We start from the raw sequence: 113,219 nt of genomic DNA, 5'->3' as shown, positions 1-113,219 counted from the left end.
TTACAAGGCGAATATGCTGTATTGCTTTGACTTGTGATTTAACTGTACTGTTGTTTGTTGTTTTCTACAAGATTTCTATTTGTTGTATCCCAGCAAAAAATTTTGGAAGTTATGATTTCACAACATCTTTCGATGTAATCCAACAGAGTTATGAAAAACGCACTTCGTTCGATACATTTTATAAGCAGTTGCTGTAGAGATCCCTACATGGATTAAATCGAGAACGGAGGAAGTAAGCTCAAATGTGATTGAATTTAATGGAAACTTTTTTAATTTGTGTTTATATAATAAAGTTCTTTGTGTTCTTGTTTTACACAAATAATAAATGCATTTTATTTATTTTGGGATATTTCGCAATGGCTTGCATTTTAATTGCATCTTTGGACTGATTAAAAATGCAATCCAAAACACTACATCAAAAGCTGTGATTTAGATCGAAAATGGAGTGCATCCTACCTGTGTGCTGTGGAAGCGCAACTTAAGTTGTTATTTCTTTATTTTATAACAAATTCTTCGAAATGTATACACTCTTGTTTATCTTTTGAAGAAATGCGTAGGGATCAACCAACTGTTTTTTTCTGTAGGGATCTCTACAGCAACTGCTTATAAAATGTATCGAACGGAGTGCATTTTTCATAACTCTGTTGGACTACATCGAAAGATGTTGTGAAATCATAACTCCAATTGCACAACTTCCAAAATTTTTTGCTGGGTGTAGATAAAAACTTCAAAGACCCTGAAATCTGTCTGTACCGTTATATGGGGCTATAAAAAACCTGTAGTGCGATTCTGTACCTAGTTAACGACAGAATTACCGACAACTATCGATAACTGAACATTTTAAGTTGATTATAATTTCGATAATTAACGAAATTTGTCGTAAGTTACATTCGAAAATAAACTTTCATTCATAATTTTGCGTTTTACCAAAATTAAAGGCCTAGGTACATAAGCTGCCTTGCCTTGCTTGCTTCTGATAAAAGAATAAAAAAAGAAAAAGGCAACCCAGTTCGAAATTTGTTTGGCCTTCTTTATTCTTTTATTTTTATTATGTCAGCCATGTTACAATGATACAGGTAGCATTATCATGCCAGCTGATGGTAACATAATGTGTCAACTGCATTGAATTTATGTCAAATTTTGACATCTTATGTTGCCAACAATTGCCGATGCGGCTACCTGTGTATTTGTACCATGATGTCAGCAAAGCAAGGCAAGCAGGCGAGGTAGCTTATGTACCCAGGCCTTTACACCTCAATATTTTAGAAACCCCTGCCCAATAACCAAAAAACCAAATACTGAAACATATATTGGCCCTGTGGCAATTAAAAAATGTGTATAACATGGATCCACGGCAACCCTATAACCTAGAATAATAAACAAAAGTTTTTAGGGCAAAACCAATAACTTTGCGTGTGTTAAAAAAAACAAAATACATGTATTTCAATTTGAAATACATACATGTATTTTGTTTTTGTATTTTTGAACGCTCACGCAACAAGCAAAGTTTTAGGTTTTGACATTGACCCTCTTTTTGATGCGTCAAAAAGTACAGTCGGACCTCGATTATCCGTTATGATCGGGACCGGGGGCATTACGGATAATCGCTTTTCACGGATAATGGAGTCAACGCTTTTTATGAGGCTTTTGAACACATTTTTTAGTAAAAATTACATAATATCGTACACATTTGCACAAACATATTTAACTGTGCTATTTTGATTATAATGATTTAAGGAAAGACATAAGACATAAGACAAAAAATTAGGAATTCAAAAATTAACATCTGCATAAAAATATTTCGGGAACATAAAGCAATTTATGCTTGTTTTTCTGATCCCATAAATACACAAATTGAGTGAAACAGGAGAATTTCTTAATCAAATTAATTGAAAGGTGTGCAATGCACACTGTGCATTTACACCCTGATAAGGGGTAATAGAGACAATCGAAACAAAACCAAAATTTCTTTCCTATCCCGGATAATGGAGGTTCCCGGATAATCGATTCACGGATAATCGAGGTTCGACTGTATTCGGGTTTTTAACTTTTTTAAATATTTTATTAAATAACAGGTTATTATAGATCTTTTTCCGCTATACTAGTGCACAGATTAATAAATGCGAATAGCCTTTGCTTCTGTGTGCTAAAATAATACATTTTATACCAAATTATTATAATTAGGCGCCAAGGAAAAACTGAATTATTATTTCTGACCGAATTATTATTTCATGAAATCTTTTATTCCTATATTTTTCTGACTATTCAACATGTTTTCAACTATATTCGACTAAATATTCAAAAATAAGCAAAATTTCTGTTTTTCTGCCGTTTTTATAATGAAATATGGTTTTCCCTTTTCTAGGATAGCGTTTTTTCTTGGCGCCTAATTACACTTTGACACAAAACGGAACTCAAAGTCTGGGGGTGGAAAATTCATTTTGGAGATAAAAGCCCTTGGTAAGTATATTAAAAATCCAAAACGAAATTTTCGCCATAGGTCAAGTTTCTGAGATATCGCGTGATGAATTTTTTGATTTTTACCCTATAATACTTGGGAAAATAGCTTCATATCTCCCGTTGGCGTTATTGTACCTTCATTTTGAGAACACATGTCTGCATTCAAATCGATTGGCGAATCTTTTTGTAGAACATTTCATTCTTTTAACTCAATTCCTTTCATATCCTTTTTGTCCTTTATTTCTTGAACCGTAGTAGAAGTACCATAAGATGAGATTTTTCAACATCCAGATATTCTACAAAAATGTTGTTCAGAAGATTTTAATTAAGTACGGTTCTCAGAAGTTTGACCTACGGCATTACAGTCCTTCCGGGTTCGTAATATTATATTCATCGGCTTTAATCGCCAAAAGGAATTTTTTGCCCCCAGCCTTTGATCCTCATATTTGCTGGTAGCGATATTTTTCCTTATCAAGGTTTTAATCATCGAAATAATTTCATTTGATTCACAACTCTATAAGCTTTGTAATGGTATGTATATAAGCTTAATCGGTTACTTAAAACCGCTTCAAAAATCGGTTTTAATGTCGGAATATCCGGTTCAAAAATTGAGATAACCGCGTCTGTTCTCCATGAAAATTTATTATTAACGTGTTCTTTATTACAGGAGCTTTTTGTGGTAAATATTTAGAAGCACCCCACATGTCTACATAAGCAATAACCTATTGGTAAGTCCACACACCAATTAATAACCACCCAGTAGAAAGTGTCTTGAAGACAACATTGACGAATCGTTTAAGACAATGGTAAATCCCTGAAGACAGCTTGCAGACAGCAATGTGAAATCATCGACGAAATTTTCACACAAATGTCCATGTGTTCATGCAAGACAACGTGAGCGACAGGGTAAGCGAAGCTGTCACTGACGACAACTTCGATGACTAAACTCCCTACTTTTCGTTGATGATATTTTAGATGACTAAAACCCCCATATTTCGTTGACGACTGTTCCACACACCCTGTCCTGCTATTAGTCATTCATGACCCATTTCATTTATATTGTCGTGTGTCAAATTTTTATTATACATATTATAAAATAAAATATTTTCGATTGTTTGAGTGGAGTATTCCCCCATTGGCTCAACTTCATTTATTACCCTCTATTACAGACAGTAATAGAGAGTAATGTTTGACAGTTATCGATAATTGCGAAATATCGACATTCAAAACTGACAATGTGTACCCAGCTATACGCAATACCATATTTGGCAACATCAAATTTCCTACGGTGGTAAAATACCCCTCAGTAATGTTGGCGACATTTCCTGAGTATTTAAGCCATGTAAAACTTCTCTACAAGTGGTGTCTTAAGTGCAGTACACATTGTCAGTTTTGAATGTCGATATTTCGGAATTATCGATAACTGTCAAACCGTCCAGCAACCACAAAACATTTTGTGGTTGCATGATAAATGACAAAAATGAACGGCCACACTAGCAAGCAACAACAAAGCTGTCATTCAAAACTGGCAATGTGTACCCAGCTTTAGGACACGCCGTTCGGACTCGGCGATAAACTGTAGGTCCCATATCACTGAGCTAATATGTATGAATCGGGGTGCACTCATTGATATGAGAGAAGTCTCCTTTGTCCCGCCTGGGATGATTGTGGTACAATTACATTATAATCGATTATTTTTAATGCTTAATTTTAAAATGCCCATTTTTGTTTTCCCGTAAAATCTTAGTATAACGGTATCATTAATATTTCGTCACCAAAAATGTCCGAAGACAAAACCAAATATTTACAGGAGAAGCAAAAAACGTTATAAAATGAAAAACTGTTTTATAAAAAATCAATCTTATGAGGGCGAATATTTGGAGTATTATCAATCATGTACGAATGGGAGTAAGTTAAGAAACTAAAGTGGGGTACACACGATCAGTTTTGACTGTCAGTTTTGCTCAAACAATCGGTTGCTTGCCAGTGTGGCCGTTCATTTCTGTCACTAATCAGGCAACCACAAAATAATTTGTGGTTGCTGGACAGTTTGTCATTTATCGATATTTCCGAAAAATCGACAGTCAAAACTTATCGTGTGTACCCCACTTTAGTTTCTTAACTTACTCCCATTCGTACATGATTGATAATACACCAAATATTCGCCCTCATAAGAGGGCTTAAAACCGCATTTGTTATGGTATTGTCTGTTATCTGTCAATTCGCGCTTATAAGTCTTCATTTGACCTATGCATTATGCCTGTTCGATAATTTCCCAAGTAAAAAGTTTTTGCAAGTACTTGCAACTACTTCTCAAATTTAAATATGCGGTAAAACTTTAAGCATAAATGTTATAGTACGGTTACACTAGAGTTTTTTGCCGGGTTAACCTACTTCGAGAGGCTTTATTTGACGTTTCCGCTATGGAATTGACATTTTAAATCCAAACCCACTGGATTAATCCGGTTAAGTGTAACCGGGGTATTAGATTCATATATGCTCTGTTCCTTTACGTGCCTGAGGTTACCATTTTTAACCTGTAAAGTGTTCCCTTACTTTTAATAGCATACAATTTATATGATAGCAGTTTACCACTTTTGCCATTTTCTGCCACTGTTACCATTTTTAAAAGTAAAGGAACAGACCAATAAATTCAGGGATTTGTTAGGAATGTAGCAAGAGTATTTTCTTAAACAAAAACCAAGGGATTGGCATTTTTAAAAGAAGGCCTGTAGTGGGATTCTGTAACTGACAGCAAGTGAGCATACATTACTGTGTGTTTTACACTTAAAAATTAAAACAATCGTAGTCAAAATTATAAATGTTCGTTTACATTAACTATATTTAGTAAATCCAGTGGTTTTTCATTGTCAAATCCATTGCATATACGTATAAATTCTCATAAATGATGTTAACTAGCTCTAATGTTCGACAAATTGGTTGAATAGTTTTTTTTCAGATTTTTTTCGATCGAATATAGAATGAATTAGAAGATGCAGAATCCTAACATTTCATATGTACAGTGAGTGTCAAAAATATTCGGTTTTCAATTTTACCAATAATAACACCTCAGAATTTTAGAAACGCCTGCGCATGTATATCCGTACCCAGCAAAAAAGTTTGGAAGTAGTCCAATGCAGAGTTATGATTTCAATACATCCTCCGATGCAGTCCACACGGAGATATGAAAAATGCACTCCGTTCGATTCATTTTAGAAGCACTCGCTTAAAGATCCCTATAAGCAAGCCAATTCGTTGATACTTAGAAAAGATGTCGCAGTTTTTTTCCAAATGCATAAAAGAGTGTCTAAAATTCTAGGAATTAGTTAAAAAATAAAGTTAGGAACATTGCTGAAATTCACTAGGCGGAAATCATATTTGGAGTGGAGTAAATTTCGAAATCGCAGGACAATATAAAAACGCCTTTGGATGATGAAGCAAAATTAATTGCGGTGCCATAAAATGCAGAGCGGAGGAAGTAAACTCAGTCACGATTAAATGTAATGGAGAATTTTTATAATTTGTGTTAATGTAATAAAGTTCTTCATGTTATTGTTTTACGCAAATAATAAATGCATTTTATTTATTTTGGGATATTATGCAATGGCTTGCATTTTTATAGCATCTTTAGAGTGCATTTAAATTTACAAGAGAGCGCGCAGTTAGAATGCACTCCATTTTGCTCCACAGCACACAGCAGGGATGCACTCCATTTTCGATCCAAATCACTGCATTTGTAGCAGTGTTTTGGATTACATTTTTAATCAGTCCAAAGATGCAATTAAAATGCAAACCATTGCAAAATATCCCAGAATAAATAAAATGTATTTATTATTTGTTTAAAACAATAATATTAAGAACTTTATTACATATGTAAACACAAATTATACAAATGTTCCGCAATGTTCACAGCTTTAGTTTGTATTTCTTTATTTTCTAAACAAATTCTTAGAATTTTAGATACTCTTTTTTATATTTGAAAAAAAAGACTGCGACGTCTTTTGTAGGGATCAAAAAATTGACTTGTGTCTGTAGGGCGAGGCGAGTGCTTCTAAAATGTATCGAGTGCATTTTTCATAACTCCGTGTGGACTGCATTCAAAGATGTTGTGAAATCATAACTCCGCATTGAACTACTTCCAAACTTTTTTGCTGGGTATATCCTTAAAAATATTTCGTTCGTACTGAAAATACATAGTTATTATTTTCACATAGATTTTTCGCACAATTCTGGAGGTTTCCAAATGACCCCATCTCCAATTCGTAAAGCGTCACACAGTGTCACGACCGTGGCCAAAAATGTTAAAAACTAAATACTTCGTTGAACAAATTTATTGATGGGGAGTGATAGAAAACATATTAATTAAGAAGAATCTGAATTTTGGTACTGATACGTGAAGTAGTTTTTGCTATATGAGGATTTAAATCCGACAATTTTAATAAATACCTATTTTTGTGTGTTTTTTTCTAAAATTAATAAATTATATTATGCGTTAATATTTAAAATTTAAAAGTAGCGGTCGCTGCAAAATTGATTCCTAAGTTCTCTTGGGATGTAATAAACTTGGCTACACCTTTGTTTGCATGTAAATATTAATCATATGGTGTTTACATTTACCCAAACATGTATTACTAAGTTTATTAATTTTCTGAAGCAAATTTTAAATTGAGTGGAGTGGGAAAAAAATTGTATAAAAGTGTATATCGGTATTTTTTGCTGTATGAGTAGTAAAAAGTGAGTACTTCAAGTATATAAAGGTCCCAGCTGCAGAGGTTTGCAGACGAATGTGTAACTCCTCTTTTTCAGCGACCACCTCACTGAGAGGATAACCCCTTTTTTAACAAATCGTTTTGCGGTGTTGGCTATAGCCCGAAAACGAATGAACCGATCATCATATATTTTTGTGGGCTTATTAAGTACCTAATAGGCTTGCTTTAAAACGAGAGAATTTTTAAAAATAACAATTTAAAAAAAAAAATTGTGAACAGCAAAAATCAAAATTCGATTTTTTACAAAAAATTGACCGTTTTTTGACCACTAATCGGTCAACAAATTTTTTAAAGGAAATTTCTCATATATAAAGACAAGAGTTTGATATATTCAATATGCTCACAAACAATATGAAGACTAAACACCAAATTTCAGTCATATCGGGTGGATATTGAGGCCACAACACTCAAAACACCGAAAATGAGGAGGCACGGATCTATGGGGGCTATAGGAAGACGAGGACCTATACCGACATATTTCTGGTGAAAGGTTATAAGTCCCCCAACGGAGACATAATACCAATTTTCAGCCATTTCGGTGTGATAATCAGGCTAAAACCTCCAAAATACCGAAAATCGGGAGGTACCGTCCTATGGGGGCTATATGAAGGCGTGGACCTATGCAGACAAATTTCATGGTGAAGGTATAATGCCCCCTGCGAAGACTAAATACCAAATTTCAGCAATTTCGGTGTAATAATGAGGCTAAAAGTTTTAGTTTTACTGGGTGATATCGTAACTGCTAAAATCTTCAAAATACCGATAATCGGGAGGTACCGTTATATGGGAGCTATATCAAAACGTGGACCTAAGCCCACAATTCTCTGTTGGAATGTTTGATACCTCTGCCGAAGACTAACAACAAAATTTGAATACTTTCGGTTGGTCATTGTGTCTTAAACATTCAAAATACCGAAAATCGGGAGGTACGGTTCTATGGGGGCTATATCAAAACGTGGACCGACCAACCCAAATTTTTGTCCTGAAGATTGTAAGTCAATAATAGGTACGTGTACCAAAATTGATGCACCTACGACGACTCGTTCTATTTTTGGCCACAGTTAATATGAACTCGCGACATAGTGCGTCATAAGCTTCCTATCACTTAGATCGAAAGGATTCCTCCATATGTCGCAGAATTTTCTTTTTTTATGTGTAAGGAAATGTATCTCTGCTTACCTTTTTATTTGCAATGAAATATATTCCAACGCCATTTCTTAAAAATCTGATTTTTTGTTTAAAATATGAAAATTCTTTTATGTCGGTAGACTTAACGACTTCTTTTTTCGTCGGTAACTGGCCTATTCTTTTCGATAATACCGACAAAAATCGGTAACATTTCTATACAGAATAGCACTTCCACAAATATCGCTAACTATAGACATATGTCGTTAATTCCACCGGTAGAGAGTTACAGAATCGCACTAATGATTGCAGGAAAACTATACGTTTTAGAGCAAAAAGTTATTTATTAAAAAGGCTTAGAGAGTCTCAAAAATATAATTTTCATAGGGTAAGTGCTCCTAAGTCCGGCTTGTACCAGTAGTCGGTCACTGTATATCTTTGAAAAAAGCGTTTACGTTATTTTTATGATTCTCAGAATTAAAGAGAATTAGTGAGAAACAAACTACAGATACACATTATACGACCTCTATTTTAAAACAAAGGAACAAAATAGATAAGAACATTGCAGCGAATTCATTAATTTGTTTGTGTCTGTACTTGATTAGTCTGTGATCAGTTATAAAGCGAATGTTGGATAACTATAAACCCTAAAAGTATGCTTTAGAATAAAAAGCAATCCATATCAAGAGTTGCATTTATAAATCAGGCGGTGTTTTAGTACAACATTGTGCAGGATAAAACCAATAGGTGGCATTATAGGATGTATGACTTTTACAAAACATAGGTGGAGCTTAATATTTACCTGCGTTAACCTTGATTTAACAAGTGGTATGTTCCTTTACTTTTGAAAATGGTAAAACCGGCAAAAGTAGTAAAAGTTGTAAACTGCCCGCATATGAATTGTATGGTGTCAGAAGTAAAGGAACGCTTTTCGAGTAAAAAGTGGTAAAACTTTAAGATTCTTGCACGTAAAGGAACAGAGCTAAGAAGACAGATTTGTACAAATTATAACTGGATGTTTTTCGTTTACTCTACAGTACAATGCAAAAGACCTTAAGGCCTGGGTACATAAGTTGCCTCGCCTTGTTGCCTTGCTTTCCTGTTTCATTTCTGACATAATAAAAATAAAGGAATAAAGAAGGCCGAGCAAATTTCGAACTTGGTTGCCCTTTTCTTTTTTGTTCTTTTATCAGAAAGTCCCAATTTACATTAGGCGAGTTTACTTGCGGCAATTGTCAGTTTGTAGGTGAGAGAGGGTGCTGAGAGGCAAAGGGTTACCATATGCCTCACCTCACCTATTAATAATAGTAGCAATAATAATGATGTGAATACCGTAATGGTGGACAATTTGCCAAATATTGTCAATAATTCCCCAACGGTAGAATCTGTTTCAAATATGTCCATGGATCACCAAACATATGATATCGATCGCTCCGAGGTTACCAGTACCAATGCACCCAATATGCCAAGTTCCCTCGAGCAACAAATTATAACTGTGCTAGGTTCCGCCGCTAGGTACGATCGTGATTCGCGGGTATATAATTGGGACATACCGAGATCAAATGAAATTGAAAAAACCTATCCAAAATGTGTTCTGCTTCTCGACGCTGAAACTAAACGCGTTCTTAAAGAATATTTCTCCCAAAAACCCTTGGAAGAAAGATTATATGGGTTACAATTCGACGAAATTAAAGTAAATATCGATAACAAAATTCGCTATGCATATGGCTATCTCTTGACAAACATTTACAATTACGATAAACCTATTTTACTAGGTTTTGAGATAACGCCAAAACGTTGCAAAGCTCCTACGTTACGCAAAATGGTGAGGAATGTTCTTAAAGAAGCAGATGATATTGGGGTTAATGTGATAGTGCTAATATGTGATACACTCTCTAGACAATGTAAACTTTTAAATTTTTATAACAAATTTTCAAACTTTGTTGAAATTATTAAAGACAAAAAGCAACTATACGTTTTCGACATTGTTCATTCCCTATTGTTCAAAGCTTTTATAAAAAACAACATTGAAATTAATAATAATTATGCAAAATTTCAATTTGTCCAAAGGCATCTAAATTTAAAATTATTTTTCCTTAATAATGTTGAAATGGGTTATGTTTATGATAATGATCCATTCTTGCACTTAAATACTGTTTTTAATGAAAATGTCTTAAATTCGTTAAAACTTCGAAGAGGAGACAACAGATTAGAATTCGAAGCAACGAAAGATTTTCTGAAAGGTTGCATACCCTTAATTAAATTATTGTATAAAGAGAGTGAATTTAATTTTAATCAAAAGAAGCGAATTATAAACAGATCAATCCGGTTTTTTACTTTCAACGTTTTTACAAATATAACCTCAAAACAAGCAATTATTAGATCACTAAAGAATATATCATACATATTCACACATTATGGAGATATTTCTATAAACAATTTAACGACGCATTATAATATTGAAAATTTTTTTTGGGAAATTAGAAGACGTATACCATCAACTCCAAGTCTAAAAGATTTGGAGTACATTAAGGCAAGATCAGATGCCGTGATCAATGTCTTACAATCAATAGAACCAGAGTTATTTTGGAATGATTTTAATTTTTTAAGACAATAATACCAAGTTACTGATTTTTGCAGGAATAATTATTATACGTTCATCCAAACTAGAGGAAAACGCAAGGTAAGAAAAAACATTTAATAAATTCAAGAGATATTTTTTAAAATAGATATTTCCCAAAAAGTGTAACCTACAAAAAACAGTGGATCCTGTGTATGTCTTATTGTGGATAAGTGGATTAAGCAATGTACCTAGTACATCATATTGATGGTTGGTTGTAGGCCTACAGGGGAGCCGCCAACGAAAATAATGGCAACGCACAAAGGTAGTACCTCATGGGTTGTGTGGAAATCTACCACTACTTTCACTAATGCAAGATGTAGGAGGAGCGCTAACAGTTCTTTTGTTATGTGATATACGTTTTTATGTAAATATTACTCATTTTGAAATAAGTATTGAGAATTTCATTGTCCCGCAAACACAAATTCATTTAAGAAATACTAAACAACAAATAATACTTATTAAATTATAATGAATAAAAAATAGAATTTTAATTTTTGTAACAAAATGTGTTATGCTATTTTTATTAATATTTAAAACAAGTGCTAGATTAATGATTATCATCAGCATATTATATATCTAGAACAGGACCTAGAAACTATAAAAAATTGTCATAAGAGGCCAGATTATATGAAGGTATCTATGCAGACGAATACCGCACATCATTTAATTTAAATCTGACCTATCAATACAAGTCTCGTTCTAGTTTGGTAAGTATATGGTAAGTCCAGGTCCACACTAAGAGTAATTTCACTGAAATTTTGACATGAAAGCAAAAGAAAATGTGAAATAATATGGTCATATTGTTTCATACGAATATGGCAAAAAAGCAAAATTCGGGAACACTAGTTTCTTGAAATTATGCGTTTTGTCCAAAAAATAAAAATTTCATTGAAATTACTGTAGTGTGGACCGGGACTAACATTAGTATGTTTTAGCAAAAACCGAAGACTTCACAGAGGAACGATTTCGGTTAACAAGATTAAATGCTTGAAAACACACACATTAATGAAACCTTCTATTTGATAGGGGAAATATTTTCATTACCAAAAATCAAATGCCTGCCGTAAAGTCTGTATACCAAAAATTTATTTTGGCAGGTCTCTCTCCCGTTAATTTTTAAAATAGAAAAATTTGAAAATACACTGAAAACACCAAAATTTTGAGAAAAAATATAAAATAATAAATATTTTTTCAGTTCATATCAATTAATTTTACTCGTCTTTTGGCTGAAACTTTCTTTAAAATCAGTAAACAAAAACTATGAAAATATGAATCATGTTGCTATGAATTGTGTACCATGTACCATGAACGGGTTGATTCGTGTACCTAATTATGTGAACGAACGACGTGATTCAAATACTGGTATGAGCATGGCATAACGAAGAATGGGATTATCCTGTACGCTGCCATGACCGAACATGTGGACAAACATGACAATGATATATTGTACAGTATTTTTTGCTTACCTGCACATTCAGAAACTGCATGACTTCTTGTGCAGGAATGTCCAAAATGCAGTAAGCTTAAATTCGCTTACCTCCCCAACGAAGCAGATATCTTCAATATTACTTACGTGCATGTGATGTGCAGCAAAAAGCAATGTTTGAATTATATTACAGCCTGTTTCTGTATGTCGAAAGAAGAATGTGGGCGAAAGAAACACTAAAGTTCGGGCGTGTTTCATTCGCACGCATTCTTCTTTCGACATACAGAAACTGGCTGTTAAAGTTAATACCATTTCAAGTTCGGCTTGTTTCTGTATGTCGAAACGAAAGCTAAAGTTTGGGTGTGTTTCATTCGCACACATGTTCGTTTCGACACACAGAAACAGGCTGTATTTTTTACTTTGCGTTCTCTTTTTTGTGTTGCCTTTGTTTTGCACAAAACTTTATTTTTTTTCTTGTGCAGATATATACAAATTTTACAATCAGATTGAAATAAAATCCCCAAAATGTTGATGCAGCTATGTCTAAAATTCAGCTGTTGAGTGTGCACTAAAACAGAATATATTGAAAGGAATCTAGAGAATAGTAGCCTTAAAAATTGTTTTTGGTCAGTAAACGCCAAAATGTAGCTATGAACGATGCAGGTAACCAGAAATTACTGTTGGAGCTTTTAGAAAGGGCGGACATATCACCGCACAAATGTCAAAATTGAAAAGAATATCCTTCGTGCATTTGCTAGAATTGCCTTCACAGTGGAGCAACCGTCGTGAAAACATTGTAGTTAGCAAAACCACATTTAGATACCTTGATGCACATATATGTGTTCATACATACAGTTATGAGACTGTCACCAAGCTTGCATGTCAAATCAAATCGAGTGTATTTAAAACTATGAATTATTTGACGTATATGTATGTATACTATGAAACTGAGGCCATGTTCATATTATAGTTTTTTGGAGTGTTAAACCTCTTAATGAGGTGGGTTTGTTTAATCCGGTTATATATAATCTTTTACATTTGATAATACACTTTGGTAAAATCATGGTACAATAATCTACAGGTTCGAAAAAACTGTGAAAAACAAGGTATAACCCGATGATTACACATGCAAGTAAAGGCCTTTAAGGGGTGAGTACATAAGCTGCCTTGCCTGCTTACCTTGCTTGCTTCTGATGAAAGAATAAAAAAGAAAAGGGCAACCCAGTTCGAAATTTGCTCGGCCTTCTTTATTCTTTTATTTTTATTATGTCAGAAATGAAGCAGGAAAGCAAGGCAATCAGACAAGGCAGCTTATGTACAGGGTCTTAAGAGATATTTTTATAGATAATAGAGTAAAATAAATGATTACATATCAGAAAATGAATAATTGTTGTGATGTCAAGCATGTTAATAAAATTATTACCTTACGATGATATTAATTAGCTGTTTTAGAAGAATTTGAAAGCACCACCAAATGTTTGTACTATGCTTATTAGATTGACATAAAAACCAAAATTTGGAACTGCTACCCCCTAAATTTTTACTAGTTGATTCAAAACCCTTATATATGAAATTTTATACCGATGGATAAGGTTAACCCGTGCCACCCGAGCAACCTTTGTTTCCATAATTATTCTCTAAAGGTCGTAATTATGGTCTAATCGATAAAAAAACCTTTTCCCATTTCATTGTTGTGGTTAGAAAACTAATTTTACAGAAATGTACGAAAATCGGATCAGAGTAGGCCTGGGAAATATAATAAACATTTGTAAACATTAACACACAACCATATATTTTTAACATGCATATACATAAAGAAAAGATTTTCCAAAAGAGTAGGCTTTGAGAAATATGATAAACATTTGTAAACATTAAAAGAATTTAGTTGCATTGAAATCGTCGGTTAAATTCGTACAATAATAAATATTTTATCTCGTAATGGAGTTTAAAGATTTATGTGCCATTTGCCAGCGAAGTAAGCACCGCGGCAATATAACGAAAGTGGTATCATGTGGACATGCTAATTGTGTTAGCCAGCTGCAAAATGAAATGTGTCCCCTCTGCCGTGAAAGAATTGAAAGATTGGAGAACCTTGATCGAACCAAGTACAAAACCTACACCGCTGAAGATAGAAAGCATATAATTGAATGCGCAAGTAAATGCAATAACTGAGTGGAACTGGCTCAAAGTTTGGGTATACCCTACACAACAGCCTTTTATTGGGTTACAAAAAAAAAGAGGAAGCAGAGAAGCGAGGTGGCAAACAACGGATTCTAACAGGAGTTGAAATTTTAACCATTTTAACATGGGTAGAAGAAAATTCTACAATTTCGCTGAGAACCATAAAGGAGCGCATATACAGCAATTTTTCAAAAATAATTGCAATTTCTACTGTTTCTAACGTTTTGCACGAACAACTATATTCATACAAAAAATGCCATTCTCAACCTGAACAAATGAATAGCCCGGAAAATAAGGAAAAAAGAGCATCATATCTCAGGACACTCAACGAGTTTATACGATTGCGAAAACAAATGATATACATCGATGATTTTAATATTTTTGTCGTCGAAAGAATGGGTGGTCCAAAGTTGGAGTTAGAGCCGTTACTACAATTCCATCATCCAAAGGTCCAAATGTTCATTTTATTGGAGCAATTGCGAACAGCGGAATTATTAAAATTCGACGGGTTTCGTTTCAGGCTATGGATACCAACGAATGGATGCGCTCAGTTCTTCAAAAATGGCAGGATATGGACAATAGTTGAGCTGAAGTAGTAGTTATATGTGATAACGCCCCTTGCCATAATAAATTTAATTAAATTTTTATCGAATCTCCCGCAACATTGCTAAGATTGGAAACCCTTTCATCGCAGCTAAACCCTATAGAGACCATATGGTCCAAAATAAAGTCTCAAGTGAAGTCAAATATACAAGTTCCTCATGTAACACCCAAATAAATTTGGGTGAACAAAGACTCCAATACTTGGAGGAACTAATAAAGGACGCCATTCAATGTGTGAACATAGGGGATTGTGGGCAAGCCACCATTCATTCAACAACATTTCACCAACGAGTTTTATCTCTAGAAGATTTTCATCTTATAAGTTTTTCATCTTATACCATAACATTTATTCACTTATTTTAATGTATTCATGTGTTGCATCCTAACTATGTGTCTTTGTAATTATTTTCAACTACATACAGCTATACGTGAATTTCTTTCTTTAAACGTCATTATTCTGTCAATGTGAATCTTTTTAGATACAATAAATATTGAATAATATACAGTGGTGATTTGTGGGTCTTCAACCCTGATAAACTCCTCTATCGGAACAAAAAAATATATTTGGTTTCATCAGACCAAAGAATGGTACGCAATTTTTCTTAGACCAAGCGATGTGATTTCTTGCAAACTGTATTATTTGCTGAATATTTTTATACCCTACACCACTACTTGGGAAGTGTACAATTTTTCGATTAAAATTATACATTTCTGACACTGTGTGGGCACCACAGAGGGTTTTAGGAGTTGTTGATGCGTCAAAATTAATATTTAAGTAGTTTTTTATTTGTAAAGTTGTGGTAAAAGGATATTTTTTAATCATCGAATAAAGAACTTATTATTACAGGTCCAATTTTTGGATTTCTGCTACGACTTTTATCTTTGAAGTTCACTTAGGTGCATCCTCCACCATTGTTTTTAATGATTCTAAGCTTTTTCTGTAATTTTTTTGTTCATGTAAACATTTAATGATTTCTCTAGTAGCGTGATAACAATGCGTATTTCTACCCATATTTGCAAAGAAAAACTAAAAAATACCGTTAGATTTAACATTTAATGAATATAAATTAATTCATTTTAAACGTTTACTTACAGGAAAGAGTCACAAAAAAATAATATCAATTTATTTTTACTTAAACGAAAAACTGTCGTTATTATTTTCCACAGCAGAAATCGCGGATTTTACGAAAAATATTTGTTTTGCATAAAAACTAAACAGAAAGAAACCAAAATTGTAACGGGATTTCTTATTGCAATACATGTACATTTCAAAAACAAATTTCCATCGCAAATTCTTCCATTTTACACATTTTAGAAGCGACCAAAAGTTGTGAGTGTCACTTTCCTTATTATTTTTCACACCACTGTATGTAATTTCTTTACCCACTTTAATTTAAGCTTCGTTCCCGTACTTTTTAGCTGTGTTCCAGAACTAAAAAGTTTTTACAATTTTTACGACTTTTACACATTTTACTCGAAAAAGCGTTCCCGTACACAAAAAAGTTGTAAAATGTTCACTTCTCTTTAAACAAAAATGGCGCTGAATGATGCTCTCTTTAAAAACTTTTTACACGACAAATTTGGGCGAGTAAAAAAATAGTAACATGGTTGCCGGCGTCTGATTGGCTGATACGCCGACTTTGACATTTGTTCCAGTTTTTTTGACGTATTTTCCATTTTTCCGTTCCCGAACTATTTCAAAAAACTTGTGTGTGAGAACAAATTTTTTGCAGTTCTCTCTTTTACGAGTTTTACTATTAAAAAGTACGGGAACGAAGCTTTTAATAGTAAAACTCGTAAAAGAGAGAAATAGAGAAAAATTGTTGTCACAAAAAAGTTTTTTCAAAAAGTTCGGGAACGGAAAAATGGAAAATACGTCAAAAAAACTGGAACAAATGTCAAAGTCGGCGTATCAGCCAATCAGACGCCGGCAACCATGTTACTATTTTTTTACTCGCCCAAATTTATCGTGTAAAAAGTTTTTAAAGAGAGCGGCATTCAGCGCCATTTTTGTTTAAAGAGAAGTGAACATTTTACAACTTTTTTGTGTACGGGAACGCTTTTTCGAGTAAAAAGTGTAAAAGTCGTAAAAATTGTAAAAACTTTTTAGTTCTGGAACACAGCTATAATTTGTGTAAGTGAGATTCGGTAAGTGAGAGATAGCATGTCTACGTCTTATGTCAGACTATGAAAATTATCATTGAAAACGCTTTTCCATTTTCTTCCAAATTTTCATTGACGTTCACACACATATTTGAAAATTTTGATATTTTCATTGCTTTGCATTGGTTTGAGTGTTACGAATATAAACACAAAGAATAATTTCAGATTACAGAACCTTGTGTACAGAGTTTCACCCCCTTCACACCTCTTGCCTATAAACTCATTTTCATGTTATTGAAAATTTTCATAGTCTGGCATAAGACTACACTTTGTAGACAAACACAAAAGACCATTTGGCGAAAATTTTGACAGTTTACATTACAAAAAAAGTTGCTTTGTTGTAGCAATTCGCCGATGCATCTACCTTTCTTATTGTACCATGGATTTGTTTGTTAATCAAATAGTTTAAGTCACCCTTAATATTTACTCTCATTTTATGAGAGCATTTTTGGCTGTAATTGTGTCGGGACACATTACAAGTGTACTAAAAAACGTACTTCCGTACAGTGATTTGTCAACATTGCGATTGTTTGTTGTTGTGGAATTTTGACACTTTTTTCGGGATTGATACTTCTGTGCCACTTTTTTATTTTTATACCAAATGTGCCACTTTTTGAAATTTTGTGATACTTTTTCATACCGTGTGCCACTATTTTTAAATTAAATACTTTGTAATTCAAACTCTACTTAAATCACAAGGTGCAGTAGAAAAAGCGTCGAACTACACGATTTTGAATTAGGGAGTTGAAGTAACTTGCGGCACTTTTTTATTAGTTTGTTTTTAAGTGATATTTGCGTATGTAAAAACCAGTTTTTTGGTAATGGTAGTCAGACAGTTGGCCTGTTCCTTTACTTTTGAAAATGGTAAAACCGGCAAAAGTAGCAAAAGTTGTAAACTGCTACCATATGAATTGTATGGTGTCTGAAGTAAAGGAACGCTTTTCGAGTAAAAAGTGGTAAAACTTGAAGATTCTTGCACGTAAAGGAACAGGGCTAGTATCTACATTATATCCCCTTTAGACTAAGCTTGGTTTAGCAAATCCTGTGGACTTTAGTTGTCATTTCCATACAATATATGTCAAATCAATCGAGATAATGCCTTTAATCATCGTATAATTGTAAAGTCTAAATTAGGTTTCAGAGTGCTATAACCTTCCGGGTAGTCATTTTGTAGAAATTTTAATGGATAATGCATTTAGTATAATTAGAAAAAATAGTTGAATGGCTTCTTTGATTGATTGAAAATTCATTATTATTTTTAGGTTAGTCCCGGCGTAAGAGTAATTTCACTGAAATTTTGACAATGGTAAAAAAGTAAAATAAAACGGACTGTTAGTTTCATTACGAATATTGCAAATAAGCAAAATTTACAAACACATGAAACCGTGTACACTTGAAATTATGTATTTTCCTAACTTTTTTTAGTTTTAGTGTATTTTTTAACTTTATGTATATTACTACTTATATACGAACTGTTTCTGTTAAGCTTCTTTATTGTTTTCCGTTTTTAATAACACTATGCATCACTGAAAATGCAAACAACTTCTCGTATGCATTTTTTGAAAGTACATATTTAGACTATAAAAACCCTAGTAGGGGTTTGTCCTGTCAGATCCAGTTCGGATTTTATGGCCTCATCTAAACCGGGCTAAATCTACACTTTTTTGCATTTATCAGGCCTTTATCTCAGAAAAGAATAGGAATTTGGCCTTGCTGTCTTTAGCAATGTTGTAGCCCTAAACTAGTAGAACTTATCCTTTGAGAAAAGCACATAAGAAAAACTCCATCTAGGGCATCAAAATCAATAAAATATAGAAAAATTTACATAATTGCTGAAATTCTGGTCAGTATCGCCTAAACTATTGGGAGTTGAACCAAGTAACCTTTTGCAAAAATATTCTAAAGTTCTCAACAATTCTTTAGAACATTCTGAAACTCTAAAATGCTTACTTCATGTTGTTTAAGCGGTATTTTGCATCATATCTTTTACAACACGTATTTCAAACACAGTTCACATCAACAGTTTTTTCTCGCATTTCGGATTTCACTACATTATTGGCATTTTTATTAAATCGTCGTTGAAAAATGTACTGAAAACAACGGCATAGAGGCATTTTACAACAATGGCATGTTCTGAAGATTTGTGTATAACATTCCAGGGAATATTTTTCCAAAAAATATTCAGAAAAAGTTAACGGTTTTGGAGATACGGTGCGAAATGTATAAAAATTGGGTATTTTTTGCATATATTTTGAAATTTGAGGCAATAAATGTAGTTTTTCGAGTTTATTATTTCTCCAAATATTTTATTCTTGTCCTTATCTAAAAATTTGCTTCAGAGGTCAGAAGAAGATTCGCATTGGTTTCAGAGATATAGCCCCGAATTTCTTTAAAAACTCAATATTTAACCATGTTTAGATGGGGCCATAACATCCGAGCTGGATCTGACACAACAAAACCAAACTAGGGTTTCTTGTCGTTTGGGTCTGTACTTTCAAAAAATCCTGAGTTCGAATTGTTTGCACAAGATCCCCTTAAAAATGTTGCACAGTGTAATAAGAAAAATTTGTGTCACTTTTTGTGCTACTTTTTGAAAGACTTGTGCCACATTTTTCCTGGAATGATACTTTTTGTGGTACTTTTTGAAATTTTCCAGCGGTCACGCTGGTTGTGGCAAAAGAAGAACGGAATACGAGCGCACGATTTAGTTCTTTTTTGCCCTTCGTGTGGTTCGTGTGTGCTTTTTATATTACGGTAATTTTTATGTGTGTGGCGGTTTTTTGGAGAATTGGAAGAAACAAATTCGTGACTGCCGTACGAAATTCTAAACTGTGAATAAAACAAGAAAATAAAATAATTTTATTTAGCAACATTTTTGATTGGGCGATGTTCGTGTTTTATTTCGTGTAAAGTAGTGTGTTTGTGTGTTTTAATTCAAAGAAGAATAAATAAATATAGAAGAAGCATATTTGCCAAAAACAAAAATACCAACTACCACCAACCAAAGTTATGAAATACAATCAACAATTGTAGTATTGAACCAAACTAACCAACCAACTCAATCCAATCCTACCATCCATTCAACCAACTATCCTGAGGTTTGTATGAATAAAAATTAATGGAACAAATGATTAAAAACCATATGTTTTGGGAAGAATTTCAGTATTTTAGGGTAACGATGGTGATAATGAATTTCCTTTTCGTTTATTTCGGGTGTTTGTTATTGTATTTTGCTTAGTGACGTTTGAACGGAAGCAAGGCAGAACCGACCGACCGACAGGTAGGCAAACAGGCCAAGTCAGTAAGGCAAATTTTCTTTCTAGTACATTATGTATCATCTCACTGCTCCGTATTTGGCATTGAAATTCTAAAAATGTGATTGTGCTACAAAAAAAAAAACTATTTGAAATGGACAGCCTTAATTTATTGTAAATAAAGTGCTTGTGGTTTGCTAATCGTAGAATTTTTTTTGGAATTGCTGTTATTCTGAATTGATTTTTAATTGGAATGAAATATTTTTTTTTGCCTTGGTGAACACGTGTATTAGATAATTTAGTAAATGCCAAGTGAAAAAAAAACTAATAAAAACACTAAATAATGACGTCGATTGGCGGGCAAGCGAGATAGTCGGTGTTTCGCACAATGATTTGTTGCATTTGTAATTTACCGCTATATTTCGTATCGAGCTCTTTCTCTCCCTGTGGAGAGAGAGTGGTTTACTTTCACTCTCTCATTGTTGTACCAAATGTTGTTGACAGATGTCATTGTTGTAACAACAAAAACAATGTGTGAACACCTTCCTATATACGAAGTCAATATGCGTCTGACCCGCTGTCTGTCCTTTTTGCCGGCCGAAAATATTTGTATATTAATACGAATACGTATGTGTGTGCTTGTTCAACGATAACGGTGCACAAATTGCACATTGAAACCGCTTCAATTAGTTTAGAAATGACTTATTCCACAGTTCCCATGTCAGAGATCGCAAGAATTGCGTAGCTAATGCAAATAGTGTGTGGAGAGTAATGAACGCTGAACAAGGTGTAATAGAGACAATAATAATTTATATATACACTAGGTCACATACATACATCTGCGTAAAACAATAAGTACGAACTGTATCATCCCGAACTGTATCACCTAGGTACGAGGTGAAATAAAAAGATACATTGATGGTTTTTTTTACTGTGCTGTAGGTAGTGATCTCTACCTTGTTATTCATGAAAACTAGAAAAATAAATTGGGAAAAGAAAAAAGAAAAGAATTATATGTTCCACTTATTTGACCCGGAAGCACGGGTACAAAAAATGTTTTCACCAGTTCAGAAAATATAGCAAAATACTATTTTTTGGAAACGGGGAAGCCTAGTCAAAGAAGAAAAAAGCAATAAGTCGTTAAGTTCGACCGGCCCGAATTTTTAAACCATCCACCATAAAATATTCTTAACTAAAATGGAAAAATTAGTCATCAGAAAATGTTGCCAAAACCTTCATAATACCGTTATATGGGGCCTATACTAACACATGGACCTATATTGACAGCTTTTGGTGGCGAAGTATTGTGACCAATAGGAATTTCAAATGTCAAATTACTAGAGTTTGGCAATCTCGTTCAATTGAATAATCCGGATCATTATCTCGTTCAATGGACACCGGTAATTTCTTTGACAAAACTGTGTACACTTAATTTCACACGTTGGTTTTTGTGATGTTACTCATTCGTCTTTGAAGGAAGAAAGTGATCCGGATCGTTCAATTAAACGAGATTGCCTAACTCTACAAATTACAACAGCAAGTTCGGTCAATAAATACCTACATACAAAATTTTCCGAAAATCATGAGGTACTGTTAAATGGGGCCTATACCAAAAAGTGGAACTATTTTAGTGAAAACGTTATGTGAATGTGAACATTGAAGCTAAAACCATCAAAATATAGAAAATCGGGAGGTGCCTATGTTGATTTTTGGTGGAGAAGTTTTGTGACAACTGGGAACCTCAAACGTAAAATTACAGCTAGATCGGTCAAAAATTGTAGCTAAAATCCTCAAAATATCGAAAATCGGGATACCATTATATGGGGGCCATACCAAAACATGAACCTATGTTGACGATTTTTGGTGGAGAACTTACACAAAACATAGACCTATATCAATAATTTTTGGAATATACGTTTTTTGGTCACTAGCAACACTAAATATCAAATTGTAGCCATTTCGATCTGAAAATGTAACTAAAAAGGCCAAAATAGCTGAGATCGGGCAGTAACGTATTGCTTGTTTTGGGGGTCGATAACGGCAATGGGTTTAAATAAATGTAATAAGACAATTTTATGCATTAATTAGCGATGGGCCATTTTTTGTCATTAGTTAGAAAATACCCATGGTAATGAGAACACGGTAATGGTGGAAACGTGATTATTCTTGGATTTAAATAATTCAATGCAGGCTTAAGAAATGAATACACCATTACCATAAACTTGGAAATTATAATATAAACAACAGAAAAACCAGTCAGGAAAGGATCAAAGTCGGGCGGTGCCGACTATATGATACCCTACACCACTGTGAATATGTAAAATATAAATCGGAGCTATATCCAAATCTGAACTGATTTCGATATTATTTGGCACATTTATTTCTAGACCGAATTAAGTCACACATTCCAAATTTCATCGAAATCGGACGTATATAGCATGTGTGGTACAGAAAATACGTGAAATCGGCCGAAAATATGTATGGGAGCTATATCCAAATCTGAACCGATTTCGATATAATTTGGCACATTTATTTCTAGACCGAATTCAGTCAAACATTCCAAATTTCATCAAAATTGGACGTATATAGCGTGTTTGGTGTAGCAAATAGGTGAAATCGGGCGAAAATATATATGGGAGCTATATCCAAATCTGAACTGATTTCGAGATAATTTGGCACATTTATTTCCAGACCGAATTCAGTCACACATTCCAAATATCATTGAAATCGGACTTATATAGCGTGTTTGGTGCAGCAAATACGTGAAATCGGCCGAAAATATATATGGGAGCTATATCCAAATCTGAACCGATTTCGATATAATTTGGCACATTTATTTCTAGACCGAATTTCATCGAAATCGGGCGTATATAGCGTGTTTGGTGCAGCAAATACGTCAAATCGGGCGAAAATATACATATATGGGAGCTATATCCAAATCTGAACCGATTTCGATATAATTTGGCATACTTATTTCTAGATCAGTTACACATTCCAAGTCTCATCAAAATCGGCCGTATATAGCGTGTTTGGTGTAGCAAATACGTCAAATCGGCCGAAAATATATATTGGAGCTATATCCAAATCTGAACCGATTTTCACCAAAATAAAAAGCGTTCTTCCTATGGCTAAAAAAATTATATTCCCAAAGTTTCAGCTGAATCGGACAGCAAATGCGACCTGTACGTTGCGAAAAAAATACATGGATAGACGGACAGACGGACGGACATGCATAAATCGACTCAGAAAGTGATTATATGTATATCCCTAAAAGGAACTATGGGTCTATTTCGCTTCCTTTTGTATGTTACATACAAATGCACAAAGACATAATACCCCTTACCACAGTGTGGTGTAGGGTATAAAAAGTAAGAAGTCGTTAAGTTCGACCGGGCCGAATTTTTAAACCAGCCGTGTGCACGGCCATAATACTCTTAATTTAATTAATTCAACAACACTTGGGCGTTTAAGTATTTTTTGTAATAATTCGTTAATAATTCATTTGTAGCACGATTTTAGGTAACATTAGTGCTTAAAAATTTTTAAATATGCAATGACAACAAGGAAAATTAAATATTAATTCTCCCTTAAATTTTCTCTTTTCCTATTTTGCTCACCATTGTTTTAAACCATCCACCATAAAATATTCTTAACTAAAATGGAATAATTAGTCATCAAAACTGTTGCCAAAACCTTCATAATACCGTTATATTGGGCCTATACTAACACATGGACCTATATTGACAGCTTTTAGTGTGGAAGTATTGTGACCAATAGGAACTTCAAATGTCAAATTACAGCAAGCTCGGTCAATAAATACAGCTAAAAATTTCCGAAAATCGGATACTGTTAAGTGGGGCCTATACCAAAAAGTGGAACTTTTTTTAGCGAAAATGTTATGTGAACGTTAACATTGAAGCTAAAACCATCAAAATATAGAAAATCGGGAGGTGCCGTTATAAGGACCTATGTTGATTTTTGGTGAAGAAGTTTTGTAACCACTGGGAACCTCAAACGTAAAAATACAGCTATGTAGATCGGTTAAAAATTTTATCTAAAATCCTAAATCTTAGCTATTGGGGCCATACCAAAACATTGACCTATGTTGACTATTTTTGGTGGAGAACTTACACAAAACATGGACCTATATCCATAATTTTTGGAATATAAGTTTTTTGGTCACTAGGAACACTAAATATCAAATTGTAGCCATTTAGGTCTGAAAATGTAACTAAAAACGTCAAAATAGCAGAGATCGGACAGTAACGTTATACGGGAGCTATACCAAAACGGGGACCGATAGACCCCATCATCGAATTGTGACCTGCCGGCAAACAAAAAAACGAATCTTCCCAACATTTCTGCCACATATCTCTATTTTTTGTGGATGCCAGAGTGATTGCAAAAACGAATGGACGTGTGTTTCGACTCAGAATTTTACCCTGATTAAGAATATATAGGTGAATATTGCGAAAATACTGTACCAGTAGTCGGCACCTTTCGCATTTGAATTCAAATAACTCATAATTACTATAACAAAATATGAAAATGATCTTAAACATTTTTCAACAATATTGTCAGCTAACTCTGTGTAAAATTTCATTGAGCTTAGACCATTTATTATGTATATCGGAATTTAACTTTTTGGTAGTGAGTGCTTTTCACCAAAACCGCAAATGCATGTCTCTTAAAAAAATTAGTGGAGACGTCCGCATAATAATGTCTGTAATTATATTAAAATTAAAAAAAATTTACAAAATTGTTGTTGTGTTCGTAGAGAATACTTAAAAGAACACTTTGAAAAAATAAATTATTAAAAAAAAAATATTTTAATTCTGGCATTTTTGCCGATGCCGACTTTAGGGACAACAAAATATAAAGTTTGCCAGAAGTCGGCATGGGGTGAAAAACACGCGATTTGTCGGTTATTTTGAAATGAAATCCAAATGTTAACAAAATCTTTATTTTATTTACTTTTTAAAAGCAATAAAATATGTATTATTTGTGTAAAAGTACGCTTTTTGTTATTTAAAATAATAAAAAAGAACATTTATATACTAAAAACTAGCGGACCCGGCGAACTTCGTCTCGCTATTAAGGAATAACATTTCATACAAAAACTCAATTTTCGATTTTTCCAATTTTCCGACTTTTCCAGAGAGATTTTCCAAAATTTTCTTCCGTAAAGACCTTCTCCTCGAAAATACGAATAACTGACAAAAAATTTTACAGAAATCGGCCTAGCCGTTCTCATTTTATGAATTACTATTCATTTTTTACACCATTTTTATATACTGTCGAAATCGCTTATAACGTCGGTCAAGGGACCGACCAAATTCGGACGCTATAAGCGATAGTCGTTATAAACGATATTAATAAAAGAGGTCAAGTTATACTATGTATAGTGTCAAATTATACTATGTAGTGTCTTTTGGGTATAGCTACGTTGTTTTATTAAGTAAATCAATAAATTCAATTCAATTTTTGTACTTTTCCTTTTTATATACCTATAAAAGACTAAAAAACAAAATAGTAACATATAAGGACATTCAATTCATTCTTCAGCGGATATTACGTTAGGATATAGGATATGGTTTTATATAAAATAGTCTTTTATTTCAGTTTTGGCTTTTTTGGAATTGATAAGTTTAAATTTAACTCAGATCTGAGTTTTGAGAGGGTTTCCAAACACACATAATTTGTTGTAACATTTTGTGAGTAAATAGGGTTTTAAAGAGTTTCTACTGATATGCATGCCTCTGACACTGGCGGTAATTGAAATTCTGGTTCTGTAGTATTCTCAATTTTTTCATTAGAATTGCTCTTATCTATAACTTCCAATATTATGTCTTCGTTGTTATACATGACATCGACATTGGGAGAAATGAGAATAGAGACAAATGTCTTCATAATCGTTCAAAGGTCCATTAATCCCGCATAATGAAAACAGTTAGCGATGACAGAAGACGCTAAATTTGTCAAGGCTACATCATCCAACAATAACACTGCATCCAACACACTTAATTTCGTATTTTCATTTTTTTATTCTTGCCAGGATAGTGGATATTTGTCGATCCCAGTAATGCGATTTTATTGATTTTATTACTCCTTGGTATATGGGTAAAATAGATGTGACATTGGGTGGCAAAAAGTCAAGCTTAATTAAAAAAAATATTGAGAAAAATGTTTCTTCCACGTATGGTTCGACGTTATAACCGATAGCCAAATTCAAATATTTCCCAAAAATCCGACGTTACAACCGATATGACGCTATAAGCGATGACGTTATAAGCGATTTCTATTTGTGTGGAATATAAAGGGCAAAAATTCGGGACTTTTGGATTCCGTCGTTATAAGCGATATGACGTTATAATCGACGACGTTATAAGCGATTTCGACTGTATATAGATACAAGGTGCCGACTATTGGAAAATGGTGCCGACTACTAGCAAAAAATCACTATTCTAACAAATTCGCAAATTTCACAAGTTTTGAAAGAAACAATTCAACATTTCTTTATGTCATCGGAAAGTAAACTAAATTTCGAGGCAAATAAGCTTTATTTCATTGCAATTGGCCAAATTTTCTCGGAATGGCGAAAGATTGAAGTTAGGCAAACTCTTAAAGTGCCGACTATTGGTGCACTTACCCTGTAATAATTGTTGATATCGGTACAGCTTAGCGACTACTTTATTTTCGTCGCTAACTTACACGATATATTCGGTAATGTTAAAAGTTATTAACATTTAAAAATGTCCACTTATCGACGACTGTCGGAAATTCTGCCGTTAACTGATTACAGAGTCATACCGACTACAAGGATATCCTACTTTTGTTGCGGAGATGTATACGTCCCAAGATATAGGTATCCAAAGTTCCATAAAGGCCATCACTTCGAAACAAACTTGAAAAAAAATTTTCCGACTGGAATTCAATATTTTTAAGTGGAGCAGATGACCGTGATTTACACTATTATGAGTATAACCCTCCTCCGCTATGGTATCGTACGCATATCCAAGAAAATGTTGATATAATTATACAAAAAACTATCTCCTTAAATTAACTTCCAACAATCGTATATTTAATTTATAAGGGGCAGTAGATTTTCTTGATTAAGAGTTTCCGATGCCTGTGAAGTTATATTGGAAAATATATTGGAAAAATTAATTTTTAGCAAAGGCGCAAACCATTCACAGGGTGACTCAGAGAAAACATATTTAACTAAAATTGGAGAACAAATTGAATCGCAAATTATAATTTATGGTCACAACTATTAAAATAACGGTAAAGTATAAACAATTCTGAACAAAATGAATGAAGGAGGCATAAATACGTGTTTAATATATATCAAAGAGCTGTATTGAAAAAGACACTGAACAGAACAGCCCATTGTGCCAAAACTATAAAAGATGGGCGGACGAAACTTGGCTTAGATTAAAGGTCTCTTGAATAGCTATCAGCCAATATATAGATTTTATCCGAAATCAATTTCAGAGATCTGCATTTTTGCGATCTACCTTGGGCCCACCTATGAAAAAGACACTAAACAGAACAGCCCATTGTGCAAAAACTATAAAAGATGGGCGGACGAAACTTGGCTTAAATTAAAGGCCTCTTGAATAGCTATCAGCCCATATATAGGTTTTATCCGAAATCAATTTCAGAGATCTGCATTTTGCGATCTACCTTGGGCCCACCTATGAAAAAGACACTAAACAGAACAGCCCATTGTGCAAAAACTATAAAAGATGGGCGGACGAAACTTGGCTTAAATTAAAGGCCTCTTGAATAGCTATCAGCCCATATATAGGTTTTATCCGAAATCAATTTCAGAGATCTGCATTTTGCGATCTACCTTGGGCCCACCTATGAAATATATACTGAACATAATAGCCCACTGTTCCAAAACTATAAAAGATGGGCGGACGAAACTTGGCTTAAATTAAAGGCCTCTTGAATAGCTATCAGCCCATATATAGGTTTTATCCGAAATCAATTTCAGAGATCTGCATTTTTGCGATCTACCTTGGGCCCACCTATGAAATATACACTTGACATAATAGCCCACTGTGCCAAAACTATAAAAGATGGGCGGACGAAACTTGGCTTAAATTAAAGGCCTCTTGAATAGCTATCAGCCCATATATAGGTTTTATCCGAAATCAATTTCAGAGATCTGCATTTTTGCGATCTACCTTGGGCCCACCTATGAAAAAGACACTAAACAGAACAGCCCATTTCGGATAAAACCTATATATGGGCTGATAGCTATTCAAGAGGCCTTTAATTTAATCCAAGTTTCGTCCGCCCATCTTTTATAGTTTTTGCACAATGGGCTGTTCTGTTTAGTGTCTTTTTCATAGGTTGGCCCAAGGTAGATCGCAAAATGCAGATCTCTGAAATTGATTTCGGATAAAACCTATATATGGGCTGATAGCTATTCAAGAGGCCTTTAATTTAAGCCATGTTTCGTCCGCCCATCTTTTATAGCTTTTGCACAATGGGCTGTTCTGTTTAGTGTCTTTTTCATAGGTGGGCCCAAGGTAGATCGCAAAAATGCAGATCTCTGAAATTGATTTCGGATAAAATCTATATATTGGCTGATAGCTATTCAAGAGGCCTTTAATTTAAGCCAAGTTTCGTCCGCCCATCTTTTGTAGTTTTGGAACAGTGGGCTATTATGTTCAGTATATATTTCATAGGTGGGCCCAAGGTAGATCGCAAAATGCAGATCTCTGAAATTGATTTCGGATAAAACCTATATATGGGCTGATAGCTATTCAAGAGACCTTTAATCTAAGCCAAGTTTCGTCCGCCCATCTTTTATAGTTTTGGCACAATGGGCTGTTCTGTTCAGTGTCTTTTTCAATACAGCTCTTTGATATATATTAAACACGTATTTATGCCTCCTTCATTCATTTTGTTCAGAATTGTTTATACTTTACCGTTATTTTAATAGTTATGACCATAAATTATAATTTGCGATTCAATTTGTTCTCCAATTTTAGTTAAATATGTTTTCTCTGAGTCACCCTGTGAATGGTTTGCGCCTTTGCTATAAATTAGTTTTCCCAATATAATTTCCAATATAACTTCACAGGCATGAGTTTCCGCAGGTACCATAAAACATTTATGAGTACTCCGTTCCATGCTTGTATTTCCTTTTACCAACCTTTGATTCATCAATCTCAATAATCACACCAGGGTCGATTTAGATTTGGGTCTGAAGTACTGTACGCACAAACTTCTCTGCAGAAGTTGTTCCAATCAACCGTAGCCCGGAACTCAATCGATAATTCCTCCATAATGTCTCGTAAACCACTGCTTCTTTCACATACATAAAAATGAAGACGATTATGCGGTTTATGGACAGATGCAAACTGTCGAAGAATGTTCCTCTACCGAAGAATATATATATTAAATATATAAAAAGAAAGAATATATATATATATATATATATATATATATATATATATATATATATATATATATATATATATATATATATATATTAAATATAAAAAACGATATAAATATATTACTTACTTTCATGCACATCCATCACATTCAGGTTCTGTGCTTCACATCGTGGACCTTATTACACTTTAAGCGACCATCCACGGTGATCAAACCCCACTCTTGAAGCTTTTTCACGGTACACAAGGTTTATTGCCTATCTTCACAAACGCAAAATAAATTAAAAATTTCATTGTTGCATAATTTTGCTTCAAATTACTTTCAAATTCAAATTAGAAATGGCTGAAGGTTTCCAAAATGTACACCATTTTCGATATTCAAACGAGTTTGACGCAAAATTGAAACTAAAATAAACTAAACACAAAAGGAATCGACGGTTTAATACTTACCATGATACAAATTTGAACAATGACTCCTTAGCAAAAATAGATACGGCTAACAAACTTTACCAAATACTTTCTTGGACTTTCTCCTATGAACAGGTGCAAATCTCGGCTACGCGAAAAAAAAAAATATCCTTTTGAATCCTAATTCTTCACTAAATAGTCGGCCTTTTGAAATTTTAATTTTTATTGTCAGGCTTTTCCTCTGGAATACCACTAATAGAAGCGAATTGTGAGGCAATTTTCATTGTGTAATTGGGTTCAAAAACAATAAATTCTAAGAGATTATCTAACAATATCTTTAACCTAACTTCGATTGTTACCCAGAAATTAGCAGGGAAGTTAATTCATTTTCATAGATTTTCAAGCAGTGTTTTACAATGTATCAAGACAAGCTTCAAATGACAAACGTGTCAACTAAATTGGTAACTCAATATGGAACACTTAAGCAGCAGTAGACTGGAACGGTAAATATTTGTCAGAGACAAGTTTATTAACAAAACAATGGAACGCACTGAAAAGTTCTTAAAACGAAACAGAGATATTCTAATATTAAATGCGGACAAGGGAAATGTGACAGTAGCTATAAGTAAAGAGGATTATAAAACGAGAATGAATGACATAATATCAGATATGATGACGTACCAGAGGCTGACCAAAGATCCAACAACGGGCCTTATCAAAAAGAATAATGAACTTGTGGAGGATTTATATAAGAATAACATAATTTCGTCGATTGAGAGGAAGAGAATGAGAACGGACGTGGCTACAGCACCGAGACTACACGGACTACCAAAAATTCATAAAGATAACTACCCATTAAGACCAATATGCTCATCGGTTAACTCACCATCAATAGAGTTATGCAGGTATGTGACGAACATTATAAAGAACTTAACAACTAATTCAAAGTACAATGTAAGGGATTCGGTACAATTTAGAAATAAGATACAGAATTTGACGATTGCGGATAATGAAAAGATGGTTTCATTCGATGTGGTATCACTGTCTCCCAGCATACCTGTAGATTTAGCACTCTCAATTATAGAAGAAAAATGGGACAAAATACAAGAATACACAAATATGACAAAGAGCATATTTTTAAGTATTCTAAAATTCTGCATAAAGGACAATCGTTATTTCATATATGATGACAAACTGTACAAACAAAAGAAAGGACTACCAATGGGTTCCCCAGCTTCTCCGATTGTAGCTGATATAGTTATGGAGAAACTACTTGACACCTGTATGGAACAACTGATGACAAAACCTGTAATATTGACGAAATATGTGGACGATCTATTTGCAATTCTAAGAGATAATGTAATACTGGATACAATGGCAAGACTCAACAAATTTAACATCAATATAAAATTCACAATGGAAGAAGAGAATAATGGTTCAATCCCTTATCTCGACACTTTAATAAAAAGAAAGAATGGAAAATTGGAAATAGACTGGTACCAGAAACCTACGGCATCTGGCCGTATCATCAATTTTTATTCAAAACATCCAAAACAAATGATTATAAATACTGGACGCAATTTGATAAATAAAGTACTGAACATAAGCGATAGTAAATTCCATGAAAATAATAAAACGAAAATAAGAGAAATACTTACCAAAAACGCATTTCCCAAATCATTAATAGAAAATTTAATATCTAACTACAACAAACCAAACAATAAAGAAAAACCTGACAAAATATATAAAACCATGGTCTATATACCTGGTATTTCTGAGAGATTCCATAATTCTGATTTATATGACAATAATAAATTTAATATTGCACAACGTTCACACAACACACCGAAACGGCTGTTCAGCAATACCAAAAACAAAATCCGAAGTCTTGAAAGACACAATGTTATATATCAAATCGAATGTGACGGTAATGAGGAAGATAAATGTGGCAAAATATATGTGGGCACCACCAAAAACAAACTCAAGCAAAGACTTTCGGCAAACAAATCTGACATTAAATTAAGGAATCAAAACTCGATACAAAAAACTGCGCTTGCGGAACACTGCAAGCTTAACAACCACCTGCCAAATTTTGAAAATGTTAATATCCTACAAACAGAGAGTAACTATAACAGACGTTTAACATTAGAAATGCTGCATATTAACAAAATACCAACAAATAAGAAGATAAACTACAAAAGCGACACTGACAATGCAGCTTACTGCTATCGATTCCTAACTCAAAAGAGAATGTGCAATAGGGTTATGACTTTTTTACAACCTCATATCCCTGTATCATAGCGTGATGAGTTTTGCCATAAGATTACATAAAATCATAATTTTAAGGTGATTCGGTGAAAAAACCTCACGCACAAAATTATTTTAAAATTTGAATTTATCAAAATTATGGACAATTTTTTGAAGTCACTGTAAGGCGATATACAATTGAAAATAAACTTTAGAGTCACATGAGATAATTAAACTGACATAACATTTATTTCTCACTAATTTTCTTCAATTCTTAGAATCGTAAAAATGTCGTAAACGCTTTTATTTAAAGATATAATTTTTTAACAAAAAACAAAAAAAAAAAAAAATTTTTTTCATTTCATACATTTTTTCAAAAAATTATATTTTTCAATTTCAATTTCTTCTTTATTGCGTGTAATATATAGAATATTTTGTAACAGTTATATTATAGCTTACTACAAGAGGTTAGGAATTTTAACTCCTTTTCTACTTTATAATTATTTAAATAATATTAATAGAAATTGTATCAGTTTTTAATATGTAGATTTAGGATAAATACGCAAAAAAAACCTTTTGAAGATATTTAGATAAGTTAAGGAGATAAAATTACGGTGATACTAAATCATTTATATGTTGATACTGGGAGGTTTGGCATTTTTCTTTGAACGTTTTTGTCAGCATATTGATCTTGTGCTGTACTAAATCGAAGCCAGTCAGTACATGAAGTCGTTGAGTAGAGTAAAGCCAAGGCAAGTTGTATATCATTTTAAGTATTTTGTTTTGACATATCTGTAGTTTTTTTATATGACATTTTGCTGACGTTGACCAAACTGGAGCTCCATAATACATTAATGGTTGGATAATTCCTTTGAATATTAGTTTTTTATTTTCGATATTTAATTCTGACCTTCTATTTATTAGTGGGTAGATCAGCCTGATTATTTTATTTATTTTGTCCACTACGTATGGAATATGGTATTTGAAATTAATTTTAGAATCAAGTATGATACCCAAGTATTTGACACTATTTTTCCATATAATATCCTGGTTATTAAACAGAATTGGTCTCTGAGGAATAAAACGTGTACAACGTTTTCTCGTGAAAAATATTGCTTCAGTTTTATCTGCATTAAGTAAGATCTTCCACTTGATGAAATATTTACTTAGCTCTGATAAAGCTTTCTCTAAACGTTCGATGATACTGCATGATAAAATGTCCGAACATAGTACAGACGTGTCGTCAGCAAAAATTGAGGTGTTGCATCCTTGTATAATTGGAATATCTGATGTGTATATGTTGTACAGGATAGGCGATAGGCAGGATCCTTGAGGGCATCCAGCAATAATGTGTTTCTTATCAGAAGTAGAAGGTCCGATCGATACGTAAAAAGTTCTTTCAGATAAAAAGCTCTGAATTATTTTCGTGATTTCCATGGGGAAGTTTAATTTATGTAATTTATATATAAGTCCGTTGTGCCAAACAGAATCAAAAGCTGATTTTATGTCTAATAGGATCATACCGGTAGATTGGCCAGAGTTAAAATTTTCGTGGACATAATCTGGTATTTTATATAAAGGTTGGGATGTATTGTGTTCCTTTCTAAACCCAAACTGTTGTGGAGGAATAATATCGTGTTGCTCAATGAACAGAAGGATTTTCTCTTTTAATATTTTCTCCAAGAGTTTACTCATCGACGAGAGCAGACTTATTGGTCTGTAGTCTGAAGGGGAGGTACCAGATTTGTTGGCTTTTTGGATTGGAATCGTCTTTGCACACTTCCAAACACTGGGAAAATAAGATGTTCGTAGACATGAATTTAATATTTGTGTAAGAGATTTTACTCCTTTGATAGGCCGATTTTTTAAGCATAAATTGTTTATGTTATCCATACCCGGCGATTTTCCATTTTTAAGCTTCTTTAGCAATTCGCGAACTTTATCAGGATTGATTAACATTTGATCAGGTGTTTCATAGATAGTTTGCTTGACATATGTCGCTATTTTATTCACATCTTCACGAGTCGTAGTATCACTCAAGTGGTCACTCAGTGTATGGTTTGTGTAAAAGTGTTCTGCCAGAACTTTGCACTTCTCCTCGGAAGAATAAAAAGCGTTATTGTTCTTTATAATAGTTGGGATTTGCTTATTTTTCCTTTTTAACATTTTTGAGATGTTCCAAAAGGGTCTTGATGCTTTATCTAAAGAAGACAACATTGTGTTCCAAGACTTGTTCCTGTGGATGAAAAGTTCCTTTTTTATCACTTTGTTAAGACGATTTAACTGATGGCGATCGTTAATATCTCGAAATCTTTTAAAATTTCTCGAATATATATTTCTGTGCTGAATTAACGTTATTATGTGGTTTGGAATAGAGTATTTAGAAGCGGTAATTCTTCTTTTGGGTACACTGTTCTCTACAGCCGATTTTATAATTTCTGAAAATGAATTAATAGTGGCGTCTATTTGATTTACACCAGGGTTTAAATTATCAGTGAAAATGGGAGGCAAGTTTCTATTTAAGTATTGTCGATATCGCTTCCAATTTGCTTTTTTATAGTTGAAGGAAAAGTTAACATTGATTTCAGGATTAGAGCCAATTTCATATGCTAATGGCAGGTGATCTGATCCTAGATTATTAATAGTCCTTACTCTTCTAACATTCTGAAGATTAGTGATATAAAGGTCCAGGTTCGATGGTTGCCTCCTGGTATCTGCAGGTATATAAGAGCAATCTTGAGAGAATAAGACCTGGAAATTGCTCTGTTGATATTTTTCGTACAATATATTACCCCACGAATTGTTCCTGGTGCAACCCCAAAATGCATGCCTCGAGTTGAAATCACCTCCAATTAAATATTTCTTATTTGAGTTTGTTAACTTTTGTATGTCCGAAGAAAACATCCTTTTTCTTGAGGTAAGGTCTCTGTTACCGCCGGGAAAATAGCATGAATAAATATTTAAGAAACCATTATCCGTCGAAATTGAAATGCCAATATCTTCAATAACGGACGTGTTTACAATTGGTAATAATTGATGATTTATTTCCTTTTTAACTAAAATTGCAACACCTCCCCCTCTTTGGTCTTGCCGATCCTTTCTGTAGCAATTGTATCTCCTGTTTTTAATAGAGCAATGTACATTTAGCCATGTTTCATTCAGTAGGCATATATCAATATTTTGGTTGTCGAGAAAATAAAACAGTTCGTTTACTTTGTTTCGAACGCCTCTTGCATTCCATGAAACAATTTTTAATTTATTGCTCAATTTAAAAATTTGAAAGCAAGCGAAGTGATGACTTCAAATTGGTCATTCTTCGTTTTACACCTTCTAAGGCTCGAAATTAACTCTAATGTTAAAGTTTTCATTTCCTCTAATGAAAACAATTGATTGGGATTATTTTGTGGAGTAGACCAGTTGTTAGTAGTATCTGCATGTTCCTGGTTTAATGAATTAGGAAACGTGCTAGTATATTTAAAGGAGCTATCAAACTGCATACTTGGTTTTGCTCTATTTTTCGGTTGATATTTTTGACGCATTTCGATAAAAGATTTCCTTGCAGGACATTCTGGAGAAGACGATTTATGTTCTCCTCTGCAGTTAGCACATTTTATGGTGGTAACCTTACACTCTGCAGTTTTGTGATTTCCAGCACAATTAGCACAAAATGTTTTAACGTTACAACGATTTGAGCCATGCCCAAACATTTGGCAGTTGTAACATTGTGTAATTTTATTTCTGTTCTGTTTTTGGTATTCCCAACGAACTTTTATACGATTGAAATCAGAATAACTTTGGCGCAATTCCTTAAGGCTTATTGATTTTCGTTGAAAATAAACGACATAAATAACAATTTCCAAGGAGAGTTTCTCAATTTTCCTTGTTACTAACTTTACATCGAGGCATTTAAGTCCCATCTTATTTAATTCAGTTTTTACTACATTAGGATCCATTTTGTCCAAACCTAGTAAATTGGCCTTGTACGGTTTATCATACTTTGCTGCGTATGTAAAGAATTCCACTTGAAGGTTCTGCTCAAGTCCATTGCAAATAGGCTCTATATCCTTTGGATCTGTTAGGAATAACTTCAATCCAATTGAAATTTTCCTAATTGAATAATTCGTTATATTCAGAATTCTGCATAATTCGTGAACTTGTTCAATTTTGCACTTGAGTATAGTGATTGGGGGGATCTTCTTTTTTATCGAGTTATCGATAATTACTTCATCATTATTATTATTACTAACGTCATCGCGCTCATCATCATCCAAAGTTTGGAGAGGTAAATAGTAGTTCTGGTTTACTACTCTCTGAGGAGAAACATTAGGTTTAGCTTTTCTGCTCATTTTTGACAGCCTCGAAGAGGCATCAGTGTTAACGTCGCACCGTCTCTTAATGTTGTTGTTATTATTTTTTTCCTTGTAAATATTGTTACAGAACAAAAAATACAAGAATAACTGTAGTTTGTTGTTGATTTTAGATCAGTATAGAGGTTTGAGGAGAAACACGTCTGTAAACTATAAGCGGCACAATACGACTGAATTATATTTTTAAAATCGATTTGTGCGTGAACTTTTTTTATATTTCAATGGAATAAACGATAGCGTAGTGATTATTAGGCAAAAGTTCATTCATCCCTGCTATAGGAAATCATTTTTGAGAAAAAATGTCAAAAAGTCATAACCCTAATGTGCAATACGTAAAAACCTTTCAGTGCAATATTTACATCAGACAATCGTAGTGAAACTACGCTAGATCTTAAGTAATATTTTGACAACATAGATTTTACGTATATGTAAGCGAATCTTTTGATGTTTTTATTATTTTAATTTTTAGTCTTTAGAATGCTGTGATATTTTCTGTATAATTTTATATCTTTAATTATACAATATAATTGTTATTTTGTAGATCTACCCCTGAAGATGCAATTTTATAATTGCGAAATATTGGGATAAATACCAAATAAAAATATACTGACCTCAAGCTCGAAGATAATTTTATTTTTAATAATTGGATAAAAAGGTCGAAAAACATAACAAAGTTATTTGTCAGGGTACTTTAAGACAACCAAGGGAGTAAACAGCGATGACGTTTGCAACCATTACTATTTGCATTTTATGTAAATGATTTATTGCTGGTGGATTATTTGTAGAAAAACGTCAGACTGTAATTATATGCTGATGATATAGGGTAAGTGCACCTAATGTCGGCATGTACCAGTAGTCGGCACCTTTTGAATTTGAACTCAAATAACTAAAAATTAAGAAAACAAAATAGGAAAATAATTTTAAAAATGCTTCAACAATATTGTCAGCTAACTTTATATAAAATTTCATTGAGCTAGGACCAATTATTATATCGAAATTTAAGTTTTTGTCAGTGAGTGTTTTTCACCACAACCGAAAATGCATGTTTCTTAAGAAAAAAATTGTGGAGATGTTAACCTTATAAGCTCTGTAATTATTTTAAAATGAAGAAATTTTCCATAAAATTCTTGTTATATATGTAGAGAACTGTTAAAAGAACACTTTAGAAAAAGAAATTTTTAAAAAATATTTATAATTGTGCAATTTTTGCTGATGCCGACTTTAGGGACAAAAAAATATAAAATTTGCCTGAAGTCGGCATGGGGTTATAAACATAGATTTTTATCGATTACTTTTAGCTAAAAATTATAAAAATTGCTAAAGAAATACTTTAAAGGCTAATTAATAAAAAAATAGTTTCAATTTGAAAGGAACTTTAGCGATTCTAAGCAATGATTTGAAGTACGTACGTTGTCGGGTGCCGACAACTGGGTAATAGATGCCGACTATTGGGTACGAACTAATTTATTTAAACAATATGTTAAAATTTCCTTTCTTTTTGAAGTAAAATTGATAGAAATGTATATAATAAACTAGAAATGTATAAATAACTAATGCTTAAGCTATTGTTCTTTCAAATATTTAAGAAAAAATGTAAAGTATGCATTTTTTCTTTATTTAAATATAACATGCCGACTACTGGACCATATCATGCCGACTATTGGGGAATGGTGCCGACTACTGGTGAAAAAGCAGTATTTCACTAAAATTGTATTTTTTGCATGTTGAACAGAAACAATCAAAAAAATTGTTTATATAATCTAAAACTACACAAAATAACGAATCATAACAACTTAAATTTAATTTGATTGGATATTTAGACTCGGAATAACATACGGCTGAAGATACGAGAATCCTTAAAGTGCCGACTACTGGTGCACTTACCCTAGTGCTTCTGTCGTATAACTTGGAATTTATAATTAAATGTATGTAAGTAGGAAATTATGTAAGTATGGAAGCTTATGAAACTTAGGTAGACCCGAAAGGTGGACGTATGCAGAGACATAAAATCGTCCAATGAATTCAAAAATATGGGAGAAACAATCACTTCAAAAATGAGGTTTCATAAACACGTTCAAAACCGAAACAATGGATCTAAAAATGCAATTGAACATGGGACCACTTTGTAGGAAATTCGGACATTGAATTGAAAAAGCAATTGTTAATGTGGAGGAGTTCAAATCAATCTCAAGTGCAGGCGCAAAAATGTTAAATACCTTAGGAAAGCAGGTGTAAACAGTGGCCTTAATACAATCCTCAAAAGTTATACAGCAACGCGATGGAATACGTTATTCTTTCTGTTGAAATTAATTAAACAGTATTATACCCTAGACAGACCGTAACGTTAATTTGCATTAAGATGTGCATTCAATTTTAACCTGACAGACGACAGTTTCTGCATTTGCGAAACAGCTGTTTGCTGGTAAACAACTGTTTTGTTGTTGTTTGCAATGCAAATTGTGTCTCAGAGAATGAATATGCTCTCTCTCCTATATGAATATGGGCTCTCTTTCACAGCATTGCCATATTGATATACCTAAATTCAGTTTAAATTCCATTTGATTTTGTGCATTAAGAATGTGGATAATGCTCGATTTAATTTAAATTAAGGCAGTTAATGCAAATTAATTAATTTATTACATTAGGATGTCATAAACGAAGTTTTTAGTTGGGATATTCAGATTTTTCTAACCAATTCCATTCAGGTGGTAAATTACGTAGGCTTAAGTTATTGCTTTTGCCAAATTTGTGCCAACATTACAAATGATACGTTCATTCCTTCTACTAATTTTGGCTTCTACATCTACTTCCGTGCCACCATTCGGATCCAGCAGGCTTCTAAGATAACATAATTGTTCTACTGAGGAATCGCTATTATCACCTGCGTGTAACTGTGGTCCGGTGTTAGTATTAATATTTAGGAATTTGGTATTTGCTGAATTTATGTGTGGACCTGTGCTCTCACATGTTACTATACTGCTGATAATCTTCTAACAAAATGATCCCATGCCAGTGTGTACTTTCTTTGTATGTGCCGTAATGTGATTATAACGATTCGTATCTACAAAAAATATTTTTTTTAGTTCCCACAGCGATAATTTGTTTTGTAAACTTCTATTGTATTGAAGTGATTTCAAATCACATCAAACGGCGGGAAAGTTTGATATAATGATAGAGCGGAAATAACATTTCAATTACTTTTAGAAAAAAAAAAAAAACAACTCTATTCAGTTCAAGTTGTTATCGTACTGTTGCTAACTGAAAGAAAATTCTGTAATTTCCACTTACATTAACTGGGAAATCAGACATGCAACGTTGGATATATTCATATAAGTTTTCATATTAGTTAACACTTTAGAAGGGAAAGAGATAAGCACACAGTTTAAGGTCAAATACAAGTGGTGTGGAAATCCCAAAGATGGTAAATGAAGTGAGCGAGAACATTGCAAAGCTCATAATACACAGGAAATCGCTGTCTGTCACTTAACGGCCCAAGTTCAAGAAGCATCATACTAGCAACATGCGTATATAGCCCAAAGCGTATAAGAGGAAGCGTATAAGAGGATCAGATGTCCTGAGAAAGAGAACACTGCAAATAAGAAAAAGAGCCTTCAAATGTTTCGGGAAAACCGCGTCAAGAACCCCGCAAAGGAGACTGTTCAGAAGGCGACAAAGTGAACAAAAATGAATGTGTGCCCGGCAGCGGAACCTTCTGCAGGCTGAGGAGGAGGAGGTCTGTGAAGACAGAAAGGCACCCGTCATCTTACGGCAAGGTAACCAAACAACACTGTTACGCAGTGATCGATACCAGTAGAGGTAGAAACATGGGCAAGAAAAAAGTACATACGAAAAACCCACTAAAATCTTATGGGAAGACCCAAAGAAGGATAAAACTAAAATTCTATTTTTACTAGGTACTGCAGGAATGAGATGATAATGGTAAATTAACTAAAAACTAAAACAAGGAATTTAATGTATTTTGCCTACATTTTCCACGAATGTGTCGTCGTTTAACTTGAAAAAGAAGTACTTGTCCCATCAGCATTTATCAGCATGTTCTCCCGATAGTTTTTATTTTAATAATTAAATAATTTAGCAAAACCGATTAATGTTTATTTCGCCACCATGCCGACGAACAACATCGACTGTGCCATGTGAATTTAATTCCCTATCATTTGACGATGATGAATCACATTTTCAATGTTTTCCTTTTGTTCTTTTCTAATTGAGTGCTTCAGTTTTCATTTAAAATTCCAATGCCATGTAAGACTTACACGCGGAATAGTTAACGTGCGGAACATCGACGACTGTTGTTACATACATATGTCTGTATTTATAAATGTACATTAGTATTTATTAAAAGTATAAAACATTAGTAATAAATTATTTTTATGTTTGAATTGAAATGCAAAAAGTATAATAACAAAGAAAAATATCCATTAATGCAAAGAAAATTCTTTTATTGCCGAGTGAGTGGAAGCAACAAATAATAAGTGAAATATTACCTACAACAAGAACAACAACAGTGCTAACTATTGAAGAAAATATAGCCAATAATGTTGGTCGCAAATAAAGAAAAAGCAACCACAAACTATTAAGGGTATATAATAACATACAAAACTAAGTACATTAGGGCTTTTACCAGTAAATATCACACCAGTTTCATGAGAATATTGTCCTGGTAATAATCCTGCATCATGAGCAATTCTTTTATACTTTTATAGAATTGTCTACTTGAATGTATAGGTTTAAATATACATACTATTATATGTCTGTTCCAGAACCTGCAAGAATCTGCAAAAGTTTACTGCGATAGCAATTTTTCCTTTATGATAAATAAAACATTTTATCTACATATGTATTTAAATCTATGAACATTTCTATGCATATCCCTTTTTCAATACATATTTAGAAATTTCAAACATTTTGTAGTCCTAATATACATATTGATGTATGACGTATTTGCCACTACCCTCCAAACATTTGGAAGTTAAATATATCTGCTCTTAGGAAATGCGTCTCTTAATAGCGTTAGGAAGCGACTGTTGTCATTTTACAAAAACAATTTCATTGAACCATGCTCATTCTCTTTTTTAACTTCTTTTACACCTTGTAATGTGTGTGAAAATAAATTGGAATTTAAATTCGAAAATTAAATTTTAGCAAAGACACCCACCCTTAACAGAGGTCTGTTAAAGAAATAATGCTTGGTTTACATTTACGAAATCCACTCGATTTCAACTGTCAATTCCATTGCTTAAACGTCAAATGAAATCGAATGGATTTCAGATGAGTTTTCATTTGACGTATGCGCAAAGGAATTGACAGTTGAAATCGAGTGGATTTCGTAAATGTAAACCAAGCATAACAGAGCTCACTTATAGAGTTAACAGAGCCATGCTAAGACTAAATTGAAATTGGAATTTAATAAAATAATAAAAAAAACTTGAATTTAAGAAGGAGAGTATTAAATTCACTCTAACATGTGAAGATTTTTTAAATAAATTAAGGGGAAGTGAAAATATTTTTTTTATGTAAAATTTAAATGTGTTTATGAACTATGCATGAACGTTTAAATATATATGTGTAACCACTTTTTTGGCCCCCTTTTAAAAACAAAGGCGCGTGTGTCGATGGGACATTTTTTTCAGAATCAGCATCAAACATACATCTAGACCATGTACTTCGAATAGTTCTAAACCTGTTCAGATGACAGTAAAAAAATATTTTATATACCCCCAATACCAAATCTGCTGAAGTGCATATCCTGTTGGGCACACTGTTCGTTTTTTTGGAATCAGCATCGAAAATACCTATACGCCATGCATTTGGAATAGTTCTAAACCTGTTCAGATGTTAGTAAAATTTTTTTTTTATACCCCCAATACCAAATCTGCTGAAGTGCATATTCTGTTGGGCCCACTCTTCAAAAACGGTAAGGCGTGCGTCGACGCCATAATATTTTTTTGAAATCAGCATCGATACCTATAGGTATTATAGGGCATGCATTTGGAATAGTTCTAAACCTGTTCAGATGTTGGTAAAAATTTGTTTTTTATACCCCCAATACCAAGAAACGGTGAGCATCGAAAATACCTATAGGCCATGCATTTGGAATAGTTCTAAACCTGTTCAGATGTCGGTAAAAAATTATTTGATATACTCCCAATACCAAATCTGCTGAAGCGCATATCCTGTTGGGCCCACTGTTCAAAAAATTAGGCGTGCGTCGACGGGATAATTTTTTTTGGAATCAGCATCGAAAATACCTATAGGCGATGCATTTCGAATAGTTCTAAACTTGTTCAGATGTTGGTAAACAAATATTTTATATAACCCCAATACCAAATCTGCTGAAGTGCATGTCCTCTTGGGTCCACTGTTCAAAAACGGTGAGGCGTGCGTAATAATAATAATTTTTTTTATTATTATTATTTTTTTTTTTTTGGAATCAGCATCGAAAATACCTTTAGGCCATGCATTTCGAATAGTTCTAAACCTGTTCAGATGTTGGTAAAAAACGGATTTGAGGTACATAAAGGGAATGAGAATATCGTGCCAGATGCATTCTCTCGTATAGAATCATAATAATTATTGAATAGAATATTGTAATTTAACTAACATTAAAAGAAAATAGTTAATTTTTGATCTAAAAAAACTTTCTATTTAAAACATACGGGTGTGTTCTGAGGCACACTTCACCTCTCACTTCACGCCTCAAGCATTTTGTTCCCCCCATTTACGCTTATTTTTCGAATATTTTATGGGCAGACTAGGATGTAGTATCCTTTTTAAATACCCTAATGAATCTTAGCCCCATGAAATTCGCAAAAATAGGAGTAAGTGGGTTGAACAAAATGCTTGAAGTGTGAAGTGAGATTTGAAGTGTGTCTCAGAACAAATACGATATACATAAGTATGTATTAGATTCTGAGGATGAAAGTATAGAATGCACAAATGGCCAATCTTGCCATACAAAAGCCTCCTTTGTTGTGATTGCCGCATTGGCTATACAAGCCGCCCATTTATCGATGGTATGTTTTTCAAAGAGTTTTGTTTGGAGTTTTACATATTTTTGGAGATAAAACTAAGGAATGTTGTAATATCTTAAAAGATGTCAGTCGAAGGGCAGAAACTATCGACACAAATATAAAAAAATAGAATAATGAATTCCAAATATTTGTCCATTTATATAGACGTTGGGGGTGGGCCCCAATGGAGAAAATTTTATGTTTTGTTTGGCAATGATGGTGCCTACGTAATGAAAAAAAAATGATACTGACATTTTCTTAAAAATGAAATTTAAAAAGTGTTTACTGCATAATTCAACAGCAAGCTTTATTCACCTAAAATATATACTTTTTTTAATTCAATGGGAACCGCTGATTTATTATAAATAAAATTCGAGTTGGGCATCATTGGAAATTTAAGTAATTTTTGGAGGAATCGATGTTGAATTTGGTGGCTCATTTTTTTGTTTGGATCCAAATTTTATTTTTCAATAACTTCTTCAACAAGAAACTTTTTATACCCAAACATCAATCGTCAGCTCGAAGTATAACGGTAAGCAAAGAAAAAAGTTCAATGAGAATTTTTTCCTTGTCAACCTTATACAACTCCGACGAAAGTGTCTGCGAAAACAATTCAAATCTCTTCCACTAGTATGTATCGTCGAATTTCAACGAATGCACACACCAAAAATTTGGTTGGTCTGCTTTACAGCAAAAACAACACACGTCGTGCCAGTGTCTTCAATTAGAAGCATTGTGGCGTTTTTTTATTGGGATAGCGTTTGCGATTTTGTTTTTTCAAAATAGTCATAGTAGTTGTATGAGGTTGCCAAGGAAAAACTTCTCATTGAACTTTTTTCTTTGCTTACCGTTATACTTCGAGCTGACGATTGATGTTTGGGTATAAAAAGTTTCTTGTTGAAGAAGTTATTGAAAAATAACTTCGGTGGAGAATATCCACAAACAAGAAACAAGGGAACTGATGAGATCCAGTGGCGTGGATCGAAACTATAGTATTCCCTGCCTTACCCCTTGGCGAACAATGCCAAATCTTCTCCACTAATAAAATAGTTGTTTTAAAATATTAAAACAACAACAATGGGATTAAGCCAGACTATTTTGAAAAAACAAAATTGCAAACGCTATCCCAATAAAAAAAACGCCACAATGCTTCTTTTTAAGTAATGTTAAAGCGAGAAACATTCAAAGATGAAAAGTTTCATCATGAAAATGTATTCAGTGTTTGGATCCACTTATTTACGCAAGTCTTCACACATCTAAAACAAATTAAAAGTGAATGTAGGAGCAATCTCACCGATAATCACTTGAACAATTTGTTTCGTGTAAAATCTTGTCCACATGAATTAATTGAAAATGAGGTAGTTAGACCTCGTTAAATTAATCCACATGTCATCTTTTTTGCAATATCTATTCTATATATATACTTTTTTAATTTTTTACTGACCTTAAGCCAAATAAACAGAAGAAAATATAAACTTACCCCACGTCACACCAAGAGAAGGCCTGTGTCCACTCGAGACGATTTAACATGGGAAAGTCCAGGTCTTCTATATCCTGCGACATTTTCATGTTCATGGCGATCAGAGCCATTGATTGGTACCTTTGATCCCCTTGTATCGTTTTCATTGATTACACAGTTTCATCATTTATGTTAGCCGGTAGGATTCTTAGTTCCCATTCCTTTCAGAACCCGGTCATTTCATAGCAATAACATTTGTTTGTTTAATTGCTCAATTTCTTGTAACAGTTTCTTCTTTGCATTTTATGCCATTATCCCATTTCAACAATAGAATAAAAAAACAAACTAGCACTTAGACCAGTTTTTAGTTTTCTTTAGAATGACTACAAAAAGCATTTGTTCTTGTTCCACTTTTTCATCATCACTCATTGAAATCCAACCACAATAATGGTGGTGGCACCGAAGTAAATAATGATGAATGACTGTCGTCACAATGTTTATAATATCGGAAAAGTGACACTTTATTTTCCATTTCAAGTACTTGAAAATTCCGCTGCAAATTCCGTTTGCGGAGATATCAGAGACAGACACTGGCCATGAGTTAGACGATGTCCGATAACAACAAACATTTTCACCACTTTTTGAAATCATAATTTTAGTTTTTTTATTGTAATATTTTGAGATATACCAATATATATGTACATACATATGTATATGTAGTATACCACATATATACATAAGTATGAAACGTGGAATGTCGATTGTGCAAACATGCATATTTTATCAATCACCTGTTGTATTGTACAGACATTCTACATACAAAGATAAGTATTTAATTAACCACGTGGTAATTAAAATTGATGAGTTACAGCTAACAGACAGTTTATGGAAGTTCTCCCTCCATGTGTAAATGGAGAAAAGGTTAAGGTCATCTTCGATTTGAAATGGGAATTTTGTAGTCATGTGGTTTTGTAATTTATCATTGGTGGTATGTAGCTCTAAGTTATCTAACGGAAATTTTTGTAATTGAATTGAAGAAGAAGATGCACATAGATAGGCAAATCAATTCAGCTCCTCGAGACATTAATTTTGCTATACATAAAAGTGGAACTTTCGAAAACAGATATACAGAGATACAGTTTTGGATATCAGTAGGTCTCTATTGTGTAACTTTTATCGATTGAAAAGTTGTTAAAATTTCGTTTGTTTTTGTAACAACTACAAAACAAACAAATTGTTGTAAAATAAACAATGAGTAAAGTTGTTAAAAAGTTACTGAATAGGGGGACAGATGACACTTGGAAGCCAATTTCTCAAAGAAGTGAACTTAAGATACAGCTGAACCATAACAATATCACAAGAGAACAGAATCAATAACTAGCAAAACAAGCGAGGAAAGCTGCAAGAAAAGGGAAAAGAACTTTCCTAGAAGATCTGGCTAAAATAACAGAGGAAGCAATAGCCAAAACAACATGTGAAAGCTTCATCCGATAATAGATAATCTTGCAAATCGTAGGTGCCCAGAAGTTAGACAGTAAAAGACCGTACTAACGAACAATGATGAACAAATTCGAAGATAGAGACAACATTTCGAAGAAATTAGTAATGTCAGAAACAGCACAGAAAATAACGAAAGGTACAACAGCACTCCAATGCAATACACCGTGTAACCCACCAAGCTTGAACGAAATAAAAGAGGCAATGTAGCAACTAAAAATTAACAATTCAGCAGAAGAAGTCGGGTTATCGGCCGAAGGTCCACAAGCTGACGCCAGAACCGCAGCTGAGTTGCTTCGACCCCACATCATATCAGCATGGGAGGAAGAAAGATTGCCTCCAACGTGGAATAAAAGCATCGTTGTAAAGTTACCCAAAACGCAACTTGAAAGATTGTAAGAACTGGAGAGAAAAAAATGAATGAATGTATGAATAAATGAATGAATGAAATACAATACTATAATAGGTACTATAGGTACTAGCAGGCACGGACCTGCAATGCTGGTTCGTCGTTTCATTTTTTAATGGCAACTTTTTATGGGCTTTATAGGTAATTCAAAAATAATTACTTTCTACCTCATTTCTTCGGGTCCATTGTCAAACCGAGTTATTTATTAGGGTTTTAAAATTTATCAACGGATTTTATTTGTAATCCATCCTTTCTCTAATGAACTATGATTCCGCCTAATGATGTTTTTTCGATTGTATCTGTAAAGTCGAATTCTTCCGCTAATAGCGTTTTTAGTAACATTTTCATACCGATTTATCTATATTTTTACATTTAGGATGCCTAGTGACAAAAAAACTCATGTTCCAAAAGTTATGGGCCATGTTTTGGTATAGCCGCCACATAACTTTACCCCCATTTTTGGTATTTTGAGGATGTTAGTTACAATTTTTAATCGAACTTGTTGTAATATGACATTTGAGCTTCTCAGTGGTCACGAAACTTCTTCACTAAAAATCGTCAACATAGGTCCATGTTTTGGTATAACCCCCATATAACGGTATCTCCCGCTTTTCGGTATTTTGAGGATTTTATCTCAAGTTTTAACCGAACTTGCTGTAATTTGACATTTGAGGTTCTCAGTGGTCACGAAACTTCTTCACTAAAAATCGTCACCATAGGTCCATGTTTTGGTATAGCCCCCATATAACTGTACCCCCCGATTTTCGGTATTTTGAGGAATTTAGCTACACTTTTTAACCGAACTTGCTTCTCTGTGGTCAGGAAACTTCTTCACTAAAAATCATCCATGTTTTGGTATAGTCCCCATATAACGTTAACTCCCGATTATCGGTATTTTGAGGATTTTAGCTAAAGTTTTAACCGAACTTGCAGTAATTTGATACTCGAGATTATCAGTGGTCACGAAACTTCTTCACTAAAAATCGCCATCATTGGTCCATGTTTTGGTATAGCCGTCATATAACTGTACCTCCCTATTTTCGGTATTTTGAGGATTTTGGCTCAAGTTTTATCCAAACTTGCTGTAATTTGACGTTCTAAGTGGTCACGAAAGTTCTTCACCAAAAATCGTCAACATAGGTCCATGCGTTGGCATAGCCTTCATAGCTGTAAGTTGACATTTGAAACTCCTATTGGTCACAACACTCCTCCACCAAATGATGTCAATATAGGTTAATGTTTACCTCCCGATTTTCGATATATATTTTGAGGGACTTATAGTACGTTCATATATAACCGGATTTAACAAACCGACTGGGTTTCAAATGTCAATTCCATTGCTTAGTCCCAATTTACATTAGGCGAGTTTACTTGCGGCAATTGTCAGTTTGTGGGTGAGAGAGGGTGTTGGGAGGCAAAGGGTTACCATATACCTCACCTCTCTTTCCATCAAACTGACAATTGCCGCAAGTAAACTCGCCTAATGTAAATTGGGACTTATATTTCAAATAAATCCTTATAAAGAAGGTTAACCCTGCAAAAGGCTATAATATAAACATGGCCTTAGCTACTTTTTTTTGAGCAACTATCCGTAATTTGGCATATGAGGTTCACTGCAGTCACAAAACTTTTCCACCAAAAATTGTCAACATAGGTCCACACTTTAATATTGCATCCATGTAAAGGTACGCCCTGATTGAACACATTTTTTACATTAGATTATATAATTTAGACTTTAGGGAATCCGTTTTTGAACAATTTTTGCACCGAAAATTGTGGACAGGAAAGGAAACTAATTATTCAATTTTAGTTATGAATATTTAATGGTGGAGGATATAAAAAGTTCGGTCCGAACTTAACGACGTTTTACTTTTATATATAAGATGAAGAAGATGAATTTGTTCTAAAAATATAATTGTTTTAAAAAGTACAGTATATTAAAAACCTTCCTTGAATAAGTATAAACATTTTAAAACAAAAACCAAACATTTTTTGATACACATACGAACGTCATTTCAGTTTTATATATGTTCAGTTTTATATTTATACATAATCGATATCTTGCAAATTAGAGGTCCCTACCTATTTCCGTATCAAAATTTGAATTTGTAATAAAACTTTCCCAACACCCGCTCGTATTGTTTACATTTTAAACTATTCCGACGGTAGACAGAGCTACATTGTAGTTCCCTTTTAGATAAGGTCTGCTGTTCTGTTGCGAACGAACGAAATTAGCGTTGTTTTGTTGTTGCTATTTATGGCGAATAATAAAAACACGAAATGAATATGAGTAAATCACGATTGGATTGGAATTTAAGTAGTAAAGTTCTCTAAACAAAACAAACGGCATTTCTATGGTTGTTGGTTGGCAGTAGTAAACCCCCTCTATGGCTCCATAAATATTATTATGCGGGCGGGTGGCGTTTTTCAATTCCCAATTAATTCAATTTGTGTATTGAAGATGGTGATGGTGATTTTTGTTATCGAAAAACATTATTAAAGTCAATTACCTTTTAATTTCGAACGGAGAGATTAGAGCTTGAGCACATTCTACTGCTCACAGTTCAGTTTGGAGGCAATACAGGGCAAAAATATTGATAAATTTTGTTTATATTAACAGTTGTGAGGTTGTTTGTAATGTGTTTTTTTTTTGTTTTTTGTTCGGGAGATCCGTTGGCATATGATGACAGTAATAAAAAAACAATAATAAATTGAAACAAAAGCAGATACATACAAAAGATGAGACTTGTGAAAATATGGTTTCTGTTCGGTTTCACTTACTTCTTGGAATATCTTCTCGCTTCACATTTGCAGGCAAATAAATGAGATTCAAGCAAATCGCTGTTCCTTTGCACGTGATGAAATTTAAACTAGCATCTGTCCATGTGTTAAATGTAAACAAGTCATACTACAAAGGAATTGAAGTTCTGTTTTTTTTAACGGAAGAGAAAGAGAAACAATTTAAAAGCTTGTCCCATTTTATGAAATAAAATGCTTGTTCCAGAACCTGCAAGAATCTACAAGTATTTACTACTGCTCTGTTCAAGAACATGCAAGAAGCTACTATTTTTTACTACGATAACATTTTTTCCTTTATGTTATCGGAAAAAATATTAAAAATTAGTAGATTCTTGCAGACAGTAGATTCTGGAACAGACCATACAATAACAATATTTCCTTTATGCTATCGAAAAATATAGTAAAAATTAGTAGATTCTTGTGGTATGTTCCAGAACTGCAAGAATCTACTAATTTTTACTATTTTTTCCGATAACATAAAGGAAAAAAATGTTATCGTAGTAAATAATAGTAGCTTCTTGCAGGTTCTGGAACAGAGTATTATAGTCCAGGAACAGACTAAAAATATTGAGAAAAGGTTTTATTTAAAATTTAGATTATATTTTATACCTACCCTGGACATAAAAATATTTTAATGTTTGTCTTGTTTTGTTATTGTTGAAAATTCAATCCCATATGATTGCCTGAGTCTGGAGTATTATCCCAATGGCTTAACTTCATATTACTCTTTATGATGTTTACGAAACGAATTAACAGCATAGAAAAATTTACTGATCCCCACCAAAATATCATGATTTCATCCCGACGAAGGGATACAGTTTTATTATTTTTTTTTTCACACCCTCTGCTCATTCGTTATAAACAAAATAAATTTTATTTTCGTTTTGTTTTTGTTAGGAGTCAAATTATATTCATGAAATTCAATAAAAAAACAAATTATTTTTGGTTCTCCATAAGCAATTACAAACATTGAACTTTTTCATCAATTTTTATAATTATTTGTTTTTATACAAAGTTTTTTCGATGGCCTTGATATAATAATTTATATACAAAACAGTTGATGAGTTTGTGGTTTAAATTTTCAGCTAAACTGCCTGGTGATCTGTTCGGAAATGTTTTAAAAAACAATGGACAATAATTTAATATTTTACACCCAATAATTGATGTGTATTGTTTCTCCTCCCCATGGAGATAGATACCATGTGGAGAGTAATAAAAAAACTTTGTATACATAGTGATGACCAAATAATTAAAAAAAACAATGAGTGTTAGTATGTTTTTTTAGAGAATTCTTCTTGATATCTATGGAAAAATTAAATTAAATTCTTCCAAAATGTCTGTATATTGTGTTGGCGTGATACCACTGACAGTAGATAGCTCACTAATGAAAAGAGAAGAAATAAAAGACAAAACAAAAACAAGTAAGCCAAGGCTATAGTCGGACGGGGCCGACCATGAAATACCCTACACCTTTACCCCTGGGAATTATTGTAATGTTCACAGTTCAAAAGTTTTATTAGAATGAAAAAATATTTTTACAATTTTCATAATTTGACACATATATAAATTTCAAAGCATACATTGTGATTTTAGATATTTCTAAACAAAGTAGAAATTTGTTCAACACTCCTCCTCTTTGTTTAGAAGTCCAATCAAAGATCTTAAGTATTGCAGCCGATTTCTTGGTAAAGGCTTTGTTAACAAATCGGCTACCATTTCTTCAGTTGGGCAATATTTCAGATTTACAAAATTTTGATTACAATAATCTTTCACAAAATTGTATTTAATATCTATATGTTTTGATCTTGCATTGAATTTCTCATTGAAAACCATCTTGATACAGCTTTGATTGTCTTCGTATATAGTGATAGGAGTAATGACACTAAAACACATTTCTGTTAAAAGGCCATGAATCCACTTAGCCTCTTTACATCCTTCAACCAAAGCAATATACTCTGCCTCTGCAGTCGATAAAGACACACTTGATTGTTTTCGACAAGACCAACTAATTATTCCTCCATTCAGATAAAAAACATAGCCACTATGAGATTTTCGATCAATCTTATTCTCTGCCCAATCAGCATCGACGTATCCGTGTAATTGATCATTTTCCAAAACACTGCTAAGTTTTAAAAATAGTTTTGCTGTCCCCTTCAAATACTTTATAATACGTTTCACTTCGTTCCAATCTTCGGTAGTTGGTCCATCCACTTTTTGAGAAAGAATTGCCACACTTGCTGCAATGTCAGGTCTTGTATTGGTCGCAATATATAGGAGACATCCAATTGCTCGTTGATACATTTTATTGTCCAGTAGTTTTTCTGCCTCTGATGTTCTGTTGTAAGCTGGATTTAGAGGAATATCTGAGTACTTTGTATCTCGAAGTCCGAAATTATTCACTATCTTTATTATATAGCTTTCTTGATTTAACATGTAGCTTCCATCTTTGTTACGAACTACTTGCATTCCTAGATAATGTTTGATCGGTCCCAAATTTGTTATAAGAAATTTACTACTTAGCTTCTTGAATACTTCTTCGATAAATTCAATATTTTTACTTGCTACTATTATGTCATCGACATAAACCAAAAGGTATTGAATATTTTCTCCGCAAATATTTGTATATAAACATGGATCTATAGCACTTTGTTGAAAACCGTATTCTATTAATGCCGTATGAAAGCATTGGTTCCACGAACGAGCCGCTTGTTTCAGACCATACAGACTTTTCTTAAGCAAGCATACTTTATTTGGTTCATCTCTTGATTGGAATCCAGGCGGTTGTTTCATATAAATCGTTTCATGTAAATCACCATTTAAAAAAGCGGTCTTCACGTCAAAGTGATATAAATGCATTTGATTCTTTCCTGCTATTGAAAATAAAATTCTTGATGTTGTATGTCTAACAACGGGAGCAAATACTTCATCGTAGTCTATGCCAAATTTTTGATTATATCCTTGAGCTACTAAACGAGCCTTAAATCGTTCAACTTCGCCCTTTTCATTTGTCTTTTTTTTAAAAACCCATTTACATCCAATAGCATTTCTACCTGGAGGAAGGTCGACGAGAATCCACGTACCATTTTCATATATTGAAGCCAGTTCTTCTTTCATGGCTGATATCCATTGAGCTTTCTCCTCCTTAATTGAAATGGCCTCATTAAAATTACTTGGTTCTTTCGTGATAATGGCCGAATTTATTTGATATCTTTGAGGTAAGACTCCTTTATTAGCGCGACTCGATATTCTTCTTTCTGGAATTGGACTTTGTTTTGGAATCTGATATATGTTTTTCATTGGAATCTGATATATGTTCGACATTTTCATTCAATTCTTCAAGTTCTGTGTTATCATTTTCAATTGTCTCCTCAGGGTCATTATCTTCATCTTCCAAAAAATCCACACTTTCTAAGTTATTGACAACACTACTTTTTTCTTGATTTTTACATTCCTCTTTGAGACTATATGGCAAAAGTACTAAACTATGAGATTGATTTGAAGATACGCCATCACTGATCAGTTCCTTATTTAAAAATGTAACATCCCGTGAAATTTCAATTTTGTTACTACTCGGATCAAGAATTCTGAAACCCTTAGAATTGGGGTCATATCCGACAAATATCTTTCGGCTTGATTTAGCATCCAATTTTCTCCTTTTTTCTTTTGGTACATGCACATAACAATAACAACCAAATGTATGCAAATTTTTCAAACTTGGTTTCCTTTTGAACTTCAATTCATATGGTGTTGTTGCAACACTTCGTGAAGGCAATCGATTCTGAATGTAATTTGCAGTCATTAATGCCTCTCCCCAAATGGCTTTATTGAGTTTTGAATCAACCAACATGCATTTTACCATCTCCATTAAAGTGCGATTCTTTCGTTCTGCAACCCCATTTTGTTGGGGGCTATATGGAACTGTATATTGAATTTCTGTACCACATGTATTTAAGAACGTCTTCAATTTTTGATTTATATATTCTCCTCCTCTATCTGACCTAATAGCCTTTGGGAAATTGCCGGTCTGATTTCGTACTGTATTCCAAAACTCTACTATTTTGTAATAGACTTCATCTTTTGTCTTCAAAAGATATACAGTGCAATATCTACTATAGTCATCTATTAGAGTTATAAAGTACTTATAACCACTATAAGTCGCAGGATATATTGCGCCACAAACATCAGAATGAATTAGATCAAAACAGCTCTTCGATCGGTTTAGGCTTTCCTTCGGGAATGATGTTCTGACCATTTTGCCTTGTAAACACACCTCGCAAGGTGCATCATGTTTATTGCAAATACCAATTTGTAAATCATCTGCTAAATCTTCTCTCTTTAATTTTCGAATATCCGCTTCATTGTGATGACCAAGAACACGATGCCAATAGTGTATACAACCTTTATTACAATCATCAACGGACAGAGCTTTTTCAGAATTAGAATTTAGAACATATAAACCATTCTTAAGAACTGCTTTGCAAATGATTTTAGAATCTTTCAGTATTACACATTCTTTCTCAAAAAAAATGACTTTGTACCCTTTCTCAGTGATCTTTCTTACTGAAAGCAAGTTAGAATTAAAGTCAGGTACAAAATAAACATCACTAATACTTAGGATGGCTGAATCCGTTCTTATTTTGCATACACCTTTTCCTTTGGATTGAGACCGACTTCCATTTGCTACACTTATTGTCTGAGATTGGTCGTTGAAATCCAGTTGATTGAATAATTTTTGGTTTCTTGAAATGTGACAACTTGCTCCAGAGTCTATAATCCACACAGTGTCATCGTCTTCTTTATTTGCTGTCATCAAAACGTATTCGGTCTCTTGATTTTCTTGCATACATTCACTTACATTGGCATATTTTCTGTTTTTCCTGCACCACTCTTGATACTTCACACATTCAGATTTAATATGGCCAGGTTTTTTGCAAAAATAACATGTTTTTAAATCAAATTTCTTCGGATTTTTGAAGCTTTTTAGGACTGACATTTCATGTGGAATATCACGCTCACATCTCTTGTGGTATTCTTCCATTAATTTGCTTTTCACCATGTCAATTGAAAGATCTTTGTCAGGTCTTACCTCTAGTGCTGTAATTAAGCCATCATAGCTGGATGGGAGACTGCTCAGTAGCATTGATACTTTCCAGTCTTCCGTTATGCTTTGAGATCCAATAGCTTGCAATTTATCGAATAACTCCATCATGGTATTTATATGTGATTGCATGTTTTCCCCTTCGCTCATATGCATATTACATATCTTTCTCATTAGCGTAACCTTTGAACTTAATGTTACCCGTTCATGCTGAGCCTTCAAACTATTCCATGCCCCTCTTGAGCTTTTTTCGTTCCGAATGTGTATCAACTGATTATCTTCTACACATAAACTTATAATGGCAAATGCCTCGTTATCGCGTTTCTTCCAAATCTCAGATTCTTCCGGTGTGGGAGACTCTATGACAGACCAAAGATCTTCCTTTATCAAATACATTTTGAGTTTAAAGTTCCAATTATAATAATTATCTTGGTTAAGCTTTTCAATTCCAAAGAACTTATTGTTGTCGCCCATCGTAATCCTTTTAGTTGCGAAAGTCTTCCTTTTATCCTTGTATGTAATGTGAAAACTATAGGCCCATAACCTATTGTAATGTTCACAGTTCAAAAGTTTTATTAGAATGAAAAAATATTTTTACAATTTTCATAATTTGACACATATATAAATTTCAAAGCATACATTGTGATTTTAGATATTTCTAAACAAAGTAGAAATTTGTTCAACAGGAATTAGCTTTCCACATATCAAAATTTCTTTGGAACACATAAACTTATTGTAAGAAGTAAATTTGTGGATTCTGGTACCGTATCACACCAAGCTTAACCCAGATATGCCGAGTGTACTACATGTAGTACACCTATTATTTGTAGGTCTCTGTGCTTATTTTACGTTAAATTTTCTTAAATGAGATAATAAAGGTCTTAGAAGAAATATTTTAACAGTTTTTGCACTATTTTAATGGCATCGCAATCGCACCCGCCGAAGACGGGAATACGAGGGCTACTAGATAAGTTTCTGGCCTAGGCAATATCGCTCAAAAACGGCCGTTGTGCCATAAAACATTGATGTCGTACAAGAACTAATAATGACAAATCGTCATGTGAGATAGAGACAGCCTTGGTCATTTTTGCACCAGCATACATTCGATATTGCATGAACATCTGTCCGTAAAAAAGGTTTGTTATCGTTGAACCTCCACAATTTGACAATCGCTCAAAAAAGACTCGTGTCGATTGGTGCAAAGAAATGTTAAAAAAATACGATAGCGGTGCTTCACAAGACGTCCATACCATAGTCACAGGTGACGAATGATAGATATATGCGTATGAGCCCGAAACATAACAGCAATCGACCATGGGGTCTTCGAATACAAGCCAAATCCAACTAAAGTTGTTCATTGAAGAAGCACTTCTCATTGACGGCTTGATACGCCATTGAAAAAAGCGAAGCAAAATCTGGAAGACATCGATGCTATTATTTTAGCATGTGATCAGGAAATTTTACCTAAAACCCTGGAATTGTTTTAAACAATTTTTGATGGTGATTTGGTGCTAGTTATTACTCAATTCTCCAATGACTATGCCCCAAACATAGTAAAACTACATTTGTCTTTTGCATACGTATATGCCGAGTGTACTACATGTTTCTTCAGTTTTGTAATATTATGTATCAGAATAACACTCTTTTCGAAAATCACGAAAATTGCTGCATTAGTTTGCCCGTCGGCATATCCGGGTTAAATAATAACATAATAATTGTTTCACAAACATCCCAAAAGAGACAACGCTCAATAATATGGACCCACAGCTTATCTCCGAGTCCGAACGCATGTCCTAAGACACCACTTGTAGAGTAGTTTTACATGACTGAAATACTCAGAAAATGTCGCAAACCTTACTGAAGGATATTTTGCAACCGTTGAACATTTGATTTTGCCTGGCTGGGGAATCTTTTTGAAAAAAGGTGGCAAAGCGACCCAGGCTGCAATGTACGTATAAAATTCCAATTGGACAATTAAAACCTTAGGGCACCATGTAATTTGCAATAATGCAATAACTGGGAATGGGAGAATGTGGTTCTTTAAACAAAACCCATTATATATTAAGCAGAAGGCCCGTTATCTAGCAGACACTTTATTGCAATTTTCATCAGTGGCAAGATCAGTAGTTCTATTTTCATATGGAGTCTACTTTGCCGGTTTATGCCCTCCAGTAAATAAAATATAGACCAAACATATTTTTTTTTGTATTTTTCATACAAAAGTAATAGCCCATTTCACCCGCTAAATAATATCAGATCATCATCCAAAATGGTAAGCATCTTCCTCTACCTAAACTCTTCCCACGTGCAAAATTTCGTGATTATTGAACTATAATTTCGACCTCTAGCATGATATGATTACGCTACAAACAAATAACAGGGTATATTTGGCTGTAACTCTGTTATCTTATCATGTACACCAACACAATTGACATCAATAGAAAGGTCTAGCGTTCCTCTTCCAAATATAGCTTACTTGCCCGGAATGTCTCTTCCAGGAATAAAGATATAAGCTGTATATTAAAATGTATATTTTCACACAAAAGGTCCATTTAACCCTCTAAATATTATCCGATCGCCATCTCAAATTGCAAGCTTCTTCCTTGTCATATATTCTTACCTTATTTAAAATTTCGAAGCGATCTGCCTATTATCGGCCTACAGAGCATCTACAAAATCGGATAAAAATTATGTTTTTGCTCCATTTCACCCGCTAAATATTTCATGATCATCACCAATTAAAAAAGCGATCTATTCTGATGTGAAACCGACCTCCATAGCAAATTTAGTGACGATCGGCCCATAATTGCGGCCTGGGGTTTGATTACAATTTATAATGGACAGACGGACAAACGGGCGGACGGACACACATCTCAAAATCGCTTTATCTCGCCGAGATATGAAGATTGGTATGGGGGTCTCCGACGAATATTTCGCGGTGTTACATGCATTTTTACCAAAACAAACTTATAATGCCCTTTCCATATAGAGGTGTAGGGTATAACAATTGTATCAGTTTCAAATGTATTTTCGGTTTTTATTGGTGGTAAAAACGAGTTTCTTGGTACAAGAAACAGTTACCATTTTGAATGTGCGACTACGAAACGATATTCGAAAGTTAAATAGCAAGTGTGTTGCCAGTGAGCATAATAGCGCTAACAAGGTTGTGATCAACAACGGGCCCCTCTGCATCAGGACTGAGCGAATATGACTTTTAGGAGAGAGTGTGGGAAAGAATTAACATTCTGTCCCAGCATCCGAACCAGGCGAATATGACACCTAAAAGAAAGGCCGAGAAGATTTCCCCATTGAGCTCCAAAGAGCGACCAATTAATGCTGTTAATTGTAATGCTGCCGAAGGGGAAACTAATGTACCGAACCTATAAATTGGCGTAACCAATGTATCGAACTTATACAGATTGTTTAGACATGTCCTTTAAGTCCATTATATCAATTCATATTGTCAATAACTTCGACAGTATGGAACTCGTTACTTTATTTTTGATGTTTCAGTTTTCCTCTGATATAAGGTTTGTTGTTGTCGCTCAAGGCGTAGCAGAGATATATACATAGCTTCATGAAGACAATTCGAAAAAAATCCGTCCGTCGGGTGTGTTACTAAATACTGTAATCACGCTGGAAGCCATTTTATTCGGAAGGACACGAAATTTCGAATAGACAAAAAGTTCTACGAAATTCTAAGAACACTTACTTAAATGGCTTTTATACTACATAGAACGATTTGTTCCATAAACCGAACTAAGAATAGATTTCCAAACGCACCGATCTTCTACTATACTTCTCCAAATTTTGATGTCATGTTTTATGCTATCATATTCAACTTGGTCTTACCATCGGAATTTTGGACTTCCCTTGGGGTGTATACCTTCAAATGACACGTATTCGTATGCCTTTCTGGCGGTGGCAGCTTTATCCATCCTGCTGACATGGGCCAGCCAACGCAATCGTAGTAGCTCGATACGTTTTACTATATCGATGTCGGTCGGTGTATAGTATGTATAAGTAGTATATAGGTGGTGTTTAATTAATTTAATAATAAATATAATCTTGTTTCTTTTATTTTCTATCAACTTATGCTAGTATCAGTGTGTGGCAAAGTGTAATTTTTTTGCTTTTAAATAATAGTTTGCTAATTCTGAACAGTGAGTTTTGCAGGACAAGCTCTAAAAGTTTGGAAATTTCTTTGACCTTCAGTACTATGCTAAGTAAATATTTGTTTATAACTTCTGTTCGAATTGTCCGATTATTACCAAAATTTGACAGAATTTAAGTCAAAGGACGGTAAATATAAAAATGTAAAGAACTTGAAAACATGCTAAGTCGACTTAGCATACTATTGTTTGGAGGCGTCGATACATAATCGATATCTTGCAAATTAGAGGTCCCTACCTATTTCCGTATCAAAATTTGAATTTGTAAAAAAAACTTTCCGAACACCCGCTCGTACTGGCCAATCTAATTCACATCTACTGGCCAATCTAATTCTTCTCTTCATTTCATAACTGATGTTGTTTGATTTATTTATGGCGGTGTCTAGGAAAATAAAGCAGCAACTACTTCAAATTTGTAATTTTCAACGTCCACAATTGGTCCGAGTCTACTGGACGACTTGCTTGTTGATACCGCAAACATGGTCTTATCGTCGTTTACTGTCAGCCCCACTTTGCCAGAATCTTTATGAATTTTTCCAAAAATGTTGATGTCATCTGCGTACGCCAGTAACATTATTTCCATATTATATATAGAGTTTTTTTTTTTTTATTTTTTTTTGTATATACATTAGCATCTCGAACGACCTTTCGAGCAAGAGGTTACGATTGTCTAAAAGCTCGTTTGGTATTAAAAGTCTCGCAGAGGCTATTTCCTATTATACCTACAGATCTCGTGTCAGTTAATGTTATTTTGCATAATCGTATTAATTTTGCAGTCTAAAACCGCATTTATATGAGCGGATTATTCCATTGACCATAGGTTTTAGCCGCCCACACAACACCCCCTACAACACTTTATTCCGATGTTTAGGAGACTTATGCGTCTGTAATTAGCGCAAACCGTCTTGTCTCCTTTCTTGAGTACGGGACATAGCAGACTGAGGTTCCAATCGTTGGTTATGCATTCATCCAGACAACATTTTGCTAATCAACTGATACATACTCGTTACCAGTAAGTCGCCACCGCACAGTGGTTCAGAATGGTTTTTTCCTGGTCAAAATTCTGTAACTTTTGAATGGATAGAGATATTTTCATAATTCTTTTTCTGTTAGACAGATAACACAATTAGCTTTCAGACGAAGAATAGGCGGTCAAATTCGGTCTGGTAGTTGCAGAGAAATTCAAGGTCAAAGTTAAACTTTTGAATTTTTTTTTTCACTATTTTTCATCAAAATATGTGTGTTTTTGTGGTTTTTATATCTTCCTATGTATTAATGATGGTCAAACACCAACAAATAAACAATAAAATTACCAAAAAAAAATTTCAAAAAAAAAAAACTTCCAAAATTTTTTTTTCAAAAAAGAAAGAGGAGACTCTCGGGCATCTTTCTGTGGAAACAGAAGTTTGTTCCACGTTGCTCCACAAAAGTTCTAGTCCACTAAATTTGGAATTTCATAAAATTTAGTACCGGAGGAAAAATAAAATAGATCATGTTGTGTAAACGCTACGCTAAAGGCCACAATCCTGCCTATCTTACATAAAAACAATGAACACAATATATGTTATAGTTTCCGAGAAATAGCTACGTCTTTCTCCAAAAATGTGCAAAAATTACGTATTTCCCAAAAATGGGGAAAATGTTCGTCTTTAGGGGCACACCACGCCCACACCTTCCAATATTTTGACCTAATTTTTTGGTTTCCTTAGTTCGAATATGTTTACTATCGAATCCCATATAGAAATTAAATATCTTTGGCAAAACAAAATTTTGATTTTTGGCAAGGAAAATCGATTCCTGAACCATTGTGCACCGGTCTTGGACAGTTCTGCTGCCCATCATCTCCAGCCGATTAATTGCTGCCTTCACCTCACTTTGGCTGTGGTAAACACACAAAGCCGATCTTTGGGATTGGTTCTGCGGCATCTTTATCGTCGCCCATATCAAAACATTGATGAAATGCTCCTTCTATATGCTCTGTAAACTATCTGTATCGGTTTCTTCCCTTTATCATTTTTGCAGGAGAATGTGCCTGCACCATACTTTTCATTCTTGTCATTTTGGGACTATATTCGGGCTCCTGAACACCTCGAGTTTCTCGAGTTTCCCCGCCCTTGAAAATCGATTATCCTCTTCTCCCGAAAAATTTCCTTGGCGCTTCGTGTTGCTACTGACATCAGGGTTGCTCGTTATTCCACATTCTTCTCTACATTAGCCTTACGTTGATGTTGGTGTGTTGGTTATTTTGTGCCCAAGTATAGATTTTGCGGTAGTTTGAAGAGAGTAGGCTATTCATTGCCTCTTCGGAAATTAATTCAACATTTTCATACCCACTAGAGGTACCTTTCATACCCCAGTAGCCGCATGTTCCCAGATTTTATAGTTTTCGAACTGTGAGTCCAACTGATCATGGGTGTAATTTCAAGAAGTCCCAAAATGTTCGATAACGGAAATTGATTTCGGATATAGACCTTGCACATTTTGATACCCACGAGAGGTACGGTACCTTTCATTCTCCGGTAGTCGCTTGTTTCCAGGTTTTATAATTTCAAGAAGTTCCAAAATTTTCGATATCAGAAATTGATTTCGGATATGGACCTTAGACATTTTGTTCCCAGGTTTTATATCTTACACATGGGTATAATTTCAAGAAGTCCCAAAATGTACGATACCTGAAATTGATTTTGGATATGGACTTTATATATTTTAGCATCCGCTTGTTTCCATGTTTTATAGTTTTCCAACTGTTCATGGGTCCAACTGTTCATGAGTATAGTTTGAGGAAGCCCCAAAATGTTTATATCGGAAATCGATTGATTTTATACCCACTATAGGTGCCCTTCATTCCCCGGTAGCGGCTTGTTCCTAGGTTTTATAGTTTTCGAACTGTGAGTCCAACTGCTCATGGGTATAATTTCAAGAAGTCTCAAAACTCCTCGAAAGTTAAATAGCAGAGATCATCAATGAGTTACTTGTCCCCGTAAGCCAATTGTGCACGCACAAGTTTTTTGGGCCTTTTGCTTTTTTAATGCGTGTGTTTTCTTGCACTGTGTATTTTTTCCACCACCACCAAAAATACTAGTTATATGTGAAAGCCATATAACCAGCACAGCACATTTGCCTATGCAACTGTAGAAACAAAAGCTGCAACAATGTATTTTCAGCATAACTTTGGATTACATTGTTGCAATGTCTTAATATCAATCCTTTGATTGAACTGTCCATTTTAATGTTTATTTGATAAGACCACCATCAGTGGCTAAATATAAAACCTATGCAACTTTAGAAATGAAAACTGCAACAATGTATTTACAGCTTAACTTTGGATTACATTGTTGCAATGTCTTAATATCAATCCTTTGATTGAACCGTTCATCTTATGAATTGTTTATGTTTATTTGAAAAGACCACCATCAGTGGCTAAACATTAAACCAAACGGCCACCATCAGTGGCTACTGTTTATTAAATTGCAACTGAGATTGTTTACTCAGCTGCATAATTAAATTCTGATTTTCCCACGTCAAACAAAGAACTTAAGATTCGATTCTTTGGAAATAAAGAGCGTATTAATTTTAAGAATTCAGTCTGTTAATGTACTCCTAACAATACGGTTGTATAACACCGCATTGAATAAAAAATAAAACGTATAAAAAAGTAAATTTTTTGTCTTTTTATTTAACTGGCGCAGTCGGTAGGATTCAGGGTAAAAAACTGAATCCTTTACGAAAACTATCGTTCCGTTCCTTTGCTCGAAAAAAAGTGATAATTTTTTTTAACAATTTGCTCGAAAAAAGTGACAAATTTTTTTTACAAAAAAAATTTTATTGTGAAAAATAAGAAACACATTGATGTGACGTGAATTACAGCATAACATACATACAAACAGAAGTTAAATTGTTCAACATAAAACACAAAACTAGAATTGTGAATCAGAAAACAAAACGTTTAACCAAATTTTTATATACACCCAAATTAACTAAAGTTAAAACCACATATACTCACTCAACAAACTAAAATTTACAAATAGTTAAAAACTTGTTAATTTAAAACTTACAAATTAAAGTGTTAAAACATAAAGTTGAAGAAGTGATCGTAGATGTTCCGCTTGAATTTAACAGGGCTGGCGAAACCATGTCAGTAAAATTAATAGAGTTAAAAAACCGTAACTTCGATTGTATCATAGGAAACAATGTTTTATTGCCAATGGGGGTAATAATAGACCTTTTAAATAAACAACTGGTGATCGACAATACTAGGGTATCTTTAATAAATAATCAACCTCCAATAAATTATGAACAAATAACCATATTGGAGATTCAGCACCTGGAAACCTGTAGTATTAAAGTACCAGATTATATAAGTACCGAAGAGGGGAATAGGTTGGATAAGTTTTTATGTAAATTTAAAAACACGTTCTATTTAGAGGGGCAATCCTTACCTATGACCACGGAAGTAAAGCATACTATTGCAACAACATCAGATAAACCGATATTTTCAAAAATTTACAGATATCCAAAAATGCATGAGAAAGAGATAGAAAGACAGATTAGGGAAATGCTAGACCAGGGGATAATAAGACCGAGTAAATCGCCTTATAATTCTCCGCTTTGGATAGTACCCAAGAAAGTTGGAGCGGACGGTATTCAAAAATGGCGTTTAGTTATTGATTACCGCCAACTAAATTCCATAACTGTCGATGATAAATTCCCAATGCCCAATATCGATGCATTATTTGATAAACTGGGTAGGGCTCAATACTTCTCAACCATTGACTTGGCGAAAGGTTTTCATCAAATAATGATGGATGAAAGGGATATACCTAAAACTGCATTTTCTTCACCTATGGGACATTTTGAGTATATCAGAATGCCCTTTGGTCTGAAGAATGCACCTGCTACGTTTCAAAGAATGATGAACCATATTCTAAGGGACTATATTAATAAGATTTGTGTTATATATATGGACGATATACTTGTTTTCTCAACCTCGCTGGAAGAACACTTTGATAGTCTAACAAAAATTTTTAATGTTCTGCAAAAACACAATCTTAAAGTTCAATTGAACAAGTGTAATTTCTTAGCCAGAGAAACAAATTTCCTGGGACACCAAGTTACATCGGAAGGCCTAAAGCCATGTCCTAGTAAAATAGAATCCATAAAAAGGACTCAGATACCGGATACCCAAAAGAAAATAAAATCCTTTCTGGGACTTACTGGTTATTATAGAAAATTCATAGAAAACTACTCACATATAGCATCACCAATTATAAAGTACCTTAAAAAAGGAGCAAAAATAAACACTAACGACCCTTTATACATTAGAGCATTTGAAAAACTGAAACATATGATAACACATCCACCAGTTTTGGCTTATCCTGATTTCGAAGAAAAATTTGTAGTCACTACTGACGCTAGTAATGTTGCCTTAGGTGCGGTATTAAGCCAAAAAGGTAAACCAATTTGCTTCGCTAGTAGGACTCTAAATGACCATGAAAGAAACTATAGTGCTATAGAAAAAGAGTTGCTAGCTATAGTTTGGGCCACTAAATATTTCAGGCCTTATTTATTTGGCACAAAATTTTTGATTCGGACAGACCACCAACCCCTAAAATGGTTAGCCTCTCTAAAGGAACCAAATTCTAAGTTGATACGATGGCGAATCAAATTATCGGAAAACGACTTTGACATTGAATATGTAAAAGGCAAAGATAATAAGGTAGCCGATTTTCTTAGTCGATTGGAAACAAGCGATGAAAATATGGGATACTTTGACATTAGTCCATTATTCCTGATATCTGAAGATTCCATGCCTTCAGAATCTGACTTTATTCTCAAAAGTGAAGGCATTGTTAATAAATATAGAACTCAAATTAGAATTCTGAATGAAAAACCTTGTCAGTATATTACTAAATATGGAAAATACCATATGTTATACCTAGATATACAAGACCTCCAAAACGCAGAATACTTAGGGAACATCCTAAAAACTCACATAAAAAAGGGAAAAATTGGCATATATTCTGAAGTAAGTAATGATCTATATATTTACTTCGAGACAATGATTAAGAGCCTGTTCGCTGATAATCAGCAACTAAAATTCGTTAAATGTGAAAAACTAGCTATGGACTTAGAAACAGAAGAAGAATTGTATGACGTTATAAATAACACCCATAAAAATACTAATCATAGAGGAGTCATTGAGAATTTTGAGGAAATAAGATATACATACTTTTATCCTAATTTGATCAAGTTTGTAAACAAGTTTATTAATGCGTGCAAAATTTGTAATGAAAACAAATATGACAGGAAGCCATATAAAAAATTATTTAATCATACGGTCACCCCTGATAGACCTAACATGATTGTCCATATGGATATATTCCAGGTCGAGAAAGTTGGGTTTTTAACCACAATAGATAGATTTACAAAAATGGGGTCAGTCCATAGGCTTCAAGACAAAAATATGTCGACAATTAAAATAAAACTCGAAGAGAAAATTGCTCTTTTAGGGAAACCTGAACTCCTTATAATGGACAATGAATTTAACAATGTACTAATCAAGCTATTTTGTGATGAAAATCGCATCGAAACTCATTTTACCACTCCTCATTCTCATACTGGAAATTCAGATATCGAGCGGATGCATTCCAGTTTACTCGAACACATTCGAATACTTAAAAGGGAAGATGAAAATATGGACATAGAAGAATTGGTAATAAGGGCAATAGGCTTCTACAATAACACTATTCATTCTACGACTAATCAAAAACCAATGGACTTTTTAAACCAATCTAATTTAGACTATTCTAAAATAGCCGAAAGAATGATCAACAAGAAGAAAAATGCCATAAACAGAATTAATGAAAAACGAGAGGATATTCCTCAATATGCGGGAAGAGTTCTGTATATGAAAAACCCAATAGCACAAAGGCAAAAAACGGCCAAACGTTTCGTTAAATACACTTTCACTAACCCTAATAAAGTCGACTTAACAAATATTAAAAGACCCTTAAAATCATTTACAGATAACACGGATAATATTCCTGGTCCTGTGGATGTTGGCATTAGTGTCTAATGTCGCATGTGTTGTGCAAATCAATAAAATCGAAACCGAAGCCGGATATACCATTCTCCAAGGAGAACCAATGAATGTCATCACCAATTTTACCGAATTGATACATATAATCCACTTAAATGACTTTCGTGATACTATTCAAAAGTTGAAACTAAGCGTTTCACAATCTTTTAATGTTAATGACGGATGGATTGTTTTGAATTTAAACAAGAAAATTAATGAATGTGAACATTTACTAGAAACATTAGGGAAGCATGTAAGCAACAAAAGAAGCAAACGTGGTCTGATAAACGTCGGCGGTAGGGCAATAAACTGGATATTCGGAAATATGGACGATCAGGACAGAATTCGAATTGAAGGGCATCTGGAAAATATAGATTTTAATCAAAAGAATATGATCAATAACTTGAATAAGCAAGTAAAATTTAACACAGAAATGCAATCATACCTGCAAAATATACGCTTAGTTTTGGAACAGAATAAATATTGGTTCAATAAAACATATATTGGCTCGGTAGAAGAGTCTATAAAATTGACAAAATACAACAATTTAATGCTTCTGATTAACGAAGTTAGAAAGAAAATTGAACAAATTCAACAAAATATTATAATGTCGAAATTCGGTATTACAAACAATTTCTTCTTAACGAATGATGAAATTGACCATTTTAAAATTGATAATTTGAAGTTACAATATATGAAGAGTAATTTAGGACGTGTACAAGAGTCAACAATCATATTTGTTATATCAATACCGTCATTTTCAGAAAAGACATATAAAACCCACATGTTGTTGCCTATCCCTGATCGGCATGGCTTAGAAATCAACGTCCCAATTACCAAAACAATTAATGTCAATAATATAATCTATATAGTAAAAAATGAAAATGTAATCAATAAGATGGAAATTGCGAATAAATGCATAACCAGCTTATTGAATTTTAAATATGATAATTGTACAAAAATAAAAACGAATATCAGAGAAATGTATGAAATGGATATAGGAAATTTGGTTATAATAAATGCTAATGACAGTTTATACGATTCATGTTCAAATTTCTCGTATCCATTAAAGGGACATTACCTCATAAGCTTTAATAATTGCGAAATTGCAATAAATAATTATAAAATTTTGAGGTTCGAAAGTCGATTTAATATAATAATACCCAACCTTAATGAGTTGCCAAATAATGTTACACAAATATTACCCAAAGTGAATTTTACAGATATTCAGGAAATAAAAAATGCAGTAGAAAATAAGAATTCTACTTATAACTTTTATATTATATATATTTTACTCATTATATTCATATTATATTACATATTACATAAATATAAAAAACATATGCTAATTCGAAGGGACTCGAATCTTAACGAGGGGGAAGTTATATGTGAAAGCCATATAACCAGCACAGCACATTTGCCTATGCAACTGTAGAAACAAAAGCTGCAACAATGTATTTTCAGCATAACTTTGGATTACATTGTTGCAATGTCTTAATATCAATCCTTTGATTGAACTGTCCATTTTAATGTTTATTTGATAAGACCACCATCAGTGGCTAAATATAAAACCTATGCAACTTTAGAAATGAAAACTGCAACAATGTATTTACAGCTTAACTTTGGATTACATTGTTGCAATGTCTTAATATCAATCCTTTGATTGAACCGTTCATCTTATGAATTGTTTATGTTTATTTGAAAAGACCACCATCAGTGGCTAAACATTAAACCAAACGGCCACCATCAGTGGCTACTGTTTATTAAATTGCAACTGAGATTGTTTACTCAGCTGCATAATTAAATTCTGATTTTCCCACGTCAAACAAAGAACTTAAGATTCGATTCTTTGGAAATAAAGAGCGTATTAATTTTAAGAATTCAGTCTGTTAATGTACTCCTAACAATACGGTTGTATAACACCGCATTGAATAAAAAATAAAACGTATAAAAAAGTAAATTTTTTGTCTTTTTATTTAACTTACTTGCGATTCATCAAGACCGTTGCTTGTGCGTAATAAGTAAAACAAGTATTCATCATATTTTGCACTGTTACAAAACTCGCAATCGTAGATAGTTTGCCAAGTGACTTATCAAGTGGAAGCACACACACAACATTACAAAAAAATAAACATTTCTAATATTATTTTTTGTTGTTTCGTTTGTGTGTGATTTTCTTTATTTGCTTGGAATGTTATGCGTGCTTTTGAATGCTCTTCTAACCTTTGAAAATCAGTGTTAGAAAATTATTTTTGCTCTCACTCTCTCGGAGAACATAAGACAAACGGTTGAATTACAAGGGTTGAAAACAACACTTGATGTGCGATGAGCAAGAAAGTAAAACAGAAAATGTAATTGCGTATTTAAAACTACTTGGCAAAGCATACGCAAGTGTCAAAAAATATCCGTTTTTAAATAACTTATTTTTTGAGTGGATAGCCACACTCGTACATATTTTGAGAATGGCAAGCAACACTTGCATTTATTTTTTAGAGTAGCAAGCCGCACATACGCTTGTTTTTTTGCATGTGGCTTATGAGTGTCAAAATCAGCTACTTACGCAGTTCTCTGTTAAATAGCAAGTGTGTTTGCCAGTGAGCATAATAGCGCTAACAAGGTTGTGATCAACAACGACGACGACCGAATTGGAAAGCGCCCCTCTGCATCCGGACTGAGCGAATATGACTTTTAGGAGAGAGTGTGGGAAAGAATTAACATTCTGTCCCAGCATCCGAACCAGGCGAATATGACTCCTAAAAGAAAGGTCGAGAAGATTGTCCCAATTTTCGATATCGGAAATTGATTTCAGATATGGAGTTTATGTATTTTGGTAGCTACCTTTAGGTACCTTTCATTCCCCGGCAACCGCTCGAATCCAGGTTTTATAGTTTTCTAACTTTGGGTCCAACTGTTCTTGGGTATAATATTAAGAATTCCCAAAATTTTCGATATCGGAAATTGATTTCGGATATGGACCTTACACATTTTGATACCCACGAGAGGTACCTTTCATTCAGGGGTAGCCGCATGTTCCTAGGTTTTATAGTTTTCGAACTGTGGGTCCAACTGTTAATGGGTATAAATTGAAGAAGTCCCAAAATGTTCGATTTTGGAAATTGATTTCGGATATGGACTTTATATATTTTGGTAGCTACTTGAGGTATCTTTCACTTCCCGGTAGCTGCCTGTTCCCAGGTTTTATAGTTTCCGAACTGTGGGTCAAACTGTTCTTGGGTATAATTTCAAGAAGTCCCAACATTTTCGATATCGGAAACTAATTTCGGATATTGACCTTACACATTTTGAACCCATTAGAGGTACCTTTCATTCCTCGGTAGCCAATTGTTCGTGGGTATAATTTCAATAATTCTCAAAATGTTTGTTATAATAAAAAATAATTTGGATAATTTATCCAAATATAGCCATTTTTTACTTTTCAAAATAGTCGGGCTTAATCCCGTAGTTATTGTTTTCATATTTAATTTTATTTTTGTTGTTTAATATATTTAGTGTGAAAAATTGGCAATGTTCACGTCGGTCCAGTTATGCCTGTACCTCCCCCACAAAAGTTCAAACATTTAGGCTTAAGAACAGTCGAGGCCTGTTCGCGGATATTTTTTAAACTTTATTTCGGATAGTTAAAAAAGCAACTCACATTGGGTTTGCTTCTTTTCATTATGTCACAGGCTGAGGGTATGCATATCTCTGATGGCGAAGCCGACTGATACTTTTTTACTTGTTTTTTAAGAGAACGATGTTTTTTTGGGTGAGTTAAAATGTCCGACCCAAGTTTTTAACGTTCTTATGGGTGAATGCGCGGCACATTTTAGCTCACTACATTTAACGGGTGTAAGAGGCAGTTCCCCATGTGACACCACGGGGAGGTCAGTGTCCACTTGAGATGAAATAGAGACCAAGATAAGTCCCGGACTTTGCCATGTTAAAGGCGGCCAGGACCTTACGTCAACCATTGTAAATAAATAATTGTTGGGGGAAATTGAGTTTTAAGAATCAATATACATACTCGTACACACATTTAGGCGTCAGAAGGATATGTATTTGTCGGCATATCCAAGTGATAATTTTCTTCTTCTTTATTTGCCAATCCGTGTTCGGATGTTAGCGATCATACAATTATAATGCAGTGTTACATAAATTAACTTAACTAATTGTTAATATTATAGTACAATTAAATATGTTCGTTCGTTTTGCACACCCGTCCATTCTTTAATGTTATTTATCCATGTTGTTTCTTTTCTTCCTCTGGGTCTTTTTCCTTCGATATTGGTCTGTATAATGGCTTGGAGCAGCTTATATTTTTCATTCCTCATTAAATGGCCCAAATAGGCAGTTTTTCTGGTTTTTATCATACGTGTAATTTGAAGTTCGGTATTCATGCGTCTAAGCACTTCTTCATTTGAGATACGTTGAGTCCAACGAATTTTTAAAATACGGCGATATATCCACATTTCAAACGAATTTAATCTTTTCTGATCTGTTATAATTTAATACTTATTAATATTTCTTTTTTATTCAGTCTGCGATAAGCTACTTGTTGTATAAACTATATGTTAATTTCATTATTTTAAGTATACATAAGTATGTACACATACATATGTACATATGTATGGACATTATCCATTTTAAGACAAAAAGAGTTTTATTACACAAAGTTGATAAAAGCGACAAACGATTACAAGGGCATATAATTTCGGCTTCTTCACATACTTATCTGGATAATTCTATGCATTAAAAATATGCCGATTTCTTTGTATTTTCACAAATGATGATAAAATATAGTAATTTTTCAATATATTTATTTACATATACATAATTGTTTATTACAATATTTCTTTTTTTTCTCATTTCAGCTGGTCATAGGATAATCACGTTGTCACAATGCAGTCGGTGAAACCAAATGACTTGCCGCAAAATCCTTACGAGAGTACAAACATTTTGGCTAGATTATGTTTTTGGTATGAAAACGTTTCGATTTTTGGGAGTTTTATTATCCAAATAAAACAAAAAAATATTGCTGGAACACATACACGCAGAGAAGAGATAATGCAGGTGCAATCATATTCTAAAAACTAAATAGGAACAAATGAAAATATATATGGTTGCTTGAACCATATATTTTGTGTCAGGCACAACATATACTGTTGAATCAACAAAATATAGTTTCATATTTTTAAAATACCCCATTTGATTAGAATAGAATATGAATATGATTGTTCCTACAATATCTCTTCTCTGCGTGTAGATTCACATTAACAAAAGTCATATACAGTATTCAAAGTTTATATTCGTACACCCCTCAAAAATAAATAAAATCGTTATTAACTCCATATTTTTTATGCAAATATGATTTTTATGCATGATTTTCAAAATTGTACTCTAAAATTACAATAAATTTTTGACCAAGTATAGAAAAAATTTTTACGACGTAGAAACCAAAAATGTGTTAACGTTGCTTTATTTTCATATGAGACCACGAATATTGTTGCACAAGGACTGGAGAATAAATTTCCATAGTTAATCATATCTATTACATTTTTCTTAAATATTACGAATGCTCGTCCGACTTTTTACTTATGCAAATTTATATAAATAAAAATGAAAATTAGGTTTTTATGCAAAGAAAATTTGACCACGCTTACTTTTTCGCCCACTTTCTTCAATTTTCAATTTTAATCTTTTCTACAATAACTACTGAACTAATTTTCCTGAAATTGACAGGGATGGCCCTCGGTGAAAATTTTGTTGAATTTCGAAGGGGGCGGGGTATTTCCCCTATACCCTATTTTTTAAAAAACGCTATATTTACAATAGCTGCGAATGTATCGATTTGAAAATTAATTTGCGAAACAGGTGTGGTTGTGTCTCCAACCTTACGTACATATTTTGGACCTAAAGACTTGACAATGCCCACTTTTTAAAATATGTTACATCTACAAAACTATTGAACCAATTTTACTGAAATTTTTTTGGGAATGTACAAAATGACCCCCGGTGAAAATAGGATGCATATTTTATTTGATAATAAGAAACGCTACATTTGCAAAAATAACGAAAGTATCGGTTTCAAAATTTACGAATTAATCTAGAATCTAGGTACTTATTTTGGGCATAACACCCGACCAAGCCTACTTATATTATATATATGCTCAAATGCTCAAGGTTGGCAATGTATACTTTATCAATTTCAGAGGAGGCGGCGTTACTTCCCACGCCTTTCTTTTAAACGATATATGTATATGCCAAACTTATGATTATATCGGTTTCAGCATTAATTTTTGGAGGCAATTGGATTGTGTCTCCGAACTTAGGTACATATTTGGACACAAAATACCGGACCACTTTTTATATCCCCCACCATAATATGGAGGGTATAATTAAATTTGTCATTCCGTTTGTAACACACCGAAAGATTCATCGGAGACCCAATAAGGTATATATATTCTTGATCAGGTATAGCCATGTTCGTCTGTTGAAATCAAGATACAGCTCGCAATTTTCAAGATAGAAATTTCTACTACTCCTAGGATGTTTGGTATTGCAAATGGGATATATCGGTCCACGTTTTGATATAGCCCCATAGAAGGTACCTCCCGATTTTCGGTATTTTGAAGGTTTTAGCCTCATTATCACAGCGAAATGGCTGAAATTTGGTACTTAGTCTTCGTTGGGCGTATAAGACTTAACCCCAGAAATTTGTCGCCTTCATATAGCCCCCATAGAACGTACCTCCCGATTTTCGGTGTTTTAAAGGTTCTGGCCTCAATATTCCTTAGAAATGGCTGACATTTTGTACTTAGTCTTCGTTGGAGGTATAAAACTTTCTCCCAGAAATTTGTTGGTATAGGTTTACGCCTTCATGTAGCACCCATATAACGGTACATCTTGATTTTCGGTATTTTGAAGGTTGTGGCCACAGCAATCCACCGAAATAGTTGAAATTTGGTATTAGTCTTTGCTGGAGGTAATTGGTAATTGGTATTAGTCTTTGCTGACTGAAATTCGTCGGTATAGGTCCACGTTTCGATATAGTACCCCATAGAACGGTACCTCCCGATTTTCGTAATTCCCACCGAAAGACTGAAATTTGTTATTTAGTCTTCCATGGGGTTATAAAATATTCCAGAAGAGAATTATCAGTATATGTCCGCGGGTTCCTATATCCCCCATAGAAGCGTACCTCTTGATTTTCGGTATTTTTAAGATTTTACCGAAATATCGGAAATTTGGTATTTAGTCTTCTTTGAGTCTAAAAATTTTCCGCCAGAAATTTGTAGGTATTGATCGACGTTTTGATATAGCCACCCATGGAACGGCACCTCTCGAATTTCGGTATTTTGCAGGTTAGCCACATTGTTTTACCGAAATTGCTGATGGTATTTAGTAGCTGTGTTCCTTTACTTACCTGAGGTTACCATTTTTACCATTTGTTACCATTTTTAACCTGCAAAGCGTTCCTTAACCCCGAAAAGTGGCAAAACTGGAAGTAATTTTTAAGAGAGTGAGAGAGGAGAGAGAGCGAAAATGGGTTTCTCTTCTAACACAGGCTACCAGCAAAATTTCTGCAGGTAAAAAATGACAGAACTGATTTTTCGACTTTTGTTTGACGATTATTTCACAATGAAGAAGAAATGGATGAAAAACAGAAGAAAAAGTCGAACGCTGACAAAACTAAATTAAAAACTGTGAAATAAAAGACGAAAATTAATTTTTTATGTTTCTTTTTGACATTGCTGCCAGATCTACCATTTTTCCGTTCCTTTACTTTTCTGGTAACAAGTAAAAAAGTATCAGTCGGCTTTGCCGACAGAGATATACCCTCAGCCTGTGTAAATTGAAACCCCTTTTTCGAAAAAACTTAGGTATTTAATGGGTTTCAAAATGTTGGTCGTATAAACCGGCAAAATGTTGATTAGGATAAAAGTTCAAAAAATTTGCGGAAAAGGTACTTGAAGGAATGGACCGACATAGACCATGGGGGTGCCATTGGGGGTTTTTACACCCTTCGGGCTGTTTTCTCAAGAAGTATGGACTTGCCCCCGAAACAACTTTTACCATCGTAACTGAGGCAGCGAATGTAAGTTGCTTCAACAAAAATCAAAGTGATTCAATAGCAGGTCTTAAAGTGAACTTATATAAAATGTTGTGTGGGAGGTACGGGATGGAGTGGACAAATATAGTCCACATTCGAACCTGATCAATATCTGGTAGATATTATGAGAATGTGTAAAGTATGAACCAAATCGGTCACTCCCATCAAGAGTTACGTGCGTACAATTTTTCCGAATATTTTTGAACTTTTGTTGGGTAGGTACCTGAAGGAGTGGATCGATATGGCTTATCTACGAACTTAAACTAAGTTTGGAAACAATATTACAAAGGCCAAATTTTGGCCGGAATCGGCATATCCATTCGAGAATTATCTTGCGCTTCCACCCATAAACATGGTGTCATAGGGTTTGTTTTTCAACTTTCAGGCTATTTTTTCAGGAAGTATGGACTTGCCCCTGAGGAAACTTGTACCTTCGTATAGGGGACAGTGAATACAAGATGTTACAACAAAAACCAAAGCGATTGGAGAGCAGGTCCTAAACTGAACTTTTACGAAATTTTGTGTGGGAGGTACTCGAAGGAGTTTACCGATTGAGTCCATATTGGAACCTCATCTAGGTCTGGTAGAAATTTCATATTGTACTAAGTATGGACCAAATCGGTTACTTCCTTCAAGAGTTATCGTACGCACAAATTTTCCGAACATTTTTGAACTTTTGTGGGGGAGGTACCGGAAGGAGTGGACCGATATAATCCATCTTTGAACTTGAACTAAGTTTGGACAAAGTATTACGAAAGCCAAATTTTGGACTGAATCGGCAGATCCGTTCGAGAGTTATCTTGCGCTCCAACCACTACACACGGTGTCATAGGGTTTTTGGTAACTTTCAGGCTATTTGCTCAGGAAGTATGGACTTGCCCCTAATGAAACTTACAGCGTCGTATAGAGGACAGCGAATACAACTTGCGTAAACAAAAATCAAAGCGATTCGAGACCAGGTCCTAAACTGAACTTTTCCGAAATTTTGTGTGGGAGGTACCAGAAGGAGTGGACCGATTGAGTCCATATTGAAACCTCATCTAAGTTTGGTAGAAATTACACGATGTGCAAAGTATGAACCAAATCGGTTATTTCCTTCAAGAGTTATCGTGCGCACAAGTTTTGCGACAATTTTTGAACATTTATGGGGGAGGTACCTGAAGGAGTAGACCTACATATATGGCCCATCTTCGAACTTTAATCGAATCTGGACAAAATATTTCGATACCCAAAATTTGAACCGAATCCATTGATCCGTTCGAGAGTTATCGTGCGCACCAGCCAGCCAGGCAGACGGACAGACAGACAGACAGACAGACGGACGGACATTGCTAGATCTACTCAAAATTGTCTGAAACGGATATCGTACAAACATACTTGGGGTCTAAAACCATTATTTCGATGAGGCACATTTTTGGTCGTATCAAAGTGTAAATACCCTCTAGCCTAAAGGCTGAGGGTATAAAAATGTTCATTAGAGAGCAATTTTGAGCAATTTTGACACTTATCTCTTCTACAACTCTTACCATTAAAAAAGTAAAGGAACAAAGCTAGTGTCTTCGAACTTAACGCCGTTCTTAATAGTTTTATAATAAAAAGTACATTTTTCTAAAGCACAGATATTGAAAGAGACGAATAGAACAAAAACTAGTGGAATTTTGCTTAAAAAATCCTTAAATACCATAAAATATATGGTGCTTCTAGGTGTACGAATACGAACATTGCCAGCCACACAGGCGCCATATATACCTAAATGACGGAATAAATCCGGAATTTGTTTCGATATTTTTAAATCTTTCTTCGTTATAGCAATTCCCATCAATTGTGTTATATTTGCATAAAAAATATGGAGTTAATAACGATTTTATTCATTTTTGAGGGGTGTACGAATTTGAGCTTTGCATACTGTACATACATACATATGTACATTGTAAATATAAATTTTTTGCTATGAAGGTTTTGTACCAAAGCGTCTTACTCCTTATTATATTATTCTGTTTCTTTATATAGGTACACATTGCCAACATTTTTTAAAGGCCGTAAAAAAACTCTGGATACCAAGGATCTCTATCGGGCATTAAATGAACACAAATCAGGTAAATATAAGCAAATCTCTGTACCTGTTTTATTTATTTATACATTGGAGCAAATGTCGAAAGATGAAATTTTACAAACTGTTATACATATATTAGACTCTTCATCCATCTCTAAAACTTACTCTAGCCCAAACACATCGCATGTAATTGCTTCCCACGGACAAACTGTCCAAATTTAACACCAAATGTCCCACTGTTGTTTCTGATTGATTTTGACGAAAAACATTTTTCACGTCTCAAGTGATGAACTACAAAATGTTCTGTAATTTCAATCACAAGAATCGAATCAAATCAAACGGCAGATTATTCTTACATTGCAATATTTTTTAATTGTTTTCAATTGAATGTAACGTCATTGTGTGCCACATCGTGTGATAGACGACGACAAAGAAGGCAATGTAGAACAAAAATGTGACAAATGGGAGGGTCGTAGACAAAACAAAATAGCGAATGTATGCACATAGTTTTTTTATTAAAATGTTAGGCAACGAATCAATTAAATTCGATCGTTAAGCGATAAGATCCATAAAGAGTAGACAAAGCACTAATAATTCAGCAATTACAATACAATGACGGGATCAATTTAATGTATTCAGTGCAGTTTGCACAGATCAGGGCGATGTAGACTCACCGTATGTAATTGTTTCAAAATTAAGCTGGAAGTAAACCTTCTCTAGATTATCTAGGAACATTCCTGTCCTCCTTAAGATAGAGAAAGACACTGCCATTGTTGTTGTAACTGAATTTGATAGGTTTGTATGCTCGTTTTAAAGCTTGCCCCAGTTTGTGTAAAAAAAATGTATTCTTCTCACACGAATTGCCAAATTTTGTAGAGTGTTGATTTTTAAATGAGGTAAAGAATACCTGTATATGGCGTCTACGAAATATTAGGCCTGTATGTCATCTGGGGACAGAGCTATGATTGCCTAAATTATTACGAATATAGACGAACGAACACGAATTAGTTATAAAGACAGGGGGTTAGTCCAGCTCTGGGTCTAGGAATGTGGTTGTTTTCATGGGATGTAATCGCAGATCTACTGGCGTTAGTTGAGTAGGCTTGGCAGGGCAGTTGAAAAGGTGCAGTGTGTCGTGCGGGCCTGTGCCGCATGCCGAGCAGATATTTTGGACGGTGTCGATCCTTGACCTATAGGAATTCAGACGGCTGCACCATCCCGAGCGTAGTTGAGTCATAACTACTCTGGTTTGTTGTGGCAGTTGACGCTTCTCAACTGCGATTGATAGGAGATGTTCTCCGAGGACCGCATTCACACGATGGTTGATTATGGCATCTGCGACTGCATCCGTGTGAATGCTATTTAAACCTGGTTGACAGGGTTGTTGATCTAGTTTCTCTCTTGTAACGTTGGACATCTCTTTCTTTCCTGACATGTCTATGTGGGGGTCCTATCCATCATATAGTGATTATGATGGCTCTCACGGTAACACCTAAACAAGTACTAGAACAAAAGTATGCCATGTTGTTGCTGTACTGGACGAATCTTTGTCTCCTCGTTTAGATAATCCACTGAAGACATGAAGAGGCACCACGTCGACCGGTTAGAATAATTTTTCTATCGCGTTGCACTTATATTCGACCTATTGCGTTATATGTGGTCAACAACACACCAAGCGCTGCCGCTTAGGAACTTGAGACTCTTGTTCCTACATCTCAGCATATCGCAGATAGCTGTGGCATGCGCGGACGACACGAACATGCTGTCGAATGTGATCTCTAGAATTTTAGGGTTGTTTGAGGCCGGAATTCTGCTACCATCGACCATAACAATCAATTCTGTTGCCACATCTGCCGTCAATGTGGTGAACAGAGTGACAGATATTTGCATATTCTCCGCATGGAAGAAAGTTCTAAGATCGCACAAGTCTGAGTTCAGTCTTTCAAAGTGATATCAGGAAAGTAACCTGACATAGATCGCACAATCATCCACACACGTTACGATCTCAATGCCGTCTGGATGGGGGTAATACGGGAGAGGTAGAGGATAATAGTTTCGGAGATAACACCTCATCTTGGGGAACAGCCTGTTTCACTCAATTTCACTCTGCGGGGCTTCGACTTCTGTCCCTGATTTTTTAGGTACGATTGGCGTTCACACATATAATTGTTTATCCAACGTTTCGGCCGGAGGTTTGTCTGCTCGATGTCCTCAAACAGCGTGGAGTGCTTGACAGTATCAAGCACACGGCTTGCTCTGACTGAGTCCTCAAATAATATGTGTAGAGATGGCGTGCAGTGCTGCTTACGGAACCCATGCAGATGATCGGCAATTGGTTAGGTATTTCTGATGCGGTGGAGGACTAAAGCCTCAAGGGTCTTTGCTATGGGCGACAAAAGCGTGCTGTGCTGCTTACGGTACCCATGCAGAGATTTCATCAGGATCCAACGCTTTGGGTTATTTAGCGTTCCTGATGACATTCGCACCATCATCCTTTGTAAATTGTAGTCGTGCATCCTCGACAGGAAGAGATCTAATGCGACGTAGTACTGTTCCTTGCGCCCTGTTACTCCCGGGGTGCTCGACAAACTGTCGATTAAAATAACTTGCGCACCTCTTCGGATGAGTCAGCGTAACGTTGCCAAACTGACTGAGGTCCTATGTTCCTTCTTTCCATGGTTCGAGAGTGACTTAACCGTTGCCAACAATTCACTTTTTACGGCTCCAATGTTGCAACTCATCAGGTGATTTAACCACTTGTTCTGCTTATGCTCACCGACCAACCTGTTAACTTAATGTCAACTCCTTGACTCTGGGGTCACTGAATTTGGCACGACGAAACTCATCGCGTGGTCTCTGTTGGAAAGTTTGGTCTCACTTTGAGCATTTGGCCAGCAGGTATATGGTGAACGACTGCAGCGGTGATGATGTCTCGGAACGTCCTTTTCACATCAGAGCGTTTGGGCAGATCTCTGAAGCGGTGACTAGTGAACTCTCTGAAACTCGTCCAATTAGCTTTCCCATGATTGATGAAAGTGCGGCGTTCAGAGGTGATGAAATCGGGCGGTTGCTGGTACTGATGGAGACAATTATGGGGAGATGATGATCTGTTCCAAGAGAAACGAATAGTTGCCATGTGACGTCATTTGTCAGACTAAGTAACACGATGGTTATATCTGACAAACTGTGACACTCTCCGCCACTTCTGGTAGAGGCGTCCTCATTGACTGTGTAAAACGTAGAGCTATCAACCTGCTCAGGTAGCACTATACTCCTCTGGTCGTTTCAGAGGACCGAATGCCGGAACTCATGATTCCCCCAAGACCATAGGGTTATGACCTTCCAAAAGCGAGCTAATGTTGGGCCTATAACCTGGAGTGCATCTATATATCTACGGGATGTATACGTTCAGCAACTCCCATACATTCCATGTACAGGTTATTAAAATCAGGCTCAAGCGGAAAGCTAATCCCCCACCTCCACTTCCGGCGCGATTCCTCCTCAGTACGTTGAAAACATCACGAACCTGTAAGCTTGGTTTCCTGCATCGTCGCGACCGTGATATTCTTCCGACTCATGAATTCCACTATTTCCTCGATCTTATATCGGAGTCCATTGTAATTAAATTGCAAAAAGGATGAATTTTCAGGAATTGGAAAACAACGGCTGCTGTTGGGGGCTGCGGGGGAATCGGGTATTCATATGATAACGACGACTCATTGGGGCTGTCGTCGGGGTCTGTGGCGAAAATGCAAGCAATAAAAACTCATGAAAACGGTAACGTCTTTCAAACCCTTAAGCGGGGTACACGTCGATTTTTCGGAATTATCGATAACTGTCCAACCGTTTAGCAACCACAAAATATTTTGTGGTTGGCTGATGACTGACAAAAGTGAACGGCCACACTGGCAAGCAACAGATTATTTGAGCAAAACTTACAGTCAAAACTGATCGTGTGTAACCCACTTTAGACCCATGGGTGTGTATGTGGATAGTCAGGCGTTCGTGCCATTGGGTGCATGTCCGTCGTGCACACTTAATGCCCGGCTCGATTCCCTTATCAGACAACATCACATTTTCAATGGTGGCAAAAATAACCCTCATCGTAATATAGGCGTCATTTCCTAATCATTTCGATAATGTAAATCGTATCTATAAGTGGTGTCTTAAGCAAATAATAAGTTATCTCTGGCAGGTGAAGGAACATTTATTGGGGATTAAAGATAAGAGAGGTATTGAATATCCATTTTACTTTCGTCGTATGCAAAAATATTCGTTTTCAAAATACTTACTTTACTTACTTAAGGCCTCGACACATAAGAAGCATGGCATTCTTGCTTAATACCCTAGAGAGACGGCAGAGTTAATTTGCATTAAAAATTCCTTAATTTGAATTAAGTTTTTACCCTGACAGACGATAGATTCTGCAATTTATGAAAGAGCTGTTTGTGTTGTTTGTTTGTACCCAGCAGACCATTTCATAAAGTTTTACAAAAGTTCGCCAAAATATGCGAAACAAATATACTTTCTACCATTGACTTTTTCACCACGATAACGCAAAAATAATTTTAATTTATTCGTGATATTTTTGAGTCTTTTTAATATTAAACAAGTAAGAACAGACTATAGTCGGACGGGGCCGACCATGTGATACCCTATACCACTATCCCTGTGCACTAGCTTTCCGGGCTAGCTGTTATAAGATGTGCATTAGAAATTTTACCAATTTTCACACAAAAGTTTTGATCAATTTAACCCGCTAAATGTTATCCGATCATACCGTTGACTTGCACGCTACTTCTTCATCTCAAACCAAAACTACGTTTAAAATTTCGCGCCGATCGGACTATTATTGCGACCTACAGAGCGGCTACAAAATCGAGCAAAAGTTTTGTTTTTGGTCCATTTCATCCCTTTAACATTTCACGATCATCGCCAAAAACTAATCAGTTCTATTCTGGTCCAAACCCGACCTCCATACTAAATTTCGTGACAATCGGTCCATAATTGCGGCCTCTAGCTTGATTACAATTTTTAATGGACGGACAGACGGACGGACGGACGGACGGACACACATCGCTAAATCGCTTTATCTCGTCGAGATATGAAGTTTGGTATACCACATGAGGGGTCTACGACGAATATTTCGCGGCGTTACATGAATTTTTGGGAAAACAAACTTATTATACCCTTTTCCACATTGTGGTATAGGGTATAAAAATGTAGCAATACTGTAATGAAACATTTGAAGAAGATATTATTTTCGATAGAATTGGTATGGTGGGTAATGAAATGCTTGTGAAAATAAAAATTTTAAAAATAGAATGCCTAATCGTTTGTAAACTTTACTTCTGCCCGATTCCATCGCAGTTCCTGTAAGGCGATAATATCATCTTTTACTTACCAAGTACATCGGACAGTGAGCAAACTGCACCTGCTCTGTAAAGGCCTCCACTCACTATCAGTATGCCCGACAGTATTTGTGGTAGTATGTGTAAATTTTTGAAAATTTGAGAATTTTCCTTGCGGCAATTATCAGTTCGATGGAGAGAGAGGTGATTTTGATTTCAAAATGAACCCCCCATCAGTCTGGTAAATGGTGTTTATTTTCAAGTTGTCAATATACAATTTTTAAAAACAAATAATAATGTTTGTGAAGGAACAAATAAAAATATAAAATTTATTCATTTTTGGAGGAAATTTTCAAGATTTCGAGAATTGACTGAAAGCTTTGTTACACACTTGTCATGTACAGAAAGGGGTTCATCGGCCCGACAGCCCGACTGGAGGCCTTAAAGAGTCCGGACATTCCAGGCGCAGGTTCAGAGATCACAGATCTTAAAATATTTTTTGTCGCCTTTAGAGGGTGTTGTTTTTCTTTTTTTTATAATAAGCTGTTTTTTGAGGGGGTGGGTTACTAGCCCAACCCAAGTTTTTATCGGTCTTATAGCTCACTAACTTTAACATGTGCTAAAGGCAGCTCCCCAGATGACATCAGGGAGAGGTCAGTTAAAGCCGATTAGGGCCGTTGACTGGTATCATTCATCCCCTACTTCACCCATAGGAAATTAACCGATTTCTTTAAATTGAACCTTATATCAGCATGATTTGTTTTACAAATCTCTGCAGATTTTCCTGCCTTCATTTCCGAAAATTTGCCCAATAATCTGCACATACTCTAAAAGGACATTTTCATTCGCTTCTTTTTCTTTTGAGCAAAATTACCTAGAACGTCGATTTAGAGTTGATTTTAAGAACTGCAAATACTTTTTGTTTTCTTATTTTTACACTCCGTAGCTTGTTTTCTGATTTTCAGATCAAACATCTCAAACTTTTCAGAATTTGTTCCGAAATTATTTAGATAATTTGTCATGAAAATCATACATAATATGTTTGTGTTATATGTACATATGTACATAAGTATGTATGACCAATAGTTAAGATCCATTCTACTTTCGAGTTATGCAAAAATATGAACCTCCGATTAATTTCCAAAATAATATTTCATCATAAATCGAATGTGAATGGGAATATTTTCATATACCAATTCTTCTCCGATGTTGTCCAAATTGTGAACGAAATATTTTCATGTTTTTCATGCGATGTAGAATTCTTATCATTTATTGAAGTTCATTGATCTTTCTGGTGTCAGTCAATTAAGAAGAAGATGAATCTCAGCAATACGATGACATTCAAATCTATTTTCTGCAATTTCATCATATTTTGCACTGACTTTTGTGCATTCTCATGTGGTATACAAACGAACATACCATCATACACATACCAATAAACGATTGGCAATTTTTGAAATTTCCCTTTTATTGGAACTTGACGTAATCTTAAAAAATATTTTTCTTTCACTTGTTTATTTTCACACGTACCAATGAATTTGACCCATATATGCTTAAATGTTTTTCAATTGATAAAAATAGGTGAACGCCACTTTGTTTTATTCTCCATTTATAGACAATTGCAATAACTGGAGTGCTCTTCTTTTGCTACAGATACATACATAGCAACCCCAAAGAGTAGCTTCGTATATGCTCATCCCGAGAAAAAAACAGTTATTGCATGCTGGGTTTGTTCTGCATTACGCCATCAATACCGGCCCAGTAAGAATTGAGGCGGCAGCAACAACCGGAACTTAGATGGGGCAAAGCAACCCTCGTTTGTCTAGGCGGCTGTTGTTCTTTCGCTGCCACGGATGACGGGTGATTACCGTAATCATCCGATTGCCTATATATGTACCTATTTTGTATCTTTGGACCTAGATTATGAAAATCGTTCCTGACAGCTAAGCAGCCTATAACAGCGCCTGCAGGTTCAGACCTGATTTCAGGTATTCTACAAAAAGAAACGTAGTTTAGACAGCTGCAAAATCAATGATGCCGATTGTCACTGGGAGCTATAAATTAATGCCAATTGGCTTTCTTAAAATTTACGAAAGTGCGGCGCTCAGAGACTTTGAAGGTCGATCAATGTATCTGATCCAAGCGATATAATGTATTGCCATTAGACACGTTTGATCAAACCCGCGGACACGATGGCGATGTGCGGTGAGCTATGGCAGTCGCCCCATCAACCTTGTGCTAAATGTGGAGTCATCAATCTGCTCAGCCAGTGCCATGTCTATTTTCCTAGGACGGAGAGAAAAACGGACTTAACAAACCCGAGGAACCCAGACTAATACGGGTTACCATTCCCATGGTCACATGTTACTCTCCACACCTCACAGATCTTTTCGGGGGCACTTTCACACTTAAATTCTTCCGTTCGCCAGTTCCAAAGCGAAAGATGTGAATAGGCCTCGCTCTCAGCAGTGAGAAAGCTACTACCATGTAATTGTTGTGATTAGACCGCTCCATCGTTGTAATATATACTTGTATTACATTTTCCCTATTCACTGATCGTGCCTAACTTATCACGCACTGGGCGACTAGTCCCGATTTGTATGGAACTAAAACTGGTAGTAGTTTTAGTAGAGGGTTGTGAGTAGACGCGTCGATATCATTAACTTGGTTTTGTCGCCGTTTACTGCCAGACCCACATTAGCAGATTCAATCCTCTTAAAGGTTTAACTGATACCTTTACCCATGACGTCAATACCGTCAGCATAAGCAAATAGCATGTGGCTATTTGTGTATATTGTATCATTTCTTTTGACGTTTGCATCTCGTATAACTTTTTCCAGCAGGATGTTGAAGAGATCACACGAAATGTTGTCCCCTTGTCTGAAAGCTTTTTGGTACTGCTCCGAGAGGTTCTTTCCTAGTTTAACTGATGACTGCATGATAGTCATAGTCATCTTACAAAGCCGGATGAGCTTTACGGGGATAGCAAATTCAGACATGGCTTGGAATACCTTTGAAAATAAGGGGCTGTCAAAGGCTGCTCTATAATCGACAAAAATGGGAAGCGTCTCTTCAGTCTTTTCCAAAATTTTCCGCAGGGTAAATATCTGATCAATGGTGGATTTGCCAGATCTAAAGCCGTATAGGTATGACCTAATTACACACAATATCCCGGACACTATCTCATAGCAATAGCAATCGAGTTATGTTCCTTTAATTAGAGAACACAGTCTTAAGCATAGTACACACGGTCCAACAAAACTGACAGTCAACGTACTTTTACGGCAATTTTCTTGCAAATAAAAACTTTTTGTTAGCTAAAAATGATTGAAATACAACATTTAAGGTATAATTTAGTGATTAGGAAAGTAATTATTCAGCTAGACTTTGATATTAACGAAATAGACCTCGATGACTGTCAGTTTTGTTGGACCGTGTGTACTAGCTTTTATATCCTTTCTTGAGGACTGGACACAGGATGCTCAGGTTCTTCCTGCCAGATGGCGCTAACTAGCTGATGAATACACCTTTAAAGAGTGTCTTCACCGGTTTTGACTGCTCGGCCGTTTTATTGCTGTCTTTACCTTATCTTGGCCGGGCGATATACATTCAATACTAACTTGTGAGATTGGATCATCTTCCCTAGTATTGATTTGTTAAATTGTCGAAAAACTTCGTCACCACCGTGATATGAAGTGAACGCGTTCGTTGCCGAGTAGCCCTATATTGGATAGCAGCACGACGCTCCCGGTCATAACATGGGTGGTCAACAAGTTTTCTTTATCTAAACTACAAAGTTCCCCCGACTAGAGACTTGAGGACATTCACGGACGATTTTGGAGTAGTTTGTGGCCGGAATTCAGCTACCATCGACCATGACATTCAACTCTGTTCCCAGTGGCAGATATATGCATATTCCTTGCGTGGAAAAGGTGGTAAGATCAGACAAATAGGTGTTCAGTCTTTTACAAATGATATCAGGGAAGGTAGCTAACACCAAGATCGTACAATCATTCCCATCCCTTACAATCTCAATTCTGTCTGGAATGGGCGGAATGCAGGAGAGGTAGAGAGGTTAAAAAGTTCCGGAGATATCACCTCACCTTGGGGACCCACTGCTTCACTCTGCGGGGTTTCATTTCATTTCATTTATTCAGTCAATAGATTTGGACTTATTGTTCCTCAATTCCACGTACGGCTGGCGTCCTCACACACAGTTCTATCACACGGCTTTCTCTGGTTGAGTTCTTGACTAATTTGTTGTGTAATGGTGTGCTGCTTACGGGATCCATGTAGATGATCAGCAACTGGATAGACGTTTCTGACGCTGGGGAGGAGTTAAGCCTGGAAAGTCTTTGCTTCGGGCGACAAAAGAGAAATCGGTCTGTAAGGTTCATCTTTGCTGGCATCCTTGCATGGCTTCAGTAGTGCGATCACTCTGCCCATTTTTCAGACTTCGGGAATGATGTAAGTGGCTAGAGACAGGTTGAGAACTTTCTTGAGATACTTGACTCCCGGCAAATGGAGATTCTTTCAAGGCCCAACGCGTTGGATGATTTAGTTTTCCTGATGACATTCGCAACATCTTCCATTGTAAATTGTAGTAGTTCATCCTCGGAAGGGATCTAATGCGACGTAGTACTCTTCTCTTCGCCCTGCCACTCCTGTGGTGCCCGACAAACTGTCGATTGAAACAACTTGTGCGCCTCTTCGGATCAGTCAGCGTAACGTTGATAAACGTGACTTGAGGCCCTACCTTCCTTCATTCCAGGGTACAAGAGTGACTTAACCGTTGACCACAATTCACTTATTCCCGCTCCAATGTTGTAACTCTTCAGATGATTTAACCACTTGTTCCACTTATGCTCACCGACCACCCTGTTAACTTCCAGTGTCAGCTCCCTGACTCTGGGGGACACTGCGGTTGGCACAACGGAGCTCATTACGCTCATTTGCTAATCCCGTCTCCTCTGCTGGGAAGTTTGGTCTCACAAGTCTCAGCAAGTATATTAGGAGCGGATGCAGCGGTGATGATGTCTCGAAACGTCCTTTCTGCTACCCGAACATCAAAAGGGTTGTACAGATCTCTGAAGCGGTGATTAGTGAACACTCTGAAACTCGGTCAATTAGTTTTCCCATGATTGATGAAAGTGCGGCGTTCAGAGGTGATGAAATCTGACGGTCTGCTGATGGAGACAATTGTGGCCAGATGGTCTGATCCAAAAGAAACGAATGGTTCCCAGGTGACATCATTTGTTAGACCAGGTGACACGATGGTTATGTCTGGCGCACTGTGACACTCTTCGCTAATTCTGGTAGGGGCGTCCTCATTGACCCTGCAAAACGTAGAGCTATCAATCTGCTCAGCCACCACTATACTCCTCTGGACGTTTCGGAGGACCGAATGCCACAATTAATGGTGAGCATTAAAGTCCCTCAAGGCCAGACGGTTATTACCTTCAAAAAACGGAGTAATGTTGGGCCTATAACCTTTAGTACATATTATCGGCAGGATGTATAAGTCCAGCACCTCTACCTCGGCAGTTCCACACCTGACTCCTACCCCCATATGTTCCTTGTACGGGTAATTAGAGGCAGGCTTAAGCGAGATAGGTCTGTATTGAGCAGACTGGTGCAATAGAAAAGCTAATCGCCCACCTGTTCTTCTGGTGCAATCCTTCCTCAGTATGTTGTAACCATCACAACGCTGTAAGCTGCTGTTGGTTGGTTGAGCTTGGTTTGCTTCAACACCGCGACCATGATTCTACCGACTCATGAAATCCACTATTTACTTGATCTTACCTCGGCAATTAAATTGCAAATAGGATACATTTTCAGGGATTGGAACAACAACGGATGGTGTTAAGTGCTGCATGTGCGGCTGCTGTTGGGGGACTGCGGGGAAGTCGCGTATACTGATGACGACGACTTACTGGGGCTTGTGTTCACACAGCATGCAGCAACATAGTCCCTGCCGTAGTCCCACGCATGGAAACAACCCCTAAGATGCATCCAATCCCGACATCTATGACATCCCACCGAAGTTTGAGTGTGGTAAATGCGGATGTGACAAACGGAGCACAAATAAATTGGTCCTGAGTTTCCCTCTGTCCCGGCACGGACATAAAGGATCCGGAGCATACATTCCAGCCTCTGCCTGGAACACGGGTGTTTTGTGGTTCCGGGTCAATCAGGTATCGAAGAACCCGCCACCGTGGGATTGCTTATTTAGTAGTAGTAGTCTATTTTACTGGCTGATAAAATATGTAGCTATTCTACTAAACCTCCATAGACCGGTCTACGTGTACACCACACATTAAAAAATTATTGTTAGTTTCCATATCCATTTCTATAGTTAATAACTGTTATCCGGAACGATTACTGTAGTCACCAACCTATTTTAAAATACTGGCAATTAAATATAATATTAAACAGGGAAATTTTCTAAGGGGATTTTTCGAAAAAATGTGTTCATTGGAGGAATAGTAAAGTGGTGTTAATGAACTCTTATTTATGCCTGATCATCGTTTTGATTTAAAAAGAAAGAAAAAAGCTTAAACAAAAGACAACACAGATACATATACTCAAATGTTTGCTACTACCGATGATTAACGTTTTTTTGTTATTTTTTTGAATATTAAGTTCGAATTGTTATTCCCACAAACATCAATTTGTCAAAGTTGTTTAAAATATTCAATTTTCGTCACGTGAAATGCTAATTTAAAGAATAATTTTAGTAGTTAGAGAAAGTTTCTACACGATGGTATAATTATTTAAGCTTGTTTAAATGTATGATTAGATTAATACCCTTACTAGTCCAAACCATGACTTTTAACGATCTCATATGTGAACGAGATATCTCTACTTCGACCCGGGAATCATAGACACTAGGATAATTACTTGAGACTCTACCCGCAGAGCCGGTGAAATGTTTGCAATTTTTTATTTTATTTGCATTCATTCAATACATTTACAGGGCCTTGCACTATACGTAACCTGTGGACGCGTCCGGTAGTGTACCCAACTGTGCTACTCCGTAGAGGTGTGGTGATAAATATAAATCAATATCCGTCAACCATATATGTATGTACAAATAAATAACTACTATTCGTTTATGTAAATTTTGAGATATTAAACATGTTTCATTCGATTTTATTGGACAATATGATCGTGCTACAGGAAATCATTTTGGAGAAAAAGATGTCGAAAAGTCATAACCCTATCGTACATACATTTTTAGACATATCATAACTTGAATTAAGACAGAACACCTATGTAACACGTTATTATGTTTGGATGGATATTTGATACAAAATAAATAATTTCAACGGCTAGAGTTTTCTACTACCACCATGTACTACGATAAACAGAGTCTGTATCGTATCGTATATAAATATTTATTTGGTATTTTGTTACCTGGAATTGAGGTAGCCGCCGCATTCGACTACCCAAAGTAAAAGCAACAAAGCCAATGATTTTAAAAAATTGTATATGAAAGCGAATACAAAAGTTCAACACCCACAAAAGGTGCTGATGACGTAATTTTATGGCAAAGTTTAATTCTTGGAAGTCAATTTGTCGGTGAATACCCAAAAAATCTTCATTGAATTTACGCATGAAGTGACAAAACAGAAATTCAGCCAACATTTATATAACGATTTAATTTTGTTTGAAATAATACTGAAGTTTAGATCGTTACTTATTGTCTATTTTGTTTTTTTTTTCTTCTTTCATTTTTAGAAACCCTTGGCAATGAAATGAACCAATCATGGCAGAAGGAGTTGGATAAAAAGGCAAATTCGAAGAAACGGCCCAGTCTCCTGAAGGCCACTGTACGTGTATTTGGTTGGCGTTTTGCCTTTTTGGGCTTTTTATTGTTTGTTCTTGAATTGGGTTTAAGGTAAGCAGCTTTTTGAAAACCTCCACCATGAAGGGTATATTAAGTTTGTTTTGTAACGAATTTAAAGAATTTTTTGTGACCCTATAAAATAAATATAGGGAATTCTGAGTGAAATCGGATACTTTTGCAAAAAGTGATTTTTGATTTCCTTTTTTTGCTGTGTTGATCCTGCTCCTCAGCGAAATATTTCAGTATATTTTCAGATTTTCGAGCCAAATCAAAATCGGATCCGATTTTTAAATTTTTTTGTAGAAATCGTTTTTCAGCCAAAATAATTAACTTGTAAAGTTTTCGATCGGACCATAATTGCGGCATTTAGAGAATTTTCGTGAAAATGCAAATTCGGTCCCGTACGAATTACTATGGAAACAAAGATGTGGCACTGGTTAACCGATAGCCATGAAATTTCATATATAAGGTTTTTGGATAAAATGAAACAAATTTGGGGGGTAGGAGTTCCAAAAATGTATTTTTTTTTTGGGTCACTCTACACTTGCTGAGGGTATATATATATATATATATATATATATATATATATATATATATAGGCAAAGCCGAATAATACTTTTTACTTGTTAAGATAGCGCTTTATAATTTGTTATAGAAGTTTTTACCACTCCTATCGGTCCACGTTCTGATATAGCCCCCCATACAACGGTACCTCCCGATTTTTGGTATTTTGAAGGTTTTCGCCAAATTATCTCACCGAAATGTCAGAAATTTGGTATCTAGTCTTCGATGGGGGTATAAAATATTCCAGAAAATAATTAACAGCCTACATAGAAGGGTACTTTTCGACTTTTGAAGGTTTTAGCTCCATTATATAACCGAAATTGTTATTATTTTCGCCTGAGTTCGAAAGTGACTTAACTGTGGCCTTAGATTACTGTTAGTTCTTTAACTATGAGGTTGTTAGGGTTGATTTAGCGATGGTTATTTCGCTCATTGGCAGCTCCCTCTGGACGCAGCCCAGCAGTGATTATGATCAGTTTTGCTACCCGAACAGCAGCCGCCAGTTTTTTTTTGGAGCTTTTGGACAATTATCTCAAGAAATAAGGACTTGTCCCCGAAAAAAACATGTACCTTCGTTATGGAGAAAGCGAATACAATTTGTTACAACAAAAAATCAAAGGGATTCGTTTGGACCGATTCGGCTGATCCGTTCGAGAGTTATCGTGCGCTCCAGCCGCTACACATGGTGCCATAGGGGTTTTTTTTACAGCTTTCGGACCATTTTTTCGGGAAGTATGGACTTGTCCCTGACAAAACGTGTACTGTCGTAATGGGGGCAGCAAATACAAGTTGCTACAAAAAGAAGCAAAACGATCGGAGAGCAGGCCTTAAACTGCACTTTTCTCAAATTTTGTTTGGGAGGTACTCGAACCTGAAATATGTCCCGTAGAGATATTACGATATTAATAGTAGGGACTAAATCAGTTACTGCCTTTGAGAGTTGTCGTGCGCATCATTTAACCGAAAAGTTTTGAACTTTTGTGGAGGAGGTACATGAAGGAGTGGACCGATATTGCTTATCTTCGAACTTAAACAATGTTTGGAAAAAATATTACGAAGGCCAAACTTTGGACCGAATCGGCATATCCGTTCGAGAGTTATCTTACGCTCGAAGCACTCACTACACACGGTGTATAAGGTTTTTTTTGCAACTTTCAGGCTATTTTCTCAGGAAGCATGGACTTGCCCCTGATAAAATTTGTATCGTCGTATGGGGGGCAGCGAATACAAGTTGCTACAACAAAAATCAAAGCGATTCGAGAGCAGGTCCTAAACTGAACTTTTCTGAAATTTTGTGTGTTAAATATACCTATTGATCTAGAGGTTCTCTTTTATATCTTTGGACCTCTCTCTATATCAAAAGATCTCTCCCGATAAGCAGATACTGTATCAACAACATTTTGTTGTGCCGACTCACTGTCAAAATCTTATCATCGTCATGTAAGTGGTCCTCCGATACTACACCCTGTTGCACAATGGGAAAAATACCGATTTAGCGCACCAAAAATAGAAAAAATTACATACGCCAGTGGCACGTGTTAACATATTCCGATTGTGCTCAAATTTTGGCAGTCTAAAACTAAACTCTTTAGGGGGTGCCGCATAAAAAAATCCGACATCGATTTTTTCCCTTTGAGTTAAAACCAGTCTAATAACTACAATGGATACTAAATACCAAATTGTAGCCATTTCCGTTGGAAAATGTGGCAGAGATCGTTAAAATACCAATAATCGGTAGGTACCGCTCTGTTGCCGACCATTCTCTTCGTTACGATTCTCATACGTTACGATCTCAATGTCGTCTGAATAGGGCCGTATACAGGGGAGGTAGGGATTAAACAGTTCCGAAGATATCACCGCACCTTGGAGAACTCCCTGCTTCACTCTACGAGGGTCGGACCAGTGTTAGTTCCCTGATTCTGTGGTCACTGGGGTTGGGTCGACGAAGCTCATCAAGCTTATTTGCTAATCCCGTTATTTCTGGTCTCACTTTGGTTATTCGACGAGCATGTATGTGGCGAGCGGCTGCAACAGTGATGATTTCTCGGAACGTCCGTTCAGCTACCCGAACATCAGAAGGGTTGGGCAGATCTCTGAAGCGGTGATTAGTGAACTCTCTGAAACTTGGTCAATTAGCTTTCCCATGATTGACGAAAGTGCGACGTTCAGAGGTGATGAAACCGAGAGGTCTGCCGATGGAGGCAATTATGGGGAGATGGTCTGATCCAAGAGAAACGACGGGTTGCCAGGTTACGTCATTTGTCAGACCAGGTGACACGACATCTGGCGAACTGTGAAACTCCCCGCTAATTTTGGGCGTCCTCAGTGACAGTCCAAAACGCAGAGCTATCAATCTGCTCAGCCCACGCTGTAACCCTTTGGTCCTTTCCGAGGACCGAATGCCAAAACACATGATATGCATTAAAATCCCCCAAGACCAGACGGTTATGACCCACGAAAAGCGGTCTTGTAGTCTGAAATACAGATATTTACCGGCGGGATGTATACGTTCAGCAACTCTACATCGGCAGTTCCACACCTAACAGCTACCCCCATACAGAACAGACTGGTGCAATAGGAAAGCTAATCCCCACCTCCACTTCTGTAAGCGGCAGTTGTTGTTGAGATTGGTTTCCTGCACCGCCGCGATCTTGATCTTCATCCGATTTATGTCCACTATTTCATCTATCTTACTTCGAAGTCCATTGCAATTAAAGTGCAAAAAGTGCATTTTCTGGAATTGGAAGTACAACGGTTGGTGTTAGTTTCTGCGTGTGCGGTTGCTGTTGGGGGACTTCGGAGGAGTTTCGTAATTTGACGATGGCAACTCGCTGGGCGCTGTGTTCGCGCAGCATGCCGCGACATAGTCCCTGTCATAGTCGACAAGTCCAGAACTACCCCTAAGATGCACCCACTCCTGACATTGCATCTCACTGAAAGTTGGATATGGGTGAAGATTCGGATGTGACAAACCGAGCATAAATACATCGGTCCAGGGTTTTCCTCCTTCCCGGGACGGACCAAAAGAATCCGTAACAGGCATTCCGGGATATGCTGCTCCCAACAAAGAGAAACGATTTAGGCACATTTAGTGGGGTATCCGTGGTCGAAAAATTTGTGCACCGAAAATTGTGGATAGAAATGGAAACTAATTATTCCATTTTATTTAAGAATATTTCATGGTGGAGTACATTTTTTAAGGTGGAGTATAAAAAGTTCGGCCCGGTCGAACATAACCACTTTTTACTTGTTCAACATCGTTTCTTGAATCGCTGCAACCACTATTCTTCTTTGACTCGTAAAATCCGCAATCCCATTGATCTTCAATTATTTTCCCATGGCATTTTAACACCGTTTAATTGAAAACCTCGGTGAATGTTCGAGAATCTACTGCATCTATCATCCCCTACGTCCCCTTACGACGCTATGCGAACACATGCCTTCATAGTTATAAAATATTTTCATCGTGGATTCACAAGTTGACATTCCAATGATTTGCAATATAGAATGTCAGAATGTCGTATGTATTTCAGCTGCTAAGTTCATGACGATGTCGCCATCGAACCTTCTAATTGCGAAGCGAAAATCTTTATTGGTTGCACAACAAAATGTCAGTTGTAAATTTACGCATGCGGAAAAGTTGTCCATATCAATACGAATTGCATTCAATTCTTCCATTCATTGTCATGTGTCATTGTTATTTATCGTTTATTTTAAATTTCTTTCGCTTATTTGTTATTTGTTCTTTTCTTTCAGAACGTCACAACCGCTATTCCTTATGGGACTGATAGGTTACTATTCGAAGGGTGAACAAGAAATAAAAACGGCTTATCTGTATGCGGCGGGCGTAATAGCGTGTAGTGCAATAAATGTAATGTTTATGCATCCCTACATGTTGGGAACAATGCATGTGGGCATGAAGATACGTGTGGCCATGTGTAGTTTGATATATCGGAAAGCCTTGCGTCTAAGTAAAACTGCTCTGGGTAGTACCACTGCTGGTCAGGTGGTCAATTTAATATCAAATGATGTTGGACGTTTAGATTTGGCAACGATTTTTATTAACTACCTATGGGTGGGTCCCATGGAAACCTGTTTGATTTCCTATCTAATGTACAGGGAGGTAAGCTTTGAGAGGAGTTCTCCGTTGCAAGTTTTTAAGTGTTTCCGTTTTTTGTTTCTTTCATTTAGATTGGCATTGCTGCCGTGTTTGGTGTGGCCTTTATGCTCATGTTCATTCCGCTACAAGGTTGGTTGGGCAAAAAGACATCTGTTCTACGCTTGCGCACCGCTTTACGTACCGATGAACGTGTCCGCATGATGAATGAAATCATTTCCGGCATACAGGTCATTAAAATGTATGCATGGGAATATCCATTTGGCAAGATTGTCGCCTATGCCCGCAAAAAGGAAATCAACAGTATACGCCAATCCTCCTATATCCGTGGTATCCTATTGTCGTTCATGATGTTCCTAACACGTGTATCGATTTTCCTTAGTTTGGTGGGCTATGTTTTGCTGAGTAATTTCCTAACACCGGAACAGGCCTTTGTGATAACAGCCTATTATAATATTTTAAGGACAACCATGACAGTATTCTTTCCACAGGGTAAAGTTGGAAATTACAAATGTTTTGAATTTCGATTAACATTTTTTATTGGTTTTAGGTATTTCCATGATGGCTGAAACATTGGTCTCCATTAAACGTATACAAAACTTTATGCTTTACGAAGAAACACAGGTTGTGGATAAATCTGCCGATTATATAAATTACGATGGCAGTAATCAATCGACGGTGGTTAGAGATGATGACAAGATATTGGAAGAAGAGGATGCTGAGAAACAGCCATTGGTATCGAATGGTGGCCATGCCACGCTGTCGGAGGCTGGTATTATTATCAGCAATGTCAAAGCGAAGTGGGATCCAGATGTATCAGAATACACTTTGGATGATGTAAATTTGCGCGTTCAACCAGGTACATTGGTGGCTATTATTGGTCCTGTTGGTTCGGGAAAATCAAGGTAAGAGTTTAATAGCTCATGAAGTATTGCTAACCTTTGAAAGTAAAATTTGGATAGTAACTACTATCGGCAACTATATACTAGAGAATTTTCAGAACGACTCGGCCTAATGTCAATATTTCTATATCTCTCAATTGGAATAACTGTCTGTACAAGGTTAAGGCCGTAGGTTGGGTCTTCAGGGTTCATACGATGAAGGTCATCACTCTCATTTCCGTCTCAGTCCCGTCGCCTCTTCTAGGAAGTTTGGTCTGATTTCGTGTATTCAACTAGCGAGCGGCTGCAGCGGTGATGATGTCCCGGAAAGTTCTCGCAGCTACACGAGGATCTGGGGGAATGGACAGGTCTCTGCAGCGGTGATTGGTAAATTCTCTGAACTTTTGCCAGTCAGTTTTTTCATGGTTAGGAAAAGTACGGGGGTCAGATGTTATGGAATCGAGTGTTCTGCTAACGGAGACGATGATCGGAAGATGGTCTGAGCCAAGGGAAATGACAGGTTACCAGGACATGTCATTTATCAGACTGGGTGCCACAATGGTGATGTCTGGCAAGCTTTGGCAATCTCCTCTTATGCTCGTAGAAGGGTTTTCGTTCTCCGTGCAAAATGTGGAGCTACCAACTTACTCGGCCAGCGCTGTACGCCTCTAGTTATTGCCTAGGATGGAATGCCTAAGCTCATGATGAGCATTGAAGTCCCCTAGTACCAAAAGCGAACTTATGTCGGGCATATAACGCAGGGCGCATCTATTTATCGGTGGTCCCACACTTTACAGATATCTGCAAAACTCAAACGACATAGGTCTGTACGAGACAGACTGTTGTAAAATTAAGTCTGCTTCTTAAACGATCCTTTCGCAAAACGTCGGGGAGCTCTGTTTTCCGTATCGCTGGGACCATGAGACTGAGAACCCCGTCTCAAATGCAATGTCCTGGTACCTACAGTTTGAATCTGCCTGAAAAATTATGCAGTTGCAGCTAAGCTTTTATGAACATCCCGTTTCTCCTTCCATCTTCGACCCATCGGTGATTGATTTTTCCTGCAGAATCTCATAACTATCAAGAATGGTGTTATTGTTGTTATCATTATAGCAGCATATGATGCTGTGTTGGCAGCCGCTGGCCGATATGCTTCTGGACATCAGAAGGTTAGATGGGACACACCACCGTCCTATACAGCTATTGCCTATTGAGTTCTTATAGGACTAAAACACAATCAAAACTATCTTCGTGCTTTCTTTAGTGTTCCTTTTCAATCTTAGTCGATGGTCGAGCACCACACCGAGGCAGGTATGCTCGTGATGATAGCACACAAGAAGTGACAGCATCGGAAATACTTTGTTGGTCTGATGAATCGGTAGAGCGCATTATTCTGATCCCATTGAGTTTTGTATTTCCACCGTTTCAACTTAACGGAGAAAGTGAGAAAACCACAGGAATTTATGTTCAAAATAACCACCATAATTTTCCCCTCCTTATGTAGATTGTCCACTGGTGTCATAGAAAGATATCCTGCTGCAGTCCGGGGCAAGTTTGAATATTCTTTTACTGTATAGCGTAGTCCCCGTCCTGCAGGTGCATATATAATGAGCGGCGTCAGCAGTGCAAATGTAACATGTTCTTTATCTTATCTCAAAATCTGTGCCGCTTACTGAAGAGGTGTTTGGTGAACCATTGAGTCACTGGGAACTTTAACAGTCAAACTTTATCCTTTCATCTCAGCTCTGTTCTGCTCTTTTTTTTTTTGATCCAAATCCTTAACCATATCTTAACAGTCAAGCCTTATCCTTTCCTTTCAGCTCTATCTTTGATCCAGATCCTTTAGCAATGTTTTCACATCTTTATTTCTTCTTCCCTCTTACAGTTTAATACAAAGCATCCTGGGCGAACTGAAGCCAGAATCGGGAACAATCAAAGTGAATGGCACCTTTTCGTATGCCTCTCAGGAGCCGTGGTTATTTACTGGAACAGTTCGACAAAATATACTCTTTGGACAACCTATGGATAGAAGACGTTATCATACAGTGGTCAAGAAATGTGCCCTAGAAAGAGATTTTGAATTGTTACCATATGGCGATAAAACCATTGTCGGCGAACGCGGTGCCTCACTGTCAGGTGGACAAAAAGCTCGTATTAGTTTGGCCAGAGCTGTGTATCGTCGAACATCGATATACCTTTTAGATGATCCTCTTAGTGCTGTTGATACTCACGTTGGGCGCCATTTGTTCGATCAATGTATGCGTGGCTTATTGCGTGACAATATTGTTGTCTTGGTTACCCATCAATTGCAGTTCTTACAGTCGGCCGATCAAATAGTCATCATGGACAAGGGTCGTGTTTGTGCAGTGGGCTCCTATGAATCGTTGCGTGAAAGTGGTCTTGATTTTGCCCAAATGTTGGCCGATCCGGAAAATAATGATGAATCAATGGAGTCGGCAAAAACACGTCCCAGATCTGGTAGTCGTCTTATTGATCGTCAAAATAGTGTGGCATCCATAAATTCCGTTGCCGATTCCACGCTAGACGATACCCCCGCCCAAGTACAGGAAACCCAAGAAGAAGGCAAAATTGGTCTAGATCTCTATAAAAAGTATTTCAAGGCTGGTGGAGGATTTTTCATGTTTTTCGTTATGATAGTGTTTTGCATAATGTCTCAGGGATTGGCTTCGTGTGGTGATTACTTCTTGTCTTATTGGTGAGTAATCAAATTAAATACTTAGTGAAACTAAACGGACAAGGTGCTCACTCACCATTCTTATTTTAGGGTCAACAAAAAAGGCTCCTTGGAGGCAAAACGTGTTGAGTATGTAACCGCTGCCGCACTTAATGACTCACTGCATGGTACAATTACCACCACCATGGATCCATTTACCTGGTCGTCATCTCATCAAACCGAGTCGAGTCTTTCCAAGTGGATGTCTCAGTATGGCATTCACATACATCCCGAAATGCTTGACATTTATATTTTCACCATTATAACCGTTGCCACCATCGTTATAACAGTTACACGCAGTTTCCTCTTCTTTAATGTGGCCATGAGAGCCTCACAGAATTTACACAATTCCATGTTTAGGGGTATAACACGGGCCTCCATGTACTTTTTCAACACAAATCCCTCCGGTCGTATACTTAATCGTTTCTCCAAAGACATGGGCCAAATCGATGAGATTTTGCCATCTGTGATGATTGATGTGATACAAATTTTCTTATCTCTGTTTGGTATTGTAGCGGTTCTGTCTGTGGTGAATCCATTGTATTTGCTTCCTACCCTGATATTGGCCATTGTGTTTTATAATCTGCGCACATTCTATTTGAAAACTTCGCGGAATGTCAAACGTTTGGAAGCCATAAGTGAGTATTTGTTTTATTTGAACTCCTCCATTTATAATAATCTGTTTGTTTGTGTCCTTTTTAAGCTCGTTCACCCATCTATTCCCATTTGGGCGCTTCACTGACTGGTCTTTCAACAATACGCGCTTTTGGAGCCCAAGGAGTTTTGATCAAGGAATTTGATAATTACCAGGATCTACATAGTTCAGCATTTTTCCTCTTCATCAGTACCTCCCGTGCCTTTGGCTATTGGCTGGATTGCTTCTGTGTCATCTTTATAGCCATTATCACATTAAGTTTCTTTGTATTTGCCCCCGAAAATGGAGGAGATGTAGGTTTGGCCATTACCCAAGCAATGGGTATGACTGGTATGGTTCAATGGGGTATGCGTCAATCGGCTGAATTGGAAAATACCATGACGGCTGTGGAACGTGTTGTGGAATATGATGACATTGATCCTGAGGGAGAATTGGAATCAGCTGAGGACAAGAAACCACCCAAAACCTGGCCCGAAGATGGCAAAATAATATTCGATGAATTGAGTTTGCGTTACTTCCCCGACCCCAAATCGGAATATGTTTTGAAGTCCTTGAATATTGTAATTAAGGCACGTGAGAAGGTGGGCATTGTTGGACGCACAGGTGCAGGTAAATCATCGCTGATCAATGCTTTGTTCCGTTTGTCCTACACCGATGGTTCCATAATAATCGATTCGCGGGATACAAAATCAATGGGCTTACATGATTTACGTAGTAAAATATCCATTATACCTCAGGAACCGGTGCTCTTCTCAGGAACTATGCGTTATAACTTAGATCCGTTTGATGAATATTCCGATGCCAAATTATGGGAAGCTTTAGAGGAAGTATGATTCATTTAGTTTCAATTGTTGTTATCCAGCTGATTGATAATGCACATTTTTTTCTTAAGGTTCAACTAAAAGATGTTGTCTCCGACTTACCAAATGGTTTGCAAACGAAAATCTCTGAAGGTGGTTCCAATTTCAGTGTCGGTCAACGTCAATTGGTTTGTCTGGCTCGTGCTATTTTACGTGAAAATCGTATTCTGGTTATGGATGAAGCCACTGCCAATGTGGATCCTCAGACAGATGCATTGATTCAAACAACTATACGTCACAAATTTAAAAATTGTACCGTCCTAACGATAGCCCATCGACTGCATACAGTTATGGATTCGGATAAGGTATTGGTCATGGATGCTGGTCAAGTCGTTGAATTTGGTTCACCTTATGAACTGTTGACGGAAAGTGAAAAGAATGTATTCCAGGGCATGGTGAAACAAACAGGAAAATCAACATATGAAACTTTATTAAAAGTAGCCCAAAAGGTAAGAAAATGTAATGGAAATATTGGGAATGGTCGGGATGATTACAATGCAGAACAAATTTGAGGTTTTTATATATGGCACTACTATGTGTTGGTTTTGGGGCTAAAAGCTTGGAACACGCTGAAATAATGTTCGTAGACCCACATTTATGAACATACGAGTACAATTGTCAAAATGAATTTCTCGAAGATCTACAGTGTAGATAAAAACCTTGTAATTAAGCTGCAGGTCACAACGTCAAAACGAAAAATAAAGAAATTTTTGGTTAAGATGGGGTCCCAGGGAGTACGTAGCTTTTTATACCCTCAGCATTTATGCTAACGAGGGTATATACACTTTTTTTAAGGGCAAAATGTGCCTCATCGAAATAATGGTTTTAGACCCCAAGTATGTTTGGACGAAATGTGTTTCAGACAATTTGGAGTCGATTGAGCAATGCCCGTCCGTATGTCTGTCTGGCTGGCTGGAGCGCACGATAACTCTCGAACGGATGAACCGATTCGGTTCAAATTTTGGCTTTCGTAATATTTTGGCCAAACTTAGTTTAAGTTCGAAGATGGGCCATATCGGTCCACTCCTTCCGGTACCTCCCACACAAAAGTTCGAAAATGTTCAGAGAATTTATGCGCACTATAACTCTTGAAGGGAGTAACCGATTTGGTCCATACTTTGCACATCCTGAAATGTGTACCAGACTTAGATAAGGTTTCAATATGGACTCAATCGGTCCACTCCTTCGGGTACCTCCCACACAAATTTTCGGAAAAGTTCAGTTTAGGGCCATCTCTCGAATCGCTTTGATTTTTGTTTAAGCAGCTTGTATTCACTGCCCCCAATACGACGCTACAAGTTTCAATAGGCGCAAGTCCGTACTTTCTGAGAAAATAGCATGAAAGTTGCAAAAAATCCCTAAGACACCGTGTGAGGTGGTTGGAGCGCAAGATAACTCTCGAACGGATCTGCCGATTCGGTCCAACATTTTGGCTTAGTAATATTTTGTCCAAACATAGTTTAAGTTCGAAGATAAGCCATATCGGTCCACTCCTTCAGGTACCTCCTCCACAAAAGTTCAAGAAATATTCGGAAAAATTGAATCTCTTGAAGGGAGTGGCCGAATTGGTCCATACTTTACACATCCTAATATAGATCAGGTTCAAATATGGACTATATTTGTCTACTGCATCCGGTACCTCCCACACAAAATTTCGGATAAGTTCACTTTAAGATCTGCTTCCGAATCACTTTTATTTTTGTTGAAGTAACTTGCGTTAGCTGCCTCAATTACGATAGCCCACATATAACGGTACCGCCCGATTTCAGGTATTTTGAGGATTTTAGTTACAATTTTCCACAGAACTAGCTGTAATTTGACATTTGAGGTTCTCAGTGGCCACGAAACTTCTCAACCAAAAAACCCATATAACTGTACCTCCCGATTTTCGGTATTTTGAGGATTTTAGCTGCAATTTTTAACCGAAATAGCTGTAATTTGACATTTGAAGTTCTCTATTGTCACGAAACTTCTTCACTAGAAATCGTCAACATAGGTCCATGTTTATGTATAGCTCCCACATAACGGTACCTCCCGATTTTCCGTATTTTGAGGGTTTTAGCTATAATTTTTAACGGAACTAGCTACAATTTGGTATTTAAGGTTTTCTGTGATCACGAAACTTCTTCACTTAAAATCGTCAACATAGTTCCATGTTTTGGTATAGATCCCATATAACGGTACCTCCCGATTTTCGGTATTTTGAGGGTTTTAGCTACAATTTTTAACGGAACTAGCTACAATTTGGTATTTGAGGTTTCCTGTGCTCACGAAACTTCTTCACTTAAAATCGTCAACATAGGTCCATGTTTTGGTATAGATCCCATATAACAGTATTCGGTATTTTGAGGGACTTGGTTACATTGTTTGACGGAAGAACCCGTAATTTGACTTTTGAGGTTCCCTGCAGTTATAAATCTCTCCACCAAAAATATATTTTAAATTAGAATAGATAATTTAGGCATTTGATGTATCCGTGGTCGAAAAATATTTCCACCTAAAATTGTAAAAGTAAACTAACTACATAATTCCATTTTAATTAAGACTATTTTATGGTGGAGGGTATAAAAAATTCGGCCCGGCCGAACTTAACGACTTTTTACTTGTTTATTTTTTATTTTTAACTGCAAATAAAATTATCCCACCTTTGGTTGAGATTATTTCAATTAATGTGGCCAATATTAAAGTGTTACCAAAGTGGTCAAATACTAGAAATATAGAAAACGACGGCGGGCTCCACGTCTGTGATTTTTTATGTTAATATGTATGCTTCTATTAGATGTATTTGAACATGTAAAAAATGTATAAGTATAAGAACAAACCCAAATCTTTTAGTCCTGAAATATATTGTTTTCAGGCAAGTGCTTTCTCCTAGCTTCATGACTTACACGCCCATTTTACCAAGCGATATTTCGATTTCCGGCGTTGAAATTCGACATATCGCTATCGTCAATTGTCATAACTTCAACCTTACTTTGTATTAAAGATTCCATAAAACAAAATACATTTTTTATTTAATTTTATTTTATATATATTTGAGTTGACTTTCTTCTAACTTCAATTTTATTCCCCCTTTTTTCAGGCCCATGAGGAATCATTAAAACAAAAGATGGAATAGAAGATTGCGGCAAAGGATTTGCTGGTTATTATTAAAATACCAAACAAAATAATAATAATAATAACCACCAATAGAAACAGAAAGTTGATACTTCTTGCCATTACTTAAATCATGCCAATTTTTTGAAAAGACTAAATCTAAGTACAGACATGGCCTGTCTCATCTCTTGTTCTCCAAATGTAATCATAACTGTGAGCTATTCTAATTTTAAGTAAAAAAATATCTTTATACGTATATTCGGATTAGTTTATTTTAATTATTATTATTGTGAAAAGAGCAAAATATTTGTATGTAATTAATGTTTCCTTTGTAAATGTGTACAAACAAAAATGAAATGAAAAGAACACAAAAATACAATGTGTTGATGTTGTTATAACTACTACTAATCTTCTAAGGCATTCAATATGAAGATAATGTACTTGTTTCTTTTTTTTTAATTCACAAATTTTAGATAATTTTTTGATAATAATTTAAGTTTTCTTCCATCTACAACGCACTCTATGCTAAAGTAATATTTAAATTTAAACAAATCATCCATTTACAATAATCTAAACTAAAGAATGTGTACTTGCAATGTGCCTTTAGATATTTTGTAAATCTCTATAATTGTAAAATTTTATGTTTAAAAAGCAAAAAAAAAAAAAAAAAAACGAAACTAGAAAATGTACAACGTGAAACCAAATATTAAAAAGAAGGAAACCATGTATAGAGAGGATGAAACAATCAAACGAAAAAAGAACAAATTTAAATAAAACGTCCAAAATGTTATTTATTAAACACAATGTAATTGTTTTAAACCTATAGTTGAGATTGAGAATAGTTTTTTATGGTATCGGATAGTCTATGTGCTCAGAACAATTTAAAGGAATTCATAAAAATCAAACATATTGAATAATAACAGCCACTGATTTCATTAATGCAGATTGAATTGGATAGGTGTGATTTTTCAGTCTTAGCTTCAATAGTCCTTGATGTCAATTCCACGATATGGATTTGTTTTAAGAGTCGGCAACAATGGTTGATTGCTGATGATGAACTAGATTCTCTATGTAAGAAACACGTTCTCTTTTGATAGTTTACCGCCAGAAACATAATGGACCAAAGGGCTCCGAGTGAAGCAGTCACTATTAAGATTCAATTGCCCATCAGCATGGGTTACTTTTTTATTTATTTTTAATTTTATTAAAAACATGGAACCTAGCCCGGTTGCAAATACAACATTATTTGGAAAAATGGTTTCAAATAATATATAACTAATATAATAAAAAAAAAAAATAGAAAAAATACTTAAAAAATTAAATTAATGAAACGCAACAATTTATCAGAACCAGCTATGCAACGATATTATCAACGATTAACAAGCAAAACAACCAACTTTAAAAACCGTGATAATTGACATGTTGAAATAAATGTCCCTTACGACATTTTACACAGGTAATGAATAATACAATGTATTAAAAAATCGAGCAACTCTTACGTAAGCAACACAGCTCGGCAACGGCGCTGCATGATATCTCCACACATATTAATCCAGGTCTCAACCAAAGCCAGACGTGCGATAGGCAGGTGTTGTTCTCCTGTATCCCTCCAGACGACAGTGAGAACGTAACATATGCGGATGATTGTACGATCTTGGCATCAGGTACCTTCTCTGATGTCATTTGTGAAAGGCTGAACTCCTTTTTGACATATCTAAAAACCTTTTCCTATGAATATGCAAATATCTGCCACTAAATCTTCGGCCACTCTGTTCACCACATGGAGGGCAGAGGTGAGCACTGAGTTGAATGTCATGGTCGATGGCAGCAGAATTCCGACAACAAACTACCTCAACATTCTATGGGTCACATTCGAGTTGTAGGATCTAGGTCCTCAGGTCCCTAGGCGGCAGCACTTGGGAAGCTGACAAAGAAACCTTGTTGACCACATATAACGCGATAGGTCGGGCTGTGGTAAGCTATGCGGCACCAGTATAGTCCGCGAATATAAGTGCAACGCGATGGAAAAATATTCAAACCTGTCAGAATGGTGCCATGAGAACTGCTTGAGGGATGTAAGTCCGATAAACCCAAGCAGAACTTAAAAATCTCCACCAGAATCGTTAGTACCGACTCCGCAACATTCTGAAACATAGCCGGTATTATACCATTCGGTCCCGTTGATTTGTAATGCTGAAAGCTGTTATACGCCCATTGAAGTCTCGAGAGGCTAGTTAATCTGTCTATCAGTTATACATCCTCTACAGTTCGGGTTTAAATGTGACTTGTTGTAGACAGGATACCACCAAAGTCCGTGCAACCGGGGAAGTAAATTCCTGATAGCGGATCGAGAGTCTCTAGTCCAAACCGTCGCCCCGTTTAATACTCTTGGATTTGGGGTCTTAAGACAGTATTTTGCGAAACCTATCTGCTTCATTAACTCCCACTATAGACTCACTAAAACTGACCCAAGACATCCGCTTAGCTTTCTTAATTTCACTCTTGTACTTATTGAAATTAAACTTGTAGGCATCGCAATCAGTACATAATTTCGTCTTCCTGCTTTTATTATAAAATTCGTCTCCTGATAGGTGATTGAATCTTGTGATGACCTCCTGTTCATAGCAAATCAGGAGAGTATTGGTTAGATAATCCTTCTACTTCCTCAACTGCGTGAAAACTATCCGTTCTCCTGAGATTTCTATGGGGACTCTGTTTAAGTCCAAGTATAGAGATTCGGAAGAGTATTATTCTATGATCCGAGAAGAAACAATTTTCAGATACTATCCAATTCTTGGACGACTCTGGGGAGGGTTTTATCAATTAGCTTTCCCTTATATTAATTACACTGTAAAGTAAAAGCAAGTAAAAAAATTTTAAGTTTTTTATACCCTCCACCATAACCTATGTATTTTGAACTTATATGGAATAATTAGGTTAGGTTAGGTTAAAGGACGCGCAGCTGTCGTGTTGGACAGCCACTCCACTCGGAGACCTTATGGTCCATTGTGTTCATCCTATAGTAAGGGTAGGAGAAAAGAAAAGAAATAATAGCATATCGAGTTTAGAAATAGGAAAAAGGAATAATTAAGTAAGTTAGAGGATAGTTGAGAATGATTAAGTAAGTGCTACGGATTGAGAGATTATTTGTAAGGAGAGAGAGATTGCATATGGAATAATTAGTTTTCCTTCTGTTGCGAAAATAGCAATGTCCCAAATCATAGGTTGAGAAATTTTTGACCACTGGGCACCCCAAGTACGTAATTTATCTAATTCGATCAGATAAAAACTTTAAAATACTGTCGAGAGATACCGTTTTATTGGGGGCTATTCCAAAATATGAATCTATGTTCACAGTTCTTGGTAGGTAAGTTTTTTGACCACTAGGAACCCAAAAAACCAAAATATACCTAATTCGGTATGAAAAAGTGAAAATACTGGAAATCGGGGCGTATCGTTATATGGGCGCTATACCTCTAGCAACCCTAAATGCAAATTTATTGCTAACTCAGTTTGAAAATGTAGGTAAAAACGTCTAAATACTGAAAATCGTGTACTATATTGTTATATGGGGCCAGGGACGTAGACAGGGGGAGCCCCCCCTGGAAATGAAAAATTTCCATACAATATTTGAACATTTTACTTCCATAAAGTCATATTTGGTCTAGTGGGCCCCCCTCGAAATGAATTTCTGTGCACGTTGGAGATGGGTGATATACCAAGACGTGGACCGATATAGCCATCTTCAAACTTGACCTGCCTACAAACAAAACACACATCTTTTCAAAATTTCCGAGTCCTATCTCAATTTTGTGTATGCTAGAGTGATTACCATAGACGGATGGACCAACACTCATAGATCGACTCAGAATTTTACCCCAATCAAGAATATATGTACATGGGGATTTTTGAGTGACATCGGAAACCTTTGCAAAAAGTGGTTTTTTTAATTTCCTTTTTTTGTTTTTTTTTTTGACAAAATGATCCAGATACCGCGCCTTGAAAAAGTCAATTCTGTAAAAACTATATGCGTATTTTTCAATTCATTACTTCCTTAACCCAAATATGTCTAATGTCCTATATATAGAACACACAAAATTCTTATTTTCATGATACGTTAGGTTTATCAAAGTACCTTTTTTATTATTGACATCAGGGATATATCTAGAAATGCATATCGACATGACAGGGGCCCGGTACACAAAATTTTAATTTTTCGAAGTAAAATATACAAAAAAAAAAAACGTCTAAAAATTATCATTATCAAGCCTTGGGTTAATATAATTATTCCAAATAGAAATTGTACAGTGCGCTTGTGTGCAATTTTCGCGATTTAATATTAAAAATCAATTGTTATCAATAAATGTACTCTTCGATTTTCTTGATTTTTTTGTATTAAACTACGATTACTTTTAAGTCCTATTAGGTACTCTTTTTTTAATTTTTTTTTTAAATTGCCAATACAATATTTTTTTATATCGGTGTGAAACATTTGTTATTTTACCAAAAATAATTTTTTTTTAAACATTTGTTTTGTTGTTTTATTTAAGAATTTCTCTTAAACATCTTAAAAACTGTTTCATTTTTCGTTTTTGAAAATGGTTCAGCAATTATAGTACCCGCATTAGTGGGTATTACTGAATTAAGGAGTCGATTATGGATACCAACTGTAGTTGAGTTGCCAGAAGAGAAAATCATACATTAAAAAAAAAATAAATAAAAGTCTAGGTACATAAGAAGCCTCGCCTGGTTGCCTTGCTTGATTACGATAAAAGAATAAAGAAGGCGGAGCCAATTTTCGAACTATGTTGCCCTTTTCTTTTTTTTTCGAAAGACATAGAACATAAAGACTAGAAAAGATGCATAATGCAAATATGTTTATGAAACAAAGTATATAATCATTTTATCAACAACAGGGGTATGTTAATGTTAAAAACCCCATTAAAGCGCAATTCGCCTTATACAAATTGAAGAAAAGCAAAGATTTGAACTCAGGATTGTATTCCATAGCAGTTTCCAGTTCATTGAGTATGAACTTAGCGGTTAAAATCGCCTGAAATGATTACCTACTTAACAGAATCTTATTGTGATATCGTAAAAACAGAGCTTAAATCCATCTATTGACAAATGTTAACAATTGAGATTTCCAATCTTAATCTATTTAAACCTTTGTTTATTCCAAAGACTTAAGGTAAGGTCACATTAGGCAAATATTTGCTCCAGCGACCGGCAGTGTGCGCTTACTGAGAGCAAGTAAGCCTAAATAATGGATTAAAATTTATGCTCACAAGCTCTCTGTAAGCGCACACTGCCGGTCGCTGGAGCAATTATTTGCCTAATGTGACCTTACCTTTAGAATTGTAAAGACTGGAAATGGTGCATAATGCAAATATGTTTATGAAACAATGTATATAAACATTTTATCAACAACAGGGGTATGTTAATGTTAAAAACTCCATTAAAGCGCAGTTCGGCTTATACGATTTGTAGGAAAGCAAAAAGTTGGACTTAGGATTGTATTCCATAGCAGTTTCCCGTTCATTGAACATGAAGTAAGCGTTTAAAAACGGCTGAAATTAGGGGTGTCTTTATACCCTACACCACTATGTGGTAAGGGGTATTATGTGTTAGAGCATTTGTATGTAACATACAAAAGGAAGCGAGATAGACCCATAGTTCCTTCTAGGGATATACATAGAATCACTTTCTGAGTCGATTTATGCATGTCCGTCCGTCCGTCCGTCCGTCCGTTCGCAACATACAGGTCGCATTTGTTGACCGATTTCGCTGAAAATTGGGGAATACCATTTTTTTAGCCGTCGGAAGATCAAGTTCGAAGATGGGATATATCGGTCCACGTTTTGGTATAGCCCCCATATAACGGTGCCCCCCGATTTACGGTGTTTTGATGTTTTTAGCTACATTTTCAGACCGATATAGCTATAATTTGACATTTAGGGTTCTTAAGTGTCAATAAACTTATATAACAAAAGTTGTGGACATAGGTCCCCGTTTTGGTATAGCCCCCATATAACGGTGCCCTCCGATTTACGGTGTTTTGATGTTTTTAGCTACATTTTCAGACCGATGTAGCTATAATTTGACATTTAGGGTTCTTAAATGTCAATAAACTTATATAACAAAAGTTGTGGACATAGGTCCACGTTTCGGTATAGCCCCCATATAACGGTACCCCCCGATTTACGGTATTTTGACAGTTTTAGCTACATTTTCAGACCGATTTAGCTATATTTTGACACTTAGGGTTCTTAAGTGTCAATAAACTTATATAACCAAACTTTTGGACATAGGTCCACGTTTTGGTATAGCCCTCATATAACGGTACCCCCGATTTGCGGTGTTTTGACGTTTGTAGCTACATTTTCAGACCGATGTAGCTATAATTTGACATTTTAATTTATTAGGTCTATAAATAAATGTACCAAATTATATCGAAATCGGTTCAGATTTGGATATAGCTCCCATATATTTTTCCGCCGATTTGGCGTATTTGCTGCACCAAACACGCTATATACGTCCGATTTTGATGAAATTTTGAATGTGTAACTGAATTCGGTCTCAAAATAAATGTCCCAAACTACATCGAAATCGGTTCATATTTGGATATAGCTCCCAAATATATTTTCGGCCGATTTGACGTATTTGCTGAAAACACGCTATTTACGTGCAATTTTGATGAAATTTGCAATGTGTGACTGAATTTAGTCTAGAAATAAGTGTAACAACTTATATCGAAATCGGTTCAGATTTGGATATAGCTCCTATGTATATTTTCGCCCGCTCTGTCTAATTTTGATGAAATTTGGGATGTATATATATATATATGTATATAAATCAGTTCAAATTGATACATATCTCCTATATTTTACATATTCACAGTGGTGTAGGGTATCATATAGTCGGCCCCGCCCGACTATGATCCTTTCCTTACTGGTTTTACTTACTAAATGTTGCTGAAACATTTTTTACAGCAACTTTTCCTTTATACAACTGTCAAAATCTGCAACAATAGTAATAATTATTACTAATATTCACGTAAAAAGACACAGCTACTGTTAACTACTTAACAGAATGTTGTTATGATATCGTAACAACAGAGCTTAACTCCATCTATTGACAAATGTTAACATTTGACTTTTCCCATCTTAGTATATTTACATCTTTGTTTATTCTTTTAGGCCAAAACTCAAGGCCTACAGAAGGTCGACCTTATGTAGGCCTTGCCAAAACCTATAACTTTGCGTGTTGCGTGTGCGTATGAAAAAAAAAAACAAAATACGTGTATTTCAATTTGAAATACATGAATTTTGTTTTTGTTACTTTTAACGAACACACAACACGCAAAGTTTTAGGTTTTGGCCTTACCCCCGATTACATTTGCAAGTTACTTGAAGACAGTTGTGTATACATATTATAGTCGAAACTTCAGTTTTTGTCGAACTGATACTGGCATGTGTAAACATTCGGAAAAAATTTAAATTACTTTCAAAGCACTTGCATTGATTACTGAAAAGGAAATTTTCTCGGTAGTGAGGTTGATAGTTGGTGTGGCAGTGAATATGTGTGAGTGTATTGGTATTTTTCGTACTGCCACTTGTATGTGTAAACAGGGGGTTATCAGAAGCAAACAAGGCAAGCAGGCGAGGTTTCTTATGTACCTAGCATGGCAGAACTACCAGGTAGTGGTATTACACCAGCTGATCGAATATGAAAAGTCAAATCCCTTTATAAAAAAAATAATTTTTGTTGTAATTTCCCAACAACATAAAGAAAGTTTTGACATAACATATTCAAAATTTTACGATGCCACTACCTGGGTAATTGTGCCATGGTACCTAGGCATTAAGTGTTTTGTTATAAGTCTTCTAAATCGACCACTAAGTTTTTTGTGCTTGCTATAAGTTGGGGTTCATTTTGAAAATCAAAACTATTTTGATTTTCCTCAATCATAAAATTCACACACATATTTTGAAAAATGTACACATCCCAGTTGTTCGGGTAACTAGGGAATAACTAGCAATTTTGCTGGCTACTGGTAAACACCCCTAGTTACCGCCCAATCTACTCGCAATGTTATAGACTGGTGAATTTAACATGGGGATGTCATAGGAAGTGGTCTATTGCCCCCTCACTGCATTACCAGTAACCAGCATGGTAGAACAAATATAAGGTAAAGTTAATACTACAACAAATACAACTCGAACAACAACCACAAAGGAATTTGTTTTTGTTTGTAACGTTACTGCCAGTTGTATTTGTAAACAAAACAAGGAAATGTCTATAAATTATTGGAATTTAAAAAAACTAATAATTTTTCACATTTGGTTGAATATTTTGGAAAACATGAATGAAAATTCGTTACATTTTCAATTTTTATGTTTCCACATCATTCCACTAAATGCATAAATTCTCGCAGAAAGTAGAATTCTTGCAGAAAAGTTTGGGGTCGCTGGAAATTCATAGAAAAAGGAGAAGCTGTTTCAACGTTTTGTTTTAGAAATCAAAGAAGCACATGTTTATTAGGGCTTTATTTTTTTTAAATTTTAACAAAATACCACACATATTAACAAACGTTGTATCGCCTCTACAAGCGGGGATTTACTGCGCGGCTTATCGTTCGAACTTGGAGGAGGTTACATATCATTGATATGACGAAATGGGAAATGGTTTTTTTCCGAATGATATATTTTTTTCTCAAAAAATATATGTCCCTAATGTACATCGAAATAGAAATAAATGTATAAAATGTCATATGAAATTTGACACTAACGTTACAACCCAGTTTAGTCAGCTGTGTATTGCTGCTACCTTTTCTTATTCTACCATGAGTAACCAGGCAATTCGATAGTCTTGGATAATCAATTGTCCCTTCATTGTATTACCAGTAACCAGGTGATTGGATAGTCTTGGGAAACTCATGGCCCCTTCATTGCATTACCAGTAACCAGTTAATATTCATCTCAAGTGTCCTTCAGATAATTCAGAAGTACCTAAAATAAAATGTACAAAATAATAAGATAATAAAAAAATCTATTGTCCCAAAAATATCGATACTTACCAAAAATTCTTCTATTCTCCACGTTTGTTGTATCTTCCTTTAACAAAATTTTTGCACATCAACGCATCAAAATACGTCTTTTATAAATCCAGAAAAAAAAAATAAATTAAATTGACTTTTTTCTATTTTGTTTTCAAAAAGAGAAATTATAATTTTGAAAAGAGATTACAAGAGAGAAACATTGTTGATTACACTATCCATCGGTAGTCTATAAAATAGTCAATATATTACACTCCGCATTACCAGTAACTAGTGAATTGGTAGGGTAGGCAGGGAAGCCCATTTCCAGTGACAAAGGCAGCAAAGACATAAAGTAATAAAGACCTGACAAAATGCATGCAACAAAAAAATGTTTACGAAACTTTGTGTAGAAAACATTACCCTTAACAGATTGCAGTTAATTCAAAATCGCAACCAAGGAGGAACATTTCATGTAATGGTATCAGAAACGAAAATTTATGAATTCAAGGATCTATTCAAGAATAATTCTATGTCAATTGGATCGGTAAATTCGGTTAAATACGTAAAAAATGTATAAAAGAAAAAAAATGTTATATCACCATATCGTGATATAACATTATGTTAAATTCAAAAGCCATTCACTGAAGAATGATAGCAAAAAAAATGTCTTATCTTGTTGTATTTATGTCTTTGAAGGCAGGCTATAGGCTTTTTTGTGTGTCATTTTTGGGTGTAAAGTAACTAGGATCAATGAGTAAACTAGTTACATAACTATGTCCAAAGTAGACAATTGCTATTTCTTGAACAACTGGGATACTACTACAAATATTGACATCAAAATTTGATAGTGTATGTGCCGCTTAAAGGAAAAATGGTATTGAGATTTTTTAAAAAATGAGAAAAAAATATTATTCGAATCCCAAAAAAATACAAAAAATTTCGAGGCAAATTTATATAAGGTATATGCATGATTTACAACTACTAACAAATTTACAAAAAACAACATTGTTGTTATTGTCAAAGAAAATATTGAATAATAGGGTCGTTCCAAAAATTTGTTCAGGAAAAAAACATAAATACATTTTGAAAATCCTCTAAAATAGAACAAAATTTGAATCAAAATGTAAATATAACGCATTCAGAACTGTCGTAGGTAATTTTTATTACACGTTTAGGATGAAGAGCATTATTTTATCGTAGCAAATTTCGAAGTTTCAAATTTCATGAGTAGACCCTATTACATTTTGAAAACTAACCCCCTGTTTTTGTAACTAATTTTTGTTCGTTCGTCTATATTCGTCATCCATAGCTCTGCCCCCAGATG

The 113,219-nt window shown here is 35.3% G+C and overlaps 1 protein-coding gene across 3 annotated transcripts; it reads left to right on the top strand.

The window, feature by feature from the left end:
• The first annotated feature begins 20,048 nt into the window (after positions 1 to 20,048).
• Positions 20,049 to 103,659, top strand: LOC141405514 (probable multidrug resistance-associated protein lethal(2)03659). Of its 3 annotated transcripts, none has more exons than XM_073989920.1 (12): positions 20,049 to 20,448; positions 71,457 to 71,561; positions 76,706 to 76,791; positions 89,840 to 89,999; positions 94,269 to 94,635; positions 94,704 to 95,121; positions 95,180 to 95,534; positions 97,396 to 98,226; positions 98,296 to 98,882; positions 98,948 to 99,726; positions 99,792 to 100,208; positions 102,842 to 103,659. In XM_073989920.1, exons 2-12 carry the CDS (start codon positions 71,485 to 71,487, stop codon positions 102,875 to 102,877), a joined length of 4,113 nt encoding a protein of 1,370 aa, XP_073846021.1. In that variant the 5' UTR covers positions 20,049 to 20,448; positions 71,457 to 71,484; the 3' UTR covers positions 102,878 to 103,659. The 3 variants fall into 3 exon arrangements, with proteins under 3 accessions (XP_073846021.1, XP_073846028.1, XP_073846036.1); XM_073989927.1 differs by lacking the exon at positions 20,049 to 20,448 and adding an exon at positions 20,516 to 20,630; XM_073989935.1 differs by lacking the exon at positions 20,049 to 20,448 and adding an exon at positions 21,134 to 21,494.
• Positions 103,660 to 113,219: the final 9,560 nt, after the last annotated feature.

The sequence above is a fragment of the Musca autumnalis genome, unplaced genomic scaffold (assembly GCF_047663935.1).
Source record: "Musca autumnalis isolate F117 unplaced genomic scaffold, ASM4766393v1 scaffold_1, whole genome shotgun sequence".
NCBI lineage: Eukaryota > Metazoa > Arthropoda > Insecta > Diptera > Muscidae > Musca > Musca autumnalis.
Note: the sequence above shows the minus strand (reverse complement) of the source record. Positions and strands in the feature narration are given on the sequence as shown.

Bases quoted from the DNA above. Each gene is read 5' to 3' on its own strand.
- LOC141405514 (XM_073989920.1), top strand. From the start codon at position 71,485: ATGCAGTCGGTGAAACCAAATGACTTGCCGCAAAATCCTTACGAGAGT. The intron at 94,636-94,703 runs GTAAGCTTTGAG...TCTTTCATTTAG, and splicing joins CCTATCTAATGTACAGGGAG to ATTGGCATTGCTGCCGTGTT. The intron at 99,727-99,791 runs GTATGATTCATT...TTTTTTCTTAAG, and splicing joins TATGGGAAGCTTTAGAGGAA to GTTCAACTAAAAGATGTTGT.